The sequence below is a fragment of the Sorex fumeus genome, unplaced genomic scaffold (assembly GCF_029834395.1).
Source record: "Sorex fumeus unplaced genomic scaffold, SorFum_2.1 ptg000003l, whole genome shotgun sequence".
NCBI lineage: Eukaryota > Metazoa > Chordata > Mammalia > Eulipotyphla > Soricidae > Sorex > Sorex fumeus.
Window position 1 is genome coordinate 53,706,906 of NW_026606060.1, and position 133,095 is coordinate 53,840,000.

General features: G+C 42.7%; 3 protein-coding genes across 10 annotated transcripts; 1 reads left to right on the top strand and 2 right to left on the bottom strand.

Moving 5' to 3' along the window:
- The first annotated feature begins 24,169 nt into the window (after positions 1–24,169).
- Positions 24,170–39,645, top strand: TMEM263 (transmembrane protein 263). The gene is made up of 3 exons (XM_056117552.1): positions 24,170–24,468; positions 30,554–30,623; positions 36,406–39,645. The coding sequence occupies exons 2-3, from the start codon at positions 30,560–30,562 to the stop codon at positions 36,690–36,692; spliced, it is 351 nt and encodes a 116-aa protein (XP_055973527.1). The 5' UTR covers positions 24,170–24,468; positions 30,554–30,559; the 3' UTR covers positions 36,693–39,645.
- A 7,640-nt stretch (positions 39,646–47,285) lies between these two features.
- On the bottom strand, positions 47,286–54,292 carry MTERF2 (mitochondrial transcription termination factor 2). 5 transcript variants are annotated; one of them, XM_056116569.1, is made up of 4 exons: positions 54,182–54,237; positions 51,810–51,898; positions 51,113–51,202; positions 47,286–48,758 (listed from the first exon to the last, which is right to left on the bottom strand). In XM_056116569.1, the coding sequence occupies exon 4, from the start codon at positions 48,695–48,697 to the stop codon at positions 47,540–47,542; it is 1,158 nt and encodes a 385-aa protein (XP_055972544.1). In that variant the 5' UTR covers positions 48,698–48,758; positions 51,113–51,202; positions 51,810–51,898; positions 54,182–54,237; the 3' UTR covers positions 47,286–47,539. The 5 variants fall into 5 exon arrangements, with proteins under 5 accessions (XP_055972544.1, XP_055972531.1, XP_055972525.1 ...); XM_056116556.1 differs by having other exon boundaries at positions 51,113–51,212; XM_056116550.1 differs by lacking the exon at positions 51,810–51,898 and having other exon boundaries at positions 51,113–51,212; positions 54,182–54,292.
- A 3,596-nt stretch (positions 54,293–57,888) lies between these two features.
- On the bottom strand, positions 57,889–121,303 carry CRY1 (cryptochrome circadian regulator 1). Of its 4 annotated transcripts, none has more exons than XM_056115259.1 (13): positions 121,143–121,303; positions 82,926–83,034; positions 81,140–81,282; positions 79,562–79,746; positions 78,663–78,751; positions 76,608–76,748; positions 75,837–76,148; positions 73,781–73,932; positions 73,366–73,568; positions 72,976–73,071; positions 64,915–64,986; positions 59,319–59,416; positions 57,889–58,521 (listed from the first exon to the last, which is right to left on the bottom strand). In XM_056115259.1, the coding sequence occupies exons 1-12, from the start codon at positions 121,301–121,303 to the stop codon at positions 59,319–59,321; spliced, it is 1,761 nt and encodes a 586-aa protein (XP_055971234.1). In that variant the 3' UTR covers positions 57,889–58,521. The 4 variants fall into 4 exon arrangements, with proteins under 4 accessions (XP_055971234.1, XP_055971233.1, XP_055971236.1 ...); XM_056115258.1 differs by having other exon boundaries at positions 59,285–59,416; XM_056115261.1 differs by lacking the exon at positions 64,915–64,986.
- Between the last annotated feature and the right edge of the window lie 11,792 nt (positions 121,304–133,095).

Consider the following 133,095-nt stretch of genomic DNA (forward strand, 5'->3'; position numbering starts at 1 on the left):
CCCCCGCCTACTGGAATTCAGAGGATCTGGGGGGAGGATGCTCAGCCCCGATCCGAGTAGGCTTGGAGATCTTGAAGTAGTAAATGATATTCAATTCAAAGAAAGCAAAATTAACATTAGCACTGTTCTCCCGTTGTTCATGGATTTGCTGGAGCGGGCCCAGTAACGTCTCCATTGTGACACTTGTTGTTACTGTGTTTGGCATATTGAATACGCCATGGGGCGTTTGCCAGGCTCTGCCGTGCGGGCGGGATAGTCTCAATAGCTTGCCGGGCTCTCTGAGAGGGGCAGAGGAATTGAACCTGGGTCAGCCACATGCAAGGCAAACACCCTACCCGCTGTGCTATCACTCCAGTCCACCAAGAAAGTAAATGGCCAGAAGTTAGGTATGTGGGAGACATACCCACAAACCACCTCCGGCTCAGCTATATAATTGGAGGCAAGGCCTCTCTTGTTCCTGATCAAACTGCTTAATGGCCATGATCCCAGAGAATCAGAAACAAATCTTGGAACCCAGCAGGTTTTGGCAGAAATCCTTCCAGATTTAATTGACCTTGAAGACCTAAATACTAACTACAACTTAAGGAGAATTTACTTAAGAATTATTTAAGTAGAAACTATTATAGTGCTGGAGGAAGGCACTTTCCCACAAAGAGTACTAGTGCATCCTTAATTTCATCCTATTCAGTCCAAATATTACATGGATTCTTCCCCTTAAAAACCACGTGAAGGGGGTATGGTGCCACCAGCAGGTCAATCTGTACCTGTGAGGCGAGTGCATCAGCAGCCTGATGGCGCCTTCAGAACTTCCAGATACCCCAAAATTGCTGCTGTGCCTTTGGCCAAATCCCAAAAACTTAGGGCAAAGTTTACCAAGAAAGTAAACAGTCAAAAGTTAGGTATGTGGGAAACACACCCACAAACCACCTCCGGCTCAGCTATATAATTGGAGGCATGGCCTCTCTGGTTCCTGATTGAACTGCTTAATGGCCATGATCCCAGAGACTGAGAAACAAATCTCAAAACCCAGCGGCTTTTGGCAGAAATGCGTCCGGTTCCTGCAGTACGTTACTGGTGCTGGGCTAACCCAGGTGGGAATAGGTTTTGTGCCTTGGCCTGTTCCCCCTGGTGGCCCAGTGGCTGCCATCCTCCAGAGGCCACTTGGACAGTTAGGTTTGGGCCATCAGTGACGAGACATGCAGGGTCTCACAGGATGGGGTGAAGCCGGTCCTGTCCTCCCCACCCCAATGAGACCCCAAGTCATCGCCGACGAACGGCCTTTCTGGCTCCTGATCAAGCTGCTTAACGGCCATGATCCCAGAGACTCAGGAGCAAATCTCAGAACCCAGCAGGTTTTGGCAGAAATCCCTCCAGATTTAAGTGTTAAAATTTTGGAATTTCAAAATCACGCGCCCACTACTGCAGCCATGCAACATCATATGTTATTCATAACCAGCAACAGAGAGCAAATTGTCTACTGTTGCCTTTTCAGCAGACCTGAGGTGTTGGGGTAAAATCTCAAATAATAATGGTGGGTCTGGTGTCAAAATATTGAATGTGATCAAAGTAGAGAGAGAGTAATGTGGAAATCATCTGCCCCACAGGTAGGGGGAGGGTCTGGAATGGGGGTATACTGGGTTTTGGGGGTGGAGAATGGGCACTGGTGAAGGTATGGGTATTTCATTGTATGACCGAGACTTAAACCCGAAAGCTTTGTAACTGTTCTCACAGTGATTCAATAAATTAATTTCATTTCATCATCCTGTTATTCGTCGATTGCCTCGAGCAGGCCCCAATAACGTCTCTTTCATCCTAGCCCTGAGATTATATTCAAGGCTCTTTAGGAGAATGAGACCCATCATTGTTACTGGTATTTGGCATATTTGGTACGCCACGGGGAGTTTGCCAGACTCTGCCCTGTGGGCAGGCTACATTCGATAGCCTGCAAATTTGTCCAAAGTAGGAATGAGATGATAAGATGTCATAAAAAAAGTTCTGATAAGATGTCGCAAATGCGGCCGCGCGGATCCAGGATCTGGATTTTATAGTCTCAATTCAATAAATTCAATAAATTCAATAAATAAATTTATAAAAATAAAGATTCAATAAATAAAATTATAAAAAATGAAAAAAAAAACCACGTGAACTAGTCTCTATATCTCCGTGTCCTAGATCAGGAGACTGGTGGTGAATGAGGTAATAAACTGCCCCACTCACACAAGAGATAACTGAGGCATAACTTAAACTGGGTCCGATCATTAACATTTGTATGGGTCTGCTAAGGTGTTGATTTCCTTGCTTCCAGTTAGAAAGTTTTATAAACACAAAAGAACAGAAATAACTTGGAATCCTTCAACAAAAATTAAAATCACCTCTACAATTTATGCACATATTTTATGTCTTTCTAATCCATTTTTTTTATCAAAACAAAAAAATAAAATAGGTCCCTCAAGACCTTCAGGAGTGATCCCCGGGTGTGCAGAGTCAGGAGTAAGCCCTGAACAGAGTGTGGCTCCAAAACAAACCGAAAAAATTTTTTTCTCCTTTTTTTTAGTTCATTAAACTAAATTCAGCAAAGACTTAGATAAGACGCGACTTAAAAACAAACAAGCAAACAAAAAATCATGATCATTCCCCCACCCCTTGTGAAGCTAAGAGTCTAGAAGAAGAAACAGACCAAGCAAGGCAATGAGATAAATACTCCAAAAGGAAACGGTCCGAGAAGGACAATGGTAGCTAGTCTGAGCTGGGAGGTCAGAGGGTTACCTCCGGGTAGGGGTGTTCGAAAGGTCAATTTTGATACTCCACTCCACCCCAATGTTTCAGGCAATTCTTAGCTTTGTTGAAGATCTGGCAAGTCAGATGACCAGGGCTGTATACAACTCTCATATGGAATAGGAGTTGAACAAGAACCTCCCTGTTCAAGTCAGAGACCCCAACAACTCAACTCCCTCTATACACACCTGAGCATGTGTATTTCCAAATCCTCCCACTTAGCTGTTTATACTCCAATTGGTTACATGCTATGTAAACAAGGTTTGATTGGAACTGACTGATAGGATCACATAGGGCCTTATGCAAATAAGGGTTTGTAAAATGACAGAGATCTTAATTATCTGGCCCCTCCCTCTTCATTTTCTCTATTAATAGCTTCACGGCAGGGGGAAGGCCAGCCCTCTCCCTTCTCTATGGGCTCTGTAATCCCTCCCTTAGAGAATCAGATGTGGAATAAGATACTGTCTTCTCTTAAGCAGCAGCTCTTGGGGCTGGAGCGATAGCACAGCAGGTAGGGCATTTGCTCTGCATGTGGCCAACCCGGGTTCAATTCTCAGCATCCCAAATGTCCCCCGAGCACCACCAGGAGTAATTCCTGAGTGCAGAGCCAGGAGTAATACCTAAGCATCGTTGGGTGTGACCCAAAAAAACACTGTGGCTCTGTCCTCCCATTGTTCATCGATTTGCTTTAGCTGGCCCTGTAATGTCTCCATTGTGAGACTTCTTGTTACTGTGTTTGGCATATCGAATACATCATGGGTAGCTTGCAAGGCTTTGCTGTGCGGGTGAGATACTCTCGGTAGCTTGCCGGGCTCTCTGAGAGGGGCGGAGGAATCGAACCCGGGTCGACCACGTGTAAGCCCTACCTGCTGTCCTATCGCTCCAGCCCACCCAAAAGTAAAAAAAAAAAAAAAAAAGCAAGCCAGCAACTCTTCACATATGTCCAAGTCAAGTCACTCAGGGATGTCCTTGGCATCAAGGCGAGGAAAGCTTCTGTCCATGTACACCACATGGCCGCTCCCCTCACTGCAGGGGTCTGGGTGTCGAGCACCAGCTGAGATCATGTCTGTTGGGGGTGTCAGGAGAAGGTCCGCTCAGCAACTGCACTGCCAGTTCCCAGAACTAACCAGGAAAATCAACAAAAATCTTCCGAGACTCTGCAGTATTCTGACACAGTCAGGACCAGAGCCCTGGGGTTTGTAAAAGCTGACAACCTGCAATGTAAGCTGACAACTGTGCCGTGCTTGGTATTTCCGTAGCATTTAGAAGTGACACATTTTCTTCTCCCTTGCTCTTAAACAGCTTCACCTTGGTTGCCGATGTGATCTGTTCTCTGTTCTTGTTCCTCTCAGAGCACTGCCTCAGTTGAAGGAGGAAGCCTAAGTTTTCCTTCACCAGCTGCTGTGAGCAGTCCCATTTTTCACTGCCCCCATCCTACACTTTTAACATTCTTGAGAATTCCTGGTCTCTTTCAGATACATGGGAAGTGAACAATTGTGCAACTTCATAAAATTCTGCCCAGAGTTTAGGCTCACTGGGAGGCAAAAATAACCTTAGGTTATACCTAAGGCAAATGGCCAGACCACTCTGAAGGGTCCTTGCATCCTCCAAAACATTCTTGTCAATCTACAAGAAATGCAAATTGCCCAATTTTTATTTAAAAGGATAGACACACACACACACACACACACACATACACACACACATGAAACAAAAAACAACCCTTATCTTTAACTTCCCAGCATTCTCTAACACAAAGATCCAGTTTTCCTTATAAACCCCCCACAAAACTAGCCACAGTTAATTTAGTCCTATACTAAGTTCCTCCCCGCATGGGGACATTCCTTATCCTTTCTCTTCTACTTTCCAAGAAAATTTTCTACTTTCTGAGTCTGAGCATCTTTCTTACTCAATATTTTAGTTCTTGAATATATTTTGAAAACATTGCAGACCCTGGGAACTGTGGACCAACAATGCTCCTGCACCAATATTGAACAGATGGATCCGCATTTTCCTCTTGGCCTCAAATGTCAGCATTCCTTGTAGCCTGGTTCAGTTTTGGTACTTGTTTCTCTGGCACCACACAAATGTACAGAGCTTCAGCAATCTTTTGTGATTTTATTGGTGATGGCGTATAGGAGTTCGTCTACATCATGTGGTGCTAGATGAAAGAAGAGTAAAGGGAACGTCTTTTCACATTAGATGGGTTTCCCTTCCTTTATTCCTATCTCTTTTTTCCTTTCAGAGCTCTGTTCTCATATTTTGTCCATTTCCCCCTGCTTTTCATCTTAATTACTAGCAGGCAGCTCTATAGAGATTATTGGTATAGAGATGAACCCTTTCTATCTGTAAAATAAGTTGCAAAGAATTTTTTTGTTGACATTTATCTTTGATAATGGTTACTTTTACTTGTCTTTTTGTGGGCCGTGGGACAGGGCTGGCTGTTGGTCCATACCTGGAAGTGCTCAGGAACTATTCCCAGCTCTATGTTCAGGAATGACCTCTGGTGGTCCTTAGAGACCGTATGGGGTGCTGTGGATCAAACTCCTGCCAGCTGCACAGAAGGCAAGTGCCCTACCTGCTGTATTATCTCTCCTGCCCCCTGTTGAATTTTGACAGCAAATGCTCTATCCAAACATTTTACTGTCTCTATCCAAACATTTAAGTGCATTTTTCATTTAAGGTGCAGAACAAAACTAAAAAAGAAATTCTGGTCACTCAAGTATTTAATTTATAAAACCACATGCTTAAAATCTCTAGGACAATAAAGATTATCCTAATAGTCTTCAATTGTTAAGTACTTATCTCTTGATCTAAATAGATACATTCTTGAAAAAACATTGCCAAGCAAATGATTAAAAACAAATGATAGCTTTAAGAAAGCTGGGGCAGAGTCCGAGTCATAGTACAGTGGGTAGGGCGTTTGCCTTTCATGCAGCCAACCCGGTTCAATCCCCAGCATCCCATATGGTCCCCCAAGTACTGCCAGGAGTAATTCCTGAGTACAGAGTCAGGAGTAACCCCCTGAGCATCGCTGGGTATGACCCAAAAAGAAAAAAAAAAGAAAGTTGGGGCCCTTCTCAGAGTTGGGATGGGTGACCTTCCCCCTCCCCCCATACTTCTGGAAGGCCATGTCCATGCCCACGTGCCACCTCTGCTGCCACCATGTACGTTCATCTACCTGCCTAGTTCCAAAGACTCATAAATAAATTTTGAAAACAGGAAAAAATATATATATTAGGGGCAAAGAAAGAGAGAGTCTAATGGCCAGGGCATTTGCCTTGCATATGATCCATCTGTGTTTGCTCCCTGGCCCCCATTATGGTGCCCTGAGCCCCACACCAGGAATGACCCCTGAGCATAGAGCCAGGATAAGTCCAGAGCCCTATGGGTATGGCCCCCAAAACAACAAAAACCAAAGAAAAGTGTTACAAAATGAGGTTGCACTTCTTTGGAGTATACACTTAAAAATCATCTGTAACTAAGATCATATTTTGAGTTCACTAACCAGTCTTTTTTAAAATTTATTTTTAAAAAAGGCCACACTCAGGACTGGATGTTCCTCTCCCAGGTCCCCCAGGTGTTGTGGGTCCATGATGCAGTGCTGAGGTCACCAGAGCCACACGCTGTAGTGCTGGATGGCAGCCAAGTGGAGCTGGGATTCAAATCAGGGCCTGGCACATGCCAAGCATGTCTTCTACCTCACGAACCATTTCCCTTGCCTCAAGGTTCAAAGTTATACTTTAGCTTTGATTAGTAAACTTCCCTTAGAGTTAGTGAACACTTTTTCCTTTTTTTTTTTTTTTTTTTTTGCTTTTTGGGTCACACCCAGCGATGCTCAGGGGTTACTCCTGGCTCTGCACTCAGAAATTACTCCTGGCCGTGCTCAGGGGACCATATGGGATACTGGGAATTGACCCTGGGTCGGCCGCGTGTAAGGCAAACTCCCTACCCACTCTGCTGTTGCTCCAGCCCTAGTTAGTGAACACTTTTAAAGTTCTACCTGATTTATTTTTAGCCAATGAGGCATTAACATTAAAAACTATCCAGAGTAACACACAAGTAAATTAGAGTTGTCTACTTGGTCATTAGATAAATGAATAGCGGAACAGTCAAATTTACTTATTGGTAACACATTTATATCCACTTTTTGATCACAGGTAGTGACAAAGCCTTCATCTAGGAAAAAAGGGAAAACAAAACATCGCATTCATTTAGACAATTAGGGGTTTGGGGTTTTTTTATTTTTTTGGAGTTTTGGGTCACACCCAGCGATGCACAGGGGTTACTCCTGGCTTTGCACTCAGGAACTTTACATTCAGAAATTACTCCTGGCGGTGCTTGGGGGCCCATATGGGATGCTGGGAATCAAACCCAGGTCTGCCGCGTGTAAGGCAAATGCCCTGCTTGCTGTACTACAGTCCTAGACATTTAGTTTTAAAGACAACTTGAAGAAAATTGATTTCTTACTAGTGAACTTGTTGGTGGTTTTTGTTTGTTTGTTTTGCGAAGGAGGGGTTCCCAAGCAGTACTGGGGGCTTAAGGTCAGTCTAGGAGACACTTGGTTAATAGGGCAGGAAGATTCAATGTTAGGGCCTAAGGACTGATGTGGGTGGCATCCAGGGCTTTACCAAGGTGCTTCAGGGGCCATGTGGTATCAGGGATGGGAGATGAGTGGGCTAACATGCCCGATGCTCCTCCTGGCCCCAAGAATATGGCTTTAATGTGTATCTCTAAAGGGTTGTCTTTATTGTGATTTCTTTGGAAGGGGAGCATGGGGGACACACCTGACTATACCCAGGGGCTTATTCCTGGCTCTGTGCTTAGAAATGACTCCTGGCAGGGCTCAGGAACTATAATTGGTGCCAGGGTTGATTACATACAAGGTAAATACCCTATTCACTGTACTATTGCTCTAGCGCCTGAATTTTTTTTTAATTTTTAACAATTTTTATAAGGTAGTTCACAATATTTGATTACACTTAATATTCAAACACCAATCCCACAACCATTATACCTTCCCACCAGCATATTTGGGACGTTTTCATCCCAAGCCCCAAGCCCTGTCCCAAAGCAGAACTAAAATAATATATTTAATATTGTTTGTTATGAAAAACTTCTGAAAATGCTACAAAAAAGTTATCCATAGAGGAATCAGCATATATATTGTTCTATTTTGGCAGGGGCCATTACGACCTTCTTTAAGATATCACTAACAAGTTGTTAAAAGTTGAGCGTTGTGAATTTTTGTATATATATCTGTAAATATATATGTTTATGTACATATACATATCTTTCCCTCTATGATTGGTTGCCTACTATTTGAACCCCATCAAATGTGGCGTGGTACTGCTGGAGTATGAGTAGGGAGTGTCTTATGATGTGTCGTGTGGCCGCAAATGTGGCTGTAGTGCCTGAATTTTAAATTAACTTTTTAATAAAAAACTACAATTGTCTCTAAGAATTTTGTTAAATTTGCCTTAAATGTGATTTGAGGCATCTTCATTTGTTTGTATTGTGAACAGCAGGCAATCTGTTTTGAGATGTGAGGCTTTATCACCCGCTGTTGTATTTGTAAACAAAGACAAATAAATGTTGCTTTAAGACATAATTGTAATGGAGACTATACTATCATGTGAAATTTGAGAGTTGAAAAAATGAAAGTTGTTTGTTTTGTATGTTACACTCAAAATCTTTTTTTTTTTTTTTTGATGAATTTTTGGGCGGAGAGATAGTATAGTAGGCAGGGTGCTTGCCTTGCATGTCAGTCTTCTTGACAGCTCATATGGTCCTTCAGGCCTGCTAGAAATGATCCCTGAGCACAGAGCCAGGAATAAGCCCTGAATATAGCTAAGTATGGCACACAAACCAATACCAAAAAAACAAGTATTTCATGTCTAAAAGGTTAGGCACTTTTCCCTTTCCTCTTCCCTCTTCTCCTAGGCTTTCTTCTTTCTCTGAGTCTTTCCCTCAGACTGAGGCCAGTAGGAAGAACTGTGAGAGTGGGCATCCACATCAGGGTAGGGGGACAGCACTGAGAAAGATGCTCACAGAAGGTGGAGCCAGTCTGGGACCTCAGAGCCCAAATGCAGTAAAGAGAAGGTCACTGTGAAAGGTGGCTACTCCAGTGGCTGAAGCCCCAGTGGGAGAGAAGGTCACTGTGTAGAAGGGGGATCTGGGGGGTTGGGGAGAGAGAATGCAGAGTGAGGTTAATCAGGTAAGTACATTAAAGATCCTGGGGAAAAAATTGTCTCACTGTCAAAGAGAGGGTAGAAACCAAAAAGAACCCCGTCTCCCCACAGTGATTTGGAAGTTGAAATGGTATCGATTTGAACTAAGGTTCTCAGGACATAGACATACATGGGCATAAATGGGAGTATGTACATAACATAACAATGAGCCTACCCAGAGCCAGATCTTTGGTTCTGGATTCTAGATTCTTTCAAGATTCTAGGTTTAGTCTCACAGAATATACCAGGACTTTTTGTGAGATGATGATTCAAGCATGGGGCAAAGGAAAATACAAGAAAAACTGGATTTTTTTCTTGTGTAAGAAAGCTAAAGAACTACACAGTTATAGGGATACATCAAAAGACATAAGACTGAGGGGCTCTACCAGACAAATCTGGAACAATCTGAGTATCCATATAAGTGACTATAAGGCTTTATATATCATACTCTACTGAATAAAATCATAATCTATTGAATATAATAGTAATGCATGAACCTGTATTAATTTAAATAAGTGATGAGATATGGGAATGTTCACAAAGTCCCACAATACTTCTACATCAAATACTTAATTACAAATGAAAGAGTAATATTATTGAAGATGCTAATCTTAAGTGATCAAAATGAACTTCATGAATAATAAGAGATTAAAATCATGAACCAAATGATTGAAACCAGCAGAACAGTCTAATTTCGGACCTGCTCCTGCTATTCTGGTTATCTCCTGCAGCTTAACAAATCTCCCTCCACTCAGTAGAGGAAATAAACCCTTTTATATGATCACAAATTCTGTGGGTCAGAATTTGCATGAGGTGCCGCAAGCATGAGCTATCTCCATTCTCTGTTGTCTGGAGCTTCAGAGGGGAAATACTCTGAACTTACAGAGATGACTGAAACAGCTTGGGGCTAGAATCATCTTGGGCTTTCTTTACTGTGTGCGATACTATGTCAGGAATGATTCAAAATTTGGTGTCATAAAAACTGGCAGAAGCTGTCATTTATAGGTTTTATAGGCAACTAATGGACATCACTTAAAATATTCCACCAACAAGACTATCAACTTCATTACTGAGAAATAATCATACCTTCAATTCCTGAATTTCATAGTTATGGTGCTAATAAAAGTGTTTAACAACAACAACAACAACAAAAAAGCTGGTTGAACTGTCACCCAAAGATTTTCATGTGGCCTCACTATGTGATCTGAACTTCTTACATGTTCAAACATCGGTTGAGGGACATGGGTTCTCAGAAGAAACATCCTCAGAGTGAGCATGGGGAGAATCTTAAAGAGAACAAGGGAGAAGCTAAACAACTCTACCTCATTCTGTTGGTTACAAGAGAGTCACTAAGGCCCACCCAGACTCAAAGAAAGAGAATTAAAACTCCACTTTCTGATGGGTGAATATCAAGGCAATGATAGAGAAGAGCCTGAGAGATAGACTAAATATTGAATTTTTTAAAATATTTTTTAATTGAATTACTGTGAGACAGACCACCACAAACCTGTTCATGATTGAGTTTCAGTCATACAATGCTCCAGCACCCATCTCTCCACCAGTATCATTTCCCACCACCAATGTTCCCAGTTTTTCTCCCACCACCTTCCTCATCCCCTTGCTCCCTGCCTGCCTCTATGGCAGGCACCTTTTCTCTCCCTCCTTCTCTCTCTCTCTCTCTCTCTCTCTCTCTCTCTCTCTCTCTCTCTCTCTCTCTCCCCCACACACACACATTTGTGCATTATGGTTTGCAGAACAAGTGCCAAGAAGTCATAGTGTTTGTTCAGGGTATTCAGCATTCTCATCAGGAATACAGTAGAATAATAATAGAATAAAGCTACTACATCTGAAGTAGCTTTTTTTTTTTTTTGTTTAACTGTTTGGAAGCTTTGGGGCATGGATATGATTACTGGGGCTTACAAAGGTACAGGGAGAAGGGGTAGTCTCTCCCCACACTCACTCTGAAGATGTAGACCATCCAGGCCTTGAGAAAGCCGAGAGATTTCAGTCACAAAAACCACGTACCCGAATTTTCAGCAGATTAATATCTTGGTGAGGCATGTCCCAAGAAGTTGGTCTGCCCAGGGGCATGGTGGCAATTTGGATTGTGGTAACAAGTAGCTGCTGGAGGCTCTGCTTGAGTGGGCACCAGGCAAACCTGAACCCCCACAAGGGACTTTTAAATACATTTTTCATGAAGTTGTTCATAATGATTTATTACATTCAATATTCCAACACCAATTCCACCACCATTACATTTCTCACCACCATTATTTCCAATTTTCCCACCACCACCCAAGTCTGCCTCACTAACAGGCCCTAAGTAATTTAATTTATATTGCTTATCACGAATAATTCGCTAAAAAATGATCAAAAAAGATTTCCTTAGAAGAAAGTGTGTGAAGATTGTTGTATCTCACCCTGCAGCCATTAAGCCCTTGTCTAAGAGATTATTGGAACATGTTGTTACAGGTTAAGCCTTGTGTGTTAATATTTTCTAATTGAGGTTGATTGTTTTCTACTTTCTACTTTCCCATCCAATGTGTATCCCATCCTGGCATATCAGTGGTGTAGAATTTGAGATGTCACATGGCTGCAAATACAGACACAAGCTCCAGGAATTCTAAAATTCTGAATACAGATGGAGTTAAATTTTTAAATGGATGTTGACTTTGGAGTCCAGAGTATTTCTGCAACTTCTGATCTCTTTCAAGATTTATTTGAGTCTCTGAATTTGGGCCGGTTAATGAACTTATGGCACCAGAGGCAGTTCACGGGTGTGACTGCCCGACTCCCAAAAGAACAGGGAGATGACGGGAGGTAGCCCATTTCTGACTCTGATAGAGACTGGAGATTTTGAACACAAGGGACTTTCTTTACTTTCAAAAACTTCACTAAGTTTAAAACCATGTGCCATGTTTATATGGGGTCTCTGCTGCTACTATTGTTTTTTTTTAATGTAGGAGCAGTCAAATGCGCGGGTAGGGCGTTCGCCTTACAAGCGGCCAACATGGTCGACCCGAGTTCGATTCCTCCGCCCCTCTCGGAGAGCCCGGCAAGCTACCGAGAGTATTCGATATGCCAGACACAGTAACAACAAAGTCTCCAATGGAGACGTTACTGGGCCCGCTCGAGCAAATCGACGATCAACGGGAGGGCCAATGTAGGAGCAATGCTATTTATTCAGCCATTAATTAAGTCTCATTGGGCATGAACTTCATGTTACTTTTTTATTTTTAAATTGAATATCCATGAAATGGGCTGGAGTGATAGCACAGCGGGTAAGGCATTTGCCTTTCACACAGCTGACCCGGGTTTGATTTCTCCGCCCCTCTCGGAGAGCCCGGCAAGCTACCTAGAGTATCTTGCCCGCATGGCAAAGCCTAGCGAGCTACCTGTGATGTATTCGATATGCCAAACACAGTAGCAACAAGCCTCACAATTTGTTGTGAGACGTTACTGGTGCCCGCTCGAACAAATCGATGAACAACGGGAGGACAGTGCTACAGTGCATCCATGAAATAGACCATTATGAAAGGTATTTATAATTGGGTTTCAGTCATACAATGTTCCAGCACCCATTCCTCAACCAGTGTACATTTCCCACCACCAATGTCCCCTGCTCCCCTACCACCATCCCCCAACACCCCACTCCCCACCCCAGCCTCCTCTATGGGAGATACTTTCTTTCTTGCTCTGTCTCTCCTTTTCCTTTTGTACATTATGATTTGCAATACGGGTGCTAAGAGGTTGTGGTGTTTGTTCAAGGCATTTGGTATTTCTATCGGGATGGTAAAGCTGGAGTAGCTTTACAATTGGGTAGCAGCTTTGGAGTGTGGATGTGATTGCCGAGGCTTCCGGAAATACAGGGAGGTGAGGGAAGGTAGCCCATCTCAACCCCAAGAAAGCCTTGAGATTTCAGTCACAAAACCCGCACACCCGAATTTTCAGCAGATTATGTCTTGGCGAGATCCGTCCTGAGATGGTGGTGTCAGGACAGGGGTATGATAGCAATTTTGGATTGTGGAAGCAAGTGACTGTCGGGCTCTGCTTGGGCAGACTGTAGGCCAACCTGATCCCCTTCGATTTACCTTGGTCTTTTCAGCCATGCACAGGTCCAAGATTAACTGTGGCTTTTGATCTCTTTCGAGATTTATTTATGGGTATTTGAAATAAGGCCAATAAATGAGCTTGTATAGCTGAGCTGGAGGTGGTTTGTGGGTGTCGCTCCCACATACGTAACTTTTGGCCATTTAATTTCTTGGTAAACTTGTCCCAAGTTGTTGGGGTCCGGCCAAAGGCACAGTGGCAATTTTGGCATATTTAGTAGTGTTCCAGGACACAGCCTGAAGGCACCATCAGGCTACTGATGCAGTCACCCCACAGGCACAGGATGACCTGCTGGTGGTACCATACCCCCTACTGCTGTTTCTTAATACCTTCCAGGTCCCTGAATTAGGGCACCATTTGTTCACTGTCCTGCAGTGATGAGACCTGTGAAGATCTGGACTGGGGCTTCTCCTGGGTCTTCTTCTTGCACCAATTTGACAATCAGCTCAAGTTCAGTAATGCAACACCCTACGCTCAGTCCCCACAACCACATATAGTCCTGTTAGGAGTAGTCCCTGAGCACAGAGGCGGGAGTATACATTGAGGAACCCTCAGCCTCTTTTGGCCATGCCTGAGACTCCTTAGCTGTGCTTACCCTCTTAGTCCCTTTAGGTCATTCAGGCATCAGACTTCACAGGTGTCTTCACATTGAACCCGGAGGTGTTTGAATTCAATATTGAAATTTTTCCTTATATGTTTTGTAGGTATGCTTCATTGTCTTCTGTGGTATTTATTGTGTGTATGTGTGTGTGTGTGTGTGTGTGTGTGTGTGTGTGTGTGTGTGTGACTGGGGGAAGCCTTCCCCAGTAGTGTTCCAGGACTCAGAAGTCACTCTTGATGACACTCAGATCTGGCAATCTGAACCTCACTGTTTAGAGCTCAGGTCCAGTGATTCAGTGATACTTGGGTCCACCCGGGGCCACCAAGTTCACACCCATATGTGCTCAGGGATCACGAGGGCTCCTCTGGGACTAAGGGGTGTTGGGATGGATCCCAGGGTCTCAGCATGGTACAAGCTCCATCTTTTGAAGTATCTCCCAGCCCTGTATTGAATATGTCTATGGGAATCATGTTTCAGAGAAACTATTTTTATTAGTGATGTTTTTACTTTTAATAGCCAAATACTCTCTTTTTCTCCATTTGAAATAACGTTAAAGGAACTACTTACCATAATATTTTCACACTTTACGTGTATAGTGCAATTAAATTTATATGTGTAAGCATTACAATTCAGCATTACATTTTCATCACTCAAAAACAATTCCAAGTGCATATTTGAAATCAATCCTTATTACCAACAACCAATCTACTTTCAACTTCTATAAGATTTGCCTATTTTCTTATTCAACATAGAACTGCAAACCCTAGCCAAAGGGATTATGCAAGAAAAAAAAAGGCATACACCATGGAAAGAAAGATACAACACTTTTTGATTTTGTTACTGGGCCACACCCACCTATCTTTACGGGTTATTCCTGGCTTGGCACTCAGGAATTACTCAAGGAAGTGCTCAGGGGACCAAAGAAGATGCCAAGGATTGAACCCAGGTCAGTTGTACTATTACTACATCCGGGAAGACAAAAAAACTTTTTCACTTGTGTATTACTGATAAGTTCAGTAAAGTTGCAGAAGGCAAAGATAAATATTCAGGGGTGGAGTAATAGTACAGCAGTGGGTAGGGCACTTGCCTTCCATGTGGCTGACCAGGGTTTGATACCACATCCCATATGGTCCCCCAAGCTTAACAGGAGCAATTATTGAGCACAGAGCCAGGAGTAAGCCCCAAGCATTACTGGGTGTGTCCCAAAATGAAACAATCCTGTTTGTTTTCTTAATTTCATTTTTGGATGCTTTGCTGTTAATAAGTAGAAATGTAGCTGATTTATGCATATTGCAAAACCAGCTACATTTCTACCTACCAAAGCATCAAAAGTGAAATTAAGAAAACAATTGTTTTTATGATTACGTCAAAAAAGTTCTATGTTTGGGCAAGGGCGGAAGCTCAAAGGGCTGAACATATGAGGCCGAGTCCAATTCCTAGTAGTGTGGGTCTCAGTACTATCTCATAGTCCTGGTAAACTCTGAGTAAAGTTAGGGAGAACTGACCCAGCAGTTATACACCAATTATACTTAAATTAAAATTCTAAGGGTCAGCAATTAGGAGAGAAAAGGAACCTTTTGACAATGGTACATGGAAATGATCACTCTGGATAAGAACTGAGTGCTGAAAGTAGGTAAAAGGATATACATAATTTCAGTACCTGTATTATGAACCATAATGCCCAAATGAAGAGAATGAAAGAGAGGGTCGGGGGAAGGGGAGGGAGGGAGAAAAGTACCTGTTGTAGAGGCAGACTGTGGTGGGTGGAGGGAGGGAAAATGGGGACATTGGTGGTAAGAAATGTACACTGGTGAAGGGCAGGGTGTTTGAACATTGGATGTTCCAAACATGAACAATTTTGTAATTGTGTATCTCACTGTAATCAATTAAAAAAAAACAGTATACTGCCTAATTCACTGTATTACTATATCACTGTCATCCCAGTGGTCTTCGAATTACTCAAGGGGGCACCAGTAATATCTCTATTCCTCCCAGCCCTGAGATTTTAGCAGCCTCTTCTTACTTGTCTTTTCCCAACGATTGGAGGCTCTTTCAGGGCCAGGGGAATGAGACCTATTGTTGTTATTGTATTTGGCATGTCGAATACACCATGGGGAGCTTGCCAGACTCTGCCCGTGCAGGTGAGATACTCTTGGTTGCTTGCCAGGCTCTCCGAGAGGCATAAATGGGTAGGAAGTGTCTTATAGTGTGTCGTGCGGTGGCAAAGCGGCCGTCTGGTTCAAAAAGCAGCCTGGAGCTTGGCGGTGGTTGGGCAGTAGAGGTTGGCTGCTGGGACCAGGTCCCTTGGGTGGGGAGGGCTCTCACCTGCCCCACAGCCTGGCACGGAGTCCCTACTGCCTAATTAAAAAAAAAATTAAGGGCTGGAGGACTAGTACAGAGAGTGGATTAGGCACTTGCTCTGCATGTGGCCAATCTGGATTTGATCCTGGTACTACATACAGTCCCCCAAACCCCACCAGGAGATCCCTGAACACAGAGCCAAAAGCCCAGAGCACAGCCACAGGGTATGGTTCTAAAACAAAACAAGAACATTTTTTAATAAAAGAAACTTAACAAAGGGTAAGATCTGTACCTTAAAAAGTATTAAGCCACTGGTAAAAAAGAAACTGAAGAATAAAAAAAATTAAAAGATTAAAAATTTAAATTTTCAAAAAAATTCTTGGTTGAAATATAGTTTGCAATATTGTTGAAGTTGTTGGTTTATACTTGCATAGCTACTAAATACCAATTTCTCCATCAGTGTTTCAAGAATACTCTACCACTGTTTCACGGTCCCTTCTCCTTGCCCTCTCCCTTAGCCTCCTTGTGGAAAGATAGTCATGTTCTTTGGTTTTGGGACCAAACCTGGTTTTGGGTTCTCAGAGCTTACTCCTAACTCTATGCTCCGAGATTTCTGGTGGGTCTTGGGGGACCATATGGGGTGCCAGAGATTGAACCCATGTTGGTGCATGCAAGGCGATGCTCTATCCATTGGACTATCTCTCCAGCCCTGTTTTTTATTTTTACAGTGCCAAGGACTAAACCTACAACTTCACACATGCAAGACAAATGCTCCGCCACTGAATCATACTCCCAGCCCTTTGAAGAGCCATTCTGAAGTCACTCTATGGAAAAAAAATCAATTTACTCAACTGAGGGAGTAACTTCGATTCAAATGTCTAAAGTCTGAGGCCCGGGACAAGGCACTGTCACTGTCCTCCTGTTGTTCATCGATTTGCTCTAGCGGGCCCAGTAACATTGTGAGACTGAACCAGGGTTAGGTTTGTACAAGGCAAGCACCTTACCCACTGTACTATCTCTCTAGCCCTGGCTAATACTTATTTTTCAGTTGAGAGTAATAGGCACGGTATAGCACGGTCCTCCTGTTGTTCATTGATTTGCTCAAGTGGGCCCAAGTAAGTCTCCATTGTGAGACTTGTTACTGTGTTTGGCATATGGAATACATCACGGGTAGCTTGTCAGGCTTTGCTGTGCAGGCAAGATACTCTCAGTAGCTTGTCGGGCTCTCCGAGAAGGGCGGAGGAATCGAACTTAGGTCATTCATGTCGGCTGCATGCAAGGCAAATGCCCTACCCGCTGTGCTATCGCTCCAGCTCAGGGGGACAAAGCAAAGTTTAGAATTTGAGATAAGTCATTACAGCTTGAGACTCAGTGCCTTGAATCTTAGAATGTGAGTGACTAGTGAAAGCCCAGAGGAAAAGTCCAAAAAAACGCATTCACAGAGCAGTCACTCCTTTTGCAGGGCCTTGAGCTCATCACCATGACCAGTCTCTCTGAAGGGAAATGCTGAGGAAGCTCACCTGAAAGATGGGACATTTATCCCTAAATGGTTACTGGGATCTAAAAAAGACTCTGCAATGGAAAGGGATGAAAGCATCATGATTTATAGTTATTCACAGTATTCACAGTTGAGTTCCAGGAATACAGTTTTCCAATCCCAACACCAGTACCAACTTCCCTCTACCAATGTCCCCAGGTTCCCTCCCATACTCTAGTCTGTTTCCTTGACAGGCACCATTATTTTTTTATTTTTGAGTCACACCCAACAGTGCTCAAAGTTTACTCTCCACAATGCTTGGGGGAACTATATGCAGAGCCACAGATCAAACACATGTTGACTGGGTATAGGCATTACCCACTGTACTGTTTCCTCTGGCCGTGACAGGCACATTTTAAAGTTTGATCATTGTAATTTGTTTTTTTGTTTTTGAGACTCTACTCAATGGTGCTCAGGGCTTGCACTTGGTTCTGAGCCCAGGGACCTCTAGTGTTGAGGCTTGGGGAACCATATGGGTGCCAGGGATGAACCTGGATCATACATGTGAAAGGCAAGAGCTTTACTCATTGTATTCTCTCCAGCCCTGTGGTCATTGTACTTTGGATTTCTTGCTTTCATTGCTGTCTGCTGTGTGGTTTATATATATACATATACTATACCTCTGCACAACTGATGCTCTTTTTTTCCCTTTGGTGAAAACTGTTTAATAGGAACCACCTGGACGAGCAGAACGAGCCCTGACCCTGGAGTCTTAGTGCACTGTATAACCGGGGACTAAACATCAGTCATGTTCTTATCTGTGGGTCAACAGTTTGAAATATGCCACATGTCGAGTTGGAGCGATAGTACAGTGAGAAGGGCACTTGCTTTACATGCAGCCATTGCAGATTCAAATTTCTGCACCATATCTGGTCCTCGGAAGAGGAGACATAACCTCAGAGATAGGAGTAAGTCCTGAGTACCACCAGGTATAGCCCCAAACACCGAAACAAATAAATAAAATGTGCCACTTACCCATCACCACAATCTGACATGATAAAGACTTGTAGTAATCAACATTTTAGAGATCATGGAGAAAATGCCATACAAATGAAGGAGCCTGAGCACAGCAGTAGAGTTACTATTAAAACTCCATTGTGGTTACTGCAACTGGACTTTGACTCACCAGTATGCTTAGTCACAGCACCTTGAAACGTAGGCTTAATTACCACAAGGTCCCAGGAATTATGAAGGAAGTAGGAGGGGCATAATTAAAGCGATACACGGAGAGTAAATAAGTCATGTTAGGGGTTGGAAGTCACATCTTTCATAAGCATAAAGGCATCAGCTGACATCTTTGCTCAGATTTTTTCACTCCTTTTATCTATCCTCCCAATGGACAGTGGGACCATGAGTCTATTTTGGGAATATTAACTAGCACAGAGGCTCTGAAAAAGCTAATTAATCTCTTGTCAAATAAATGACTAGATCCTCTGTTAGGGATGTGCTCTCAAAGCGAGGAGCAGAAGTAGGTCAGGCAGTCACTGATAATAAATTTTGGCTTAGCAGTTTCAGATCTAGGGAGAGATTTATATTGGCCCCTCATGCTTGGGCAAAGAATTGGTGGCTATTTTCCTCAAATGCAATGAATCTAAAAGACAGATTTCCAAAGCAAACCTAAAAACAGGCCTGGTACTCATTTGCCTTTACATACTGTTTGTTATCAATGTTTCATATTAGGATAAGACCTATCCATACAGCTCACAGAGCACTTGATTTAAACTTAGATATCCTTAGTGTCTTTAACTCTAAGAGGGGCCTCCCCTAAGAATGCACACAACCCTGCCAAAATCCCAGGTAAGAAATAGTTCCCAAACACAGGTAAAATCAATGAAATACTAGGTGTTTTTGTTTTGTTCTGTTTTTTTTTTTTTGTTACACATACCTCAAGCAAATCTTATCATGTCCAAGGGACACTTGGAAACTGCCTAGTTTCTCCCATCTTTGGGTAATATATATTCTAGGGGCTGGAGTGATAGTACAGTGGATAGAACATTTGCTCCATACATGGCCAAACTGATTTAATCCCTGACACCCTATATGGTTCCCCTGTATCCCACCAGAAATAAACTCTGAGGGGCTGGAGAAATAGCACAGCGGGTTGGGTGTTTGCCTTGCAGGCGGTGACCCGGATTCGATTCCCAGCATCCCTTATGGTCCCCCGAGCACTGCCAGGAGTAATTCCTGGGTGCATGAGTCAGGAGTAACCCCTGTACAATGCCAGGTTTGACTAAAAAAAAAAGAAAGAAAGAAAAGAAAGAATATCTGAGCATGAAGCCAAGAGTAAACCCTGGGGGGCACAGTTGAGTGTGATGCAAAAACTAAAAACAAACTTAGATGTTCTTTCCTTTATGACTTGAGCAGATGACACTAAGTCTCCAAGGCACAGTTTTTGCTCAGCTCTGTAATTGGGAAAAGTTCCTCTTTGCCCATCTTCCCCAATCCCCATTCACTTTTGACCACTGGCAAAGCTCATGCCAATTGAGCTCTGTGACCATTTTTGGTGCCTGGTAGCAATGTAAAGTCATTTATTACTAGTTCCCATGATCTATAATGCATTCTGGATGTTGGATAAAAGTATCTTGCTCAAGTCCCTAGAAAAACAGGCATGTGAGACTTATTTAACTAGAGGTTTGATCCCCAGCATCCCATCTGGTACCGTGGTGCCCTGCTAAGAAGTGATTCCTGATCCCAGAACCAGGAGTAAGCCCTGAACACCACTGGGTATGGCCCCTCACCAAAAAAAATACCCAAACACTACTCCCCAAAATGTATTAAACCCTAACTTCCTCCCTGCTCCAGTCCCACAAGTTCTGTTGAGAATAATTCTTTACTCATTTAGTCCTTACTTTCGGATTATGATTTGTAAGTAGTATTATCCCTTTTTCAAGACTGTAAATTCCTCAGGGATAAATTTTGTGTCATCTATTGTCTAGTGCTAGAAATGGTAGAGAAATAACTTGATTTGCCTTCTCAAGCTCAAGTTCTCCCTTGAACATGTATCTTGCTTGCTTGTCTATCTCCTTGCTTGTTCTTCAAGTTCTGTTCTCTCTTGAACATGTATTCCTTTTTCTTCTCCCCCTCACATCTAAGTTTTGTTCAATAAAAACTATCTTACTTCACTTAAAAAAAAAAGGAGAAGAAAAAACTCCCCCTAGTACTTTCAGGTATGTCCTCCCACTCACCACAAAACGCAATTACCACAATTCTGGTTAGATTCAACTGACTACAAAAACAAGGTAGCAGTTCTAAGTAATGAGGCTATTATTAGAGTACAGTGGATAGGGTGCTTGCCTTGCACACAGCCAATGATCCTCAGAACTCCATATGGTCCTTAGAACCCCCCAGGAATGATTCTTGAACATGGAGGTACGAGTCAAGTCCTGAGCACTGCAGGATGAGACCCAAAACCAAATCAAATTAAGTCAAACAACCACAGGAAGTACAGGGCTTGTAGCAGAATTGAACTATAGTATAGTATTCTACCAAGCTAAAGGCCAAAGCGGAGGAAGCAAACAGACAATGGAAATTTATCCCCCCCCCCCCACAGGTAAATATGCAGTAAATAGAAAAATATGTATAAATATACATAGGTAAATACATTGAATAAAGAAGGAAAATTAGTTTGAAACTAATCTGAACATCTGAACAAAGATTAGAGTAGGAATGATAAACTTTTCAAAAGAGAGGCTTGGGGTAAGAGTGAGAAAAGCAAAGGGAAGCATCACTTGTCAAGGAGAAAATATCTAAGATCACAGTAATAGACTCTCATAGGGACTGGACTTCTCTGAGATATCTGGTAATTCTACTTGGGCTCTGGGCCGCGCTGCCCTGTTTGAGACCAGGTGGTGCCCCTTGAGTTTTTTTCTTTTCCTTGGTTTTGGAACACATCCAGCTGTGCTCAGGGTTTCCTCTTGTCTATGTTGAGGGATTACTCCTGGTCTCACACATGCAGCTGTGAGCTGCATCCCCAGTCCTTGCACCTGCGTTACCTCAATCAAGGTATCATCCCTCTGTAAAAGCCATTCCATCAAGATCATGCGGTTTATTTTCATTTTAGCTCTAGGGTGGATGGGCATTAAATGATGTGATACGTTTGCACTGACAAGAGAACTAGGGCAATAAAACTAAACTTAGATCTTACAGAAGTGATCTCAATATCCATGGGCTCCCCAACGTCTTGGTAATTAGGAGATGGTTTCAGTCACTGATGTGGATTATGGCTGTATGAACTGCACACATAAAAATTCCCCAAGAGTGGCTACAGTTTCACAAACTGTTGCATTTTATTTATTTATTTTTGCTTTTTTGGGTCACACCTGGCGATGCACAGGGGTTACTCCTGGCTCATGCACTCAGGAATTACTCCTGGTGGTGCTCAGGGGACCATATGGGATGCTGGGAATCGAACCCAGGTTGGCTGCGTGCAAGGCAAACACCCTACCTGCTGTACTATAACTCCAGCCCCAAACTGCTGTATTTTAATAGTAATCAAATTTCTGTAGAGAGAGCACTGTAATTGTGCACTTCACAATTCTGCCTACAGGTTATCCTGGAGAGGTCACACATTAGGAACAGAGATTGCTGTGGTAACAAGAAAATAAGAGTAGATCTATCATCTTTTCATTTGCTGAGTAAACCTAACAATCTATTGATCCTACTAAGGACCCTGCACGGTGGTCTCTGGCTCTGTCTTGATAATCAATGATTAACTTAAGGGCACAGATTATGAAGAGCTCGTTCTGGACCTTCCGGGACTTCGGCGAGAGTTCCAGGGGCTGAGCTTGTGTTCTGCATGCAGGAAACCCAGGATTACTGAGCCTGGATAATCCCTGAACACCAAGGATGGGCGTGGTTCCGAAGCCCAAAAGAAGAGCAGCAATAATAAAGCACTGACAATAATAGTACCTTTAAAGCTGGTATCTTGAGGCTTTCCTTATTTAGCATGCACTTTCCGAGCCCAACTGTTAACAGTACGCAGCTGCACCGCTCTGTTGACCGTGTGAGTTTCCTTCGCGGGTGCCTTGCAAGTCTAAGCTTTCTCTGGCTAATCAGATGGTGAAGAGGTGTTCCCTGTGCATAGGGTGCCAGCAATTTCTACAGCTCTTTCACACTCACCATCTCTCTTCTCTCAGAATCTTACATCAGGCTGCTTCTCATCATTTTTTTTTTTGACAGATATGGAAAGAGGACAGAAGCTGACAGAGACGAGCTAGGAAACCCCAACTTCGAGAGAAAAGGGGTGTGTCAGTCTCCACCCACTCAGAAACGCGGGGTTGAAACGCCTGACAGCGAGCGGGGAGCTGAGGCCCGGGAACAGGGTCATCTTGGTGCTCCTTCGTCCGCCCACCATCCAGAGCGACACGCCGAGCCTCTGCAATAGTCTGTGTGTGTGTGAGTGAGTGAGCTGAGGCCCGGGAACAGGGGAACAGGGTCATTTTGGTGCCCCTTCGTTCGCCCACCATCCAGAGTGACACGCTGAACCTCTGCCATGGTCTCTGAGTGTGTGTGCCTGTGTGTGTGTGTGTGAGAGAGAGTGAGTGAGTGAGCTGAGGCCCGGGAACAGAGTCATCTTGGTGCCCCTTCGTCGCCCACCACCCAGAGGGACACGCCGAGCCTCTGCCATGGTCTGTGTGTGTGTGTGTGTGTGTTTGTGCGTGTGAGTGAGTGAGCTGAGGCCCGGGAACAGGGTCATCTTGGCGCCCCTTAGTTCGCCCACCATCCAGAGCGACACGCTGAGCCTCTGCCATGGTGTGTGTGTGTGTGTGTTGCAGCGACACCCCGCCAGTGTTCAGGTGGAGCGGCAGGGACGCCCACCCAGGTTCTCTCACTTCCAACTCACTTCTCTTCGCAACCCCCAACAACCGCCCACCCAACCCCACCGCTCCGGACCAAGTCGAGCGCCGGGAGACCGCAAACCTGAAGCGTTGGGGGGGGGGGGGGGGGCGGATCAGAACTAGGAGCTAGAAGCGCACAGCGTTGCTCCCCTCAGCCCTGTCATCCCCGACGAGGCCCGGAGGGAAAGGGCCGTTCGTCACGACCCTCAGAGGAGGGGGAAGAAGGCCAAGACACCTCCTAACCCCCCACCCCCCCACCCTCCGGGCAGAGAAAGAAAGAGTGGGACGAACTAACTGGGCGACGGTCCCCACCACCCCTGGGGGCCGGGTTCTGAATTCCGAGCGACCGTTAATCGTAGCGGAAGGAAGACACGGAGAAAAGCGCGGTACTGCGCGACGCTCCGACCCCAGCCAGCGCGACCGGTGCCGGCCGCCGCTGCGGCTCCGCGCCCCCCGCCCGCTGTGATTGGACGGCGAGGGAAAAGGGGGCGGGGAGACCCCTGGGGCGGGCGCGTGCGCGCGCAGGGCGGCCGGGGATTCCCGCGGATACCCAGGAGGCGGCGGGGCGGGGGCCGGCCGGGGAGAGAGGGGTGAGGCGGCGGCGCGCGCGGTGAGGTGCGGGGGGGGGTGGGGAGGAGGCGGGAGCGGAGGGAGGGGGGGCCACCGCGCATGCGCACTTCCCGAGGCGGGCCGTGGGGTGGGGGGCGGGGGGGCTGCTGGGAGGGCCGGGCAGTTCGGGAAACGGGTGGGCGAGCGCCGGGTGGGCGTGGGAGGGGCCCGGAGTGCGCGTGCGCCGCGGAGCCCGAGCTGCGGGAGGAGGCGGGAGCTGTGGAGGCGGCGGCGGCGGCGGCGGCGGCGGAGGGGGCGGGTCGCGTCGGGCGCCACGTCCGCAGCCCGAGGCCGCCGCTGCAGCCCGCGGAGTCTTCAGGCTCCACCGCCCGAGGAGGCGCCGCCGCAGCCCGCGGTCGCCCGGGTTTGTGTCGCTCGCCGCGCCGCGCCGCCTCTCCTCTCCGCGGGGCCGTCCGCTCCAGCCTCCGCCCGGTCGCGGCCACAGGTGCCGGCCCCGGGCCCCCGGCGGTGAGTAAGTGGGGCTTGGAGGCGCCGTCGCCGCGTTCCTCCCCGGCCGCTCTTCCGTTAGCGCTCCCGCAGCTCCCCGGGCTCGGGCGGCCTGGGTGGGTGGGTGAGGGGTGGGGTGGGGGGGGGCACCGGGACGGGAGCCCGAGCGGAAACGGGGGAGGGGTGGGCGGGGGTTCGCGGCCCGGCGTCCCCGGGTCCCTGACTCCTCCTCGCCGTGGTTCGCGCTCTGGGGGGAGCCGCCGCCTCCCTCAGCCCCCCCGGGTGGGGAGCGGGGTCCGGGCGGCGTCAGCGGCGAGGGGGAGCAGGGATGCTGCACAAGGACCGTCGTCGCCTCACCCTTGAGGCGCTGAGACCCCCCCCCCCCACCTTCTCGGCGCTCCCGGCTTGACGAACCCTCTCCCCTCAGCACCCCCGGCGCGAAGCCTCGACCTTCTTCTCAAAGTCCGCGGGGAGATGGAGGCCGGGGGCCGCTGGGCCCCACCCCGTCAGGGCCGCCCCAGCGGCGCCCCCTCCCCCCGCTCCCTGACAGACCCCCCCCCCGCCTCCCCCAGTCCCCCGAGCCCCGTGGGAGTGCGCTCGGGTGGCCAGCGTGGAGGAGGAGGAGGTGCTCGCCTCAGCCCCGGCGAGTCCAGGTCATTTTCTGCCGCCTCTGCCACGTCACTCCCTAGGCTGGAGGGAAGGGAACATCCTTCGCCGGGGCTGAAAAGGGTCGGTGCGGGGAGGGAGCCGGAGCTTTTGAGGACCCGGGTCGCAAGCCCCCTCGAGAGTGGCATGTGCTGATGGCCTGGCGAACCCTTCCTTGTCCTCCTTCCAGATTTGAAACTCGGCTCTGCTTCTCCCCCTCGGAATATTGTCACCGCAAGAGCTCCACGCCTGCTTTTAATGGGTGGGTGGGTGGGTGGGGGGACGGGGAGATGTCACCTTTCATAAAACCACGTGCATCTTGTTTTGTTTTCCCACTTTTCTTTAGTCCTCGCTACTTCAGATGCACGTTCCGTGAAAATGTGCCCGTCTGTGGGAAACATTAGAGAAGGTTGAGTAGCTCCTGTGTGATGTTGAAAGTACTCTATGAAAACCTCCCACACGTTGGCCCTTCGCTGGCTTACTCGAGGTCTCACGGGCCTGCTGGTGCCTAGTAGACCCGTATCTGCTCTCACGGACTTTGTGGAACCTCACGCCCCAACACTTAGTAGGGCCACAGAGTGAGTCTTGGCACGTGGTGGAGTCGTAAGTGGGGATGAACGCCTGAGGCGAGACTTGTGAAGGCGACCGTACTGGTCATCTGGATTTGAGATTGTTATTTGCTGTTTCAGTTAAGGGCAAAGCAGTTAAAATTGTCATTTTGATGGAGGGTCACCAAGTGGTCACTTAAAGGCTCTGCTGACAAATTGCTTTTTTCTTCCAGGCCAGACCTAGTACATTTATTCTAGTCTGTTTTGCTGTTGATTTAATGGGTAGGGCCCAGCCAGTTCTGGAGGGTTGGTTAGAGCAGCATAAAGTGTTTCAATGTACATTGCCTGTTAGTGTGTTTATATTTTCAGCTCTGTATAAGATATGTTTTTAAAACTTGTAGTTACTTGAAAGAACAAATGGAAATAAGGATGGCGAAGTTGCTATATATAGACTAGAGAAAAGAATTTAGCAGATCCATTTATAGTCTTTTTCTTATAGGGAAATTAGCACTTACTGTTTAATAACAGGTTTTTAAAGCAGTGTTGAAGGTAAATTCTTGTGCACTGCATTTTGTTATCAGCTTTATTCATCCTGTTAGTGCTGTTTAACTTTCTTTGGTTCAAAACGGGAGGCTTAGCTGGAGATAAACTTGTGTACTGTTTTCAGCTTTTCTGTTAGAAACTCAGAAATTTAAATGTTTCAGAAATTCATAAACAATATTGATTCATCTATTTACCTTTTAAGAAAAATTCCTAAGAGGCATTTATGTGCTATTTTAGTTCATGGGGGAGTGGAGGCAGGGAGGCTCATAAGCTATTGGGATCCTCTCCCTGTGATTTTGGTCTACCAAGGTTGTGTTGGCTGGGAATAACTGGGTCATTCAGTCAGGCTGGAGCCAATCCAGGTAGTGTTTATGGGATCTACAGGGCTATATCAACAATGCCTGGGGGACCATGAGATACGGGAGCTCGAACCTGGGTCAGCCACATGCGCCTTAACTCCTATATTCTCTCTGTCCTGTGTGCATACTTTTGCTATTGTTAATTGAGAGATATTTCCTTCCAGGGAAGGGTTATTAATCCTAGTTTAATATATTTGCCAGCTGCTATCTCATAGATACACTACTGCACTGGACAAGAATTATTTCTTCTTGGCTTCAGATGCTAAAAGAAACTGTTGATAAACTAAGTCTAGCCTATTTGCTTAAACTATGGGTCAAGTATATATATATATATATATGCATATATATATAAAATGATTACCGGTGAATATTATATTTGTATATGTTTTATATACTATACCCAGGATCATGTAGAATTTTCTTGGGGGAAACGAGATCACTAGTGGAAAAGAATTTTAAGAACCCCTGATTTACACAAAGAATTTGCTCACACTTTACACTTAAGAAAACACTTATAGCCAGTTTTCTGTATGTGAATTTGTTCATATTGTCAGGATCAAAAGGTAAAACTGATTTATGTCTAAATACTATTTGCTGTATTGCCTTCTTAGGGAAGTATGTTTTTAATAGAAATGTATGCATTATAAATTCCTAGAGAGCAATTTTGTTGTTTACTGAAGAAACCAAATTGTTAGTGCCAGAAAAGTATATCCCACTGATCTGTAAGCTGGCTAACAGAGAGACCAAATTATATTTTGAACTAATGACTCAATGATTTAGGGCAAATAGTGTGCATAGGATTTATTAAGTTTTTTACGTGAGCGATAGCACAGCGGGTAGGGCGTTCGCCTTACAAGCGGCCAACATGGCCGACCCGAGTTCGATTCCTCCGCCCCTCTCGGAGAGCCCGGCAAGCTACCGAGAGTATTCGATATGCCAGACACAGTAACAACAAAGTCTCCAATGGAGACGTTACTGGGCCCGCTCGAGCAAATCGACGATCAACGGGAGGGCCTTTACCTTACCTTTACCTTTACCTTTACTATTATTTTTAAAATCTTAAGTATGTTTAAGATGCTTTATATTTACAGCTAGACAAATATGTTATAATAAGCTCTGGATAAGCAGCTAGAGTCACTACAGCAACTATTAGATCCTGTGCATGAGGTGCTTTTGTCTAGGGAACTTGAACTGCAGTTAAAGTTCCCTTTTATGCCCAATTTAGTTTTGGAGGCCATGCCCAGAAGCACTCAGGCAAAAAGTGCTTCTGGCAGTGCTTGGGGGGTACTATGTTCTGGGGATCAAACCAGTATGAAAAGGATATACACCAGTGTTTGAATTATCTTACTGGCCCCGAATTTAGTTTTTAAAGGGATTGCAACATGAGTTGCATATGGTTAAAATTACCTTTGTAAAACATCACTTCACACAGCTGCGATGACTCTCATTCAGGACACCAACATTTTTTGTCTGGATTACGGATATATGGAGGAAATGTGAATGAATTTTTGTCATTAGCAATAAAGGAAAGAGAAATTTTCACCTACTTTTGGCCCCTTAAAATGAACCACCATTGTTTTGATACCCTACCAATCTTGAAAACCTGCAAAATTGTCTAACATCTTTGTCTGTTCTATTGCTTGTTCTCAGTGCATCCCCCTCTGTTCACTGTCTTCCACTGTTTTTCCTTGTCTGAGTTAAAAGCTAAAAAAAGACCATCTTGGCTTGTAAGTCAGTGTGCTCCAGATAGATCTCTGTGATGTCCTGTCCCACTGTCCTTTCAACATGGCCCTTGCTACATTTTTCAGGCTTGTTCCTTGTTGCTCTTGGTAAGTTCCCAACCTCAAAACCTTTGTCCTTCCTGTCTTTTCTGCCTTGAGAATTCTTCAGTCAAATACCTGTATCCTTATCTCTTTGGGATGTCACAACATGAGGTTTTCACATACTGTCTCCTATAACTACCCTACTCTCGCCCACTCCATCATTTTTTTCTTGATAGCATTTAACACCATCTTAAATATAGTATATTCATATATTTATTGTTTTTACCCACCACATTGTCCATTTAATAATGGTAGAGATTTATTATTGCTGTAGCCCATGAACTTAGAACACTGTCTGACTTACAGTAGGTATTCTGTATTTGTTATAAACGTTTTGAAGCACATTCTTAATTTTCACAATATTTCTCCCCAAGCTTAATGAGGTTATACCTGATCTATACAGCATTTTGTAAGTTTAAGGTGAATAATGTGACGACCTGATATTCACATATATTGTGAAATGTTTTATAATCTTAATTTAGTGTTTTTGTTTTGGGTCCACACCTGGCAATGCCCAGGGCTTACCCTGGCTCTGCACTCAGGGAGCACTCCTGGCTGGGCTTGGGAACCTTATGGAGTGCTGGAGATCCAAGGTGGGTTAGCCATGTGCAGGGAAACTGCCCTGCCTGCCGTATTATAGCTCTAGCCCCCAAATCTTATTTTATATAATAAGGTTAGTTAACACATTCATCACCCCACATGATGACACTTTGTGTTGTGATAACATTTAACATCTAATTTGTTAACCACTTTGCATTTTGAAATAATACAGTATTGTTAACTATAGTCACCATGTTAAACATTATATCCCCAGAATTTACTTAGCATAGAACTCAAAGTTTATAACCGCCCCCCCCCCCCCCTTTTGCCTTTTTGGTTTGTTTTTTTGGCCATACCCAGCTGTGCTTAGGGGGATGATAATGTGCTGGGGATAGAACTGAGATTGGCTGTGTGAGGTCAAGTGCCTGACCTCTTTGGCTCTAACAGTTTGTACCCTAGAACATCCTGTTTGCCCCATCCCCCAGCAACCTCTAGCCTACTGTGTGAGTTTGTTATTTTCAGAGTATAGACAAGTGAGATCATGCGGAATTTACCTTTCTCTGATTTATTTCACTTAGCATATACCTTCAAGGTTTATGCATGTTGCATAACTTCACAACATCCTCTTAAAATCCATTGTATGTATACAGACAATAAACTTCCATGATTTTGGCTCTATAGTTTTTATTTTATTTTATTTTATTTTTTAACTAATACCTAACTAGCTGACTGATAAAGTAACAACCCTAGTTTTCTGGCCAACAAGAAAAGTTTTTGCTCAGTTTTGAGTTGTTTCAAGCTTTAGTCAAGTGAATTTAAAAACAAATATTTTGATAGTAAAGGAAAATGGTAAATATTTGGCAATAAGCAACTGTAAATCTTCAGTTGTATATATGTAACCATAGTACTTGTGCATATATATGTAAGTAAACATATTTTATAGTAAATTTTGAATTTTTAATGCCTCTGCTTAGAGCATTACAATAAACATAAAGGGATAATCAAAACCTGACTTAGTGATACAGACTGGTTTTACTTTTTATTGAAGTAAAGTAGTTTTATTTTTTAAAATTCACTTAGAAAATGTGAGGGGAGGAAGAGTTACATATTCATGAGAGAACATGAGCTTCTTCAGAGTGGAAAAAACCTATAGTGTCATCTTTATGAGAAGGCTGTCATGTTTTTAGAAAATCTTCAGATAGAAAATGGTTCCTCATATTAGAGGTCCCCCTCCCCTTAAGTGTTGTGATATAAATTACAGCTAATCAATATTCTATAGGAAAAGCACGTAAAGTCTTTCTCTGCTAACCTCCACCTTCAGACTCTTTCGGTAAATAATTTTCAGTTTAATTTAAAGCAATAGTAACTATTAACATTGGAAAACTTGTACTGTGCTTGCCACTCTGTTTGGTGTAGTAGAGTAAAATTTATGTTATCTAGTAAAATAATTTAAAAACTTCTAAACACAAAGAAAGAAATGAGATGAAGTTAAAAAAAAGTTGAAGGAGACAGAGGAGGAAACAAAGAAAATGAAGTCATCTTCTAATGGCTGTTTTAAAATGTTGTTTATCTGAGTAAGGTAATTAAGTCTTAATTAGCATGTGATAAATCATATAGAGGTTTAAAATTAAATGTTTTTTTTTTAAAGGAGATCATGAATCAGGCGGATAAAAATCAACAGGAAATCCCATCGTACCTTAGTGATGAGCCACCAGAAGGTAAGTCAGCATTTGTATCACTAGAAATAGAAAAAAGTATTTAAGTGAATTAAAACTTCATTCTTTTGGGGACCAAAGGGGATTGGGCCACACCCAGCAGTACTCAGGGGCCACTCCTGACTTTGTACTCCTGAGGGAGCCCATATGTAGTGCTGGGATTAAGCTGGGTCAACCAACAAAGCAAGCACCTGTCTTCTTTATACTGTCCCTCTGGCCCCTCTAATATTTTGTTAAATAAATAATGAAGGGGATGGGATGTGGTTCATTCATTAGGCAGCACATGCCTCGCATGTATGAGACTTGAGGTTCATTCTTTTATATAGCCAAAAAAAAGAAAAAAACCCCACTTTTTTTTAGTATAATAAAAAATTACATTTTTAGTATCGAATTTTAGTATGAGTTAATGGTGATTCATATAGTCACTCTTTGAAGACAATATCCTTTTCTATATAGAATGGGGGTGTAGTAAATTCAAGAAGCATCTGAGACTTGTTAAATTTGTATTCCTGGGGGCCACAGTGATAGTGTAGTAGGTAGGCTATTTACCTTGCATGCTTGCCCATTTGGGTTCAATCACCAGCATCCCACACGGTCCCTCAAGTCTGCCAGGAGTGATGCCTGAGTACAGAGTGAATTGTAAGCCCTGAGCACAGCTGGATATGGCCCCCAAACAACAATGAAGTTTTGTATTCTGAGATATCTCAGATGGGAGCATGTGCTTTGCTCGAAGGAGGGAGGACCCCTGGCCCTGCATAGTTTCCCCAGCAATGTTGCTGGTGTTTCTCAAAAGCAAATTCTTTAGTTTTAAATTGTGACACCATGAATCATTTTACTCTTACCTTTACTTCAGAGATCCTTGGAAAACACTTCATATATATGTATACAAACATATATATACAGAAAATTACTGTAGGCTCTTTGAATGTGCTATTTTGGTAGACTGTTAGTGATAATGATCTTGGACAACGGCATGTTTGTACAGAACTGTCATAATAGTATAAGTCAAAATAGGAGTAAATGATGAAATGTCCTACAGACCATACTAGAGTAGTAGACAGGACTGTAGGCTGCCTGCCTTGGGGATGAGACCTAAGCCTGGCAGTTATGACTAGGGTGGGGAATATCTGGGCCTGGGCCAAATGTATATGGCCTCCAGTGGGATTCAAAATGCAAATGTGTCTAGGAGCTTTTTCCATAGCAACATAAATTTATATTAAATGCATTCTTTTTCTGGGGCAGGGGGTGTTCGGGCTTACTCCTGGCTCTGTGTTCGTATCACTCCTGGTGGACTTATAGGCCCAAGTAGGATGAGAGTTGGTTGCATGCAAGGCAAGCACCTTAACCACTGAAATATCTCTCCAGCCCCTAAGCTGGTGATTTTATATGGCCCACAAACAGTATTATAAAATTTAAAGGGCCCTTTGCAGAAAAAAAAAAACCTGCTCTAGTGTATTTTCTCTCCAGTTCTGTTATCCACCATAGACCAAAGTTTTTCATAAGAGAGAAATTATTAGAATATGAAACACAATGAAAATTCATATTTAAATCCAAAAGATTGAGGTAAACAATTGGTTAATTTGATTTGGTGGGAAAATAGCCTATAAAAGTATTAGCATACCTCTTTTCCTTTATGTTTTAGGACTGGAACAGGGAGTTTGAAAAGCTAGGGACCAGTGAAAATGTAAACAAGGTCTTTATTTATTTTTTAATTTATTTATTTATTGAATCACTGTGTGGGAAAAGTTACAAAGCTTTCAGGTTTAGGTCTCGGTCATGCAAATATCAAACACATTTCCCTTTACCAATACTTATTTTTCACCCGAAGAACCCCAATAAACCCCCCCCCCCCCCCCCCCCGTGCCTGTGAGGCAGATGAATTCTAGTTAACACTCTATCTACTTTGACTAGATTCATTGTTTCGATAAAAGATGCACCATTATTATTTAGAGTTTACCCCCCCCCCATCAGACATGCTGAAAAAGCATTGTGAAATGATTTGCTTTCTACAGCTGGGTTCAAGAATTAAATGATATTTTGCTTTTTGGGTCACACCCAGCCGATACTCAGGGGATACTCCAGGTTCTGCACTCAGGAATCACTCCTGGCGGTGCTTGGGGGACCATATGGGATGCTGGGAATTGAATCCAGGTCAGCCAGGTGCAATGCAAACGCCCTATCCGCTGTGCTATTGCTCCAGTGAGAATGTAAACAAGGACTTCAAAAGGCAAAAGTCAGGAAAGAAAATAAAGACCATCTAAGAGCATGACAAGGACTATGAGCCTTATAAATGTCTTAATATGACACCTTCCTATAGGAGAACAGCTTAAACGGTGCTTCTCAACCAAGACCCATATGGCCGCAGGGTATTCAAAGGGGCCAGAGGTAAAAATCATGTAAATAGAGGAAGGGGTGATGAGGATGAGGTAAAGGGGGGCTAGCACAATTGGAAAAAGGTTGAGAAACTCTGGTCTAGAAAACATCCATTTATGGAGGTAAGAGCACACTGTAATTAAAGAGATTTTTATCTGGTTGGACTAAGAAAAATTGTCTGCAATAAATGTATGTGTACCAGACTTGACATTGTAGGATAATTCTAATATTCAGTAGCACTGTAGCACTGTCTTCCCGTTGTTCATCGATTTGCTCAAGCATGCCCAGTAACGTCTCCATTGTGAGAATTGTTGTTACTGTTTTTGGCATATTGAACACGTAACGGGTAGCTTGTCAGGCTTTGCTGTGTGGGCGAGATACTCTCAGTAGCTTGCTGGGCTCTTCGAGAGGGGTGGAGGAATTGAACTCGGGTCTGCCATCGGCTGCGTGCAAGGCAAACACCCTACCCGCTGTGCTATCGCTTCAGCCCAATATTCAGTATAAAGCAGTTATTTGCAAGTGTGCTTACCCACTGTACTATCACTCTGGTCCCACAAATGCTTAGGTATATCTTAAATCTTCTAGCTATTAAATTTTTTACGTTATTAATCATTTTAAATTGATCTTTGTAAATCTAGCTATTGCTCTTATCATTATCTATGAGCTACTTTGAATAAGCAATGAGAGTTGTCTTTTAGTGATAACAGATGTAAAACTTAACTCTAAGCAATAAAAATAAAATCTACTTGAATTATTCTTTTAAAGGAATACTTTCATTCCTGTGTATTAGAACTCAGTTTTCAGAAATTTTTTTGTGGACAAATATTGTCAGCTTTCCAGTTACCTTTCCTGACAATTACAAATGCACTTGAATTTCGTAGATTTGCTGGTCTTCAGTTGGACCTCTGTATCCAGAAATTAATCTGAGATTGTATTTATATTAGTGGCTAAAGCCTGAATTGTACAGCTATCAAATATTTTCCACTGAAGTTTAGAAAGATGAATACAACATTTGCCTATGTGTGATGACTACCTAAATCATTAAATTACTAAATAGAAAAGACCAGTGCTCATCTAAGCTCACACACACAAAATTTTATGAAATCTTCATAGTCATTTTATGCCCGAGTTTGAGAGGTAATGCCAATTTGAGGGGCTTTGTTGAGATGAACCAAAGAGAATAAACTTAAAATTTAAATCTGAATTTTTCACAGTGATGTTTTCCTTTTTGGGAGTATTTTAAGGGTTTTTTTTTTTTTAACTACATGCTTATATCACATACTCTGAGAGTTACTGAAGCAGTGATTTAAGTATTAACCATAGCTATAGTTTTTCAAACACTACAAAAAAATGATGTTAGGTAGATAATAATGATTTTATGTACTGAATAATTTTCTTATTTTTAACAGCATTAGCTCTAAATATATAATTGATTACAATCATAGTCTCAATACTGGTTTTGTTCAACTTCATTTTGTTATAATATTGATGAAAAACACTCCAAAGAAATGTTGAACAAAACAATGGCATTCAAGGACCCTTTTTCTGTATTGCCCTATTGCTTAAGGTTGTATTTCCCAAGAACCTATCCATGTTTAGTGAGATGTGTGTGTGTGTGTGTGTGTGTGCGCGCGCGCGCGCATTTGCAAATTTTGGTATGAGAATGATTGCCACTTTAAAAAACTGGAAGTCCCCAAATAACTTGTTTACTAGATTAATGATAAAAAGAAATTCCTTTATTCATCAAAATAAGTTAATAGATCTAGTGTTTCTAAGTTTTTACAAATCTCTTTAAAGCCTAGTTGCAAGTAGCACTTGACTTGCAACGCATTCAACCCAGGTTCAATCCCTGGTACCCCCATATGGTCTCCTGAGCACAGAGCCAGGAATAAGCCCTGACCATCACCTGATCGGCCCCAAAACAAAATTATATATACATATATATACACACACACACACACACAGAGATAGATACACATATATAAAATATATACACATATTTATGGTAAATAACAATAGCTAAAAAGAAAAGACAACTATTATGGTATGGTGAAAATAATATTGTCTTTCTCAAAGTATCTTATTTAGATGCTGTTTTCAGATGACAGTTGACTGGATAACTGAAAGGGGGGAAGCACAGGTTATGGGGGTTGCTACTGAAGAGATGGCAGCTAGATTTTCACAGCTACTGCTGTGTTGAATCTGTTGTACTATATATTATTTAGTTTTTGAAACAACTACTGTAGACCTCTGTAGAATATGCAGAATGATAGTAAAAATTGTATATCATTTGCCTGGAGCGATAGCACAGCAAGGTGTTTGCCTTGCATATGGCCGACCCGGTTGGCCCAGGTTAGATTCCTCCACCCCTCTTGGAGAGCCCGGCAAGCTACCGAAAGTATCTTGCCTGTACAGCAAAGCCTGGCAAGCTACCCATGATGCATTCAATATGCCAAACACAGTAACAAGTCTCACAATGGAGACATTACTGGGCCCACTTGAGCAAATCGATGAACAATGGGAAGACAGTGCTACCTTCCATTTGCATTTTTTTTTTTTTATCTTATAGACCCCATGAAATGGTTTGATGTTATCCAGGGGTCTCAGACCAACAACCATTGTTTAAATGAAGAAGGCTGTTTCATAAGGAATGACTGAGTTATATCAATAAAAAGATGGCCCAATGTTTTATCTTTCAGGTTTCCTCACGTGTCTTTTATAATTTTGTCTTTTTGTTTTTGGGCCATACCTAAAGCACCCAGAAGTGCTTACTCCTGGTTATGTATTCCAGCCCCCAGGCATACCTTTTTAAGATATAAAATATGTTAATGGCAATGAAATATTTAAGTTAGCTAATCTTATTGTGAAAGCATTTCTATGAGTGGGTGTTGGGGGTATTTTGGCCTCAACCCTGTGATACTCAGGGTTTACTCTAGGCTCTGGGGTCCATATGTGGTGTTGGGGATTGAACGGGGGTCAGCCATGTATAAGTCAAGTACCTTAACCACTGTACTACTTCTCTGGCCATTATAGCATTGAACCCCTAAGGCATCTTAAAAATGTGTAACTTTAGGGGTTGGAGCAATAACACAGCAGGTAAGGTGTTTGCCTTGCACGCAGCCAACCCGGGTTCAATTCCCAGCATCCCATATGGTCCCCCGAGCACCTAGGAGTAATTCCTGAGTGCATGAACCAGGAGTAACTCCTGTGCATTGCCGGATGTGACCCAAAAAGCAATAAATAAATAAATAAAAGTTTAACTTTAGCCTTCATGATATAACTTTCCTCTCTTTTAATCAGATATGTATTTATATATGATTGGTCTGTAGTTAAAACAACTTATTTTTATGAAGTTGTAGGTTATACGAATAACTTGATCTACTGGTTTTTTTTTGGCTTTTTCTCTCACTAGGTTCAATGAAAGATCACCCACAACAGCAACCAGGCATGTTGTCCCGAGTGACTGGGGGTATCTTCAATGTAACAAAGGGAGCAGTTGGTGCTACCATCGGTGGAGTGGCTTGGATTGGTGGAAAGAGTTTGGAAGTTACCAAAACAGCTGTTACAACTGTGCCTTCCATGGGATTAGGGCTGGTGAAAGGGGGTGTGTCAGCTGTGGCTGGAGGCGTTACAGCTGTGGGGTCTGCTGTTGTAAACAAAGTGCCCTTAACAGGAAAGAAGAAAGACAAATCTGACTAAAATCTGGAGATACATTTGTTCTTCACAGCATTATGATGCCAGTGGCATTGAATTGCTAAGTTATGGACTATAACCAAGTCACCTGTTTTGGACCTTTATCTTCTAAACTGCTGTGTTGAAAGTATTGATGACTTTCATCTAAAAAGAAGAGACCAGTACTAGCACAGTGTTGTGAAGGTTTCTTGAACTTAAATTCCAGCTTTTTATCTGGTAAAATGTTACGTTCAGCTGTAACTGAAGATATGGCGTATTTGAATATTTACTCTTAAGTCTTTCAGTTTTAAAATGTGAAAGTTGAATTTTAGTGGATTATCTTTACAGTTCCTTATGTATAATGTGCCAGGTAACTCATCTGCCCCTTAAAAAGGGAACCTTGAACTACATAAACTGTACCTTTGATGTGCCTAATAGTTTCATATGTCTTAGTTTTTTTTTTTTATAACCATAGTTAATTAGGCTGAGAGGCTTTTTGTTATTATTGTTATTTAAGATGGTAATGTAGCAAGGATTAGGGAAGTTTAAAGATAAATGGTTATATGATACTGAGTTTTTACACATCTTTTGTTAGATATGCATTGTATTAATTTAATCATTGATGCCTTACAAAAGAAAACATCTTTTCTGATACCTTAAGTATGTGCAGTTCTTGAATTTATATGGATTCTTTTTAAAGGTTGTTTTGTTTTCCCTCTTAAGGATCTCAGGAGTAGTGGAATGTAGGCATTTCTTGCTCTCAGCAGATAAAATAGTGCTTATTAACTGCTAGTAGTGATTATCAAATTATACACTTTAATCTGGGTTTATTCTCCATTGTTAATACACCTCACAGTGCCTACAGAACATTGCTGGTCAGAAGCTCTAGGGAAAAGTTTCAGATGAAGAAGGAATACTTTTTAGTTCTTAAAAATTACTAAAGGCATCCAAGATATACAAATAATCTTTCATGCCTTTTTAAATCTCTAGGATAAAATTAGCTTTACTATCTACTTATTTGTGTATGTGTGGGGTGTATGCGTGTGGGGGGAACCTCCCAAGCAGAACTCGGGACCTGGGAGCCACTCCAGCAACACTCGGCTCGGTTTGTATGTGAGGCAGTCAGTGCTAGAGCCCAGTATACCTGGAGCCACCAGGACCACAGCTGGCAGTGCTCAGGGAGCCATGCGATGCTGGGGACTGTACTTGGGGCTTTGTGCTCCAGTCCCTTGAGCTATCTCCTCAGTCCTAGCAGTATGTACTTTTAAAAAATGACCACAAATATGAGGGCTGACTGAAAGGAAATGAAATGGGCTCCATAGATTAGTTTAGAACATTATATATATGTATACACATATACACACACACACACACACACATTGTGTGTGCGCTTTCAATGGTTTGCATCTAGGCCATTTAAAATCTTTCAGTCTTTTAAAGACGGAAACATTTTTAGTAGTATATTTCATATCAACTTTAGGCAGGGAATTGAAGTTTTTGATTATAAAGTGTGTCATGTCTTATTAACATGTTTTATCATGTTGTTTATCCTCATAGAACGTAAGCTGGAATTAATATTTTTGTCTCATGCTCAGTTTCATAAAAATTGTACCAGTGGTGGGGCTGGAAGTAGGGATTAAGGTGCTTGCCTTGCATGCAGCTGATCCTGGTTGGATCCCCGGCACCACGTGTGGTCCCTGAGCAGCACTAGAGGCCACCCCTGAGTTTAGAGTCAGGAATAGCCCCTGAGCACAGGTTGGGTGTGGCCCAAATCCACCCTTACCCTCCCCCCCAATGTAACAAGTGGCATATATTACATTCCTCTTAACTGAAGGAAGACATATCCAGGTCTAAAATTGTTTCTACTTAAATCTGGAAATTTGCCTCCATTCTGCAGACTTTTTTTTTTTCCTTTTGGTTTGGGAAGAAAGGAGGCGATGCACTGGATTATACAGATCAAAATACATTACTCTAGAACTTAAAACAGTTAACTCCAACACCAAGGCATGAATGAAGAGTTCTACATTTAATGTTATGTATCAATAAATATTACTTTTAAAAGCATTCGTAAGTAAATACCAGCAGGGATTTTAAACAGATCTATAGAAGTTCTTGGACCTTTCTACTGTATACAAAACTGAAATTAGGAAGTCCAATGCATCAGAAATTAAATGGATGTGTATTTCATTCAGTATGATTTAAGGTATATTTATTTGTTGGTATATAAGTTAAATGTCAACTTACTAAAGGGGACCTTTAAAAAAGGACAAAATTAATGAACACTAAATAATGATATAAATATTGGTATTAGAGAGCTTGTTTCCTGCTATTTGAAATCGTTGCTTCATTGCTAGTTAATATTTCTAATTTATCTTCTATAGTCATAGGCTCTGCTTTGTACCTGAATTTCTAAACATAGATTTTAGATTACTGTACACTTGCATATTTATTTACAACTTTGTCTTTAAAATTGTCAAGCAAAAATAGTTGTAATGAATCTCTGCTACACAAAAATCACCTGGTATATTTTATCAAGTTTGTTTAATTTTAAACTATAACTTTTTCCAGTAGAGGTTTTGCAGTGATAGCAGAGAATTGTACAAATGAAGAGTTAGTTTTTTAGAGGTACTTGTTGAAATGAACTTTCCACTTAATGATATTCAGCATACATGAGTCTTTTTCATTTTATTTTCATAGACTTTAGAAATTTGACCTATTATACAATACTTGTTCACTTCAAGAAACTAAGGTGGTTATATACACCTGGAGGTGTGTCTGTTATTCAGCTTTTCTTTTGAGTAGACTTGGCACAGTGAGGATAAAACTTGTGGCCCACTTGAATGACTGCTCTAATAATGTTGATGTTATGAATCCTGTATTTAGTGAAATGTCAGATGAAAGTAACTGATTGAATACTTTTTTGTATTAAAGGAATGGGAAAACATAAATCTGTTAATAAAGCACTATGATCTACAAAAGATGAAGTGTTTCATAAATATAGAAATAAAGGATACTTTAAAATAATTAGGGTGATAGTAAAAATTTAGGTTCACATATAGTTCAAAGGTACTACAGTTTCTATTTTCCATAACACACGTAAACCTGACAAAATATTTCTGAGTATAATAGTACAATAATACAGTAGATTATATATACACATATATACATAAATATATATACAATACAAATATATTTTAAACCAGTGATTTCAACCACTAGTCCACAGATGGGGTCTGGTCCGTAGACATTCTCCACAGTTCAGAGGAGACAAAAGAATGGCACTGCTACCTGGCACTCCTGAATATTGTGGGTGGCTCAATAAACTGCTTTGTGAACTGGCAGGGAATTTCTGGAGACTTAGGTTGAAAGCCAGTTTTAAATAATTCAGCCTACTGGTTTTGTTTTTCGATTTTGGACCCAAACTGGCTGTGCTCAGGGCTTACTCCTGGCTCAGTGCTCAGAGATCACAACTGGTGGTGTGTGGGGGATCGTATGTAGCACTGGAGAGATAGGACCAGGATTGGCTGCGTGAGTGTCAAGAGTCGAACCTCTTGGTCCCTCCACTACTTTTAGCTTTCATTCTCCAGCCCAATATGAATACTCTGAGGAAGGCACCTTTATTCCCTTTTTACAGATAATACAATAGTTTTCAATGTTAGTTGAATTGCCCATCACCTTTGAATGTACAGTGAAGTCACACTTTTCTAACTTACATCCAGAAATAAAGAATAGGGCTAATAATGAATAGTCCTTCATTCTGCTTTATGACATTGATTAGGCTAACTTGAGCCCATTAGTCTTCCAAGCAGTCACTTACTTTGGCACCTACTTATATTTGTCACAGAAATCAATGAAGTGTAATTAAATGAAGCAAAATTTTGTTATAAGAGCCTTTTTTTCCACAGAAGAAATAAAATTTGACTCGTTTTATATAAGAACCCCCCCCCCCCAGGAGGCTGGATATGGTACAGCTGCCTTACACATGGCCTTACACGTGGCCACCCCGGGTTCAATCCTTGGTGTACCCCATATGGGTCCTTGAGTCCCTCCAGGAGTGATCTCTGAGTGCTGCTGGGTGTGGCCAAAAACATAATATGAACAAAAATATATCCCCTGCTGTGCTTTAACTTTTTAAATTCATAGATCTGAGTAAAATTTGCGGAAAAAGGCAGATTTGGGCTGGAGTGACAGTACAGCAGGTGTAGCCCCAAAACAATAAAGGTAGATTCAAGAGTTAAAAAACAATGGAATAAGATTATGGGTCTAAGGGAAAATGAAGCCAGTACACTTTTTTGTCATTGTTTTTGGGTCACACCCCGTGATGCTCAGGGCTTACTCCGGGGTCTGCACTCAGGGATCACTCCTGGTAGTGCTCAGGGGAATCGAACCTGGATTAGTCATATGCAAGGTACGCTTCCTAGCTGTTGTACTATCGCTCTGGCCCCATGTACACTGCATGTCTGACTAAGAATGTGGATAAATCCAACCAGTGTTTAGAAATTAACTGCAAATGTATTTCTAGAACTGCAGTTGCCTCTCATGCTCTGAGTCTGGGACTTGTAGAAGTAAGGGAGCACCTGTGAGCTGGGTCTGCTTAAATCAGAGAACCTTGTCTTGTGGGTGGAATTTGTGTTCTGTTTGTTCCCACAGAGGGAGCCATTTTCAAGGACACAGTCTAGAGAGAACAATGTTGTTGAGACAGTCCAAAACCTTCCCTACTATACAGAGGCTGTGTAAACCAACTGCCTTGAAAGGTAAATTTGTGACCCTACTGCCCAAGTTCTTTAATAATTAATGCCCATTCAATGTTGCTGAACTTTTCATATACCCAAATGTGTATTTGCTTCTCCACTCTTGAAATTATTTTATGTTTCTTGGTTTCCCTAATATTCTCTGCTCTACTATTCTCTGCAAAAAGAGACAAACAGGTCAAGAGAAAAATTTCAAAGGGCTGAATGCATGCTTTGCATCCAGAGGCCTGAGTTTGATTCTGCATGATACACTGGCTCCCAGCACTGCCAGCAACCCCTTACCAGGTGTGGTCCCTAAACAAAACATTTAAAAATGCTTTTGTGGAACATGTCCATTATTTGATTTTATCCAAAGTCAACCTTTCTTCCCTCCTTCAAAAATATTAATTTTGGGCTTGCTCTTCAAACCTGTATGCTCCACTGAACACTTACCATCTTGCTTGTGTCTATTTCTTTGCTGGCTTGGTCTTCCACTCTGGAGAAGCCAGTGTTCTCTCTCAAACATGTACTTCTCCCTTTCTCTCCCCTCGCATCTTTCTAAATAAGTTTTGATAAGAACTTTCTTGCTTCAAAAAAAAAAATTGATTCTCTATTTCTTCCATTGCTCATGTCTATATCCCCTGAGTCATACCTGTCAGCATATAAGCATGTCTCAGTATGTTTCTTTGAAAGCAAGAAATAAATTACAAATAAAATTTAAGCCTCTACTTTTGTTTCTCTAGACAGCAGTGTTTCGAAAAACCTAGCAGTCTCTCTTCCTCATCTTCTATTCTCTGAACCCTAGAAAGCAGCTCTAGTTGCCTTCTTACCTTTTCTATTCCATCAGAGTCCGATAGGGCCAAAGATTCTCTTTTGCCAAACCACTGGTCACTTGTGCACATTATTCTACTTACTATGCCATTCATTATCAGCCACACCCTCTTTGGTGGATTTTTTTACGATCAATCTGGCTGTGCTTTGGCCCGCCACAATCACAAATCTAAACTTCCTTTCTGGCAATCTCGTCTACAGCAGCGGCCATCAGTGTGCAGAGATGACTGCCAAATAGTTACCTCCAGTGATTTTTCCAATTCCAGGCTTGACCATTCAATCTTAAATATCACTACTCAGAAAACTAATAGGCATCTCAAAATTAGCATCTGAAGTAGAACCACCAAGTGATCATATAGTGCACTGCAAACTGAAAACTTGTATCTGACACACCACCACTAATACTGTCAGTGGTAGAAAAGACTAACATTTCTCTAAGAATTTCCCATTACCTTAAAGTAAGATCCTGCTTCTTGGATGAACTTGTAATTCCTTTCCTGAGGCACTGTTCTTTTCCCCCAAATTCAATGCAACTCAACACTGTCCCAATTATTCTGGCTGCCATTCTTTTTCTTTTCTGTGTCTGTCTGGGCGGTGGGGAGCAGTGGAAGGTCTTTCATCACTATTCAGGGGGCCCACGCCGATTCCCAGCAATACTTAGGCAGTTGGTTCAATACCAGAGTTGCAAGTCATAGGCCACTGACCCCCTGTGGTATTTCATGAATGAACTTGCCAGTGTGACCTTAGGTAATGACTTATTCTCTCTGGGCCAAGTAACCTCATCTATAGAGTGAGGCACAATGGTACTCAACTCATAGTGTTAATAAGGCATAACATGCCACACTCAGATGTGATGCAGATAAGAGTTTCATTGTCCTAAGGAACAAACCAGAAATGGATAGTGATGATCACCTACATTTGCCAAACAAGTCAATAAAGAAGACACAGCTTGTACAATTTTTTTGTTTGGGGGGGGCACACCCATTGGTGCTCAGGGGTCACTTCTGATTTTGCATTCCGGGGCCATTTCTGGTGGTGGTCAGAGGAACATATGCAGTGCCAGGGATAGATCCTTGTATGCAAGCCAATCACCTTATCCCCAGCACTATCTCTCTGGCCCATGGCTTGTGTTTTTAATAATCTTTTTACCTACTTTCATTACATAGTGCACAAATATTTGAGTATCAGAATTATTTGGTTGTGTATTTGTTACAGAGTTCAAACTTCGGGGCCAGACAGTAAAATGGGTAAGGCACTTGTCTTGCATGTGTCCAACCCTGATTTGATCCCCAGCACATTTGATCTCCCAAGCAATGGCAAAAGTCCCAAATAGAGTCAAGTGTGGCCCAATCTCCCAAGCCACCTCCTGCTCCCCACTCCCCCAATAAAAACAAAAACAACAATAATAACAACAAAGTTCAAAGTTCATTGCTGTAAGTGAGCTAGTCTTTACATGGTCATGTCTGATTAAGATTTAGGAACAGAAACCTGAAAGCTGCCCAAATCAGTACCAACGGCCCCGCAATTCCCCTTTGGCATACCTGGATTTTCAGAAACTTTTCTTAAAAGTTTAAAAGTAATAAATGGATCTCATTTCCCTAACCCTGAATATGCAGAGTCGAGAAGGATATGGAAGGAGAGGCTGATAAAACACCAAGGCAGACATAGGCTGCCAAAACGCAGAAAAACAAAAATGATTGTCTGTACTTTTAATGCTCGTACGCTGGCATCTGCTGCATCCATTGAAGACCTTATGGTACAAGTGCGAAAGATCAAGTACGACATCATTGGTCTGACCGAAACGAGAAGACATCAATCCCATCATGCTGTTTTTGACACTGGAGAAGAACTGTTCCTTGGAACATGTGATAAAAGAGGCGTCGGTGGTGTCGGTATCCTTGTCAACACAAACTTAGTCACGAGCATTGATTGATTCGAATGCCTAACAACCCGAATCGGACAATTACACTTGAATAAATGTGGCTCACTACCGGCAGTTTCTATCTTTGTTGTCTATGCACCAATATCCAGTTATGATGAAAGAGAAACTGAGAAATTCTACATGGAGCTAGAGAAGTTCTATAAAGAAGATCACACCTTCTACAAGATCATTGTCGGTGATTTTAATGCCAAGATAGGACCAAGAAGATCAGTCGATGAACTCCACATCGGAACCCATGGCCTGGAATGGAACGAACAGGGTGACAGACTGTCTGAGTTCTTCATGTCAACCAAAACCTTCCATGGTAACTCACAATTCCAAAAGGCTGAATGTAAACGTTGGACATGGGAGTCTCCCGATGGACGGTTCCACAATGAAATAGACCACATCATATTCAATCGGCGGTTTTGCCTAACCGATGTTGCTGTTGTCCCAAAATTCCAAACGGGATCAGACCACCGTCTTCTTCGTGCAAAATTCTACCTCACAGAACGAGGAGAAAAGAATGCAAGGTTTAAGAAGAGGACTCCCAGAACAACCACCAACTGGGAGCTCTTTGGCTCTATTGCGGCAACATGGAAAGATGCCATCATTGACAACATTGATGAGGAATACGATCGAATGATTCAGCACCTCCATGATTGTGCAAGGAATGCCAAGAGAGAGATAACCACAAAAAACTGTCTTTCTTCGAACACTCTTGAACTTATTCGCCAACATGGCTTGGCACATGCCTCAGGCAACCACAAGCGAACATCTGAACTGGCAAAACAGTGCAGAGAAGCCATCAAGGATGACCTCAAAAATAGGAGAGCAGCAGTACTGGTAGATGCAGCAGAAGCTGGGAAAAACACTTGTAATGCCCACCTGTCCTTCACCAACTACAAAACCAAGATGACTGCCCTCCGACATCATGATGGATCTATCACATCTTCCAGAAGGGCAATGGAGAAGATTATTCATGACTTCTACTCAGATCTCTTTAATAGCCACATCCACTTGCCCACATACCACATACCACATGATGGATATGTCGTTCCCAATGTTCTCCCTTCCGAAATCCAACATGCCATCTCGTCGGTAAAGAAACAAAGAGCACCTGGCCCAGACAAGATCAGACCTGAACACCTGAAGAACTTACCATCAGTACTCATCAGTACATTGGCTCGACTCTTCACACGCTACCTGTCTGAATGCAAGGTTCCATCCCAATGGAAAACCAGCAGGACTGTACTACTATACAAGAAAGGAGACATCCACGACATTGGCAACTATCGCCCAATCTGCCTATTGTCTGTCATCTACAAACTATTCACTCGAGTCATCCTGAATAGGATTAGCAGAACACTAGATGAAGGACAACCATGTGAACAAGCTGGATTCCGAAAAGGATTCAGTACCATCGACCATATCCACACAATAACCAAGCTCATTGAGGTATCTCGGGAGTTCAAGATGCCGCTCTGTCTAACGTTCATTGATTTAAAGAAGGCCTTTGATTCTGTTGAGATGGAAGCGGTCATGGAAGCCCTAGCCAATCAGGGCGTACAAACTCAATACATCAGGATCCTTCGTGAGCTCTATTGCGGATTCACTACCAAGATCTCACCATTCTACAAAGAAGTAATCATCCATATCAAGAGAGGGGTTCGGCAGGGTGATACCATTTCACCAAAACTCTTCAGTGCCACCCTCGAGAACATCATGCGACAACTGGAATGGGAAAACATGGGAGTGAAGATAGATGGTCGGCAACTACACCACCTCCGCTTTGCTGATGACATCGTTCTAATAACACCAAACATCAGCCAAGCGGCACAAATGCTGTACGACTTTGACCGTGAATGTGGAAAGATCGGACTACAGCTGAATCTTACGAAGACAATGTTTATGAGAAACAGCCTTGTTCCTGACGCTCCATTCGCTCTCAACGGAACCACCATCTCCGAATGCAACAGTTATATATACCTAGGTCGAGAAATCAACATGATGAATGACCTGGCACCTGAGTTGCGCAGGAGGAAGAGAGCGGCTTGGAATGCCTTCAAGAGCATTGAAGAAATAACTAAAAGGACAAAGAACCTCCAGCTACGAGCACATCTCTTTGATTCCACTATTCTTCCTGCATTAACATATGCCTCAGAGACCTGGACCCTACGAAAACAGGATGAGAACGCTATTCGGGTCTCTCAAAGAGGAATCGAAAGAACTATGCTTGGAATAACACGATTCACTCAAATGAGAGATAGAATCCGGAGTTCTGATCTTCGTCAACGCTCAAGAATCAGGGATGCTGTCTCATTTGCCAAGACATCAAAGATCAGATGGGCTGGACACATAATGAGGTTTACAGACAACCGCTGGACTAGAGCCATTACTGATTGGATTCCACGGGACATCAAAAGATCACGTGGACGCCCACCTATAAGATGGTCAGACTTCTTCATCAAGACCCTGAATGATCGGTTTGAGGCTCTGCATGTTCCTAGAACGAACAGATACCATTGGGCTACGCTAGCACGCAACCGGGATGAATGGAGACGTTACTGGCACCCGCTCGAATAAATCGATGAATAACGGGGATTAAGTGATTAAGTGATTTCTTAAAAGATGCACTTAACTTCAAATGTATAGGAGTTAGATCATTTTCATGTTTAAGGAATTTACGCAGAAATTTTCGTTAAAGTTCCTAAATTTGTGATCGGTACTCACTTGCCATGCCTAGTAAGGTGACTTCTTAAACCAACACATACACACTCCTTTTTCTATTCACAAGGTTTGAACAGAAGTCAGATCATAGTTAATCTGGTCGACTGTCTGGCTGCTGAGTGGCCTAAGCTTCAGAAGTTCCTTCATCTGTAAAATGGGGAAAGAAATTACTACACAAGAAGGGATTTTTATAAGAGGTAACTGACCACCCCAAGTAAGCTGTTTTTGCATGAGTGATACTTGGTTCTCAAATTGGAACATCAGTTTGCTAATTTTGAACATTGACACTATGCTAGAGAATCCAGATCATGCTAGTGTTTCTGAGGCATCCCGGACAAAACATACTAAATGGATAAAAATGTCTTCATATTTTGGATTAAATTAAGGGAGTCAGTTTCTTAGAAATGATTCACATAAATATTAAATGTGCCATTTAATAGTTCAGAAAAAAATAATTCAAGGTCAAACTTACCAACTTTACAATAAACACCAATTTGTATTTTAAAACATAATTAGTCATACATTATCTATTTACAAATAACTTAAACACTGCCCCCAAACCAAGTTTTGACTGGTCCCCAAAACTACCAAATCCACCGCAGTCTTCACTAGTGAGTTTTTCTCTGCTCTGCCGGAAAGCAATAAGCTCAATCAGCAAGTAGTCACTCTTCAACATTTAATGGTGCCACAGGGTTAAACATTGGTCTTCCTTTTTTAGCTTGAATTTTACCAAAGTTAGCCTCAAACTCTTTTTTTGTTCCATTTAAATTTGCTAGATGTCCATCCTTTATTTTGTAACCTAATGAATTCAATTTTCTTATCCTATATTGTACTATCTGTGGTGTTAATTCAAGAACCATTGGCATCTCTCTTAGCTGAGCTATAGAAACTCCCTCTTTCAATAATCCCTGAATTCTCTCTTCCAAAACTTCAACAGAATAATATAAAAGAGCAGGACACTTTAAAATTAATTCCTTCAGGTCATGATCTGTGCAATTAAAAGCATTTTTAGAGAAGGAAATACTGCTTTCTATACTTCTTGGGCAAAGTTGAAAAAGAAATCCTTTGAGTTTAGATAGAAGTTGGAGAATTTCCAGGTTGGTGAAACCTTGTTCCCGGAGAAAGTCAAGGGTCTCTCTTATAGCTGGAGATGAATTTAAGAAAATAAAAGGGTTTTGGCTTAATAATTTTAGTAGCCAAACTTTCATATTAGCCTCAGAGCCACCTAAATTTAGGTAACTTTCTTGGAGAATCTTTATAATATCCTTATTCTTCTCAACAGGATTATGAAAAATGTTAGGTGCAGTTGTCAAAAATCTGCTAATGACCACATTTTTGAGTCCCAGGTTTTGAAAGAACTCAATGTTTAGCTTTCGTCTTTCTGGGTCTTTAACAGTAAAAAAAGATTCTGGAAACTGTTCTATTAACTTGATTAACTCTTCTTTGTTTTTACAGACCAACTGCCAGAGTTCTTTCTGGGTGCGGACAGCCGTTGGGCTACAGACGATTGCTTCTGGGCAGCGTTCCAAAATACTGGCCACAGCAGTCTCATCAGCACCCAGTTGTTTTAAAATATCTGCTATTTCATCAACATAGGTTTCATCCTCCCAAAGTACCCATCCTTTCAGTCTGCGGATTTTCCTAATGTCAACGGAAAATTTGTAGAGTTTTTCCACCGTTCTTTTGTTTTCTTTGTCTGACTGTCTATCAGTTGTATAGGGGAGGCAGTCTAATAAAGGTCTGTAAGTTGGAGGTGATAACATCTTTCTGACAGAACATAGCCTGTAGGGCTGGGATCTCATTATTAACTTCCAGAACATGCTTTTATAATCCACTGGCTAAATTCCACTGTCCTGGATCTCCTGAGTGTCTACATCATACCTGCAAGAAAGAAAGTACATGCTTTAATCTAAAAGGAAATAACGTTTAGAATTCAAATACTAGGCCAGAGAGTTGGCACAGAGGCTAAGGCCTTACATGTAGCTGGCCTTTCTTTGATCTCTAAAACTATATATGGCTCACCAAGCACCCCAGGGTTACTCCTATATCCCTGAGCAGCACAAGATATGGCCCAAGAATCAAAGAAGAAAAAAATAATATAAAAACACTAACTTTTAGTTCCTGAGGGTGTTCTTGAATGCCCTGGTTCTGTCACAAGAATATAGAATGGAGCTAATTTTCAGTTTGCTAGCAGCTCTTTTTATTTATAGGTTTGAAAGAAAGCTTCAGAAAAGCATTTTCAGTCCCTGCCTTTAATAATGGCATTGTTCTATATGCCAACAACTCTTCATTTTCAAGACTGTCCTAACCAATCTGAATAGGTCATTATTTTCTAAGAAAAACTGACAAGTGGTAATGTTCTTATCTTGGTTAACAATTTGCAGTAACAGGTCAGTGCTACCACATTCAAAGTAATTGAAGACATGGGAGTATGTTTTACTTCTACTGGCTTCAACCGGAGTTTCAGATAATTCCTACAAGCCAAGATATAAATACTAAAGTTACTTTACACATTTCTAAGATGATTATGGCATTTAATGAGAAGAACGTACAGAAGCACTAAAAAAGGCATGGACAAACCAGGCTGGAGTCCTGTACCCATCTCTTCATGGGATCCCACAAACTCAAGCCGTACATCTATACATGCAAGGGAAGGGAGGGCTCCTGATGTTAACTTACAGGGTCATCCAGGGAAAGTTATTTACCCTCAGGTTAAATAAGCAATGATCAGAACAGTACCTTGATAGTGCTTATGATTTTTTAATATATAAAGGGCATCTCTGTATATGAAAGTTAAGTTTTAACTCAACCTATACAGAGAAAATTGCAAAGACTTACAATTTTCCTTAATAATCACTTAAGCCAGGGCCAGAGAGATAGTACAGTGGGCAGGGCAGGGCAGGGCACCAGGGCAGTAGCTGACCAGGGTTTATTTCCAGATATCCCATCTGGTTCTCTTGAGTACTGCCAACAGTGATCCTTAGGCACAGAGCCAGGAGCAAGCCTTGAGCACTATCAGGCGTGGCCCCAAAACAAACAAAACCAAACCTTCAATGCATAAATAAAATTTCTTATGCTGGCGCCCTACTGGATAGTCAAATAATCTCCCATAAACCCAGTTTGGTCAGGGAGTCATCTGGGGTTGGAACAGTGTTTGACTAAGCACCAGATGAGTAGTTGCATTAGCATGGGGCTACCTTAAACAAAGTGACAGATCACTAAATGATAGAACCACACTGGCCATGGCAAGACGCTCCTGTCCAGTGAAGCTCAGGGAAAAGCAAGCCATTTTCTGTTCACTCCTGGGAGAACTGTCATGTTCAGAATTGCTCAACTGTATTCTCTAAATACAGAATACAGAGCTGTCTCCCTGGGTCCCGGTCCTATTATTTTCTATAATATGCTGAATATCTGGCCATGCATCATATTCCTTTTTCTAGGATAAATTCCTCAGAGTAGGCTTACTGAAGAGATATGGAAAGCCAATTGTTTATTATTATTTGAAAAATGAGCATTGCTGATTTTCGCAAAGTACTATTAATCTCTTACCAGCTTCAATTTGGATATGGATAAAGCAAATATAATAATAATTTCACTTTTTTTCTTGAGGGCCACCCCTCACAGTGCTCAGGGACTCTATGTGGTGCCAGGTTTTCAAATCAGGATTTTTTTTTTTTGGCTTTTTGGGTCACACTCAGCGATACTCAGGTTACTCCTGGGTCTGCACTCAGGAATCACTCTTGGCAGTGCTCAGGGGACCATATGGGATGCTGGGGATCCAACCTGGGTCTGTTGGGCAAACAGGGCAAACAGGGCAAACACCCTACCCTCTGTGCTATTGCTTTGGCCCCCAAATCGGGATTCTTTTCTTACTAGTATAGCAGAGCTGTGTTTAGTACATTATTTTGTTTTTGCTTTGGGGCCACACCCACTCTGCTCAAGGTTTATTCCTGGCTCTGCACTTAGGGATTATTCCTGTTGATGCTCAAGATACAATATGGGATGCCTAGGATCACACCCATGTTGGCCATGTGCAAGGCAAGTGCCCTACCCGCAATACTATAGTACCAGCCTCACTATGAGTAGTTTTAATTCCTCTCTCTTTTTTTACATCTATAATTTCAGCACAGCTCTCTACTTTCTCTGTAAAATGCACATTTGACTTTCAGGACTTCCCACTTTCCTAGTTCCTCTGAGAGATTGTCTTTAAAGGTGGGTTCTCAACTTTTTCTTACCTTCCAGAGAGCCTGAAGTCCTCATCCAGGATGCCAGTTAATACAGATGGACTTCACTCCAGCTGCTTTTCAAAATGTCTTATTGCCTCCCTGCAATAAACTTTTTAGTGGTACTTTAGAAAAATGACATAGAAATGAGCATAGAAAGTAAAAATGCCTTTCTATGCTCCACAAAGGCCTCTCTGCACTCTGTCCTGTCTCCCTCTTTCATAACTGCTTCCTTTCAGACCTGGGCATCTACATTTCCCCACCAACTCTATCTAAGTGTTCTGTTCTCAGGAAAATTTCCCTCTCCCTTATGAATAGGTAGTCTCCGGTTCCCATCACAGGCTTTCATGGTACCATAGCGGCAGCTGTTCACATGTTCTTTCTGTCTCGGCCCTCAACGCCATTCCCATGGTCCCCTAGGCTGGCAGTACTGAACAGGAGGCATTCCTGGGCAGGCTAGCTTTGTGCATGCTCTTTCCAAGGCACCCAGTTCTTGACCCTAATGTAGCACCTACAACACAGAGTTCTTCACTCATTGTGTACCATTGGGTTGGGTTTGGTATTTAGTTCAAGTGTGCTCGGCACTGTGCTAGACATTAGTTCTTCTAACAACATTTTTCAGAACTTTGGATTTAAGGACCTTCAGAGAACCTAAAGGCAGCTAGAAATTGCAACCTGGATCTGAGGGTGAAGGAAGATCTGTACTCACTCCATCTCGCCCAAGATTTCTGCAGTGGGGCCCGTTGCACGAGGCTGACCCAGGTTCTATCCACAGCATCCCATATGGTCTTCTGAGTACTGCCAGAAGTTAATTTCTCAGTACGGATCCAGGAATAACCCCTGAGCATTGCCAGTGTGACTCCCCCACCCACCCCCCAAAAAAAAAGAAAAAAAAAGAAGAAAGATTTCTGCAGGATTCATAGGCACACAGTACCTCATCAATGGAGGACAGGCTCTAAGAGCTGTTCTGTTTGGACATTTTATATCTCTTTTTATAGTTTATTCTATGGACTGATCTAAGAATTTGCTACTGAATAGATTTTCTAAATGGCCTCAAATTGCTTAAGATTTGTAAACCAAATGTATTTACATTGATGGATGGTTATAAAGTTCTTGACTATTAAAGGTGCTATCACTGTCACTGTCACTGTCCTCCCATTGTTCATCGATTTGCTCGAGCGGGCCCAGTAACATCTCCATTGTGACAATTGTTACTGTGTTTGGCATATCTAATACATCACAGGTAGCTTGCCAGGCTCTGCCATGTGGGCGAGATACTCTCGGTAGCTTGCCGGGCTCTCCGAGAGGGGCGGAGGAATCGAACTCGGGTTGGCCATGTTGGCTGCGTGCAAGGCAAACACCCTACCCACTGTGCTATCGCTCCAGCCCAAAGGTGCTATATAACTGCAAAATAATCATTTGAAAGTCAAATGCCTCTGCCAAACTTTATACTACAATAAAAAAAAAACCCCAAATTGATCCACAATATTTTGAGATCCAGCAAAGAACTTGTTTCATAGAATAAAATCAGTATTTGCCAACTGAAATGAAATAAACATCCCAACTTCTGTTCTGGTCTGTTTTTTGTTGTTACACCCAGCACTTTTCAGGGGTTACTCCTGGCTCTAAGCTCAGGAATTACTCCTGGTGGGCTGTGGGGACAATACAGGGTTCTGGGAATCCAACCCAGGTCAGCTGCCTGCAAGGCAAGAGCCCTACCAGCTGTACAATTGCTTCGGGCCCCCAACACACCAACTTCTGAGGCCACTTAATGCAGTGAGTAGAATTCAGGGATCTCAGCTGTGTTGTAACTGTGGAGAAGCATTTTACATTTATGTGCTTCAGTCTGAGGGTTAGGAAAGTGGGAACACTATCCTGGGTGGCTGGGAAGAGGCAATGAATCACTGCCATGACCTGCAGAGTAAGTAGAAAACTCTCCATTCACACGAACTCATTAAATCACCACCACAGCCCATCTGAAAGCTGAGGAAACATGGCTGGCACCCGAGAGACCCAGGTCTGATGTTCCAGCACCACACGAATCTCCCACCGATCAGCAGCACCACCATTAAATAACCCCGAGACACCTCGGGGTGTGCTTCTGCTGCCCCCCTGCTTCCAAAGTGAAGAGAACGATGCAGGAAGAGTAAAAGGGCAAGACCTTGGACTCAAACCTAACAGCTGGCTCCAGAGTTCAGCTCCGAGCTCTGCACCAAGAAATGCACTTGGGGAGTATCTGTTAAGTCTCCATGTGGCCTATTTCATACTTCACGTTAAAAAGCATTTTCTGAGACCCCCAAATCCACTTCTTCAATATGAGCAATTCTTCTTATTTATTTTTGTTTTTAATGAATCACCATGAGATAGTTATGAACTAACAAAACTTTCGTGATTACGTTTCTGTCATACAATGATCGAGTACCCATCCCTCCACCAGTGCCCATTCTCTACCACCAATGTTCCCAGTATCCCTCCCCATCTCCCCCCCGCCCCCCACCCGCAGGCACATTTCCTTTTACTCTGTCCTTTTGGGTGTTATGGTTTGCAATACAGGTAGTAAGTGGCCATCATATTTGGTCCATTGTCTACTTTCAGCACGCATCTCCCATCCCCAGCGAGCCCTCCAAGCATCATTCAACTTAGTGGTCCCTTCTCTATCCCAGCTGCCTCCTTCCCCCCTCCCCCCCCCCCCCCCCCATGAGGCCGACTTCCAAGCCATGGTGCGATCATGAGCAATTCTTATTTTGAATACAACACCGGGTATCTTAATTATGCTTTTTTAAATAACATATACCATCTACTGACAGTTTCGTGTTTGCCCCCATGTGTATAAAGATAGGGAGGACCCTAGAGATGATCTCGGGGAGCGCTATTAAAAAAAAAAAAAGCCAGGGACCGATCACGTGGGGCCTGCTCTTCCCCAGAGAAACTTTCGATGCAACCTGAGCCCGTGATCGGCCCGGCCCAGTGCTAGCAGGCCGGCTGGCAGGCCGGCCGGGCACTGCAGAGCCAAGGGCGGAGGTTGGGGGGGAGGGGGTTCTCTGACCCTGCGGTCAGTCCCGAGACGTGGTCGACACTCACCTGTGGTCGTCAGTCCTGTGCCGGGCACGCCGAGTCCTGGACACCACTCTCAGTCCTTCCTCCTGCCCTAGAGGCGCCGGGCTCGGAGCTGCCCGTGAACTTGGCCCCGCGAGGGAGGCCGGCCGGGCCGCCCGCCCTCTGCCCGCAGCCAATCCGGGCTGGGATGCGTGAGCTCGCCCACCTCGGGCAGCACCGACGCAGCCAATGAGGACACCAATCCGCGGTCTGGGCTTTGCGTGGTGCGTGCGGGGGGCGGGGCGGGGCGTGGGAACCCGCCGGCTGCGCGTCTTTCCCCCGTTTCCACCCTTTCCGTCCCAGCATGTCGTTTTAGTTCTCGTTCTTTGTGGGGGAACCCCACACCCCTTAAGAGCAAAGACGAGAGGGATGGAGGAAGACCGAGAGCGCAAAGGGCACGTATCCCACCCAGAGGCTGCTCCTTCGGCACTGCACGGCCCCCCTAACCGCCAGGAGTGACCCCCGGAAAGAGAGCGGTCCCCCCACCCTGTAACAACATGTTAGTGATCTCCTATCCAGGGGCTTAGTAGCCCCAAGGTAAGATAACAATTTGCACACATTTTCCTCTAAGGAAACCTTCTGGGATCATTTTTAGTTGATTATTCGTAACAGGCAAGACAAAATAAATTTATTTAGCATCTGCCTTTGGGGGCAGGCTTGGGGGCGGGTGGGAAAATTCGAAATAATGGTGGTAGGAAGGTGTAATGGGGGTTTGGCGTTGGTGTTGAAATATTGAGTGCAATCAATTATTGTGAATAACTTTATGAAAATAAGATGTAAAGAAATAAAGAGTAGCCCCTGGGCACTGTGGGCATAGCCTCAAAAAAAAAAAGAAGGGGGGGGGAGAAAAGAAAGAAGGACCTCAGAAACCATTTTCTATGTAAACTAAGCTAGATTCTGACCCTCTCCCAAACAATCCAGCAAGTCAAGAATTTACCAATCCAGCAAGTCAAGAATTTACCAAACAGGCTGCATGCTCTTCATGCCCGTGTCCTCCCTGGCACACGCATTTCTCTTGCTTGTCTCTAAATCTCTGCTTGTTTTCCTCCACCCTGGAGAGCGCTGTTCTCTTGGGACACATACTTCTCCTCTTTCCCTCCCCTCCCTCACATCTAAGTAAGTTTTCGTTCAATAAAAACGATCTTGCTTCACTTTTTAAAATTACCAAGTAAGTGATAAAAAGAAAACCCCTTCTTAGGATCTTGGGAATCTATCTAGCCATCTCCCACCTCTTTTTTTTTTTGCTTTTCGGGTCACACCTGGCAATGCTCAGGGGTTACTCCTGCCTTTGCACTCAGGAATCACTCCTGGCAGTGCTCAGGGGAACATATGGGATGCTCGGAATCGAACCCGGGTTGGCCGCGTGCAAGGCAAATGCCCTACCCACTGTGCTCTCACCCCAGCCCCATCTAGCCACCCTTCCCGCTACCATCACTCCTCCTCTCCCTCAGGAGTCCTGGAACTGTCTTTATGTTTCCCTCCAGGGGTGGGATGCACGGAGGCACTGTGGGGTATGACCAAAATAAATATTTCTCCCCCATCACAAATATGTCATTTGAGGGACTCGTGAGGAGTTTGTGCGACATCAGGCTGTGCTCAGGGCCTTCTTCTGCCTGTGCTCAGAGGACCAACCACACGTGATGCCAGGGGCAAGGCAAAAACCTTGCTGGTTGTACATTCTCTCTGGCCACATTCAGCGTAAATATTTAAACAGTGCATTTCTAGAAAAATATAACTGGGGGGGGGGGGAAGGATGGAGAAATGGAGACAAGAACCTAGTCTAATTCAAATTATCTATAGTAAAATTATGTTTAAGAATGTGGAGTGATCATGAAGTTTCACCCCATAATATCCTTAGTACACAAGGGATATATATATGTTATTATTTTTATATTTAAATGAATGTATTTCAAGTGACTATGAAAACATAGTCACGGAGGGATAGCACAGCGGGTAAGGTGTTTGCCTTGCATATGGCCAACATAGCCAACCCGGGTTCGATTCCTCCACCCCTCTCCGAGAGCCCGGCAAGCTACCGAGAGTATCTAGCCCGCACGGCAAAGCCTGGCAAGCTCCCTGTGATATATTCAATGTGCCAAACACAGTAACAACAAGTCTCACAATTTGTTGTGAGATGTTACTGGTGCCTGCTCAAGCGAATTGATGAACAATGGGAGGACAGTGCTATGAAAACATAAGATTTTGCATAAACGTATTCAAATCTTGTTTCCCTCAACTGAATTGGGGAGGGGGGCATCCCAAGTAGAGCTCTGGGTGGTCCCTGGACCACCCCAAGTGACAATCACTGCGTCAAATGGATGCCAGGAAAAGTGATTCTCAGGCTACGTAGGGCTAGAGGGAAGGGGAATGTGTTAACAAGGATCAAATTTAGGGCCTTGCATAGGCTGTTACCCCTGGTTCCCTCAACTCAATTTCCCAAGCTGCCAGCACAATTTATGACAACACAATACAGACGTATCTGCAGAACAAATGAAAGGATTTGAATCCCTAAATTAATTTCAGGGTTTTTAAGGACACAGGATTCAAATTTGTTATATCTACTCAATTACAATACAGAGACTAATAGCGCTCATGTCCTTGTCAGTGACTCTTATTAGTTAAAATTTAGTCTTGACTGGAAAAGTAAAAAATAATCTTAAAAACCCAAAATTCTCACCCATTTGAAAGAATTAAGCTTATGAAGATAGTGTTCCTCCCCCCAAATATTTATGTATATTTGTACTGAGTATTTTACTGTCCTGGATGGTGATGATAGATGTCTGTAAATGTCTAAATACTGTATGTACACTTGGATGCAAAGACTAGAATGTGAGGTATAGGTGTCAGGAAAAACAACAAAAACACACCCCTGCCCTTTTTTCATTCTGTTTTTATGCCACATCCAGCACTGCTTAGGGTTACTCCTGGATCTACAACTCAGGAATCACTCTTGGTCATGGGACCACATGGGATGTCAGAGATCAAACCCGGGTCAGCCTCATGCAACGCAAACACCATACCTGCTGTGCTATCTATCTCTCTGTTTTTTTAATAAAACATTTTCCCCCTTCTCAGAAATGAAAATGATCAGTCAGCGTTAATTCATTATCCAGGATGAGTCACGTATCAGGAACTGTTAGGAGCACTTTACGTGTAGTATGAAATAGATATGAGTATCTCATCCATTTTATAGATAAGAAAAAAAGGTCAAGAAGGTTAATAACTTGTCTGAGATCTCAAAGCTGCTGAAAGGCAGACCATGAAACTGACTACATAACCAAGCTCTTATGTGTTTTCCTATATAACTAAATCACTGTTAGACCCATTACTTGAAAAAATAACTTTGTGTAAAAAAAGATCTTTATTTTAGATAACTTTACAAAGCATTTAAATAACAATACTATTATTTGGATCAATCTTGAAAAATGCTCTTCTGTTAAATATATGCTAGCTATTCCTTCAAAATGGTGACACATACTTTAAAGAATCTAATTTATAATCATAGCTTACATATCAACGCTCTTCCCTTATCTGAAACAACAACAGAAAAATACACTAAGAAGCAGGGTTGGGGAGATAATGCAGTAGCAGAGCCCATGACTCCATGTGTGAGGCCCTAAGAATGAATTTGCAATCATCCACCCCCCCCAAAGTTAAGAATATAAAAACAAAAACTTCCAAATACAGAAGATTCCATACATGTGAGTACTTTAATAACAAGGTCACTTCAGCTGTTAACAAACAGGAGGAGACAAGGACTACATAACACAAGATATTTCCACAAGTTTTGAGTCAACACAGTCATATATAAGGGTTAAAACACATACTGTCTATGGTAACATAGGCTCTAACTACTAATTTGACTACACACATTTTCTAAAACATTACTGAAGATTGCAAACATAGATCCGTTTCAAGAAAATGTTATCCTAAAATTTTAACAAAGTCTCTTAAGAAAGTTTTCTAAAAACCTCTTATTCTCCCATACTGACTCTCAAAACTTATTTTTATCATAAATCCATTTGCAACCTTAAGCTTTACCGTACATCAAAAATTATCAAAAATATACTGATGGGTCTATGCTAATTGTGACTATATTTACATGAAGCAAATTCTTTGACCAAGTTCTTTATATACAAATCACCATTTCTTCTATGTGAAATTCATTAAAAAGTTAAAAACCACAAAAAATGTTATTAGAAACAATGCATTTTAAAATGTAACTATTTTCCATCAATGAAGAACATTTTTAAATAATTTAACTGAAAAACTACTGAACTCCCCACCAACTTCAGCTGCAACAGCATCTTCTTCCTAAATGTTTTCTGTGATTTAAGGGGGGGGAAAAAAACACTAGGTAAAATTTTATTGCAAGGAATTAAATAATTAAAAATTTGAAGAGTGTCTGCTGATCTTCTCAAGGAATTCACAGTATAATTAGCGTGGCATTAAAAACTAAATGATAGGGCCAAAGAGATAGTACGGTGGGTAAAGTACTTGCCTTGCATGTGTCCGACCTGTATTTGATCCCCAGCACCACATACAGTGCCCCATGGTGCTTAGAGAGATCCCTGGGTTCAGAGCCAGGAGTAAACCCTGAGAACCACCAGGTGTGGTTCCAAAATTAGACTTAAACTAAGTGATAATTTTTTTAGAAATATGAGCTATTGGGTTAGAGAGGTAGTACAGTAGTACAGCAATAGGGTATTTGCCTGTTGTTTATTTTGGTTTTCTTGTTCATTTATTTTGGTTTTTGGATCACACCCACCAGTTCTCAGGGTTTACTCCTGGCTCCGCCTCAGGGGACCATATGGATCCCATATGGGATCCCTTATGAGCCCCATATAGAATCAAACGTGGGTCAGCAGCTTGCAAGACAAGTGCCCTACCTTCTATATTATCGCTCTGGCCCTGACTTTTTAATCTTAAAGGTCACTGATTTTGATGACCATAAAAATGAGTGCAACACTTTGTCAGACTGATTTCTTTGTCAAAAGTTGATTTGGTATCACTGAAAATATTATACCTCATATCCTATTTGAAAATAGAAGTCGATTCTATTTTGGAAATTATCTTAATTACACATACCTCAAAGCAAGATATACAGCGCTGAAATAGTTACCTAGTTAGCTGTCTGTCGCTGGACTTTAGGACTCTGCCTGTCCTCTTCCTGACTTGGACGTTTCCCACTGCTGAGACCAGCGCATGAGGAGCTTCTTCCTACACATTTAAAAAAATGTATGTTTTGCAAGAGGTTCTTGGGACTGAGAGGGAGTACACTGGTGATGGGGGTGACATTGGAGATATGGCATGAGGAACCATTAATAGTAGCACTGTAAACCAGAGATTCTCAATTTAAAAAATTCAAAACCATCTGTGTTTTAGGCTGAAGAGATAGCTTAATGGGCTGGAGTGCAAAAATTGCATGCAGGAGACCAGGGTTTAATCTCCAGCATCATGTGCGATCCCCAGAGCACTGCTGGGACTGACTTCTAAACACAGAGCTGGGAGTAACCCCTGAGCACTGCCAAGTATAGTTCCCACCCCAACACAAACAAAAAAGATATTTCAAAAATTGAGAGCCCAGAAGAGAGCCCAAATGTATATAGAAAACTAATTCATAACAAATTAACAAGCATGGAATGGAGTAAGAAAGTCTCTTCAGTAAATAGGTATTATAAACATTGGCCAGGGACATGCAAAAGAATAAAACTAGACTATAATCTTATACCGTATATAAAAACTAATTCAAAATGCGCCGGAGACCTAGCCCAATAGGCTGGGTACATGCTGTATGATGTGCAGGATGCCAGGTTTGTTTCCCCGGTATCACAGCCCCCACCCTCACGCGCCAAGCAGAGAGGCAGGAGCAGCCACCAATTACTGCCAGGCGTGAGGGTCCAGAGAAACAGCTCAACAAACTGGGTGCATGTTTAGCATGCAAGAGGTGTGGAGTCAGTCTATGGCATTGCCCGAGCACTGCCATGAATGACCCCAAACACTGAACCATAAGTGGACCCCCAAAACCAAACCAAAAAGATTGAAGACTTCAATGTAGATGTCAACCATAAAATACTTCATGCAAAACACAGATGACAATGCCAACCAAAAGCAAGAAACAGAAAAACAAAAATGAACTGTATAATCTTAAAATTCTGCAAAACTCAGGTAAGGTTCTTGCTTTGCATGCAGCGGCCTAGGTTCGATCCCCAGCATCCTGAGTCTTGTCAGGAGTAATTCCTGAGTGTAGAGCCAGGAGTAAGCCGTGAGCATTGCCGGGTGCACTCCTCACCCACCAAAAGAAAAAAAAAAAAGGAAAAGAAAACTTAAGATACAATCCGGAAATAAAAAGACAATCTACTAAATAGAGAAAAATATTTTTAAATCACTTTTCTGACAAGGGTAAAATATTGTACCAAATGCATAAAACACAACAACAAAAAAACAGCCTAGATAGAAAAATGGACAGAGAATCCGAATCTGTATTTCTACAAAGATGGCCATTAAGTACATGAAAACATTGTGTATCATTTCTTATTAGGAAGATGTAAATCAAAATGAGGTATCACTTGACGTCAGAGTGGTTATTATCAAAAAGACAAAAAGTCAATTCCCTCAAACCATTGTCAGCACAGAAAGAAAAGCCATTGATTTCTTAAATAGGAGTGGGTTACAAATACAGAAATGAGTTAGCCCTGCCAGCCAAGACCTACATGCACCCCAAACCAACAGCCCCAGGAAGAGAAGAAAGTAGCAGTTTTGCATCATTGACTGGTGCAAATGGCAAACTCTTAGAGTCATCTGTTTCCAGGGAGAATCAATAACCAGGAACCATATACTGCTACCCACATCTGCCCCAAACTAGACCTTGACCAATACTGTCCACATAGCACTTAAAACAATGAAGTGGAAGGATTAATTTACAATGATGGATTATGACAAAAGTCAGAGAAGGACTCCAAACACAGAAGAGCCCTCTACATTCCCATGAGGAATTCAAAGCAACAAAGGTTAAGCAGCACTGAAGAATAGAGAAGAGCTTCAATGAGAAAAAGAAAAAAACTTTAACCAGAGGTCACGGAATTGAAGAGCTAATTTGGAGAATTACAACCCACAGTGATGGGAACAAGCAGCAGACTAACAAAAAGCAAGAGGGCTGAATCAATGTGCTGGGGACAAGAGGCAAGAAATCGTCCAAAGAGGAAGATAGGAAAAAAACAATTTTAAAAATGGGGGAGGGGCCAGAGAGATACTAAGCAAGTAGCAGATAGCAAGAGATACAAGTAAGCACTTTCCTGTCATGTGCCAACCCAGATTCAATCCCTGGCACCCTGTATGGCTCCAGGAGTGATCTAAGTGCAAAACGAAATAAGCCCAGTGTACCCCCCAAAACCCCGTTCACCAAAAATACTAAGTGGGGGAGGCCAGAGAGTTATCACAGTGGGTAAGGAATTTGCCTTAAACACAGCCAAACCAGATTCAGTCCTGGCACCACATATGCCCCTCACCCCCAGAGTGATCCCTGGGCAGAGTCAAGAGTACACCCAAGGTACAGTCTGGTATGGCCAAACTCCCTCTACAAAAAAAAAAGGGTTAGGTGGGTGGGGGAGAAATCAGAGACTCTGGATAGTCTCTCAGCACTACAGGGTGTGGTCCAAAAACAAGACAAAGGACTAGAAGTTCCATATGACCCAGTAATTTCCCCCACAGGTATCTATCTCAAGAACATTGAAAGAATACATAAACACCTATAAACACCTAAAAGAGTTAAAAGAAACTATGCACAGTATTATTTACAACCATCAAGATCTGGAGACAACCCAAGCGCCCAACAAGGGTGAGTGGAAAATAAAGTTGTTGCATATATATGCAATGGAATACTATTCAGCTGTGAGGAAAGTAGTCTGCTGCAACTTGGATGGAACGGAAGAATATTATGCCAAGTGAAGTCAAAAAAGAAGACAAATACTAGATTATTCTGCTCACGTATAGCATACAAGGAAACAAGGGAGGAAAACAATTCCCAATGGAAACAAATCCTGAGATGCTGCCAACGGAACAGTAAACAGAGGCTATAAAAGCAAGAGTGGGAAGGAAAGGGAGACAGAGAAAAAGGGATTGTTTGGGGACAGCGGTGAAGGATTATTGATGCTCTTAGTCGGGTTAGCATAGTACAACTTCAAGTATCAACCAATAAATAAAATGAAAACTTGTGAACCGTATTACCTCAATAAATATTCCTGGAAAAAATAAGACAAGAAAAAAAGGAAAAACAAGTGTTGAAGAGGCTGTAAAGAAAAGGTAGCTTTCATGTGTGGTTGCTCAGAATTTCCATATGGGTGCAGCCATATGCAAAATAATATAGCGATGTCTTGAAAAATTAAAAATAGAAATTTCATATGAAATTTATCCCATTTCTGGGATTATTTAAAAAAGCTTTTATATTTTTAAAATAGATAGATATGCCACTATGATCATTATTGCATTACACACGATAGCCAAATAAAAACAACCCGCCAGTGGCAGACTGGCTAAAGAAGATGTGGAACTGGCTACAAGGAGAGCTCAAAAGGCTGAGAGCAGACACTGCTGTGGGAGGCCCAGGTTTGACCTGAGCAATGTATGGTTCCCCAAGTGTCACTGAGTAACCCCAAGTGGAGAGACTTTGAGCAGCTACAAAGCCCTGCCACAGGTGAACTGCCCCCCCCCCCCAAATTGAGTGGAAAAATTAAAAAAGAAGATACGGTGCATATATGCAATAGAACACGACCCATCATTTTTTTTAAAAAAATAAAATCCTTGGGGCTGGAGAGCTAGTACAGCAGGGAGGGTGCCTACCTTGCACATGGCCAACCTGAGTTCGATCCCTGAAATTCCATGTTCTCCCGAGCACCACTTGGAGTGATTCCTGAGTGCTGAGCCAGGAATAACCCCTGGGCATCGCTGGGGTACCCCCCAAACAAAAACAGAGCAAACAAGAACAAAAATTCTTCTATTGGTTACAACATGACACAAATTTTAAGGGTATTTATTGTAAGCAAAATTATTCAGAGAAAGAAACCAATGCATCCTGACTCCACGCCAGACTGTCTTCACCGGGGCAACTTGGAGGGGGGCAGGTTGTTTCCTTCCCCACTCCAGCAGAACCCTGGCAGCTGAAAACATCCAGAGTCCAACCGCCACCATGCTCATGGCCACTCTCCACTGGCTCGGACGAGCCTCACCCATGAGGGAATTTGCAGAAAAACCCAGATATGCGGGACCTGTGACTGAAATCGCCAAGCTTCCTCAGAGAGGGACTGGGTCTCCTCCTTTCAGCTCCCAAGTTTTCCAGTAGCTTGGCAGTCACACCCACAAACTGCCCCTGGAGCCATATAATCTCATCAATGGCCAAGATCCAGAGACTCAGAAATAAAGCTCCCAGAAGAGAGAGACATAGACCTTACCCATGAGTGAATCTGCTCTATAATTGTATTCTAAACTTCAGAATTTCTGGAGCACCTGGCCACAAATGCGGCCACACAACCTCCCTTACTATGTCCCACTGATATACCAAGAGTAGCACACATTTGTCTGGGTTTAACATACATGCTTGTTATCTCTCTCTCTCTCTCTCTCTCTCTCTCTGGTTATCTCTTATACAAGGACTTAATGACTCTAGGATGAAATACAATAAAATTCTCATGGTGGTGGGATTGATATTTGGATGGTAAATGCAATGAATTATTGTGAACAACTTTCTAAAAATAAAATAAAAATAATTAAAAAAAGAAATCACTGCATCACTCATATGTGGAAAATAAAATTAAAAAAAAAATGAACACCCTCCTCCCCACCTCAGCCCCTCCACCCCCCACCTACACACACACACACACACACACACATACACATACACACCTCCTAGGGGTCAGGAGATAGTAAAGGGATTAAGCACTTGTCTGGCACACAGCAAACCTCTGCCACAGCATGGTCTCTCAGCAATGCAGGCCGTGGCCTCTAAACACAGACCCAGGTAATCTTCTAGCATGCCAGATGAGGCCTCAAAACCAAACTAAACTGAAACAAACACATACTTTGACTACGTAAGCAAAGTAGTGGTTAAGAGAAGGGAGGAATGGGCAAGGATATAGGTGAAATGGCACTGCTGGGTGTGGCACTGGTAATCTCAGAGCACAAACTGAGTCCTGGTGGAAGTGTCCCAGGTACCCTCCCCCAAGCATGCCACATGTGGCCCCTATTAAAAAACAGAAGCCCGTGTTTTCTCTGGATCATATCTCTTCCTCTCTCCTCTCACTTCTCTAAATTTCTTACAGTAAGAATTGTTTACTTTTACTAAATTTAAAAGGTAAAAAGGGGAAGGGGGTGATCGGAAATCAAATTAAAAGGCTCAATTATATGCAAAACCTGGAAACTAAATTTTTAATGGCAAATGAAATATAGTATAGACCAATGCTGATTTATAATTTTGCACACTTGAAACCTGAGGGTATCTCGCCCGCACGGCAGAGCCTGGAAAGCTACCTGTCACGTATTCATATGCTAAACACAGTAACAACAAGTCTCAAAATGGAGACGTTACTGGGCCCACTCGAGCAAAATCGATGAACAACGGGAGGACCATGACCATGACCACACCTGAAACCTAAAGGTTAATAAACGAAAAAATGTTTAAGATACAAAAGATAGGGAGAAAGCATGCTCATATGTTTCATTCTTACCTTGCTTTAATAAATGAGTTTGCTGACTGTCTCCATAAGCATAATGTAAAATACCACTCCCTTGAAAGTAACCTGATGGTATTTGAAACACAGTAAAATTACTTAAAATAAATTCCAAGTTATATGCATTAAAACTACAGATTCAGTATTTGTATTTAAGTTTGTTTATGCCTTAAAGACCAAATTCAATCTTTCATATGAATAAAAAAAATCAGACACTGAAATCAAGAAAATTAATGTAGGCTCATAGGAATGTTGACTAATCAAAGGCAAATCAATGATAACCATTTTCTTAAAAATACACTTCTTTACTGACAATTGGGACAATAAAAATCAGGCACTGGACCATAAAGGCATAACATAGGGCAACAGTGAGATAAATACAGATTTCCTTCACTTCTTATCCCTCTTTTCCACACACCTCCTTCAGTGTCCATCTGAAACTTATGTCCTCAGAGACCAAGGTATAAGGCCCTGACAGATGATAGTCAAACAACTTAAGTCACACGAAGTGGAGGAAACACAGACAATGTAAGCTGGAGCTGAACTTATACCATCAACCTTTCTCAAACAATGTTATAGCAGCTTGGGTTGTCACAGAAAAGTAGGTTTTAGAGAACCATGTTTGTCATTATGTTCAGATAAAGGAAAAACCCTGAGAGGTGTGACCTCATGGCCTGAACAGGACAATCTGTTTGTCACTGATTTTTTTAAAAAAATTGTTATATTTAGAAAAATAAGAGGTAGGGAGAAGGGAGAGAAAATACACAATGTAGGTAGTAATGCACCCACTTATTTTAATTACAATGAAATTTTATGCTCATCAATTTCTACTGTGTAAAGAAATTCAAATCAGGAACTTCTATAGCTGAAGGGATATAGCTTCACCATAAATTAATTATATTCCCTGTAGATACTTTAATTCATATTATTTTTAAGTCTCTAGTCTTTCATCCACAATATGGTTATGTCTACACTGAAAATGTTCAGTTTGGGGACTTAAGAGGTTAAAGGTCAGACAATGGCAAATTCTCCACTGAATCTCCTATTCTCTTCCTGATCTCCTATCCGAGGGCTTCCCGAAATGGTGATATTTTCAGTGTGTGGCACTGTACAACATAATTTAAAACTTCACACAACAGAGTGAACTTATTTTCATATAAAATGCAAAAATAAATAAATGGTTAAAATGCTGCTAAAATGCTAGTAAGTTAGAAAACAATAAAAATAAAATGCTGTTCTATTATTTACTTTTTATCACAATTACACACACACACATACACAGAACTAGGGCTAAGGGTATTGCCTGATGGCAGAGAGTATGTCTCACATGTAGGAGAATCCTAAGTTCAATTTCTGGCACCAAAACACAAAACACTAAGGACAAAGGACAAAGATGAGTTAGGTGCTAGGCTGAAGTTGATATAGGATTCTGTGAGGACACTGAGGAAAGAAAATGTAATTTTATTGGTAGATTCACAATGGTAGCCCTTAGGTTGTAATAAACTATATTAATTTAATTTTCTCAATTAATTCTTCTTTCGGTTCTAAGATAAATGAGATTAATCTCATAAACAAAATACAAAGCTAAAGTAGATATACACACAAAAAGAATGCAAACTGTAATTCTGCAAAAGTTCAAAATAATCAAAATTTTAGTGATACACATCAGGAGAGTGGTTTTGAAAGGTCAGTGAGATAGTGTTTGATTCCCTGCACCACTTATGGTCCCCCAAACCCTGTCAGAAGTGAACCCTGAACTCAGAGTAAGCCCCAAGGACAGGTGGGTCTAGCCCATAAACGAAACAAAAAATATATGCTTCACATTACTAGGCTCAATATAATTATTAGAAATTTCTGTAAGATGTTAAGATAGACTTTCTCTTCAAGCTTGTTCTCTCTTAAATGTCTCTCATTTGCTTGTCTGTTTCTTTGTGTGCCTATTTCCACTCTATATAAGTCTAATTCTCTCTTTTTACACATTTATGCTCTTCTAAGTAAGTTTCATTCATTTAAAAGCTACCCTGCTTCAGCAAAAGAAAAGATATGGTTATAATTTCTTTATTTTAAGAGCTACACCATAGTTACTTAGGACCCTTTCAGTCCCTGATTCATGAGTACCAATACAACTAACATCTTTTTATTTATTTATTTTTTCTTTTTGGGTCACACTCAGCAATGCTCCTAGCTCTGCACTCAGGAATTACTCCTGACGGTGCTTGGGGGACCATATGGGATGCTGGGGATTGAACTCAGGCCAGCTGCATGCAAGGCAAATGCCCTTCCTGCTGTACTATCGCTCTGGCCCCAACTAATATCTTTTGGATCAGAGAGAGAGAGAGAGAGAGAGAGAGAGAGAGAGAGAAAAGGGGTTAAAGTACTTGCCTTACAAATGACAGACCAAGGTTCAATCCCTGGCACCGCCACATATGGTCCCCAAGTACAGCCAGGAGTGACCCCTGAAGAGAGCCTGGAGGAGTCATTGAGCACCACTAGATGTGGCTCCCCACCCAAAAATAAATACAAATTTTAAAATGTTAATATAAATTACATTTTCATGAAATTTACAGTATAAAAGAGAGTGAGCACAGAGTCTTGCTTAGTCAGTTAACTTATGACTAAGTCACTCACACACACACAAATAAAGTACTCACAAATCCCCATATCCTTACATCCTCAACAAAGATTAAGAGCACTTTAATTTCAAGAGTAAAACAAACTTCAAAGGTTTGTTTTAGAAAAATAAACTCCTTTTAAAAGGATAGAAAGTTTCTGTAAAGAAAGAAACGTTTGCTTCATGTTATGCTGTCCCCAATAGTAACAAAAATATCTTTCAGTTATAGGGACCAGAGAACTAGCTCAGGATGTCTCTTGCCTTACATGCAGCTAACCCCGGTTAGTTCCCCAGTACTGTATACAGGTTCGAGCACTGCCTCAGTCTCTGAGAACAGAGCCAGGAGTAGGCCCCAAGTACAAATGTGGCACCAACCCCCTCCCATTCCCCTTAAAGAACCTTTCACCTATAAATTTCTAATGTAAAGAAACGTGTCTGTGCTGGAATAACAGTATAGTGAGCATGGCATGCCTTGAATGTGGTCAAAAATTAAATAAAATAAAAATAAAACTTTTAAACCACCAAAATGGTTTTCAACGTGGCTGTGCTACCCCACACTCTCAGTAATATGTGAAGGCTCCAGTCTCTTCATATCCTCTACAATGTTGGTCATTTTCTTTTCTATTTTTCTCTCCAACGTGAGTACAGGGTTGCCAACTCAGCCTACTACGTTTGGGTTTCTTCGAGAGTCTGCACTGAAACTCTCAATCCTAGGCAATTAGCAGTAGCTGCTGGTCAGACAAATTGGGAGTGAGGGTCATCCTGATTGTGGTTTCAGTTTGTACTTCCTTAATGCCTAAGAATAAAAAATAAAAGCATTTGCGAAGGGGAGGGGTTGGGGTGGTGGTCATCACTCCAACAGTACTCAAGGTTTACTCCTGGCCCTCCACTCAGACATCACCCCTTGGGAGGTTCAGGAGACCATATGGGGTGCCAGGAATCAAGCCCAGGTTGGTCACATACAAGGTAAGTGCCCTGCCCATTGTACTCTCTGTCTGATCCCGAAAAATATAAATAAAAGAAATATTAAAAAAAAAAACACCACCACACCATCTCTCAAGAAAACTTTCCTAGGTTCTTAGGTTATCAATGTTCTCTGCTTCTTCCCATATTTCATGTGAAAATGGCATCTTGCAGTTTATCACTTTTTCACTTTTCTCCCCCCATCTATACCACCTCACAGATTAGTCTCTTGGGAAGCTTTTAAGCCTTCTATGTCTTTTGAAAGTTTCATAACCTCTGGCTACAAAGTATGTTTCAAGCAAATATTTACGCTGTTAGAGTGCTTCCAAGATTTAAGTACGTATCATAAAATACTGCATGTTTATAAATTTGCGAAGCAAAATTATTTCAGTTTAACTTGGAATTATGATTACCTCCAAATAATGGCTACAGGTTGGAGCGCACTAGGAAAGCAGTATGTACTAAGTGGACCAAGAAAGCAACAGATGGCTGGAGCCTGCTGCATCCTATACCCTGGCTACCTGCCTGCCATCACATTGATAAAGTTCTGGGACATAAAAGGACATAAAGTTCTGTCCCTCAGACTCATGTGTAGACACACAAGGCAAACTCAACTAAAGATCTGACACAACTTGTAAATGGCACTTTAAAATAGGAAGAGTTTACTTTACACTGTACCGAGAAAAAGAACACTATTGAAGTATGTCAACATCAATGACAGCTATTAAATAATTTATTTTTGAGAAATAACAATGATCACAAACTGACTTTAATTGATCTAAGTTTTGATAATCCCATTTGCTTTGTGTTGTAACAAACAATATGAAGCAAATTTGTGCCTGCTAAGGAAGCAGGGAGGAAAGTGGAGGGAAGGTCACACTGGTGGTAGGATTGGTGTTGAAACATTCAATGCCTGAAAAACTGTATTATAAAAAAACTTGGTAAATCATGGTGCTATATTAACTTTCTTTTTTTAAAATGTAAGAGTACTGCTATTTGTTCAGTCACTGATTAAGCTGACTGAAGCAGGCATAAACACATTACGTTTTTCTTAATTTTTAAATTTTATTTTCATAAAGTTGTTCACAATAATTGTTTACATTCAGCATTTCAACATTCAGTCCCACTACCATTATTTTGAACTTTCCCACCACCACCCAAGCTTGCCCCATAGGCAGATGCTAAATAATTTATTTAGTATTGCTTGTTATGCATAGTATGAGATGTCGTGTAGCTGCAGAAGTGGCGGTGCTCCTGGAATCCTAGAGTTTTTTTTTTTTTTTTAAATATTTGGGGTCCGGAGGCATCTCTGTGGTATGCTGCTCTCTTCTGAGATTCATTTGTTAGTCTCTGAATCATGGCCATTAATGCGTTAGTGGCCTGATTTTGATCTCTTTGGGGATTTATTTATGGGACTCTGAAGCAAGGCCGATAAATGAGCTGAGAAGAGGTGATTTGTGGGTGTGACTCCCATACACCTAGCTTTTGGCCGTTTAATTTCTTGGGAAACTTGGTCCCAAGTTGTTGGGGTGTGGTCAGAGGCACAGTGGCAATTTTAGGCTATCAGGAAGCCTGAAGGCACAATCAGGCTGCTGATGCACTCATCCCGCAGGCACAGGATGACCTGTTGGGCAGCAACTGACAACTATTTTATATCAAGAGAAACACATTCCAGCAATCAAGTATTTTATTTCACCAAAAAGAGGAATGGTATCACATCGGCAGGAGAGGCTTAGTGATACTGGAGAGAGTACAAATTTTGAAGACAGTTAGACTTGGCTCTGAATTCAAGCTTGGCTATGAACTATAAAGTCTTGTTTCGAGTCCCTCGATTTCCTAGGCTTATTTTCCCAATCAGAAAATGAGAATCCTACTGCTACTTACCCAAGTTATTGTGAGAATGTGGCAAAAAAAAATCCCCTGGATTGTCAGTCAAATGTGATTGCCTTTGTTGCTCCCTAAAATAATTCTTGGGGGAGAAAGGAGGGACACAAGGACCCAAAAGAATGCAGAGTACCTCAAAATTCTAACAGGTTAAGATTTTAACAGTTTCATTTATTTTTTGCTTGGGAGCAACAGCCATGGTATTCAGGAGCAACTGCTAGCACAATGCTTGGAGGCCACTCCTGGTAGTACAGGTGGAACCATGGGATGCCAGGGATAGAACCAAGGTCTCCTGCATGCATTTCAGTCCACTGTGCTCTCTCTCTCCAGCCCCAGGTTTATATCAATTTAGAAAATCTGATTTTGGGGTTTTGTCCCTCCCTCCCTCCCTCCTCCCTTCTCTTCTCTTCTCTTCTCTTCTCTTCTCTTCTCTTCTCTTCTCTTCTCTTCTCTTCTCTTCTCTTCTCTTCTCTTCTCTTCCTTTTCTTTTTTCTTTCTCACACAAGGCATGCTCAGGGAGTGCTCCTGGCTCTGTACTCAGGAATTACTCCTGACAGTACTCAGGAGACCATACAGGATGCCAGAACTTGAACCCAGGTTGACTGTGTGAAAGGCAAATACCTACCTACTGTACTACTGCTCCAACCCGCGGGTTTGTTTTCTTAAATAATGCACTCCTCAGGTCAAGATCAGTGGCAGGGCATCAGCTTTGCGTTTATGTATGAAAGCCTCAGTGTGACTCCTGGCACTGGAAACTCAACTGTCTTGTTTTTAATAAAATTAAATAGACTCACGCTATTTTTGGTTAAGCCTTTGGACACAGACAAAATGATTCATACTTCTTATACATACCTGACTTTGACATTAATATCACATTAGTAATTTATGTGACAACAAAATGTTATATAGAAAAATGCCACAGGCTTAACAGAGAAAATTCATTGTAAAAGAACTAGAGTATCTATATACAAGATATGATGAGTCTTTCAACACGTTCAAAGGGCCATTGACTACCTTAGTTGATAGACGAGAACTGGAGAAATAGCATGGGATAAAGACACTTGCCTAGTAATCTTATGGTCTCCTGAGCACCACCTACGCATGAAGTCAGGAGTAAATCATGAGTATACCCAGGTGTGATTTTTACCTAGCCTTTCCCCCTGAAATGCCTTATAGTTTTATACCTAAAAAGGGAAAACCTAATGAAATTTCTGAAAATTATATCTGAGTTTCATTTTACTCTTAAAATTGGTCTTCAAACATGATAACCCCTCAGTATCTGTACTGCAAACCATAATCCCCAAAAGGAGACGGGGAGAGCGGAGAGAGAGGAGAATGAAGGAGAGGGAGAGGAAGTGAAGGAAGAGAGAGAGAGGGAGAGGGAGAAAGAGAAGTGCCTGCCATAGAGGCAGGCTGGGGAACGGGGGTGGGGAACGAGGGGTTGTTGGGAGAGAAACTGGGGTCACCAGTGGTGGGATGGGTGTTGGAACATCGCATGAGTGAAACCTAATCATGAGCAGCTTTGTACTTGTGTATCTCGTGGCAACTCAATTAAAAGAAAACATTTTTTTTAATTTAAAAAAAAGCTTTCTTGTTTAGTTTGCCGTATCTTTACTTTGACTCAAATTTTACTATGTGTAATGAAGCTTTCCATTTCTAAAATTTCAGTAATAGAGAAAGTGTGTTTGTGTATGCCTGTATGCACACATATACATAGCACTGTGGCACTGTAGCACCGTCCTCCCGTTGTTCATCGATTTGCTCGAGCGGGCCCAGTAACGTCTCCATTGTGAGACTTGTTGTTACTGTGTTTGGCATATTGAATACGTCACAGGTAGCTTGCCAGGCTTTGCCGTGCGGGCGAGATACTCTCGGTAGCTTGCCGGGCTATTTGAGGGGGTGGAGGAATTGAAACTGGGTCGGTCGGGTCGGCCACTTATAAGGCAAATGCCCTACTGCTGTGCTATCGCTCCAGCTCACGTATACATAAGTGTATAAAAAATTTATTACAAATTTTATTTTAGTTTTTGATTTTTGGGTGACACCTGACAGTGCTCAAGGCTTATTCCCAGTTCTATGCTCAGGAATTACTCCTGGTGGGACTCAGTGTACCATATGGGGTGCCAGGGATCGAATCCAGGTCAGCCTGTGTACAAGACAAGCACCCTTCCAACTGTACTATCTCTCCGCCCCTATCACACATTTTAAAGATATATTTTTAAGGTCATTATCAAGGTTTTTAGAACACGGTTTCTCAATTGCCATGCACATGACCTTAAAGAAATATTCTCCATTAGGATTGTTTGTAAATTAAATTGTTTTAATGTATGTAAAATAAATCAAACCCAACATGTGCTCAGCCCTTAAAGATTTTTTTTTTTAAACAGGTGAGCTAGTGCAGGGGTTCAGGAGCTTGCCTTGCAAGTGGCTAATCCCAGTTTAGTTCCCTGATCATCTCAAATGACCCCTGATCATAGGGCCAGGAGTAGCCCCTGAGCAGTGCTACTGGATATGGCCCAACCCACACCCCCAAAAGAAAGATGGAGTTTGAAATAGATACCACTGTGAAATTCAAATGAAGAGATTTCTTTTTCACTTACTTCCACTGCTGCTGCAACCTGAGGCATTTTCACCAGGAGAATACCCCATGAAGCTTCCATTCCCGTTAGGGTTAGAAGGCACTGTTGCAAGAAGACCTAAAAGGGAAAAAAAATTCCCATTAAATTATTATCAGGAGGCCAGAAAGATAGTTCAGAGGGTACGGCATTTGCATTGTACACAGTAAGCCTGGGATCTGATGCCATAGGCCTCTCCTGTACCCTGCCAGGAATAATCCCTGAGCTCAGAGCCAGGAGTAAACCCTGAGCACTGCTGGAGGGGGCTCCAAGACCAAAATAGAGCAAACAAACAAACAAAAAAAACTGACCAGGCACAAGTTCAAGGATAACAACGTAAACTGGCAAAGAAACAAATCAAAGACATTTACACACCTAATCCTCTGTATCGTGAAAGCTGCTGATAGATCTGTTTCATCCTCTCAATATTCAAACGGCTCGCCTCAGCATGGTTCACCATAGGCTTAGGATAATTAACTCCTATCAAACATTTGGCTACTTTTTGTATACCTTCTGGTGCATTCCAGGGATCGTAAATATATTTTGCAGGGAAACCTCTAAGGACAGGCAAATAACGCCTTTTGGGAGAAGAAAAATCATTAATAAAATGAACTATTAATAGATTACAATAATTCAAATCAATACCATTTAAGTGATTGTTTTTTCCTTCCCTTTATCATCGCTGTTGCCCATTATATGTGGCAAATACTTTAAACTTTGCATAATATTTATGAAAAATTATTCCTGTACTAGCTTTTTGCAAACTGAGTAATAATTATCCTTGGTTTACCTGATATAGTCACCATTGGGATCTGTTCTCCTACCAAAACCAACAGGGCAATAGCAGTGAAAAAACTGCTGGAAAAAGGAGCTACAAGACAGCCACATCCAACTTCCAGCATTTATGCTCCAATCTGCATCAAGCAATAATTCTTCAAATACCTTCAGAAGTAACAGTAAACAGTAAGTTCACACATACATGGTTCAAAGCAAACAATTGCAAGTCATTACAGATTAAAAGTCAAGGCAAAGAAAATCTAGCACAGAATTGTAAAATTAAACATTCCAAAGTTAACTTTCTTATCTACACTCTGTTCTATACCTAAGTTATTTACCTACACACCAGTCTATATTACGATCTCTTGGGTGTGATAGAAATAATCACCTTTATCAATCCTGTAAGTTCAGAGTGTTTTGAATATCCGTGAGATAGACCAGTACAAAGCTGCTCATAATTGGGTTTCAGTCATACAATGATCCAGCACCCATCCCTCCACCAGTGTACATTTCCCACCACAAATGTCCCGTTTCCCTACCACAATCCCCCAGGATCTCACTCCCCACCCTCTGCCTCCCTCTATGGGAGGCACTTTCCTTCTTGCTGTCTCTACTTTTCCTTTTGTGCAGTATGGTTTACAATACACATCATGGTGTTTGTTCAGGGCATTCAGTATTTTTATCAGGAAGGTAAGGCTTCTACTTTTTGTATACCTTCAGTATTTTTATCATGAAGGTAATAATTGTAATAATAAGTAACTTTTCAATTGGGTGGCCGCTCTGGGGTGTGGATGTGACTGCTAAGGCTTCTGGAAGTACAGGGAGGTCAGGGGAGGTAGCTTTCTGACCCCGAGAAAGCCCGGAGATTTCAGTCACAAAACCTGCATACCAATTTTTCAGCAGAGTATGTCTTGGTGAGACTGGTCCTGAAAGAGTGGTGTCAGGCGAAGGGTTTGGCGGCGATTTTAGATTGTGGGAGCAAGCAGCTGCTGGGAGCTCTGCTTGGGTGGCCTCTAGGCTGACCCAACCTCCTTTGACTTACCCCAGTCTGTTCAGCCTCCTGCTGGTCTGAGATTAACTGCAGCTTTTGATCTCTTTTAAGATTTATTATGGGTCTCTGAAGCAAGGCCAGTTTTAGAGCTTACATGGCGGCACTGGAGTTGGTTCATGGGGGTAACTACTAGTGCTTCCAGGAGTATTGGGAAGTGGGGGAAGGTAGCCTATCCCAACTCCAAGAAGCCTGGGGATTTCAGTCACAAAACCCTCATAATCAAATTTTCAGCAGTTTATATCTTGGTGAGGTCTGTCCTGAAACTGTGGAATCAGGCTGGGGGTCTGATGGCGATTTTGGATTGTGGAAGCAAGCGGCTACTGGGGGCTCTGCTGGGCGGGCTCCAGGCTGACCCCACCCCCTCTGATTTACCCCAGTCTGTTCAGCCATGTGCAGATCCGAGATAAATTGTGGCTTTTGATCTCTTTCGAGATTTATGGGTCTCTGAAAAAAGGCAAATAAATGAGCTTGTAGTTGAGCCAGAGGTGTTTTGTGGGCATGGCTCCCACATATCTAAATTTTGGCCATTTAATTTCTTGGTAAACTTGACCCCAAGTTGTTGGGGTCCAGCCAAAAGCACATATAATATTATATTATGGGAAGCCCGAAGGCACCATCAAGCTGCTGATGCAATTGCCCCACAGGTACAGGTTGACCTGTTGGTGGCACCATATCCCTGAGTCAGGCTGGTTTAATCCCTGAGATGACTTCAGGCATATCAACACAGTCAGGCTTCCACCATTTCTCATGTCTGAGTACACTCTTCTATTTTCCAAAAGTCTGCCTGCATTGTGGGACCCTGAATGTTCAACCTGTTGAAAAATTATTGTTAATAAACTGACAACTTCTAGGGTCAGAGCACAAATCCTTTTCATGCAGTAGGCCCAGGTATGATCCCCAGTACCATACTGCCAGGTGTGACCCAAAAGCCAAATAAAAAAAAAAAACTTGTAAAAATTGTTTCAGTGAAATATAGCCTTTCAGAATAATATTATATTCCATCAGTTAGAATATTTACCTTCATTCCTTCTTCCCAACTAATCCACAGGTCACCTCGTGTCAGGAAGCAAGCTACTGCATGTCTAGCTAAATGGTGAATCCATCCCTCCTGACGAAGTTGTGTCATGATGGCATCAATCCATGGGAAGCCTGTCCGGCCTTCTGCCCACTTTGCTAACGCTTCAGGATTCTTATCCCAAGGAATCTGAACACAGATGGGGTTTCCTTCCATTTTATCAAAGCGTGGATTATTTGTTGCTGCTGTATAGAAAAATTCACGCCATAATAATTGTCCATAAAGTGAAAGTGGAGGGGAACTGTTCTTCTTTACCTAAGATTACACAGCAAAGAAGGGTTATCAGGGCTGGAATGATAGTTCAGTGGTTAGGGCATCTGCTTTGCATACAGACAACCTGGGTTTGATCCCTGGCACCCCACATCATCCCCTGAGTCCCGTCAGGAGTTATCCCTGAGTGCAGAGCCAGGAATAAACCCTGAGCACTGCCAGGAGTGACCCAAAAAACCAACCAAACAAAAGAAGTGTTAACAGAAATGTTCTATTTGGTTTGTTTTCTGGGTCATACCTGGCAATGATCAGGGGCTTCTCTGAGCTCTGTGCTAGCAGTCACTCCTGGCATTCCCCAGTGACCATGAGGTAATGGGAATTGAACCCTACATGCAAAGCATGCATTCTGTTGGGTTATGTCTCTGGCCCACAAAATTTTAAATAATACTTTAAAACATAAGCTTCAGGTTTTCTTAATTTCTTCTTCTTTTTTTTTAATAATACCTTTTTGTAGAGGTCTGTTAGTTTGAAGTAAAAAAGTCGACATGACAAACAGCCAAATCGAAGATAAGGACTAAGTCCTGTAGGGCTAGCAAGCAGGGAATTTGCGTTCATTCGAGGTCTTTCAAAGTTTGCTACCCAAGCCTGAAATGAAAACACAGAGACAGAACTACAATAATTACTAATTACTTTTCATTTTAAAAGATCCGTCCTTCACGCCCTACTGAGGTCACCAGTTGCCCCCCACGAGCGGCTCTCCAGCACGGCCACGGCCCCAGAAGCACAAGGACTTAGCGCAGAAAACCAGCCCTTTGGAGCAGAAAAGTGATTGGACTATGTGTTAAACCATGCCAGCATGCCTGCCCGGAGGGAAAAGGGTGTTGCCCCCACTCGCCCTCTCCTCTCTGGAAAGAAAGATGGCGATGCACGGGAGCCCTGTGGACAGCAGGTTTGAGCTGGTGGTGGGGGCGGCAGGGACCTCATGGGAAGTGGGGCATTCCAGTCCGTCCTTCACGCCCTACCGAGGTCACCAGTTGCCCCCCACGAGCGGCTCTCCGGCACGGCCACGACTCCAGAGCACAGAAACCAATCTCTTAACTATCTAACTTTTAATAGAAATACTTCCAGGGTTAATAAGTAAAATAGCAGAAATCCAAAACCGCGCGGCCGCGATAGCATCATTTAATTCTTAAAACCCAGCTGCAGAAAGCAAATCATTTCACAACGCTTTTTCAGCATGTCTGATTTGGGGGCGGGGGGGGGGGGGGTCGTAAACTCTAAATAATAATGGTGCATCTTTTATCGAAACAATGAATCTCGTCAAAGTAGATAGAGTGTTAACTAGAACTCATCTGCCTCACAGGAATTGGGAGGGGTGGGAGGTGGGGTTCTATTGGGGTTCGTGGTAAAAAATAAGTATTGGTAAAGGGAAATGTGTTTGATATTTACATGACTGAGACCTAAACCTGAAAGCTCTGTAAGTTTTCCCATAGCGATTCAATATATAAATAAATTATAAAAAAAAAGATTACATTTCAGTTTAAAGCTGAGAATTTTTCTTTAAAGTCATATATTTCTTGAGAAATAAAATCCCAGCCACAAATGACATGTTTTAATTAAAAAACAAGAATAAAAGCAAACATTCTAGGAGAACTGGTCTTCAATAGAAAGCTTGGCACTGGGGCAGGGGTGTGTGGGGGGGGCGGTGGATAAGTTAGGGAAGGGAACACTAGGACAACTCTTCCCACTTTTACTAGGGAAAAAGTGCTTCCCACAGAAGCAGCTAGAGTGGGTGAGGGGTGGGAGGGAAACTGGGAACATTGGTGGAGGGTAGTAGGCATTGGTGAAGAGTCTGGTGTTAGAACAACATACTCCTGAAACTCAATCATAAATATCATTTTGACTCAGTAATTCACGGTGGTTTAATAAAAATTTTTTGGTTCTTGTTTTTTAATTTTTTTCTTGATAAAATTTAAAAAAATAAGTGAACATTTTTTTGTTCTAGATAGTCTCATGCAGCACATATTATATGATGTAAATTACCTCCGAGATCCCAACTCAAGATGAATAGCACCTTGAATCTAACTTTGACACTGAGGTAGTAAAGGCAAACTAGGAAAACTATCCAAGCTTCAAAAATATGGTCAATCAGAAACTGGCTTAGATGAAAAAATAGGTGATATCATAATAGCAAATGGAGAAATAATCAGAAGAGTGGAAAAGGTATTTATTTATTTAGGTTTTTGGACCAAATCCAGCTCTGCTCAGGGATTACTAATGGGTCCACACTCAGGAATCACTCCTGGCATACTTGGGACCATATGGGATGTTGGAGATCAAACCTGGGTTGGGACAGGTAAGGCAAGTGCCCTACCTGCTGTATTACCTCTCCAGCCCAGAAAAGGTATTTAAGTGCAAAGATTAATTCTCAAACAACTAATTTGTGCCATCTTAAGCACTTTTCTTGCAACTTCTTTTCAATAGTTTACTTTTGGCTTCTAAGATATTATTTTTAAAAAGCCAGTTAGAAAATCTGAATTATGACCCATATTATCATACTTTTCTCTCCAAATGTCTTTCCAAACGAGTTAGAGCTTCAGTTTCTCCCCCTGGCCACACTGCAGAGGGTAAGCCATCTGTATCAAAACCTAAACCAAAAAAAGAGATGAAGACAAAAAAAATCATTATACTTTTGGAACTAAAATAATTCTCATTTAACCACAACAATAGCACTGTAGCACTGTCCTCCCACTGTTCATTGATTTGCTCGAGCGGGCACCAGTAATGTCTCCATTGTGAGACTTGTTGTTACTGTTTTCGGCATATCAAATATGTGCAGGCAGGATACTCTTGGTAGCTTGCCGGGCTCACCTCTAAGAGGAGGATTCGAACTCGGGTCAGTCGCATGCAAGGCAAACGCCCTACCCGCTGTGCTACCACTCCATCCCAACCACAATAATATAAAGAACAAATTTCTCTGCAAGCAAGATACAAGTAGCACAGAAATAAACTGACGACCTTGTATAAGGTCTCACATATGAAGGAGTTCATTAGGTTCATTAGGATATAAGTCTTAAAGTGATAACAGATCACTTAATTATAAAAACATACATTCGCACTTCTTAGAGTTTTTTTCTGAAAATTTCCCCCGTATTGTAATCTTAATGCAAATACTTTACATATCAAAACTAGAATTAGGATTTTTCTGCTCATTCACTTGATTTTTTAAAATTTTATTTATTTTTTACTTTTTGGGTTACACCTGGCGATGCACAGGGGTTACTCCTGGCTCTGCACTCAGGAGTTACTCTTGGCGGTGCTCAGGGGACCATATGGGATGCTGGGAATCGAACCCGGGTCGGCCATGTGCAAGGCAAACGCCCTACCCGCTGTGCTATCTCTCCAGTCCCTCTGCTCATTCACTTGAGAGCTTAACATTTTCTGCCATTTATACTCACCTAGTTCTTCCAGGGAAGGGACTCCATATTTCTCATCATGATCATCAGACAGAGGAGTTGTGCACTTTTCTATCACTTCTGAAGTAATTGTTTCCACTGGTATCGCTAATGGTTCCATTTTGCTAATGAGAGTCTGGAATCTTTTATAAGTAAGAGGCGGCTGTCCACCATTGAGTTCTATGATCCTATTATAAGAGTCATTAAAATGCACTTAGTATTTGAAAGTGACAATATATTTAGACTGATTAAGTTCTAAAAAGATTTAAAATCCTAAGTGAAAAAGAATCACTTAATTCTAGAAAAGGGGAAGAAGAGAACAGAGGGGTTAAGGCACTTTCCTTGCATGAAGCCAACCCAGGTTCAAACACCAGTACCACATGGACCCCAAACACTGACAGGAGTGACCTTAGAGCACAGAGCCTGAAATAGCCCCTGAGCAACACTGGGTATTGGCCCAACCCCTCTGCCCCTCCCCTTTAAAATATAAAGGATTTTAGGAGAGGATCAGAGAGACTGCTCAAGGGAGTGCATGCCTTGCATGCAGGAGACTCAATTCTCAGAACCTCTGAGCACCAAGTCAGGAGTAGTCCCTGAGCACTGACAGTGACTACAAACACCAACATCTTTCATTCCCAAAATAAAGGATTCTAGGAGAACATTAACCAGTTATATGAGTAGGAATGCTGTTAAATGATAATCTAAAAGTAATTCTCTTTATTTCCAAGACATTTGTTACATGTCAAAAATACACAGCATGCAAGTATTAAAATCTAAGACATGGAATAAGCGTGGCTAGAGGCAGTAACAACAAAGTAATACAAGTCAGAATCCAACTCTAAAAATCTCCGATAATCATTAAAACGTAACCAAAACAATATTCTATCAAAAGCAGTAAGTCTCATTAATTAGAAATCTATATTCCTGTAGTGACAATCACTTGCTATTTTCTACTGTGTACATAACCGTTATTAAATATTAATACAGTTTTGAAACTATTCTGAATATTTATATCTTATGAACTGTCTATAATTGTAGTTATCTGTCACTTGGGTAAATAAAAGTCACAGCAGGTCTGGAGATAAAGTTCAGTGGGAAAGTGCTTGCCTTGCACGTGACAGATGGCACCTATGGCTCAGTTCCCCGCACTGGCAGGTGTTGACCCCTGAGCACAGAACCAAGAGTAAGCCCTGAGCACATACAGGTGTGTCCCTGAACCAAAAACAAGTAAATAAATATCGCAGCAGTTAAATAAAATGCTAAGGGTTTGACATCTAACCATTTATTTCCCCACAACTTCATGTACAGTATACTTCTATTTTACTTAAATCACATCGGTTATAGGCCAGAGTGATAGTACAGTGAGAAGGGAGCTTGCTGACCTGGGTTCAATCCCTAGCACCACATACAGTCCCCTGAGCTCCACCAAGAGTGATCCCTGAATACTGCTGGTTGTGGCATCAAAACCACGCAAGTTAAAACTTACATGTCTACATACTCAGGACCACTGATGGCATCACTTAAAAATGCTTAAGATGAGAAATATTTTACCCTAACAGAAAAGACATAAAGAAAACATACTTGTCCAGGTCATATAATGTATGTGAAATCCGTACAATGACTTCTACTCCAGCTTCAGTAGCCAGTTTCTTAATAGCTGCATCTCGCTCTTTTCCAAAGGGCTCAGAATCATACTCAATTGAGAGTTTAGTAATGTTCCATTCCTAATACAAGAGAAAGGGACAAAAATGTACACAATAAACAATTTTTGGTTAGAAACACAAACTGGAAAAAATGAAAAGTTTAAAACCAACATATCAAACAATCATTCGTAAGTCACTTTGCAGATAGAAAATACATAATTAATAAATTCAAAAAGGCCCGGATTCTATTCCAGGCACTACAAGACAAACTAAAAGCCATCCTAACAATTTAGTATTACTCAGTAGTATGTAAATCATTAAAACCATTTGACCAAGGAAGTCTACTTCTAAGAATTACACAAATGCAATGGCCCATGTCAGCAAAGTAACCTATGTTAGGGCCAGAGAAGTAGCTCAGTGGTAGAGCACTTGCCTTGCATCTGTGCAGCTCTGGGCTGTATGCCTGGCACATGGTGCTCAGAGCAATGAGTAGGGAGTAGCCCCTGAACACAGCAGGGTGTGTCCCCAAAGTAAACAAAAGCAATGTTTATTAATAACATCATTTGCATTAGGAAAAAATTGGTTAAAAAATACTAATAGCAAAAAGTTAAAGAAATTATAGCCTATCTGTACTGTGGAAAATCATGAAGCCATTTAAAAGACTGAGGAATAGGCAGGAGATCTGGTCAAACCCACTGCACAAGACAGGAAATGGGGACGGTACAAGTAGCATGGTCACCGAGTTTGCACTCCCTTTTAAGTGGTTCTTTCGCCAAATCCAAACAAAGAGATGAAACAATAGCAGGGAAACAAACAAAAAAAACCGAGGAAGCAATTTGAAACAATCTTCAAAATACAAAAATACTAAAATAAAGCATGTTCCCATGTTGGATTTTAAAAAAGCGTGGGGAAATGTTTATCTACATATCTATCAGTCTACCCAATAATCCATTCATTCACATATACATTCTCATTTTATGGAGGGGTCAGAGCGATAGTACAGTGGATACGCTGCTTGCTTTGCACTCAGCCGACCAGGTTCGATCCCCAGCATTCCATATGGTTCCCCAGCACTGCCAAGAGTAATTCCTGAGCGCAGAGCCAAGATTAACCCAAGAGTAACCAAGCATTGTCGGGTGGGCCCCTTTGCCAATTTTTTTTTTTTGGGTCACACCCGGCAATGCTCAGGAGTTACTCCTGGCTTTGCACTCAGGAATCACTCCTGGTGGTGCTCAGGGAATTGAACTTGGGTTGGCCACATGCAAGGCAAACGCCCTATCCACTGTGCAATAGCTCCAGTCCCCAAAATTCGTTTTTTTGTTTTTCTTTTTGGATCACACCCGGCAATGTACAGGGGTTACTCCTGGCTCTGCACTCAGGAATTACTGGCGGTGCTCAGGGGACCATATGGGATGCTGGGAATCGAACCCAGGTTGGCTGTATGCAAGGCAAATGCCCTACCCACTGTGCTATTGCTCCAGTCCCCAAAATTCTTTTTTATGGCAAGAAATATTTCTAGTAAATATGAAAGAAACTGGCAGTTGTTTATGAAACAGAAAGAAAAACTACCACTTAAGACAAAAAAAGAGCTATTTTTGTGGGTCTTTTCTTCCACCACTAATTTTTATTTTAAAAATAGCTCTATTTCTTATCCCAAATGCCTTATATATCCAAATAGTATCTCCTATAAAAATATTTCTGTATGCAATTATTTTCCAAATTACCTTGAAAAGTCTAGGAAACACATCTGCTGGCTGGCCACGAATCACAAAGAGGCGAGAGTTTAATTTTCGTAGATTAGCATCAAGGTCTTCAAGACACTGAAGCAAAAATCTAGGAGGACAAAAACATTAAAACTGTTAAAAATATATATTTAGAAGATGTAATGTATTACATGTTATTATGCCAACCCTATTATCTTATTATCTTTTACCTCTAACATATAAAAACCACTGACTCTAGAAACAACAGTTATATATTTTTGGGGGGCAGAGGATACACACCCAGTGGTGTTCAAGACTTATTACTTGCTCTTTGTTCAGGGATCACTCTTGGTGGGGATCAGGGAACCAGATGCGGTACTGGGGATAGAATCCAGATGAGCTGTGTGCCAGGTAAGCACTTTACTTGTACTATCTTTCTAGTCCTTTTAAGTTTACTTAAATTTAAGTAAAACAAAGCTCCAGTGTCTCAGAAGGATAATCAACACCAAAAGTCATTCTCAAATCTTAGCTGGACTGCTACGAGTTCTCCATATTCAACTTTTTTGGGAAAATGTTTTCTATTTGGTATAAGCAAGACAACAATAGCCAAATGGTAAAAGGAAAAACAAAAGGACTGATTAATAAATGTGAAAAAACAAGCAACCCTGGGTTAATTAATAATTGGTCCTTTATTTTTTCCCTTTCTTATTAACAAACTGAGTAAAAATTCTTACTGTTTTTCAAAAGACAGACTATGAACCAAATAAACATCGCACAGACTGACATGTACTGAACCAGTATGATCAAATGGAAAATTTTGCAACCTAAGAATTCTTTTGGCATTTGAGAAAACAAAAGAACAAAAGTTGAACTGATGTGTAGTATTTTTTTCCACATGTTATTTCCACATGTTTTTCTTCCATAGTAAGATGTTTTTCTTCCATGGATAAATGTTTACACCACTATAGTTTCACATAGAATACAAAACTGCCATGAATTTAAATGTGGGTACTTTAAAAAATGTAACACATTGCATGTGCATATTTTAAATGAAAACGGTTCATCAAGAAAATAAAGCTGAACAGAAAACAGTAATTCTGTCCTTTGTTAAAGAGTTTTTAAAAACGTACATTGTAACTTGTAAAACTCCATGCATATATAATTGGGGGGAGAGGAATGAGCCACACCCAGTGGTACTCTGGGCCTGCTCCTGGCTGGGGAACAGGAGGTGATCCTAAGGCTCTGTACTTGTCCCCCAAGCCCACTAGGAATGATCCCTGAGCACCGAGCCTGGAGTGAGCCCTGAGCATGGCTGGGTGTGACCCCTATCTCCCCATCAAAAAAACCAACTTAAAGAATACATGCTGCGCTATTAAAAATAGCTACCCTTAGTAACTGGGAGTCTGAACTGGGGCTTACGATAAATATATATATATATTCTTAAGAAACCTATTTACATAACTTTGTCTTGACCTTCAGCTTGCTGCTCTACCGTCCCAGGTGAGGCTTCCCTCCAGCAGACATCACCGGGTCTATCTGGGAACAGAGGCAGATCCTCTCCTTACAGGGTGGGCCCCAGCAGCCTCCACTCCTGATGTGCAGCATATAAGGGCCCACACTGCAGCTCCTGACTCAATAGAAACACTCAACAAACTACATACTACTCAGTTATTCTTCCAGTCATTCTGCCTGTGAGGACAGGCAGAAAAGACAGAGGGCAGCCTCCAGCTTAATCCCTCAGCATCACCCAGAGGGGTTAAGTGCAAAGACTACCCCCAGAACAACAAGGACATCAGAAAACCAATGGGGGAAACACGTAGAAGCCTACGAAGTTAAATGAATGAAATAGCGCTGTAGCAGCACTGTCCTCCCATTGTTCATTGATTTGCTCGAGTGGGCACCAGTAACGTCTCACAACAAAATGGAGCTTGCCAGGATTTGCGGACGAGATACTCTTGGTAGCTTGCTGGGCTCTCTGAGAGGTGTGGAAGAATTGAACCCAGGTCGGCCATGTCGGCCGCGTGCAAGGCAAACGCCTTACCCACTGTCCTACCACTGAAATATCATTAAGACATAAATGACACTAATAAATCCTTCAACAGTATCCCCAGTGAGATTACGATGAGGATATCGTTCAACAAGTTCATAGAAACAATAGCACAGGTAGTCAGCAAAGCACAAGGAAGTATGAGAATTGAAATAAAAAAAAAATACTAGAGGAGCCAGAACAATAGTGCAGCAGGAAAGGCATCTGCCTTGCATGCGGCCAACCAGGGTTGGATCCCCAGCATCCCATATGGTCCCCGAGTACTGCCAGCAGTGATCCCTATGTGACCCCCAAAATAAAAACAAATCCTAGAGACAGAAATGAAGAACCTGGTAGGTTATACAAAAACAAGTCAAGAGAAGCTCTCAAATGCAGAATAATAAGAATTGAGCAAAAGATTGAGGAGGGAAATGCTAGGAAACAACAGAAGGTGGAAAAGAGTCTGAAAAGAAATGAAGAGTATACTGACCCGCCATCTTGCCAATAGAAAATGGCCCAGGGTCATATCTCCAAAAGAACTTGATACCACTGAACCTTCCCAGGTTGTACTGGTCCAGGCTGAAAACTCTGGTGTTTTCTTAGAATGGGGGCAGGCAGATTTCCCTTCCTGACTGAAGGTACAGCAGCCCAGTCATAACAAAATTTCATAGTTCTGTCAACTCAGTAGGATCATAGTAAATCTAATTGGAAAGTTGCATAGAAGATCTCCAAGCTCAAAGAGCCTAAAAAATAACACAGAAGGCTCAACTAGCATTAACAGCACAGTAGATCCTCAGACAATGACTTTAGTAACATCACTGTGAGACATAACAATTATCACAAACTGACTTACTGCTCTGAGATTTGATCATTCCATTTGCTCTTGTGTTGTAACAAACAATCCAAAGTAAATTTAATAATGCCTGCAAAGGGGCAAGCTAGAGTAGTGAGTGGGAAACTGGGGACCGTGGTGGGGGGGAAATGTTGGAATATTTAATTCCTGAAACAACTGTATTATGAACACTTGGTAAATCATAGTGTTACGATTTTTTAAAAATAAAGTGGGTTACAAGGCCATCATGTCTGTCCGGAGGGGAAAGGGTGTTGCCCCATTCGCCCTCTCTTCTCTGGAAAGAAGGATGGCGGCCGCATGGGGGCCTTGTGGACAGCAGGTATGAGCCGGGGGTGTGGGGGCGACTAAAACCTCATGGGAAGGGGGGCGTTCCGGTTTGTCCTTCACGCCCTACCGAGGCCACCAGTTGCCCAGCACGAGCAGCTCTCCAGCACGGCCACAGCCCCAGAAACACAAGGATTTAATGCAGAACCCAGCAGCTTGGAGCAGAAAAGTGAACGGGCTATGCATTAATTCAGGCCATCAAGTCTGCTGGAGGGGAAAGGGTGTTGCCCCATTTGCCCTCTCCTCTCTGGAAAGAAAGATGGCGGCCACATGGGAGCCTTGTGGACAGCAGGCATGAGCCGGGGGTGTGGGGGCGACTAAAACCTCATGGGAAGGGGGGCGTTCCGGTCCGTCCTTCACGCCCTACCGAGGCCACCAGTTGCCCCCCACGAGCGGCTCTCCAGCACGGCCACAGCCCCAGAAGCACAAGGACTTAATGCAGAACCCAGCAGCTTGGAGCAGAAAAGTGAAAGGACTATGCGTTAATCCAGGCCATCATGTCTGTCCGGAGGGGAAAGGGTGTTGCCCCATTCGCCCTCTCTTCTCTGGAAAGAAGGATGGCGGCTGCATGGGAGCCTTGTGGACAGCAGGTATGAGCCAGGGGTGTGGGGGCGACTAAAACCTCATGGGAAGGGGGGCGTTCCAGTCCGTCCTTCACGCCCTACCGAGGTCACCAGTTGCCCCCCATGAGCGGCTCTCCAGCACGGCCACAGCCCCGGAAGCACAAGGACTTAATGCAGAACCCAGCAGCTTGGAGCAGAAAAGTGAAAGGACTATGCGTTAATCCAGGCCACCATGTCTGCCCGGAGGGGAAAGGGTGTTGGTCCCTTCTGCCCTCCTCCCTCTGGAAAGAAAGATGGCGGCCACATGGGAGCCTTGTGGACAGCAGGTATGAGCCGGGGGTGTGGGGGCGACTAAAACCTCATGGGAAGGGGGGCGTTCCGGTCCGTCCTTCACGCCCTACCGAGGTCACCAGTTGCCCCCCGCGAGCTGCTCTCCAGCACGGCCACGGCCCCAGAAGCACAAGGACTTAATGCAGAACCCGGCAGCTTGGAGCAGAAAAGTGAACGGACTATGCGTTAATCCAGGCCATCATGTCTGTCCGGAGGGGAAAGGGTGTTGCCCCAGTCGCCTTCTCCTCTCTGGAAAGAAAGATGGCGGCCGCATGGGAGCCTTGTGGACAGCAGGTATGAGCCGGGGGAGTGGGGGGCGACTAAAACCTCATGGGAAGGGGGGCGTTTCGGTCCGCCCTTCACGCCCTACCGAGGCCACCAGTTGCCCCCCACTAGCGGCTCTCCAGCACGGCCACGACTCCAGAGCACAGAAACCAATTTCTTAACTATCTGACTTTCAGTAGAAATACTTCCAGGGTCAATAAGTAAAATAGCAGAAATCCAAAACCAACATTTAATTCTTGAACCCAGCTGTAGAAAGCAAATCCCTTCACAATGCTTTTTCAGCATGTCTGATTGGGGGGAGGGGGGTAAACTCTAAATAATAGTGGTGAATCTTTTATTGAAACAATGAATCTAATCAAAGCAGATAGAGTGTTAACTAGAATTCATCTGCCCCACAGGGACTGGGAGGGGTGGGGGGGTGGGGTTTTATTGGGGTTCTTCATGGTAAAAAATAAGTATTGGTAAAGGGAAATGTGTTTGGTATTTGCATGACTGAGACCTAAACCTGAAAGCTTTGTAACCTTTCCCACAGTGATTCAATAAATAAATAAATTAATTAATTAATTAAAAAAATAAAGTGGGTTACAAAGTAAGAAAAAAAAAGAAGAAAAGACATGAACAACATACCAGAGAACTACAGAATGCATTCGAGAGAACAATATAAAAATCATCAAAGTCCCTGAAGAGCAATAAGGAAAATATGATGAAGAAAAATAATAGTTAAGGAAACCATCAATATGAACTTTCCAGAATTGAAGATTGCAAGCACTGAGATCCAAGAGGCCCGAAGAGTTCCAGTAAAAATAGAGCGAATTAAGAAAACTCTTGCATCTTCCAGTAGGCAGGAGTCACACCCACCATCTGACCCCCAGCGCCGTGTAATCCCATCAACGGCCAAGACCCAGAGACTATAAAACCCAGGTCTAGGAAGCAACATCTTATTATCTCATTCTTACTTTGGACAACCTGGCAGGTTACCAAATGTTACCTGCCCACACGGGAGAGTCTGGCAAACTCCCTGTGGCGTACCCAATATGCCAAATACCAGTAACAATGATGGGTCTCATTCTCCTAATCCTGAAAGAGTCTTAAATATGGCATTTTTTAAAATCTCAGGGCTAGGACGAATAGACATTACTGGGGCCTGCTCGAGGCAATCGATGAACAACAGGATGATCGTGATCATGATCATGAAGAAAACTCTAAGACACATTATATTTAAAATAACAAAAATAAAGATAAAGACAATACTGAAAGCAGCAAGATCAAAAACTGAATTTATACACAAAAGAAAACCCATAAGGTTGTATAGGAGATCTACCAAATGAGACTCCACAAGCCTCATCTGGAAGGATATAGTACAAAAATTCAACAAAATGAACACCTTACCAAGAATATTCTATCCAGCTATGTTATTATTCAGATTTGAAGGAACTGTACAGAGCTTCATGGAGAGCCAACAGCTTAGGGAATTCATAGCCTTCAAACCAGTTTTGCAAGAAGTGTTAAAAGAGCTCCTTTAAAGGACAGGAGAAACTTCCCATCATGTGGCATCAGCTGAGTATGGCACTCAATAATGGTTGATTTGGCTGTCCTCTACTAGACTAAGAACGTTAAAAAATATACAATTAATCATCACAAATTGATTTTTACTGACTGATAATTATATTTGCCATTCCTTTAAGTTTTATCGGAGTTTTATGTATTAAGTTTTATTCATTTAATATGGAATGAATTTGCTATATGCCTGCCAAGATGGCAGGCTGTGGGGTGAGGGAACCTAGGGATACTAGTGGAAGGAAAGGGACACTGGTGGTGGGGCTGGTGTTGGGACATTGTATGCCTGATGTAACTATTATGATCGACTTTGTAAATCATGGTGTCTCAACTGAAAAACTAAAAAAACTTGAGGGTTGAGGATATGGCTCAGTTGCAGAGGACTTTCTCTGCAAATCTAAGAGTCAATTTCAAGGCACCCAAAAAACTTAATAACTAAAACACCTGTATATATAATTGATAAATTAGATTGGTAGGTAGATAGGTGGAGAGATAGTACTGATAGTCCTGCACATGGTGAACCTGTGTTTGATCCCTGCCACCTCATATGGTTCCCTGAACCTGCCTTGCCAGGAGTGATCCCTAAGCACTGAGCAAGTAGTAAGCCCTGAGCACTGCCAGGAGTGATTCATACACTGCTGGATGTGGATGTGAACCAATCTCTGCCCTGCCCCCCTCAATTTCTTTCTTTTCTTTTCTTTTTTGGTCATACCTGGGGATGCTCAGGGGTTATTCCTAGCTCTGCACTCAGGAATCACTCCTGGCAGTGCTCAGGGGACCATATGGGATGTTGGGAATCGAACCCGGGTCAGCTGCATGCAAGGCAAACGCCCTACCCACTGTGTTATCGCTACAGGACCCCACCTATTTTGTTTAAATAAATTAATCTTTCTCCCTGTCAGAACTTTTTTTTATGACATCTTATTGTCTCATTACTACTTTGGACAAACTTGCAGGCTATCGAATGTAGCCTGCCCACAGGGCAGAGTCTGGCAAACTCCCCGTGGCGTACCAAATATGCCAAATACCAGTAACAATGATGGATCTCATTCTCCTAAAAAGCCTTGAATATAATCTCAGGGCTAGGATGAAAGAGACATTACTGGGGCCTGCTCGAGGCAATCGACGAATAACGAATAAATCTTTCTCCCAGATTAGAAAGATAGTTCAAGAGTCTGAGTGTATACTTTGCTTGTGGGAGGTTGTGGGGCACATTATGAGGCATAGTTGAGGGCAGGTAGGGGTGAGGATCGAGCCCCCAGACTTTACCCAACCAAACAGGACAAGCGGTAGGTGGCCCCTCCCCACAAACTCCCCTTTTGGCTTCCCAGCAAATGGGTCCGTCCCTCTTCCCTCTGGTAAATGTGAGTTCAGCGAAACAATGCCAGAGGATGTTTGAGCGAACAGGGCCCCAGCCAAAAGGAATTAACATTCTGTTAAACCTTGTTTTTATCTTGTGCAAGTACAATATAATTTATCTATAATATATAAAGTTGACCTGGAGTGCGAGTATTTCTCGCACCTCGGCATACTCACCCTCCCTCAGGCTGTTTACCTCCTCCACAAGGGTGGGCAAGGAGCAGATGGAAGAAAGCTTCGGTCAGCCTGGTGACTCCTATGTGCCCAGAGGGACAGGTCTAGGTTCAATAGGTAGTGTACATGGTTCCCAAGCTGTGACAGAAATGACTCCGAAGAAGAGACCCTGCTAGGTATAGCCCCCAAATCAATAAAAGATGCATAAAAAGCTTTTAAATTTTAATTTAGAGATCCTAGTTCATTTCACTACTCTCACTTTTTTCTCCTACCAAACCAAACACACACAATTTCCTGAAATTTAGTTCTAAAATGCTTTTTCCAACCTTTAAATTTTTATTATAATTTAGGTAACATGGTTACAATGGGCTGGAGCGATAGCACAGTGGTAGGGCGTTTGCCTTGCACGCAGCCAACATGGCCGACTCGAGTTCAATTCCTCCGCCCCTCTCGGAGAGCCCGGCAAGCTACCGAGAGTATCTCGCCCGCACGGCAGAGCCTGGTAAGCTCCCCATGACGTATTTGATATGCCAAACACAGTAACAACAAAGTCTCCAATGGAGATGTTACTGGGCCCTCTTGAGCAAATCGATGATCAACGGGAGGGCCTTTACCTTTACCTTATGGTTACAATAGTACTGTTGTTTGATATTGATATACCTTATTGCAGCCTACCATCAAAGTGCCCAATACCTTTAACCAATGACCTTGTTATTTCTAGTCTACGACATACTATTAATACTCAGTCTCTTTCAACTGAAAGTAATTTCTTCATTCTCTGAAATGTCAAAAGGACATTGCGACTTAAGTTAGAGAAACCATCAGATTTTTTACCGCACCATTAACCACTATACACATACACACATCACCTCCTCCCTTGATAGTTTTCTTTCTTATTTTTGTGGTATCACACTCGGCAATGTTCTGAATCCTGGCTCTGCACTCAGGGATCATTCCTGGCAGTGCTCAGGAGACCATATGCGATGCCAGGGATTGAACATGGACCTTACCCACTGTACTATCTCTCTAGAGGGACCTTCATGGTTTTCAAGGTATATCTGAGTCTCATTTCTTCCTACATAAGTTACTTAGCCTATGTTTCAGTTCTCACATTTGGGAAATAGATCTCATCACCTACCATATATAATTTGTTGAAAATATAAAAACAAGATAAAAATAACTTAGTAGAACTGCTTTCTATATCTATTGAAAACACTAGAAACCATACTGAATCATCTAATATTTGGTGGATATTAAGTAAAAGTTATAACTGGGGAATAACTTATACTTCTGAATAGCAATCTATTTCCATATATAAATACCTGAACATGACATAAAAGACACTGAATTAGCTGGATGTCAATAATTATAGACAAAATTGTCTAAATTTCAATCCCCAGCACCGAATATAGTCCCCTGAGTACCACCTGGAGTAACCCCCAAGCACAGAGCTGGGAGTAGCCTCTAAGCACAGCAAAGTGTGACTCTAAAAAGCTGCTTCTGAATGTAACATAGAACAAACATCCCAAGAAAATCTTTCCCAGTAACAAGGAAAAAGTGAATATAAATGAATATATATGAACAAACATATGAATATGTATATACAGATATGTTAAACAGAGAACATAGAAAGCAGTATAATTAAGATCCTGAATCAAAGTCGGGGAGAGAACTCAGAGGGTTGGAGCATATTCTTTGTACAAGGGGTCCAGGGTTCAATCCCCAGCACCACATGGTCCCCTGAGCCCTTTGCTCTGAGTACCTTCCAAACAGCAACAGATCTACTCCCCCCAAAAAGAATAAACTACATTCTAAGCATATACAGGGCTGGAGCGATAGCACAGCGGTAGGGCGTTTGCCTTGCACGCAGCCAACATGGCCAACCCGAGTTCGATTCCTCCGCCCGTCTCGGAGAGCCCGGCAAGCTACTGGGAGTATCTTGCCCGCACGGCAGAGCCTGGCAAGCTCCCCATGACGTATTCGATATGCCAAACACAGTAACAACAAAGTCTCCAATGGAGATGTTACTGGGCCCGCTAGAGCAAATCGATGATCAACAGGAGGGCCTTTACTTACTTACTTTTACTAAGCATATATAATGTTCTTCGATGATACCATAAAATAAAATCTCTAAGAATCCAGGTTCAAAATGTTAGCTCATTGGGCTGGAGATGAGGCTCAGTGGTCATTGTCTTGAATATGAGACCCTTTGTTTGACAACTCCTCAAAACCACTTCAGCACCCCACAAGACTCCCTTCCCCCCAAAACCCCCAAGTATTAGTTCACTGATAGGTGAGCTTATTTTTAATACTGAAGGAAAATTGTTACTTCACTGTTACATAAGATTTAACCTTTCATCCTTTAGCCTCAACTGGAAACAGAATGAGATTTATCAAGGTTTAGATTCACTGTATTCCTGAGGAAACACCAATTTTAGCCTTTATATATACAAATGGATAGGCCTTAGGACAGGAATTCAAATGGAATTATTTCATTTATATAGAAAATACACAAGGTACATTTTAACAGAAATATATTTCATACCATGTCCAATTTTTTATATATACTGTTTTCTTGAAACACATATGAAAGCTCAGATATAATGATATTATAGAAAAAAAGGTTGATTTAAAAATAGGATCAATAGCAGAAAAAACTCACTGTAGCCCTTTGTAGAATTGAAATGCTTATGCTTACATAGATTCATAGTCCATATGTTATTTAATTAAAATACTAAATGTACTTTGAAATAAATTGAAGAAATGTTAAGTGAGGAAAATATTCACTTAAACATTTTGAGAATATTTTCCCTCTAGAAATCACTATCTTACCATTAGAAAAAAAATTACATGCAGAGAGCTCCCTTATACTATTTCCAAAAGATGATTTCAACATGAATCAACAGAAATAGTTTCTTAAAGTAGGTCATTGCTATAGCAACCACTGGGAGGTTTGGTGTACTCCCTCGTCACAATGACCCACTTTTTAGCCTGTGCTACAACAGCTTTATATAACTAGAATTTCTAGTTCTGTCTATAAGGCAGTCTAAAAAAGGTACTAGTCAGATACAACATAATCCCATCTCTGCTAAAAACAAAGACATTCTGAATTAGCAAGTACACCCGAATAAAACCATTTGGGTTTACACCAAAGTATATAATGTATCTTACCATATGCACAACAATGAAAACTATACTTAAGACTATGTAAAATTTTAAAAAAATTACTGCTGACCCCTAAACAATTAAATAAATATTAAGCAAGTTGTCAGGGGCACATGCTTTGCAAGCACCATGACCCAAATTTGCACTTTGGCCTGACACCACATGGCCCCCCAAGCATCACCCAGGTGCAGCCCTGTTGGTCTCCAGCATCACAGGGCCAAGCAGAGCTGCATCCTCAAGCCCTAGCATTGAACTACCTGACCCAGTTTATTATTGATAATGGTGCCCTAAGCACAGCTGGGACCTCTCCCTCAAAATAAAATAAAGAATATTAATATAATTAAACCCACATACAAATTTTTTCTCTGTCTTCCACATGAAATAACAGTTGATTTTTAAAAATGTACTGGAGGGGCTGGAGCAATAGTACAGTGGGTAGGGCGTTTGCCTTGCACACGGCCGACCCAAGTTCAATTCCCCGCATCCCATATGGTCCCCTGAGCACCGCCAGGGGTAATTCCTGAGTGCAAAGCCAGGAGTAACCTCTGAGCATCGCTGGGTGTGACTCAAAAAGCAAATAAATAAATAAAATAAAAATAAAAGTGTACTGGATATACTGGCTAGAGCAATAGCACAGCAGGCAGGGCGCTTGCCTTGCACACAGCCAACTCGGGCTGACCCCAGTTCGATTCCTCCGCTCCTCTCGGAGAGCCCAGCAAGCTACTGAGAGTATCTTGCTTCCACGGCAAAGCCTGGCAAGCTAACAGTGACGTATTCGATATGCCAAAAAAAAAAAAAAACCAGTAACAAGTCTCACAATGGAGATGTTACTGGTGCTCGCTCGAGCAAATTGATGAACAACGTGAGGACAGTGCTATAGTGCTACTGGATATACTAACAATAAAAAAATCTAAAATGAAAGAGTTCTAGTTATTAGCCAAAAAATCTTTGGTGCTGTTATAGAAAAAAGTTTAATTATCACAAATAAAGTTTGTCTCTCAATAAAGAGAATAAAGTTTACATTTGCTTTTTAAATATTTTGTTTTGGGCCACACCTGATGGTGCTCAGGGGCTATTCTGGCTCTTTGCTCAGGGATCACCTCTAGTGGTGCTTAGAAGACTCATGCAGTACAGGGGTCAAACCAGGGTTGGCCAAGTGCAAGGCATGTGCCCAAACCTGTGGACTATCTCTCTGGCCCAGGTTCTAAACTTCTTAGTGCTTTATTTAATATAATCTGTCAGAATATTTGTAACTATGAAAATTTAGTTCCCCCTGAATAGTTTAAAATTTAACAAAGATAACTACATATTTTGTTTTATAATTATTATTATTATCGGGCTAGAGCGATAGCACAGCGGGTAGGGCATTTGCCGTGCACGCAGCCAACATGGCTGACCCGAGTTCGATTCCTCTGCCCCTCTCGGAGAGCCTGGCAAGCCACCAACACTATCTCGCCTGCACGGCAAAGCCTGGCAAGCTCCCCGTGACGTATTCAATATGCCAAACACAGTAACAAGTCTCACAATGTTACTGGGCCCGCTCGAGCAAAATCGATGAACAACAGGAGGATAGTGACAGTGACAGTAATTATTATTTTATGGGGGGGGGGGGGAACACACCTGGCAGTACTCCAGGGTTATTCTTGGCTCTGCACTCAGAAGGATGATCCCTTGTAGCACTGAGGAATCAAACTAGGATTGGTCAAAGCAGCCACACTGCATGCTTCAAGATAAATTCTTTACCTCCTGTATTATCTTTCCTGCCCCCAAATACATATTTCAAAAGCAAACTTTGTACTTTGCCAGTCCCTAGTAAGCAAAAATAATACTAAACAGATATTATGACACATCACTTTTTATTACAAAAATTCTTCAATGTCCTCTTTTAAATTCTGAAATGAAATTTATAGATAACATACCACAATATGCAACTTAAAAAAGATTAATATAAAGCCCTTCTATAATACATGATAAATTAAAGTTCACATATATTTTAAAATTAAGAGACAAGGGAAATAGCTTAAAAAATTTAAAGGACATCATGTCTGGCATGCACAAGGCCCTAAGTTTGATCCCTGTGGATACACTGCCCCTATCCTCAGAACCACAGCTGTGGCCCACGTGGCCCAGGTAGTTCCCATTAATATCGGGCATTAAATAGCATAGAACTGTTGGCTGAGCACTGAACCACAGAGTCAGGTCAAGGATCAACAGAGTAGTCCCCAGATCCTCCATTACTACTTGAGACACCCCTGCAAAAGAATAATACGTACTTCTTCCTATATGTTTCTCTAGGCAGAACATGAGAAAATAATGAACTAATTTAAAGTCTATACATGGCAGAGCCTGGCAAGCTACCCGTGACGTACTCGATATGCCAAACACAGTAACAACAAGTCTCATGATGGAGACGTTACTGGGCCCGCTCAAGCAAACTGATGAACAACGGGAGGACCGTGACCCAATCATCGAGTAATCACCGGTGCTAACAATAATCATGAACATTCTGATATGCTGTGAGAAAAACCTTTCACTACTGTACTTATTTCCCACAAAACTCACAAACATTAGTCTCAGCATAAGAGTAGCTTCAGACACACATGAAGGCCAATCTCCAAACTACAAGATATAGTACTGAAAATCATATAGGGCACTAACAAATGAAAAAGCCTGCAAGACTGTTCAGATAGAGGAGGCTAAGGAGATATGACCAAATACAGTGAAGTGTTCTGGATGAGATCCTGAAACAGGAAAATAACCTGAAGATAATCAGAATGTCTGGAGTCTCCTTAGTGCCAACAATTCCTCTTTCAGAAGAAAGTACAAAGGTATGGAAAGATGTTATTACTAGAGGAAACTATGTATAAAATACTTGGGAACTGTCCATACTACCTAGGCTTTTTGTAAATCTGAATTTAGGGATTGGAAAGATAGATAGGAGGAAGGTTGCTTGCCTTGCACATATCCAACTCAGGTTTGATCCCCAGTATCACATATAGTCGCCCAGTCTCCATAAAGAGTGATCCCAAAGCACAGAGTCAGCAGTAAGACCCAAGTACAGCTGAGTTTGGCCCCAAATACCAAAAATTAATTTTAAAAGTTAAATAATTACTTTAGTTTTTAAAATCCTTTGTTTTCCCTCTTATCATGCACTTTGTAATGCAAATTTATGAAATTTAAGTGGTCCCATAGACTTTAAGTATATCACTGCAACAGAAGTGACCTTAGGTTGGTGTAATCTGAGTTAACTGCTAAAAATTATCATAAATCCTCTTGAATGCTCAATGTCAACAAAATTTTCACAAAAAAAAAAAAAAAAAAAAAGAGAAGACAATCCACCCAAACCCAAACAATCACAAAGTACAGGAAGAAATAAAAACCTAATCTGAGTTGCAGAGAGACCTGATAAGAGCTTTCTTCTCAAAGATAACAATTCTAGAGCTGGAGGGTAGTACAGCTGTAGGGCACTTGCTTACATGCTACCCCTGGCACCCCATATGGTCCCCAGAGTCCTGTCAGGAGAAATCCTTGGGTACAGAGCTAGAAGAAAGTCCTGAGCACCACTGAATGTGTCCCTCAAATCTCCCAAAGGAAGCCAGTGAATTCCAAGCAGAGTAGTAAAGAAATAAACATGGAGCTGGGGTTCGGGTGGAGAAGGTAGGGGGGCAAGGGATGTAAACATGTAAAGTAAGAACAAATTAAAAAAAAAGGGACCCCCCCAAAAAAACAAAAAAAAAAACAAAACAAAAGCTTTGTAATTGCTCTCACTGTGATTCAATAAATAAAATTATAAAAAGGAAAAAAAAAAACGGAGAACAGACAGGAATGGGAAGAGACATAAATCTGGAGAGAAAAGTGATAGAGCATCCAGATTGAGACATATCATATTGAAACTACCAAAATCAATGACATAATATAGAAAACATCCAAAAAATATCATGCCCAACAGATAGAGAATATAGAGAATACTTTCCAAGTACTTATGGAGTATTCAGGAAAATAGACAGTATACAGATTATATGATTATAATGAACTTAAAAGAACTGATATCATTCATCTACCTCAAAACTGAAAAAGCCTGTCTAAACAATTTATGGGAAAATAAACATAATTTTGGAAAAGATCTACAATGGAATGATAACAAAGAAAATATCTTAAATTTGCAGAATGCAAAACAAAAAAGGAAATGTAGAGACATATATAATCAAATGCATGAAGACTCAAAACTAAATATAAAAATATCAGACATAATAAATTTTTAAAAAATATAAAGGACAGAGATAAGAGAGAGTACACAGTAGGTATAGAGTTTGCCTTGAATGTAGCTGACCCAGGTTCAATCCTTTGACCTCTGTACCATATATAGTGCCCTGACCCTGTCAAGTGTGATCCCAGAGTGTAGAGCCAGGAGTTAAACCCTGAATATTGCCGGGTATGACTCCCCCAACTTTAAAAAAAAAAAGGATAAAAATATTGAAAGGAAAGCTAAAGAGCAGAAATTAGTGAGAACAGAATATAAAATTCTTACACAGAAATTAAATAAAATGGGAAATGGAAAAATAAATATGAAGAATAAAAAATATATAATCTCAGTACTGTAAGAATTCATAAGACAATGAAACAATACAATTCTATAAAAATAATTTTGAAAATCTAGGTAAAATGGGTAACTTCCTTAGATAAAAATGAATAAAGTCCTTACCAAAACGAATTCAAGAAAAAAATTTAAACCTTAACAGATTCAAGCAAAAATGAATGTTTCCATAGCCACAAAACAAACTGAATCGGTAATCAAAATCTTCTTAGGGAAATACAAGAACCAGTCAGCTTTACAGATAAATTCTAACAAATATCAAAATAATTAATGATTCCAATTTTACGTAAGATTCTAATCTTACACAGAAAGAACAGATAAATAAAGATCCTCTTCAGACATGTTTATAAAGTTAAATTTACCTTAACACCAAAATTAGATGAGGAGTCTAAGAGTGAATTACAAGTTAATCTTATTTATAAGCATAACATATCAAAAAACCAAATGTGGGCTGCAGAGATAGTAAAGCAGGTAAGTGGCTTACCTGGCAGGCATCTGACCGGGTTTAATCCCCAGCACCACAAATGGTCCCCTGAACACTGCAGGAGTAAGCCCTGAGCTTACTCTCCCCAAAAAACAAAAGTAGCAATATTATAAAGAAATTATGCTGGAAAGATAGTACAGCGGGTAGGGTGCTTGCCTTGCATGCAGCTGACCAGGTTTGATCTCTAGTACCCCACATGGTTGACTGAGTCTGCCAATAGTAAGCCCTCAACACCATCAGGTGTGGTCCAAACCACACCCCCATCAAAAAAATAAGGAAAAATTAAACATCACAGTCACGTTGAGTTTAACCTCAGAGCTGATTCATCTAATCATCAAAAATTGGCATAGAGAGTACAGGGGTCAAGAGCCTGGCGCACATGCTGTCAAGCTTGGTTTGATCCCACACTGCCTATGGTCTTCTGAGAAATGAAGCAAACCCTGAGCATACAGTCAGAAATAGCCCCTGAGGACCACTTGGTATGACCCAAAACCCTGCCCCCACTTCGCTCATAAACCACACATATAACATTTTGTGAATGTACACTATCTCCATCATAGAATAAAGGAGGAAAAAAAATGTCATTAGATGCAAAACATCACTAAAATGTGATTTCCATTTAGTCTCAACAACTAAGTAGTAAACTGTAACCCTCCTTATACGAAAAAGGGTATCCACAAAACTACTTTTCCAAAACAATGTATTTAATGATAAAGGTTGAAAGCACTTTTTAGGATTGGAAATTAACAAGAATCTTACTGCCAACACACTCTAGACAGCCTTATACTAATAGGCCTAATCAGTGCAGTTAAAAAAAGAACAAGAGATAAAAAGTATATCATAGGAAAGGGAGAAATTAAAAGTATGACTATTTACAAATATCAGTACTATAAATATAAAAACACACACAACATTAAATTAACATGGGTTAAATCGGTTCAAATCACTTACCTTTGGAATCAATTTACACTAATGCAGTTTAAGTAACATGCCTTTCATCTCAAAAATCACACAAAGCTATTTATAACCTAGAACTCTTATTTCTTGTATAATTTTAGAAACAACTACACTGTGACTCTACCAAGACAGGCCAAATTTAAGCATAAGATGTACTGCTAGGCTTTAAAGGATTTACCTTCAACTAAATAAAATCTGCCTAGCAGATGTTAAGAACCTTGATGTCCCAGATAAACATGTAATGTTTGTCTACAGTCTAATAGTATCTACCTGAAATAGCTCTTTTAGAGAAAGAACAGTTACCTGTCAATTATATTTTAATAAAACTGAAAAGACAATACAATATCTGTTTTCATTAGTGAAAATGACAAATGACGAAAAATTGTTAATAAATCTATGAACTAGCAAATGTAACCAGAGCTACTGAAGGTTTGGCCAATAGTCAAGATCTTTCCTACAGTTGGCTAGAGGACTAAATGTGGTCGCAAGTTCAAATCTCTGATGACTCACATATGCTGAGCACAATCCTAGCAACACTGGTGTTTGAGCGTGGCACCACAAGTGATTTCCTGCCATACTACGCCAGGTCTGTGTAAGCAACACACACAAAAAAGACATATGGCCCCAAGAAACACAACTAAAATGATGTGTGAGTGTCAAAGCCATCCTTGGTGAGCACCACCAAAGGTGCACAAACTGCAGGGCGCATGGGAGCTGAGTTTGTGAGACTCGCAACTGCTATGTGACTGCTGGGTGAACACCAATAGCAGAAACTTTCTATTTTTATTTTGAATATAGAAGGAATCATTTAAAAGGTTTTGGGCAAATGCTGGTATAAGTCATTTAGCTTTTAAAATGGTCACCTGGACTACTTGGTCAGAGAGTAGATATTAGGGGCCCAGGAGATAGCTGAACGTTAAATCTTCTCATAAGCCTTAGGCCAAGAGTTTGACACCTGGCACCCCCACATGCATCAAGTGCTGTGTATTCTCCAGGCGGCTAGGGAAAGCTCCGGCGGCTCTCTCTCTCCGCCTGCATTCAGTGGTCTCGGGCCACTCGCCCACCCAGAATGGCCAATGCCATGGGCGGATGAAGGAGACGAGGCCAGGCAGGTTGGTGATCAGTTGCCACTTATTCCATACTCCCCACACATCTCTTCCAGTCTCACTACGCTTCCCATTCTAGTCTCACACTGCCCCTCATTTCCGTCTCCTCCTGTCTCTCCTGCTCATCTCTCCGCACTCCTCGCAGCCAAGTCTCTCGTCTCTCCAGGTGCCTGCTCCTGCATTCTTCCCCTACATTCTTCTTCCTCTGTTCCCCTTGCTAGTCTTTCCTTACTCCATCTTGCTGCCCAGCTCTGTCTCTAGTCTCTCCCCATCTCCCCAGCACTGGGGGTAGCCCCCACACCCCGTCCATCTGGTAGCACAATCAACATATCAAAATATTGAAAGTCCTTCCTGATCACCATCAGGCTCAAGGGAGGGAAATACCACCTAGAGGTGTTTCTCTACTCCTTAGACCAATAACTTAATTAACATTTTAATTAACATCTTAATTCTACTTCTTAATATTAGTTATTTTGTATGGACATAGTAAGAGATTCATTGGGCTTGTAGGGTGGTTCTCCTGGGGACATCTCGCTATAGATCTCAGACTACAGTGCTCAGGCCAGATATAATCTTTCCTAACCCTAGGAGAATCCGAATCTAGTTATTACTTTTTGGATCATGACAGAATTTGTCCATAACCATGCTCTTAACTTATAGTTAAATATTATGATGCTTTGGCCAGGCCCATTTCCATGCCAGGATAGCTCACCGCTTGCCCTGGGTCCATCCAGTTCCTCGCTGGGACCTTGCTTTTGGAGTGCTAGGGAGTAATGGCAACTGAGGCTTAAGTTGAGAGAACAGATATTCAGGAGTGAATATCATTCGAAATCAGTTAACTCCCAAGTTACAAAAGCATAGCATTAAACTGTCTTCCTGTGTCTATACAAAAAGGACATTGTTCTGAATTAATTAATTATTCAAAGGACTTAAGGAGAAAAGAAAAGCAATATTTGCAAGTTAACAGAGTCTGTTTAGGAGATAAAGGTGACTGACTGGTTGGGGAAGTAGAGCACAAAGAAAGAGATTACAAATAAACACAGAGGAATGGGAGCACTGTGATGGGAGTAACACAATAAAGCTAAGCTCTCTGTGGCAAGGCAGAAAGGACAAACCAATGTTATCCTACAAAGTGCTATCCTGGCAGCTCAGCTGTTCAAGAACCTTAGCACTACAAGTAGCTTCTGGCCACTCCTCAACCAAGTGGGGGCACACTGAAGGCAACAATACCAAGTGAAAAACTCCACTAGCACTGCAATACAGGGGCAACCCCAGGCAAGCACACGTATGAGCACTGCAGTGATCCTCAGTGAGCACTACAAACAGAATGTGCAGGAGCACCACAACTAAAGTGTGTGGCCCCAGTAAACACTGTGGTTTAGTGTTTGAGTATCACAACCCAACATATGTTCAAGCCCTGAATACTACAACAGCAAACAGCAACAGAGATAAGGAAAGAGAAGAAAAAAAATCACTTTTCTTGCTTGTTGTTTTTTTGGGTCACACTTGACAATGCTCAGGGGTTATTCCAACCTCTGCACTCAGGGATCACTCCTGGTGGACTCAGGGGACCACAGAGGGTGCTGGAAATCAAATCCAGGCGTGCCCTTGTGCAAGGCAAATGCCCTACCCACTGTACTATGGCTCCGGCCCAAAATAAATCACTTTTAAAAACAAAAGAAAATGGGATAAAGGGAAGAAATAGGAAGGCTATTTTAGGTGGTTCTCCAAAGGAAGAATGGGTAAGAATAGAGAAATGGTAAGAACTGGTGGCCCGTGAATAGAAATTCAAGAGGTATATAGCAAAGGAAGTGGCATTACTAAATCTGGAACCCAAAGTGGAAGTATGGGCTGAAGAAATAATCAGAACATAGATGGGTCATTAGCACTGTCCTCCCGTTGTTCATCAATTTGCTCGAGCGGACCCAGTAACATATCCATTGTGAGACTTGAGATGGGTCATTAAACAGATAAAAATTCTAATGAGGGCTGGAGAGACAGTATGTGGATAAACAGCTTATCTTGAACATGGCCAAACCTGGTTTAATTCTCAGCACTCCAGTTTCCTGAGCCCCACACGAGTGATCGCTAAGCACAGAGCCAGGAGTAAGTCCTGAGTATCACTAGGTGTGACCCCAAAACAAAAACAAAAAATAATAATGTAAAGAAATATTCTCCATTTTTGACTGAACAGAAGGAATGACAGAGGACACAAAAAAGGCTGGAGAGAGAAGAACAAAAAAGGAACTATCTCTGAGCACAGAGCCAGGAGTAAGCCATGCACGCTGCCATGTATAACCCAAAAGCCAAAAATAAATAAATAAACAATAAATGACTGATGACTTTTAATTGTTAAAAAATTGGGAGGGGCTGGCTAGAGAGATAGTACAGCAGGTAGAGCACCTGCCTTGCATGCGGCAACCTGGGATTAATCCCAGCCCTGCATATGGTCCCCTCAACACTCATTACCAAGAGTAATGTCTGAGCATAGAGCCAGGAGTAATCCCCAAGCACTGCCAGGTGTGCCCCCAAAATAACAAAAAAAGAATAGGGGTGGAGTGACAGTATAGCGGGTAGGGCACTTGCCTGGCATGCAGCTGACCTAGGCTTAATCCCCAGCCTCCTATATGGTCCCCTGACCACCACTAGCAGTATATTCCTGAGTGCAGAGCCAGGAGTAACCCCTGAGTACTATGGGGTGTGATCCCAAGACAAAACAACAACAAAAATTTCCCATTCCCTTCATTTGTTGTTGTGATGACTGAGTGTTGGGGGAGTCAAGGACATGTCAGGTTTAAAATAAATACATTAGGGGCTGGAGCGATAGCACAGCAGGTAGGGCATTTGCCTTGCACGCGGCTGACCTGGGTTAGATTCCCAGCATCCCATATGGTCCCCCCAAGCACCACCAGGAGTAATTCCTGAGTGCATGAGCCAGGAGTAACCCCTGAGCAACGCTGGGTGTGACCCAAAAAGCAAAATAAATAAATAAATAAAATACAATACATTATGGCTCTCACATATAAAACACATGGACCAGGAAGATAACAAAGGTTTTCTATGCCCTATACTGCACAGATACTTCTCTAAGTACCAACAAGAATGACCCCCAAGCACCAAGCAGGAAACAGCAGCCCCGAAGCAGCACTGGGTATGGTCCATAAACAAAAAATAACAAAACAAAACAAAATAAATAAAACATCCAGCCAAATCTTGGTTTATAAGTATATTTCTCCAACAAGAAGATCCAGAGGTTCTGCAGAGCAGTGACTGTTTCTAGGGCTCAGCAAAACAATGCCAAATGAGCTGGTGTCAGAAAAAAAGAAAGCAGAACTGGAGTGATAGTATATCAGGTAGAGTATCTCCTTGCATGTGGCTGACCAGAGTTCAATCCCCAGCACCCCTGAATGCAGAGCCTGAGCACTGTCAGGTGTGGCCCCAAAAAGGAAGCATTCTTGACAAGTAAAATGGGTGCACACAGAAAACAGGACAAAAAAAATTGAAAAAAAAAAACAAAACCACACGCCCCAAAGAATGAATGTTTATACTTCTACAAAAATCACTGAATAATTATATGGGGGAAGACAGAACACTCTCCATTGAAAAGAATACCAACTAAGGGCTGGAGAGAGAGCTCAATAGGCTGAGTACATGTTTTGAGTACATCTCTAGCACCACATGGTTCCCTGCACTCCACCAGGAGCAATCTCCAGGTACTGAGCCAGGAATAGCTTCTGAGCACTACTGGGTGTGGCCCCAAATCAAACAAAAAATAAAGTTTCATATATCATCTGGTATAAAATGACTATAATAGAAGTACATGTAACGTATGCTACTCCTGTTTCAAAAAATCTCATATTAGCATCTGTAATCTAAGCCTCCTACTAATTCCTTTGTCTATTTTTAGAGAGCATTGCTTTATGTCGTCAAAAGGATAGAAAAATCAGGTATGAGATCTATCTGGGGACCTTAGGAGATTTAAATGAAATGAAATAAAAATCTGTTAAGCATTTGTATAAAGCAAACTATCTTAAAGAGCTATACATAATTATTTTCTATATTAAGAGTCAAAAGACGCCCTCTCCTCTCTGGAAAGAAAGATGGCGGCCACATGGGAGCCTTGCGGACAGCAGGTATGAGCCGGGAGAGTGGGGGCGACTAAAACCTCATGGGAAGGGGGGGCGTTCCGGTCCGTCCTTCACGCCCTACCGAGGTCACCAGTCGCCCCCCCGCGAGCGGCTCTCCAGCACGGCCATGGCCCCAGAAGCACAAGGACTTAATGCAGAACCCAGCAGCTTGGAGCAGAAAAGTGAATGGACTATGCGTTGATCCAGCCCATCAAGTCTGCCGGAGGGGAAAGGGTGTTGCCCCATTCGCCCTCTCCTCTCTGGAAAGAAAGATGGCGGCCACATGGGAGCCTTGTGGACAGCAGATATGAGCCGGGAGTGTGGGGGCGACTAAAACCTCATGGGAAGGGGGACGTTTCGCTCCACCCTTCACGCCCTACCGAGGCCACCGGTTGCCCCCCGCGAGCGGCTCTCCAGCACGGCCATGACTCCAGAACACAGAAACCAATTTCTTAACTATCTGACTTTCAGTAGAAATACTTCCAGGGTCAATAGGTAAAATAGCAGAAATCCAAAACCAACATTTAATTCTTGAACCCAGCTGTAGAAAGCAAATCACTTCACAATGCTTTTTCAGCATGTCTGATTTGGGGGGTGGGGGGTAAACTCTAAATAATAGTGGTGAATCTTTTATTGAAACAATGAATCTAATCAAAGCAGATAGAGTGTTAACTAGAATTCATCTGCCTCACAGGGACGGGGAGGGGTGGGGGGTGGGGTTTTATTGGGGTTCTTCATGGTAAAAAATAAGTATTGGTAAAGGGAAATGTGTTTGATATTTGCATGACTGAGACATAAACCTGAAAGCTTTGAAACCTTTCCCACAGTGATTCAATAAATAAATTAAAAAAAAAAAAAAAAAAAAAAAAAAAGAGTCAAGAGTTTCTTTTATAGAAGAATTTAATCAAAATGTTAAAATGTATTCTGATTTTTTCTGATCTCTGACTTAAATTATAGTTATCAAAAGTTGCCAGAGATTTTTTTCAATGTAAGCAATTAATAACATATACCTCAAAAGAAAAAAGAAAGAAATCAAGGTCACGGATGAACCACAATATTCTAAGATAGATTTATGACCCATTCCCCAAATAGCACTACTTACTGTAACTGTATTTGCTTGAACAATGCTACATAATCACTAATCTGACAAATATTTGATAACTTAATATATATATATATAGAACATAACTTGACTCATTTTAAAAAGACATTATTTGGAGCTGGAGAGGTTGTACAACAGGTAGGGTACTTGCCTTGCACATAGGCAACCCAAATTCAATCCCCAGCACCCTTTATATGATCCCCTGAGTCCCGCAAGGAAGATTCCTGAGTGTAGAGCCTAGGGTAAGTCCTGAGCATTGCTTGGTTTGGCTCCAAAACAAGACATTCCTAGAAGGAAAGAACTTGCTTTGTGCTCTTAAGTGTGAGGCCTTCAGTTCAACTCCTAGCACCACAAAAAAATCATAAAAACATTTCTATCTTTGTTAGTTTATACTCAAGTGGGGAGAGGAGATAGAAGAAATCAAAAAAAGCAACCAGTCAGATAATACTTAGTGAATAAGGCTAAAGGGGAATAGAGATTTTAGCAAATAAAGGAATTAAGATTGTTTTATATAACTGCTAGGAAAATCCTCCAAGATAAGGACCATCTATGAGAAACAGAAAGAAAAGTAGGAGAATTAGTCATGTTGGTAGAAAAACAACTGGCCACATGTTTTACATGTAGAAGGCCTGGCATCGCCAAAGAAAATTTTTACAAAAGGAACTACAGGGAGATAAGAAGATCGAGATATGGAGAAGACATTAAGTATGCAGTTAAAATGCCTAACTTGTGTACAAGTGAAGCTCTGTAGCACTGTCCTCCCCTTGTTCATCGATTTGCTCGAGCAAGCACCAAGAACATCTCCATTGTGAGACTTGTTGTTACTGTTTTTGGCATACCGAATATGCCACGGGGAGCTTGCCAGGCTCTGCCGTGCGGGTGGGATACTCTCGGTAGCTTGCCGGGTTCTCCGAGAGGGACGGAAGAATCGAACCCGGCTCAGCCGCGTGCAAGGCAAATGCCCTTTATCGCTCCAGCCTAGGAGAAAAGAGAGTGAGGTAGAGGCAATATTTGACAAGGGAATAGCTGAGAGGGGAAACACATAGCTCAGTAGTACAGTACTTGTCTTACAGGTATGAGGCCCGCGTCTGATTCACAGAACTGAAAAAGGAAAAAGGAGAAGAAAAGAAAAGGTAACAGTTGAAATATTTTCAGACCTTATGAAAGATACCAATTCCCAAGTTCAGTATCTTACAAATGTATATATATATATATATATATATATATATATATATATATATAAGTAAAAGAACTCACAGGTAAATTCATCACTGAAAAACTGAAGATTATAGCAAAGAGATTTAAAATGGGACAAAAAAGTTACAATGGAGGAGGGGGAAATGACAATGAGAATGGAAACTAGTATGCTGAGGAAAAAAACATTTAGACTATACTAAACTATACCCAGAATAAATAGGGGCAGATGGACAACATTTTCAGACAAAATATTTAATGTGTCTGTTGCCCATCTAAGCATCTTTGGGTGAAATGTGTATTAGATCCCCTACCCATATTTTAATCAAGTTTTTCTATTTTTTTGTTGGTGTTATTGGTAAATGGTACCAGTTGCTTATTTTAGATAATCCCTTGTGATTATCATTTGCAAATATCTTTTTGTATTCAACTGTCCTTTCATTTTCTATTTTTTTTACACATGTCAACTATCCTTGCATTCCCTGAAAAAGTTCATGGCACAGGATCCAAATATGTATCATTAAATTCTGTTAAAATAGTGTCTAAATAATTATTTTTTTATTTTTGCTTTTTGAGTTCACACCCAGAGATGCTCAGGGGTTACTCCTGGCTCTGCACTCAGGAATTACTCCTGGCGGTGCTTGGGGGACCATATGAGATGCTGGGGATTGAACCTGGGTCAGCTGCATGCAAGGCAAACACCCTACCAGCTGTACTATTGCTCCGAACCCTAAAATAATTATTTTGTTGAGAATTTTTTTTTGTTCAAAGATATTAACCCATAATTTTGTTTGTTTGGTTGGTGATGCCTTTATCAGGATGACAGCTTTATAAAATGAGTTGAGGAATGTTTCCTCTTTAATTTTTTTTAACAGTTTGAAAATGATACTTATTAAATCTTCTATGATCATCTGTTAGAATTTACCAAGTAGTGCTTAGGAGGGTTAAGGGCCCACTCCTGGCAAATAGGGCTCATGGTTGTCACATGTAAGGTAAGCACCCTAGCTCCTGTACTATCTCTTAAGCCCCATGATGGTTTTCTTTAGTGATATGCTTAGATTCATTTCACTGTCACTGTCCTCCCATTGTTTATTGATTTGCTTGAGCAGACCAGTAACATTGTGAGACTTGTTACTGTGTTTGGCATATCGAATACATCATGGGTAGCTTGCCAGGCTTTACCGTGCGGGCGAGATACTCTCGGAAGCTTGCCGGGCTCTCCAAGAGGGGCAGAGGAATCGAACTCAAGTCAGCCATGTCAGCTGCATGCAAGGCAAATGCCCTACCTGCTGTGCTCTTGCTCCATTAGACTCATTTAAAAAAAAACTATGTTTATTTTCTATAACTTTGTGCTTTGGGTTACCATAAGATTCAGGTATAACTTTCCAAGTGTATGACATTCTGGTTTGGTTTATGGTTTTGTTCTACTCCCAGCAGTGCTCAGGGCTTACTCTCAACTCAATATTCAAGAATCACTCTTGGGGTGCTTGGGGCACCATAAGGGTACTGGGCATCTAATGTGGTGGGCCTCATACATTACCCACTATACTATCTCTACAGTCCCCATACTACTTAGATTTCAACATATTCCATAACTACATTTTTTGTGCTCCCCAAACTTTTTATTTTAATGTCTCATTTTTCACCTTTATGATGTATCACTTAATTGTGACTTTGTCTTACTAATTTTGCTATATATTTTTCCCAGTGACACTTTTAAATGGCATGCTTTTTTGTTTCGGTTTTTGGGCCACACACAACTGTGCTCACTCAAGGCTAATTCCTGGCTCTGTTCTCAAGGGCTCAGAGTACCATATGGTGTGCCAGAGATGAAATCTGGGTGGGACACGTATTAGGTAACTGTTTAACCCCTGAACTATCTCTTTGGCCCAAATGCTCTCTTGATATTAGTACTATTTATTTCCAGTTTACACAAATTACTAACATTTATGTAACATTACAAGTCAGTTTAGCCATGATAAATTTCTTGGGCTTTCTCTTATTTTTTTTTTCTCCTTTTATTGAGCTATACTTGGTGGTACTCAGGGATTACCCCTAGCTGTGCACTCAGCAATTACTCCTGGTGGGCTCGGGGTACCATTTGGAGTGCCAGGGATCAAATCTGGGTTGTCCACATGTAAGGTAAATGCCCTCTGCACTATACTATCACTCTGGCCCCCTAACTTTTGCTTAATCTTAATCACTACTTCAATTCTGAATGTTAATTCAGGTACAGAATTTTTGGTTGAAAGTTCTTTTTACTTCAGTATTTTGAACATGTAAATCTTATATGCTCTTCTGGTTTCTGCCAAAACTCTTTTTGCTTTGGGTTACCGTATAATTTGGGTTACCGTATAAAGATTCAGGTATAATTTTACAGGTGTATGACATTGTTTTGGTTTAATAGCTACATTAACTGTTATTGGAGCGACAGTACAGTGGGCAGGGTGCTTGGGCAGGGTGCTTGGACAGGGCGGACCCAGGTTGGATCCCCGACAACACAGATGGTCCCCCAGACCAACCAGAAGTGATCCCTGAACAGGAGAGTGTGGAGTAAGCCCTGGGCAGTGCCAGTTGTGTTTCAACACACACACACACACACACACACACACACACACACACACACATACACACACGAAAAGCTGTTTTAAGGAAAGGAGCAATAATAAAAAGGGCTAAGTACATGCAAAACACTCACGAGGCCTAGGTTCAATTCTCAGTACTACACAGTTCTCTGCTGGGAGTGACTTCCAAGCACTGGACGAGGAGTAGCCCCTGAGCACCTGGTTGTAGCCCAAAAGAAAATATTTACAAAGCTGTTTTACTTAAAACTAAATGCTTCCAAAATTATTTTATTTTTTGGTGACTTACCATGGGGCTAGGGAGATAGTACAGTGGGTAGAATGCTTGACTGGCACATGGCCAATGTGTGTTCCAGGCCCAGCATCCTATATGATTCCCCCAAGCCCACAAGGAATGATCCCTGAGTGCAGCATCAGGAATAACTCCTGGGCACTGTCAGGTGTGGTTCCAAAGCCCCCCAAAAAAACCTCAATAAGCAAGTAAAAGGGTTTGTTTGGGGTTTTTTGTTTGGATCACCTAGAAGTTTCTATGTCATCTAAGTGGGCAACACAGTTACAACAGATTAGAAAAAATGCACTAAGGGGCCAGAGAGACAGTACAGTGAATAATGTGTTTGCCTTGCACACAGCTTACCACGTTTGATCCCAGGTGCCTAAATGGTCCCCCAAGCCTGCTAGGAATGATCCCTTAGCACAAAGCCCAGAATAAGCTCTGAGCACCACTGGGTGCCCAGAAACAAAAAAGTAGATAAGAAATGTACTAAAAGAATTCTGTACTCATTTACGTCACAAGATTCTTAAGGTTTTAGTCAACTTTTAAGAAAATTATAGGCAATATCAGCTCTGGGTATAATTTATGCTTGCAAGTCAGTATAAAAATTCAACCACGAAATCAGCAAAATAGCCATAAATATACTCAGTCCACACGTATATATTACTGACCAACTATACTGTACCAGACATTCTTTAAGTTCTCTCAAACTATTTTATTTTTTTTATTGAAAAATTTTTTAATAGTGAGACATCATGAGGTACAGTTGCAGACTTATACATTTTTGTGCTTCTCAAACTATTTTAAAATTTGTTTTGTTTTGAGGTTACTAGACCACACTTGGAAGTAGCTCAGGAGCAATTCCTGAATCTGTGCTCAGAAGTGATGCTTGATGGTACCTGGGAGACCATAGGTGGTAGCAGGGGCCAAACCAAGGCCTATTGCTTGCAACAGAGGCTTTCCTCCTGTACTATGTCTCTGGCCCAAACTTTTGACTTGAGATGCTCAAGATGCTTTATAGTCTTAATAAGTACTAAATAACTGCAAAGAGCTTTGCCTTTTATATATAGTATCTATCAAAATTTACTTCTTGAGACATTAAAAACTAAAAATAGTTCTTATTTTATTTTTTTTCCTTTTTTGGATCACACCGGGCGATGCACAGGGGTTACTCCTGGCTCTGCACTCAGGAATTATCCCTGGCGGTGCTTGGGGACTATATGGGTTGCTGAGAATTGAACCGGGGTCAGCCGCGTGCTCAGCAAACGCCCTACCAGCTGTGCCATCTCTCCAGCCCTAAAAATAGTTTTTACTTGGGGGCCACACCTGGCAATGCACAGAGGTTACTTCTGGCTCTGCACTCAGAAATCACTCTTGGTGGTATTCAGAGGACCATATGGGACTATATGCCTCAGATCAAACCCATGTTGACCCTGTTCAAGATAAGTGCCTTAATCTACTGTACAATTTCTCCAACCACAAAACTAAAAATAATTTAAAGCATCCTAGCAACATCCCAGGTTCTGCTGGGGACTTGGATGAAACCTGGTGCTCCCGCATATAAAGCATACACGCAAGCCCTTTTGAGCTATTGTCCTGGCCCTAATTGAGTTATTTTAAATGAAAAGCAGTAATAATTGTTGAAGTATTAGATGTGGGTAGAAAGGACTGACAGAACATGTATACAGGAATTAAGGAGCTTATCTTGCATGTCGCTGACCTTGGCTGAAACCCTGGCACAAAATATGGTTTCCTGAGCACCACCAGCTATGGCCCAAACACCCTATGCTCTAGAAGAAAAAAAAAAAAAAAAAGAGATAAATGGTCTGAGAATGGGGTTCTTATCATTTGTGAGTCCTTGAGTGCAATCCATAGCACCATGGGGAAAATAAAAAAAAATAAAGAAAATGGATGGCTCCTAGATTTTTTATAGAGCAACAAAGTGAATATTACCACCTTATTATGATATAAACAACTCCTTATCTCTCCTCCCCTTCCCCCAGAGTGATCTCTCTCTTGTGCCCCCATGATTCCTTGCATACTTCTACAAAGATTCATTTAAGCATTTTATAACTAGTTGTCTTTTAGTGTTATACAAGTTTTGTTGTTATTTTTGGTTTTTGGGGGGCCACACCTGGCAATACTCAGGGGTAACTCCTGGCTCTGCGCTCAGGAATCACTTCTGGGATACTCTGGGGACTATATGGGATGCTAGAGACCATATGGGGTGTTGAGGATCAAACCTAGGTTGACGGTGTACACAGCAAGCACCCTACCTACTATACTATCTCTATGGCCCAAGTGGTAGAAAAGCTTTCTTATGAACAGAAACCACAACTTGAAAAGTACCTTAAAGAAAATAAGCTCTTATATTTCATGAGTAAATAAACTGAATGGAGATCCTCTAAATTTAACCCAGTTCATCCAAATGCCACTCAGTAGGGAAGGAGCGGTTAAAATCTGGGGTTCAGGACAACCAGGTCATCTAAATTCTTCTGTCATTCAAAGAACTTATTCAGAAAGTCTCACCTTATTTATTTATTTTATGTTTGTCTGTTGTTTTTATTTTATTTTATTTTTAAATTTTTATTAGTGAGACACCATGAGGTACAGTTGTAGACTTACAAATTTTTGTGCTTGGGCTTCAATTATATAATGATTAAGTACCCATCCCTCCACCAGTGCCCATTTTCCACCACCACTGATCCCAGTATCCCTCTCACCCTCCCCCATCACCCTCTGCCTCTGTGGCAGGGCATTCCCTTTTGTTCTCTCTCTCCTTTTGGGTGCTGTGGTTTGCAAAAGAGGCATTGAGTGGCAATCATGTTTGGTCTATAGTCTACTTTCAGCAAGCGAAGGTCTCACCTTATTTATGATGCGTTTTATTTTCTATTTACTATCCCATGCATAAATCCACTACCCAGTCTTGAGTTTGGTGATCTGCCCCAAATTCACTTTTCCCCAGCTTGTCCAGAATGGATGAATGCAAGTTTATCTTGCCTTTCCCATAAAAACCTTCTTCAGTTCCTCTCTTCTATATACCATTCACACACTTTAAATAACACCTTATATAATCTTAAGTCTTTCCTTATATCTACATCGAAGCAGCCTTCTCAGTTATCATAGGCTTTTTTTACACAGATAAAGATTTTCAAATATAAGATCAAAATTATCATGCAAATATGAAATAAATTTGGCAAAGATTTTAATTCAGTGAAGAAACCAGCAAGGTTTTAATACTGGTTCCAATGAAAATTTGACTTAAATAGGTCTAATGTAACTCTAAAAGAACACATTCCTACTGCATCAAGAATTATTTCATTGACATGAGTCAGGAGACAATTGTTCTGTCATCAAAATTGCTACAATTTTTACTGTTACCTCTTTTCACAGAGGTGTAAAACAGTCTAGTCAATCAAGGATGAAGGTGCACACCCTTAATCAGAATAATGTGACTCCTGAAAGAACCTCTAGAGGAGTAATTCTCAAAGTTGACTACACTGTCACCTAAACAGACTTAAACCACTGTAGTCTGTGTCTCACTCTGATGATTCTAACGTCATTGGTATGGTTGCGGTTTGGTTTCAACCACATTATTAGGTATATGAGAAAGACATTAAGGATTTCTAAAGCTCTCCAGATGACTCACTGTATCACCGAATCACTGTCATCCCATTGTTCATCAATTTACTCAAGCAGGAGCCAATAACATCTCTACTCCTCCCAGCCTGGGATCTTAGCAGCCTCTCCTTACTTTGGTTAGCAGTCTTTCCCAATGATTGGAGGCTCTTTCAGGGCCAGGGGAATGAGACCTGTTATCATTACTGTTTTTGGCATATCGAATATGCCAGGGGGAGCTTGCCAGGTTCTTCCCCTGCGGGCGGGATACTCCTGATAGCTTGCCAGGCTCTGAGAGAGAGAGAGAGAGAGAGAGAGAGAGAGAGAGAGAGAGAGAGAGAAAGTGTGTGTGTGTGTGTGAGAGAGAGAGAGAGACAGAGAGAGAGAGAGAGAGAGAGAGAGATTCTCCGGGAGAGATATATATGCATATATATTTCTCTATGATTTTGTTGCCTACTGTCTGAATCCCATCAAATATGGTGTGCTAATTATGGAAAATGAGTAGGAAATGTTTTATGATGTGTCCTGCGGCCGCAAAGCGGCCTGGAGTGTGGTGGTGGTTGGGTAGTGGAGGTCGGCTGGGTTCCTTGGGATGTGGAAGGGTCTCACCCACCCCAGTTGAAAACAGCCTGGCCCTATTCCATGCGGAGTCTGCTTCTCCCCTTGACTCCTTGGTAATCTGCTAGTAAAAAAAATTTTCAGAGAGGCAGGAGAGATAGTACAGTGGTTAGAGTGCTTAGCGTGCTTGCTAACCCAGTTTGATCCCCAGCATCCCATATGGTCAACCAGGAGTGACCCCTGAGCACAAAGCTGGATGCGGCCAAAACTGTCCCCTGACCACCAGCCCCCTCCCAACCCCCACAAATAAGTTTGAGAACCTCTGCTCTAGGTAACATCTAGCATTTCAGACTGCGGTAATTTCTTTTATTCATTTCCAATTTGGAAAATTTTTCCTACACAACACTAAAATTCATTCTAACTTGCCTTCTTTAGCAAATGAGGAAAATTCTTGCCACCTCTAGTTCCCACAGCATTCCCCTGATTCCTCTTCTCTCTGATTTTACCCAGTCTCCTTCCCTTGTTCCTATTCATCTTAAATTACTCACCAAGGGGGTGTTATGCTATTTCATATCATCCATAGTGTTTTACTTATAAATTCTCTAAGAATTACTTCCATATTTGTAGCTCTAATGTCCAGTCCCCCAACCTGTACATTACATTCTCCATTTGCCACACTGAAAACTTAGCAGAACCTCACATTCATCAAGGACCTAAACTTAATTCACTCTTTGCTTTGCTTAAATATGGTCTATTCCTGTGTTCTCTAACTCAGTTAAGATGTAGCTTTAACAGCACAAAGCATATAGATCTTATAGCTTACTCTTCTACTTCCTCCTTGAAGCTGCCTTTTCCAGCCACTTAAAAGCTTTTTTTTTTTTTTTGCTTCTTGGGTCACACCCAGCAATACTCAGGGTTTACTCCTGGCTCTGCACTCAGGAATCACTCATGGAAGTGCTTAGTGGACTCATGGGTTCTGGGGATTGAACCCAGATCGGCTGCATGCAAGGCAAATGTCCTACACACTTCACTATGTCTCCAGCCCCAAAAGTTTATTTTTGTTTTATATACTTTTGCAGTGCAAAGAATTGAATCCAGGACCTCATATATACAAGACAAGTATTATACCCCTGACTTGCATCCATCTCCCACTTAAGCTTTCTTCACTACAACTCCACAAGCACTCTTTTGCATCTTGCCCTTTCCTGTAGCCTCTTTTTTTGGGGGGTGGGGGGGAGGGAGAATACCTCAAGGAGCTCAGGGCTTATTCTTAGCTCTGCAGTCAGGGATCTCTCCTGGCAGGCTCAGGGGGCTATATATGGTGCTGAAGATTGAGGACGGGTGTATCATGTGCAAGAAAGCACCCTACCTGCTGTACTGCCTCTCCAGCCCACAGCCTTTTCTTTAAACCTCTATTTTTCTTTGCTCAACTGTCAATAAAGCTCCACACTGCTATAGTGTCTCTTTTATCATTCACTCAGATGCCACTGTTATTTTCTCAGTCAGGGGTCAAAGTTTTTCTGACTTGGTCTCATTTTCTGGGTTGTTACATAACAGGCATCTGTTGTTTTGGGGTATCCACTTTCTTCCTCCTTATTCTATTTCAGTTGAGCTGATTCTGCCTGTAGACAATGAGGCTCACAATAATTGATTCAGATATTGGTCCCAACAGAGCCATTGAAGTGCCACAGTCTTGCCAACTTCTGGGGCACAAGCATATGCTTTTCACTTCTGTAACTGCTATTGTTATTGCTAGATCTTACCACCAAAGGTCAGCCTTATAAGTCAACAGAGAATACATTTGGACATTCAAAGAGAGAAGTTTGGTCCTGTAGAAATCTTCTGAGCCTCAGAATCAACACATGTCTGAAGACAATTCCCCTTAAATTGTCCAATTACACCTGTCAATAACTTTGTTTATGCTTGACTGAGCCAAGCAAACAACTAGAGCATATCTCAACAGGTGACGAATCACATAAATAGAGGTTGGGGAGGGGAAAAGGCTTGAAATTAGTGGGCCAGTCAATAGGACAGGGGTAGAGAGGGAGCCCAGGAAGTAAACTAGGTCTGATAAAGGTTGAAAAACACTTTTAACTAGAGCAAAGGTACTCAAACTTTCTGTATCTGAGTCACCTGGAGAGCTTTTCTATTCCTAATGGGAGGTGCCATGAGCTAGCTTCAGTAAATTGGAAGCATGCTCTGAAAGCAGGCAGTCCAGGTTTGATTCCAAGTTCTACATGTTCTTCCAAGCACCAAGAGAAGTGACACTTCGAGCAAAATTAGTAGTCTTTAGCACCACAAGGTATGGTCTAAAAGACACACACACACACACACACACACACACACACATTCCTAACATATAATATTCCTAAGAATGTTAGAAAGAGAACCAGACCACGGACCATGACAATAACATCCAAATAATCTGAGGGTAGGACTTTGGTTTTAGTATTTTTAAATCTGTTTGGGTGATTCCAGTATGCAATCAGCTTTGAGAATTACTAAACCGCTGTACTGATCCAAAACAAGTGCTCAATAGCGCCTCTCTTCTGCCTCACATTAATTCCTCAGTCTGGAATCCCTAACTCCATTCTCTGTATTAAGATCTATCTCATACTTCAAGAACCACCTCAAATGTCTCTGCGAAGTAAATCACCCAAGGCTGGGAAACAATGGAGAGACAGCAGAGAAGAAGGTACTCACCCTGCACAAGGCTCTGGCTGTGACAATGGTCTGAATTCCAATACTGCCAGGTGTGGCCCCAGAGGACTGTTGGGTATGATACCATACCAAAGAAAAATAAGTGAAGAGCCATATCATACAGGGATTATCTTTACTTTTGTAATGTGAGAGCTACACCCAGTGGTACTTGTGAGTTAGACCAAGGTCACCCAGGACAGTTACAGAGAAGTTGTACTACCCATTGTACTATCTCTCCAGCCCCTGAATTCTATTTTAAATAGAATGAAGGTACCATAATCTAAACAGCAGATTAATACATAGAGAATCAACATATAGTAGGGAAGGTGTCATGATGTGGTGCTGAAGAGTAATCCCTGGACCTGGAAAGGCATATGCTCATGTGAGTAACATCCTAAGTAGTGATTTGAAACCATGCTTAGAGTCTCTGAACTCTTTTCAGAGGGTGGAATTGACTGTCAGGTAGTGTGCACAGAGCACTGATGTCTCTCCCAGCGACACTGTGTGGTCCTAACAGCTCTGGGCTCTATCCAGTAATGTGGTATTGCAGGAACAAGTGATGCCAGGAATAAACTATCTCTTCAGATCTTGAACTTTATTTAGTCTAGGGAAAACAAAAGTCACCAAAGGATACCAAAGAGTAAATAACAGGATCAAATTTGTGATTTTCAAAGATTACTCTGGTTTCTATAATTAGAGACGAGCAAGGGCAACAGTTATTTTTGTAACCTACTACTCAAGTACCCTAGGCAAAAAAGAAAAGTAGTGTGAGCTAAAATGGCAATGGAGATTTTTAAAATTATATTAATTTTAAAATTTCTGAAAAAATCCCTTATTTTACTTCAATTTCCCTGTGAACAAAGAAGTAATCTAGTGACTATCATTTTACCCACAAAACATAAAATGATTTGCACACAGTTAGGATTTAAATATTTGTTGAATAAATCAATGTATGACTCATAATGTAAGCTGTCTGAGGAACAGGAAAAATGGTGAATTATTATGAAAAGAGGAAACCGGGAAAGTAAGGTTTTTAAAAAATTTTTCAGAAAGTAAAAGATGAACTTGATTTTATTTATTTTTTCTGCTTTTGTGCCATACCTGGTGATGCTCAGGGCTTATTCCTGGCACTGTGATCAGGGACCAAATGTAGTGCCAGGGATAAAACTCAGTTCAGGCACATGTAAGACAAACTCCCTACCCATTGTACTATCTCTCCCTGAATTCTATTTTAAATAGAATTAAGGTACCATAATCTGAACAGCAGATCAATACATAGAGAATAAACATATAGCAGATATATATCTGGGGATGAATATTATCTACAAGCCAATCACTCCCCAAAAGCTTTGTTTTTCCCCCTGTGTTCCCTCCCTCCTGAACCTCTGTCCTGCATTCTTGATATATTCAACTGTCCAGCTGCTACTTAAATGTGTCAGAAACATCTCAAACTTAACCAAGTTCAAAAGTACAATCCAAAACCAAGATATAGCACAAAAGACTAAGAACAAGCTTTGCATACAGAAGCACTTGTTTGATTTCTAACATCGCATGGTACCCAAACACCACCAGTAATGACCTTCAGCATCAAGTTCAGAGCAGTCCTGAGCACTGCTAGATGGTGCCAAAAATAGGACACAAACTCCAACCACACTTCTAGTATCTTCTCTGACTTCATTTTCTTTTTCCCCCCTTTTTTGGGGGTCCCACCCAATGGTGCTTTGTACTTGGGGGTTCACTCCCATCAGTATTCAGGGGACCATGTGGTCCCAGGGTTTGAACATGGGCCTCCCACATGCAAAACATGTACTCAGTCCATTGAGCTCTCTCTGGCCCATGGCTAAATTCACTTTCTCAGTAAAATAAAAGGTAAAGGTAAGGTAGCACAGGTCTATTTTTCTAGTAACTCAAACCAAATAAAAATTTAAACCATTCCTAATTCCTCCTTTCTCTCCAGCAAATATCTAATTGGCCAACAAATACTGGTTATCATACCCTCTAAGTATATTCAGCATCTTGACTACTTCTCACCTGCCCACCACTATCACATGTGGTACAAGTCATTATCCCCTCTTAAGAGTAATGTGGTAACCTAATTTTCCTGCACCAGGGAAGCAATTGCCATAACAAATGCTCTGCAAGAAAAAGAGTAGGGAAACTCAAACTTTCCACCCTACCCTCCAACCTCATCTGTTCTCAGAACCATAACCAGAGCACCATTGGTTCTGAGCAGCAACTGTACTGCAGTACCTAACACTGAACCATCTGGGCCAAATGGTTGAATGTCACCAGGAATGGACCCTTGAGTGGCCTCCAACACTCAGAGCCCCCTAAGTGCTGCTTTCGAAGCTACCTTCCCCACCCCCCAATAAAAAAAAATGGTGCAAAGTTAAGTAAGATAATTACTGGGGCTGGAACTCAAAAGGCTAGGGCAGAGCCTGGAGTAACCCTAAAGCACAGCATATATGGCCCCCAAACAAGGGACAGACAACTTTTCTAATCTATTAACAGGCCTGCAATCGAACATCTCTGACTTCATTTCCTAGTCTCCATCCCCCCCCCATCACTTATTCTGTGTCAATCATGGGTTCCTCTGTAGCTTCTGCCAAAGATTAAGTACATTTCCACCTCAAGGCCTTATCATCCCCTATACTACCTTTCCCTGAATACCCTTTCCCTAAATATCCACAACCAATTACCTGCTTTTTTTTTCTTTGTTTGGTAACACCCAGTGATGCTCAGGGGTTACTCCTGGCAGTTCATGGGTGAACCATGTGGGATACCAAGGATCGAACCCTGGTCAGCCGCATGCAAGGTAAATGCCCTACCCACTGTGCTATCACTCTGAACCCCCATTACCTGCTTCATCCCCTTGTTCATTTGCCATCTTCTGAGATTTTCATAAGTCAGATTTAACATACAACTCTACTCCCACCTCACTGCCAATGGTTTTTTTTTTTTGAGGGAGGTGGTTTTGATATCAGTGATATCCAGTGGCTATGCCGCCCTGCCCCCTCTCATTCTTTGGGGAATCACTCCCCCGAATGCTCACAAGGTCATGCAATGCATTGGGATCCTTGGGTACAGAACACAGGGCTCCTGCATAAACAGCAAACACTCCAGCCCTTTGAGTTATCTCTACGACAGTTGTATTCTTTTCCCCTCTCATTTTGTTTGTTTGTTTTAGGGGACACGCTCAGAAGTGCTAAGGGGGTACTCCAGGCTCTGCACTCAGGGATCACTCCTGGGGGTGCTCAGAGGCACATATGTAGGGCTGGGGATCCAACTTGGGTCAGCTGCATGCAAGGTCAGTGCAAAAGCACCTGACTTAATGTCCCATATCTCTCTGGTCCCTCTCCATCCATACACACACACACACACACACACACACACACACAAACACACACACACACCTCGTTTCCCTACTCTCTTTTCTTGCAGAGCATTTGTTATGGCAAATACTATGTATTTTTTACTTTCTGGGACCTGGACAGCAGCTGATCAATAGCCCATAGAACAGAAGAAGCGCCCTCCTTCCAGCCTGGCCGTTTCAGGGAAAGATGGGGGTGTGTGGGGGGGAAGCAGAGAGCTCTAAGATTTCACCCAGTGCTCTGATCCCTAGAAGGATTAAGACTTTGCCTAGAAAGAACAACTGTGCTTTGTCTAGTCAACCACAAGGAGGAGTTGAAGAGGGAAAGAGTGGAGCCAGGAGCAAAATCAGCCTGCGCAAGATTTTCCTTGCTCTTCCTACGGCTGCCTGCAGGCGGAACCAGCCGGGATGGAGGTGGAGGCGGGCTGTCACTGAATGAATGATTTTCCTCCCAACGGAGTCAACTCAGACACACGGAAATCGCCCACACTAAAAAGCCACGAGTCCCTTCGAAAGGGAAGAAAAAAAAAGTGTGGTGGTGGGGAGCCAAGGAAATGCACATCCACGGGTCACGAAGGGCTTGGGAGGATGTTAACTTGCACGGCGCCGCAAATCTAAAAAGAAAAAGGAAAAAAAAAAGGCCACAAAACTCCGGGGAGAAGTTCCCAGGGGGGGCGCGCGCAGAGCCGCGTCAACTTCCACACCCGGCCCCCAGGAGCTGGGCGCTGGGCCGGAGCCCTCGGGCCAGACAACTCGCCAGTCCCTGCCCAGTGCCCCGGGCAAGGGTCCTCCCGAGGGCGGGACGGTCCTTCCCCCGCCGAGCCCGATCGGACCCGGGGCGGTCCGGTCCGGAGTCCCAGGCTCATTCCGACCCCGACCTGCCTTGCCCCCGCGGGGGTGGGTGCGAGGGTGGGGATGGGGGGGCGGCCCGGGACTCACCGCCACCTGTTGATGCCCACGTTGGACGAGCCGGCGAACCAGGGGTCGAGGATGTAGACGCAGCGGATGGTGTCGGCGCCCTGGATGCACTCGCGGAGCGCGGGGTTGTCGTGCAGCCGGAGCCCCTTGCGGAACCAGTGCACGGCGTTCACCACCCCCATGCCGCCGGCGCGGGCGCGGGCGAGGGCGCGGGCAAGGCGCGATCGCGGGCGCTCAGCGGCCGGCGCGGGGCCCAGGCGGGCGGACGCCGGGCCGCGACGGGCCGCCGCGCGCGCCCCGGGCGCGGGGCGATGAATGGAGACGACGGGCCGGCGGCGCGCCGGGTCCCGCGGGGACGCCCTTTAGGAGACGGCGCCCGCCACCGCCACCACAGCAGCCGCCGCCGACGACGCCGCCGCCGTCGCCACCAGACACATCCCTCGGCCGGGCTCGGAGCTCCAGGGAGCCGCGCCGCCACGCCGGCCCGAGAGCCGGCCCCGGCAGCCGGGGGAGACTCGTCACGGAAACCTCGGCGCCCACCGAGGCGGCCCCCCTGAGGAGAAGAAGCGTCCGCGCGCGCGCGCGCGCGAGACCAGCCGCCCGGAGCGGGGGGGAGACGAGGGAAGGACGCGGCGGCCGCCCCGGGCGGAGCCGCCTTCTCTGGGCCCCCCGGGAGCGACGGTGAGGCGTGGGGGGGGGGGTCGAGGCCGCGGGACGGTCGCCCGCCGGTGCCCCAGGTCCCGAGGCGGCCGGAGTGACTCCGCCGCCACCGCCGCCGCGTCAGCGGCCTCGGCCCCGCCCCCGGCCGCTCATTGGCCGGCGCGCCGCCCACGTGACGACCGGCACCTCACGTTTCTGAAGTGTGTTTACTACCGCGGCTCCGAGCGGGGCGATCGGAGCCTCCCCGCGGCGCTGCTGAGAGGCGGCGGCCGCTCGCCTAGGGGCAGCCCGTCGCCTCCGGCCGCGAGGGCGCGCTCCCGGGGCCGGCCCCCTTCCCGCGGGCGCTCGCCCCCGATTACCCTCGCCGCCCGGCAGGCCCCCCGCGTGAGGCAGGCTGGGCCCCGCCCTCGGGGACAGCGGGCGGCTCCCATTGGCTGGGGCTCCCCGGGACCCGGATGAGCACGGGGCTGCGGGGAGCTCGCGAGCGCGCGCCCGCTCGCGCTGGAGGAAGAGGAGGAGGAGGAGGAGCAGGCGCGCGTGCGCGCTCGCGGCGCCCTAGCCAGTAGTGCGGGGTGCTGCTGCTGCCAGACAATCAGAACGTGCTCGGGGTTCCTCGGGTGGGTGTGGCCCTCTCCTCCGGAATCAGGCGAGGATTGAATGGGAGGAGTGGACACGTACCCGCCACGTGGAGTTCGGAGCCCAAACCCTGTGTTTCCCATCACGCATACTTTGGCCAGAGCACCCTACTCTGCTGTGAGTGGGACTGGTGGTCCTACCTTTCCGGGGGACCCTTGGATGTGCTCTGCTGGGGAGAGGTCATTCCCTGGCAGTATTAATTCCTTAAAGCCATCGATGTGTCCATTCGTCTATCAGCCCCGCTCTCTTAGCATGGGTGGATGGATGCAGGCTGATCTTGGTTGATGGATCGTTGCCTGTCTTTGCAATGACAGTAGACTTCAAGCCGCACAACTTCAGCTCAACCGTTTCTTCCAGGAAGAACATTCAAAGTTGCGGAAGATACACCTGAGAAGATAATGGATAGCCTTGCCCTCCCCACCCCTCCCATACGGATGAAAGACGGAAGCTACAGTGAGGGTGGGATGTGGTCCAATAGGAACCTTCATTCACTGCTGGTATGGCTCAGTCTCGATGGAAGAAAAGTATAAATCTAGGGCATCTCACCCAGCAAATCTATTTCTTGGTATCTACCCCCAAAACACAAAACCAATTCAAAGAGGTAGTTGCACACCTATGTTCGTTGCAGAACTTAGTGCAAGAGGCAGGATGTGGAAACAACCCTGAATGACCAATGACATGTGAAAGGATTAGTAAACCGTGGTATGGCCTGGAGCAAGAGTACATGGGTAGCCTTACGTGCCACAGACCCAGATTCGATTCCCGGCACCTTATATGGTCCCTGTGCCCACCAGGAATGATCCTTGATTGCAGAGCCAGAAGTAAGCCCTGAGCATTGCTGTGGTCCTTCAAACCCAAAAACAAGCCAAAAAAAAAAAAAGCTGTGATATATATACACAATGAAGAATGATGCAGCTGTCAGGAAAGAGGAGGTCATACAGTTTGCTGTAACTTAGATGAAACTGGAAGGAAATGTTCAGTGAAGTCAGAGGGAGAACATCACTCATCTGTAATATGGAGAGAAACAAGGGAATGGAGAGTATCAAATACAAGCCCATAATCCTGGACTGCGATTACCAAATAAGAGCATAGTGGGTGTGGGGTCACTATGAGGTGGACTGGAAGTGACAGGAACATTGATGAAAAGTTGTGGGCATTTCAGTGAAGGTGAGGTAAAGTAGCTGTATATATCAAAGACATACATGTGAACACTATTGTGAACATGTGCTATAAACTAAAATAAAATTAAATCCCAGACCTGCTAAAGTTTAACCTGCGAATCTCCAGGTCAGAGAGATACATGAATTAAGTTGTTTGTCTTGCATGCATGCACCCCATAGGTGCCCCAAGTTCTTCCAGAAGTGATCACCGAACATAGGGTAATTCCTGAGCAACTCTGGGTATCTCCAAACAACAACAAAAAAGTGTTTCTCTGGGGGCCTGGAAGTGATAGTACAGTGGGTAGCACATTTGCCCTGCATGTGGTTGACCCAAGTTCGATCCCCCTGCAACCTATATGGGACCCCAAGCACCTCCAGTAGAAATTCCACTACTGGAGCTCAGAGCTCAGCATCTGGTAACCCCTGAGCATCATCAAGTATGACTCAAGAATAAGGTAAGGTAAAGGTAAAGGCCCTCCCATTGTTCGTCGATTTGCTCGAGCGGGCCCAGTAACGTCTCCATTGGAGACTTTGTTGTTACTGTGTTTGGCATATTGAATATATATATCTCTGCCGTGCGGGTGAGATACTCTCGGTAGCTTGCCGGGCTCTCCGAGAGGGGCAGAGGAATCGGACTCGGGTCGGCCATGTTGGCTGCGTGCAAGGCAAATGCCCTACCGCTGTGCTATTGCTCCAGCCCGCTCAAGAATAAAAAAAAAATTTTTTAAGTGTTTCTTTGGACTGTTTCTCACTACAGATACCTTTGAGCTACCTGTGTAATTCTACCTAATCCTTTAGATACATTTAGTTTGTTTTATTTTCATTTGGGGGAGCTGGAGCGATAGCACAGCGGGTAAGGGGTTTGCCTTGCGTGCAGCCAGCCCGACCGAGCTGGGTTCAATTCCTCCGCCTCTCTCAGAGAGCCTGGCAAGCTACCGAGAGTATCTCGCCCTCACAGCAAGGCCTGGCAAGCTACCCATGGCGTATTCAATATGCCAAACACAGTAACAAGAAGTCTCAAAATGGAGACATTCCTGGGCCCGCTTGAGCAAAAAATTGATGAAGAGCAGGAGGACAGTGTTGTTTGTTTTGGGGCCACACTCCATTGTGCTCAGGGGCTATTCCTGGCTCTCTGCTCAGGAGTCACCTCCTGATGGTGTTTAACATCATATGCAGTGTCAGGGATTCCAACTGTGATCAACAGGATCCCAAGAAGACAAATACCTCAACTGCTGTATTATCTCTCCTGACCCCCTTTAGACACAGATAGTGTAGTTCATAATTTGTGAGAATATTGTTGTCCTCAGAGGCAGATTTAGAACTTCCTCTAGCTCCCTGGGCACTGTGAAGTTTAAGAGAAGAATGCCAAACACTCTGCACATGGCAGGTGAGATGGCTCAATGAACTGAGCACATACTTCACATGCAGAAGGTTCCCTAGCACCACAGGATCCTGCAGAACCTCTAGGAGTTGATCTCCAAGCACAGAATCAGGAGAAAGAAGATGCCAAACAACCTGAGCACTGCCAACTTTGGTACACACATACACACACACATACACACACACACACCTCACCCAGCCTAAAATAAGTGTTCAATAAGTAATAGTCTGAGTCCTCTCAAGTGTGACTTCTCAGGACCAGGGAGATGGCTCAAATGGCCAGGGTCCCAAGTCTTATTCCCAATCATCCTTGTCCCAAGCAAAACCTACTCAAGAGGCAATACCATGTGAGGATTGGAATTATGGTGCCACAGTCAAAGGAACTACCCTAAGCTAGGAGAAAAGAGGGGGAAAGAGTCTTTCTCTCACCGTCTTGGTCCAGTGGCTGGGAATGTGGCTCAGTGATAGAGTGCATGTCTTGCCTGTGGGAAGCCGTGGGACTCAGCCTCCAGCACTACAAAACACAAGAGTCCTGCCAAACACTGATTCCAGATTTCTATGACATTAAAATCTTGTTGTTCTAAATTATCCCATTAGTGACACATTTCTGGGCTTTTAGCAAATGAATACCGCAGCAAGGTAATTGAATCATCTAGAAACCAACAGGTCAACTGTCCCCCTCACCCCTGCTCCCATTGCCTTGGGTCCGGGCACACCAGCCTCTCTCTGCTTTCTTAAAAATCAGGGGATGGTGGAGCTGGAGTGATAGTATAGCAGGTAGAGCATTTGCTTTTGCACGCGGCTGACACAGGTTTGATTCCCGGCATTCTATGCAAGCACCACCAGGAGTAATTCCTGACTGCAGAGTCAGGAGTAACCCCTGAGCATCACTGGGTATGACCCAGAAAGCTTGAAGAAAAATCAGGGGTGGGGTGAGGGGGTGGAAGAGATGGGAGGGGTTAAAACCATATCCAGCAGGGCTCAGGGTTACTCCTGGCTCCATGCTCGAACTGCTCTACTCTGGGAACCACAGGTGCTGCTGCCCATTGGTGGGGGACCAATATTGAACTGGGACTTTCCATATACAAAGCATTTGAGGGGGAGGGATCTGGTCCACACCCAGAAGTGAATGTTTCTGTAACAAATTGGAAAGAAGTACCTAGAAGGGCTGGGGACTATGGTCAGAAGTTCTGGAAGTTCTGTTTGGTCCCCTTTGGAGTGGTGGGAAGAGAGGAAGAGAACAGGACTAAGAAAAAGAGGCTGCTCATATCTGTCACCCTCACTTGGCTGCTAGTAATGACTAGGCTATTCCTTTTTTGGGGGAGGGGGACATATTAATTCATCTACAAAAGGAGTGGACTTGTGGGAGCGATAGTGCAGTGGGTGGGGCGCTTGCCTTGCACGTGGCCAACCTGTTAATCCTGGTGTCCATATGATCCCCGGAGCGCCACCAGGAGTGATCCTTGAGTTCAGAGCCTGAGCACAGCTGGGTGTGATCCAAACACCAAAATAAATAAAATGAGGGGACTGAAGTAGATGAGTTCCAAGATTTTTAACGTTTCTAACAAGACAATTATTTTCTACACTGTCTTAAATTTTTTTTTATTCTATATGGGCTCAAAGGCACCCAAGGTGTCTGCTAAGCATTCTTTTAACTGTCTACCATGTTAGAAAGATCAATAGCCCTTTGATTTCACAAGCATTCTTGATAAAAGCCTGTCAACCTTTACATGGGGTCTTGTGACCCCATCTCAAAGAGAGAATTTCCAGCTTCTGTTATCAACACAAGCAGAAATTGTGATCAGCTGGAAGTGTGATCAGTTCATTCAATCTTGATGTGAAGATAACGTTAGGCTTCTAACCCTTGACTGAGTGCCCTTGCCTTCCACCCATCACACATGTATGCTAGGGGCTTTGAGAGGTTGGGTTATCTGTTCATCTTCATATGTATACACATGCATATATGTATATACGTGTATGTACATATATGTATTCATGTATGTATCGTTGGAGGGCCACATCTGACAGGGCTGAGAGCTTACTCCTGGCTCTGTGCTCAGAAATCACTCCTGGTGGTAACCATATACAGTGCTTAGATTTGAACCATTGTTGCCACCATAGCCATAGGCAAGGAAAAATCTTAATCTTTATACTGCTATCTGGCCCCTGTCATCTATATTGTTGTTGTTGTTTTTGGGCCATCTCTGACATTGCTCAGGGCTTACTTCTGGTTCTGAGCTCAAGGAATCACTTCTGGTGGGACTCGGGACCATACGGAGCCCCTGAGATGGAATTTGGGTTAACTACATGCAAGACAAGCACTTGTCCTGATATACTATCTCCCAAGCTCCTATCATTTTTTAAAAGTAAATATAACTCTCCCATGAAAACAAAAGAAATACATAAAATGAACATAAAAATTTTACTTGTTCATTTAAAAGGGAACTAGTTAGTGGTTCCAATGGAATAAAAGAAGATGCAAGGAAGAGTTACCTATATAGGCTATCGGGAACATTAAAACTGAATTTGCTTCATATATACAAACTACTTCTACAAAAAAGTGAGGGAAGAGAAATCAACTGCACTTCATTTCTATGTCCACAGACCAGGTTTGTCTACACTGCTACCTACTACTGAGTTGTAAAGTTCAAAGATAATGAATGGCAATGAATTACAGGAAGAGGGCACCAGATTAAACACCCTGTAATCTCTTTTGCCCATTTCAAAGTCATTCAGAAATTTTTAAATATATTTTTTAAAATTGAATCACTATGGGATAGACCTTTACAAAGCTGTTTATGATTAGGTTTCATTCATACAGTGTTCCAACACCCATCCCTCCACCAGTGTACATTTCCCAGCACCAATATCCCCAGTTTCCCTCTCATTACACCCCCCAGCCTGCCTCTATGACAGGCACTTTTCTTCTCTCTCTCTCTCTCTCTCTCTCTCTCTCTCTCTCTCTGCTCTTGGGAACTGTGGTTTGAAATACAGATATCATGTATATTCTTCCACCTACTACACTCAGCTTTTGTCCAGCGTCATCATTTCTAACTATTATTGTCATACTTATCTTGTCTCTTTCTTACCTACCCTCTGCCCATGCCCCTCCCACACACACATTTGTGATGGATTCCAACCATTAACCAGTTCTCCTAGCCCCAGTTTTCCCTGGCATTTACTATTTTTTTTAATATACCACAAATGTCATTCAGAATTTTTGCCACCTCCTCAGAGACACTTCCACGCCTATTCATTCTAAAAATATTCCTTCTTAGTATCTATCTCACATTCCTCTTCTTTCTTTACAGTACCAAGTGTTGTTATCATTATTAGTTACCTAATAATAGATTAGGAAGTCTATACCTGTGTCCACCTTGTCAACCTGCTCCACAACAGAAGTTGGGGTCTGTCACGTTTTTCAGAATCTATTAGCACATGCTCCAGTGCCTGATTTGAACAGACTCTTAAGCAGTGTTCTTCTCCAGACCAAGGCAATACCTCATTGATCAAGGACTGGAACCATAATACAGAGGGTCAGGCACTTGCCTTGTATACAGTCAACCTGGGTTTGATTCCTGCTATCCCACATGGTCCCCTGAGCCTTACCAAGAGTGATCCCTGAGCACAAAGCGTGGAGTAAGCCCCGAGTACTGCCAGGTGTGGCCCCAATACAAAACAAACAACAACAAAAAAAGAGGGTAAAGCTCTTGCCTTCCGCAGTCAACCAGGGTTTAGATTTCTGACACCTCATCTGGTCCCATGAGTCTTACCAGTAGTGATCTCTGAGCTTCAAAGTCAGGAGTAAGCTCAATGCTTAAACATTCCACTGAACAAACCAACACAACTTCATCCATCTGTCGGCCATTTGTCATTTATTACCTCTCAGTTTCAGTTCAGATTCACATTCCTTGCCTCTCTATGTTAATGAAACTAGTAGTCCCTGTAAGATAGGATTTCTCCACATTAAACTGCTGGCACCACATTCAACACTCTCACCGTCAGTAAAGGATGCTAGGGGAGATTTTTCAGGAGGAAGGGGACTTTTATCTGGTCCTGGTAGGCTAGCCCTTCCCCCCCTTCTCTTTTTTGTGGGTGGGTTACAATTGGTGATACTCAGGGATTATTTTTGACTCTGTGCTCAGGGCTCACTCCTGGCATTGCTTGGGGGAATGATATGCAGTGCCAGGGATTGAATTGGGGCCAACAGCTTGCCAGCCAGAGCTTTGATCCTTGTGCTATCTCCAACCTTGGCTTCCTTTTCCCGCTTTCCCCTACTGTCCTTGGAGCTCCATTCTCTCAGGCTTCATTGGCATCCCAGTCAGCAGCATCCCTGCCTCAGCCCACCTGAGGGCAGTTACTGGGGCTGCTCCCATCCCTGGTTTTCTTCACACCAATGTGACAACTGGTGCAGATGTTCACTCCGATTCAGAGCAACCGAGTCTACTTCTTCTCCCCTGAGTAGTGACCACATGCTTCTCAGGTATAAAATCTACCTTGGAGAAGAAGCCTGGCCCTCCCTTCCTTGGCACTCTCTCCTCTCAGTCTGAGGGTCCTCCCTCCACTTCCTGATAGTCCCTTAATAAATCTGTTACAATAAATCATCCTTTCTATGGGACCTTCCCTGTTCAGTGTCACCTCACTGGGCACTGGCCAATATGAGTAAAATCGGTTAACTTACTAAGTTCACAAATTTACTCTCATATACAGTTGCCTTGCTTGTACTCAATATTTTCCTTAACGAAGAGCATTTATAAAGTGTAAATAGTTACAAATGTGGCAATATGAGATTGTGAAATGTTAGCCAGGGGGTTCCCCCTGCCCCCGCCCTAGATCTCTTTATGCCCTGTGACCATCCCCATTTAGGTCACTGCATATTAGTCCTCTGTTGCTTCAGAGGGACAGACTAGAGGATAAAGGTAGTGTTATGGTGACTTAGTAAAATGGGGAGCAAGAAGGTTGCCTCGAGACAACCGTGCTTCCACTTCTCTGTTTGACCCATCTTGGCCACCCGGGGAAAGGCCTGGTATGGGTCAGGCCTGGTAAAGTTGGCTCTGAGCACCTACATGACACGAACACTTGTGTCCCACCAGCCCCACGAGGCAGCTGCGCCGTCTGTCCCACACCCGAGTTCTCAGGGAGCCATAGATCAAACTGGAGTGAGGAATTGCTCTTTTTAGGAAAAGTGAAGTCAGACCTATCCTCGACACAGGTGTTGCAGGCCTGTCGCTTTTCCTCACAGAAAAGATCTCAGGAGGAGGCAGAAATAGTTTTTACTGAAAGGAAGTTAGATGTGGGGGAAGGGGGGAGAGCGAGAAAGAGCGAGAAAGAGAAAGAGAAAGAGAGTGAGAAAGAGAAAGAGAGATGGAGAGAGGAAAGAGATAGGATAGAAAGAAGAAAGAAGAGAGAGAGGAGAGAGAGGGGAAAAGGAAGGAAAGGGAGAAGAAGAGAGAGAGAGATGTTCAAAAGAGAACATGGCCTTCTCTTGGGGTGAAAAGCAGAGATAGCTTTCCAGAGGTTATATGCAGTTTCTTCAAATTGTCTTGCCTTATAATTCTCTGCATATATAAAAGCAAATCTGGGTGTTGTCTCAGGGAAAGCCTCAGACAGACTCTTGATGGTCCTTTCATATTATTAGCAAGACTTGTTTTCCTTTTTCTTTTTTTCCCCCTTTAGTTTATTAGTTTTTGGGCCACACCTAACTGTCCTGGCAGGCTCACGGGACCATGTGTGGTGCTGGGGAATCTAACCTGCTCAGCCTCGCAAGTCAAGCGACCTTCCTGCTGGACTATTGTTTCAGCACCCTTATCAGGACCTTTAGATTCTCTAGTAGCTTCTTTTCTGAGAGAGTCCATCCAGGTAGGTGGTGCCTCAGTTTCTCCATCTTCAAAGAGTTTAATATTTGCATTTCAAAGTGATGTGTTCCTTGGGTCTTTGAGTTACTTCAGGGCCAGGCAATTATTTCTTAAGTTTTATTATTTCCCCAAAATGCATTACCAGGGCCCCCTATCTGCAACATAGTAATGCAACATTTTTGTCTGAAATTCAAGAGCCTTGATCCATATGAAAATCAAGAAAAATTGGTTCTCCCAACCTCTTTTCCAACATTTTATAAACATACTCTAAGCTGGGATAGGATATGAACTAAGGGAAAATAGATAGGTGGGTATGGTTTAAAAAAAATTAATTGGGGGCCATGCCCAGTGGTTCCGGTGGCTACTCCTGGTGCAGTGCTCAGAGTGACCATACAGTGCAGGGGATGGAACTTGGGACTTCTGCATGTTCTCCAGCCCTTTAAATCATCTCCCTGGTCTTCGAAAATCAGATGATAGGGGGCAACAGAGAAAAAACAGCAGTAGGAAAGGCACTTGCCTTGCAAGCAGTCACCCTGGGTTCCATCCCTGACACCACGTATAGTCCCCAGGGCCCCATCAAGAATGACCCCTCCAGATACTTCATAGTACCCGAAACACCATCTGTTTTTTGTTTTTGTTTGTTTGTTTTTGAGTCACCCTGGCAGTACGCTCACACTACTCCTGGTGTGGTTCCCACTTGGTATCAGATATGGAATGCCAAAAATTGAACTAGGTCAGTCGCATGGAAGGCAGGAACTATATACACTGTACTATCTCTTTTGTTCTTATTTGTTTTTGTTTTGTTTTGTTTTTATCCAAAGTATCTTCTGAAAGCACCCCTCCCTCACACTAAACACGCACCCCAGCCCAAACACCATTGGGTGTGGTACAAAAACAAAACCAACCAAGTCAATTCCTTCCTCCTACAAGCTATGTCTTGGCAACAAGGGCACTTGAGTGCTACCATGGAGAGGAACAGAGGAATGGGTTTTGGATGTTATTTGGGGGCCTTACCCAGCAGTGTTTGGGTACTACTCCCTACTCCAGGCATGGGTGGTATGTATAGGTCATGCATGGGGCATGACGCACTTACAGGGACTGAACCCAGATCTCCTGCATGCAACACATGTGCCTTCTTTGGTAGGATTTTTCAGAATTGAATTTTAACTTGTGATGAGAGGAACATTCTGAAATCACCAAAATACCCTTGGAATTGACTAGACCAGTTTTCAGCCGATGAGTCAACTGAGATTTGAAGACAGAAGCTATATTTAGCTATAGAAAAATAAAGACAGTTACTTTTGGTCTCTGATTTGTAGACTTTAAAAAAAAATGGTATTTGCTCTAGAATCCAGCCAACATCACAGAAGTTACAAAGACCTTACATAAGATATTGGGACCTGGTATTAGAAGAGTTAATTAAGGGTTAATTCTAGAGCAGACAGATGGGAACAGACAGGGCCAGGAGACACCATGGAGAAGGACCCAACAGAAATGGAGCTTCTGGTGGGAACATGAGAGGAGGACAAAGAGCAACAAGGATTTTTTTTTTGAGCCAGGGATGCACAGACTGACCCAACACAGGAGGTGATCACACACCTCATTAACATTTCACTAAAGTATTATTATCATTCTAAGGATTTGTCCCCCCTCGTGGGCATTGTGGATTGAATGGTTATGCTCCTGGTCCCACCAATTCATACTTAAAATCCTCACCTTTAAGAAGATACTCTTAGGAGACAGTACTCTCTCTAGCACCTTTAGGGGAGGAGGGACCTCAAGAAGAGGATCAGCGGCCTTGTAAAAGAAGAGGGAGAGGAGTTTCTAGCTGCAGCCCCCAGCTCCTGTCTCTCCCCCCCCCACCCCCCCGCCACACACCCAGCAGTGAGCAGTGTGCAACCTGAAAGAGGCTCTTCTTCAGAACCTCACCTTGCTGTGACCTTGATCTTGGACTTGGGTTTCTGTACGTGTGAGAAATACATTTTTTAATTATTTTCAGTCTGTGACATTTTGTTCCAGCTGCCCAAGTGGACTAAGATGCCCCAGAGGAAACAAATCAAGTGCACAAACAGATAAAATGCCCATAAAGCATTCCAGATCAAGATGAATCCTTAATATAAGCCAGGCATACACACAACTATCAAATGAGGTACTTTGTGCTACCTAGTATAGGATTTTTGTTGTTGTTCACAGCGGCTATACAGAAAGACATTACTAATCCCCTTTTGTAGATGAGGCAACTGGGGCTCAGCTGTGGTAAGGTCTTCATAATTTGCCTCAAAA

What these genes read in the sequence shown, in the direction of transcription:
- TMEM263 (XM_056117552.1), top strand. Translation starts at nt 30,560, where the DNA reads ATGAATCAGGCGGATAAAAATCAACAGGAAATCCCATCGTACCTTAGT. An exon ending in TAGTGATGAGCCACCAGAAG is followed by an intron (nt 30,624 to 36,405) that starts GTAAGTCAGCAT and finishes TTCTCTCACTAG; the next exon opens with GTTCAATGAAAGATCACCCA.
- MTERF2 (XM_056116550.1), bottom strand. Translation starts at nt 48,697, where the DNA reads ATGTTCTGGAAGTTAATAATGAGATCCCAGCCCTACAGGCTATGTTCT.
- CRY1 (XM_056115259.1), bottom strand. Translation starts at nt 121,303, where the DNA reads ATGGGGGTGGTGAACGCCGTGCACTGGTTCCGCAAGGGGCTCCGGCTG. An exon ending in GTTGGGAAGAAGGAATGAAG is followed by an intron (nt 73,933 to 75,836) that starts GTAAATATTCTA and finishes TTACTTCTGAAG; the next exon opens with GTATTTGAAGAATTATTGCT. An exon ending in CCCAATGGTGACTATATCAG is followed by an intron (nt 73,569 to 73,780) that starts GTAAACCAAGGA and finishes TTCTCCCAAAAG; the next exon opens with GCGTTATTTGCCTGTCCTTA.